Source organism: Protopterus annectens, chromosome 1.part1 (genome assembly GCF_019279795.1).
Source record: "Protopterus annectens isolate FY-2018-M chromosome 1.part1, PAN1.0, whole genome shotgun sequence".
NCBI classification, from domain to species: Eukaryota; Metazoa; Chordata; order Ceratodontiformes; family Protopteridae; genus Protopterus; species Protopterus annectens.
In genome coordinates, this window is record NC_056726.1 from 1297342026 (window position 1) to 1297486204 (window position 144179).

At 41.5% G+C, this 144179-nt stretch overlaps 1 protein-coding gene across 2 annotated transcripts; it reads right to left on the reverse strand.

Annotated features, from left to right (window-relative positions):
* Nucleotides 1-22830: 22830 nt before the first annotated feature.
* LENG9 (leukocyte receptor cluster member 9) lies at nucleotides 22831-116074 on the reverse strand. 2 transcript variants are annotated; one of them, XM_044081591.1, is made up of 3 exons: nucleotides 115965-116070; nucleotides 102015-102064; nucleotides 22831-24277 (listed from the first exon to the last, which is right to left on the reverse strand). In XM_044081591.1, the coding sequence occupies exon 3, from the start codon at nucleotides 24166-24168 to the stop codon at nucleotides 22909-22911; it is 1260 nt and encodes a 419-aa protein (XP_043937526.1). In that variant the 5' UTR covers nucleotides 24169-24277; nucleotides 102015-102064; nucleotides 115965-116070; the 3' UTR covers nucleotides 22831-22908. The 2 variants fall into 2 exon arrangements, with proteins under 2 accessions (XP_043937526.1, XP_043937520.1); XM_044081585.1 differs by lacking the exon at nucleotides 102015-102064 and having other exon boundaries at nucleotides 115965-116074.
* Nucleotides 116075-144179: the final 28105 nt, after the last annotated feature.

The window sequence follows — 144179 nt, forward strand, 5'->3', positions numbered from 1 at the left end:
CACCCAAACTCACCACTCCACCCTACATATCTGAAGAGCAGGTCCTGAAAGCTTTGTCCTTGGCAAAAAGCACAGCCTCTGTGGTACCAGATGACATCCCAGGCTGTCTTCTAAACAGGCTAAAACATGAACTAGCATCACCATTAAGTAACCTTTTCAATCATAGCTTAACCACAGACTTTGTTCCTGCAAAATGGAGAACAGCAACAGTTTTTCCCCTACATAAAGGTGGGTCAGCAACAGACCCAGGGAATTACAGACCCATAAGCCTGACCAGCCTTATCTGTAAGGCCATGGAACATATCAGTATGGACCTCATAAATAAAGACATAGACCTCCAAACCCTGGATCCTACCCAATTCAGCTTCATCAAGGGCAGATCCTGCCTGTTAAATCTGGTGGATTTCTTTGAAAATGTGACCAGAGCCATTGACGAGGGCATATCTGTCCACACAGTATACCTTGACTTAGCAAAGGCTTTTGACACAATCCCACATTCAGGCATTACCAATAAACTTAGCAAACTGAATATAAACCCCTTTGTTGTAAGATGGGTTGCCAACTGGCTCACAAACTGGGGGCACACTATGAAAGTGGGCAACTCAACATCAAGCAGCAGACCTGTTGCCAGTGGGGTGCCACAGGGGTCAGTGCTGTGCCTGCTGCTGTTTGGTATATACTTCTCAGATGTTCAGGTCAAAACTAAGGGGTTGTGGCTGATCAAGTTTGCAGATGACTGCAAACTAGGTGCAATCATTGAATCCCCAAATTATGTCAGTATACTCCAGGAGAGTCTCATGCAGACCAACAACTGGTGTATTAGTCATGGTCTCAAACTGAATGCAAAGAAATGCATCATCATTCCCTTTAGCACAAACAATGTCTCTTCACACTATCAAATCAACAACAATACCCTAAGTACCCAAGAAGTGGTGAGGGACCTGGGATCACACATTGATTGTGACCTTAACTTCGACCACCATGTGTCTACTGTAGTAAGGAAAGCTTTCTACATACCATACTTGATTAGTAAAGGCATTGCCTCAAAGGCAAAAGATGTCATAACCCCTGTATATTTTCTACTTATCCCGCCCATAATTGAGTATAACGCCCTGTTCGGCATGTACCGTACAAGCCACCTGCAACAACTGGAGATACCTCAGAGGTTTCTAACAAAGACAATCAAGGGGCCCCAGCATGCACCTTACACAAACTGGCTACTGTCACTGTACTCCGTATCGTATAGATTTTTTAAGCGAGACTTATGCCTGACCTACAGACCAATCCAAGACCCAAACCAAATTAACTTGCTGCATATCTGTAAATCAAATGGGACTAGGGCTACCCATTCTAGGGACCTAAATATGGCCTGCGACTTAAGTAGGGCATGCTGGAGGGACATATTTATCTTTCAGCAACTGCCGCATCTTTGGAACAGGTTACCAATTGATGTGAAACAGAGCACTTCTATGACACTGTTCAATGAAACCTGAATGTGTGGATGGGGTACCGTAAATTCTTACTAGGGATAGCGCCCACAAGTCTCCTAGGCATGGGCAGTCATCACTAACGGCAATCTTGGGTATTGACTAGCATTTCTATAATATTACATTGTGATGAAACAGCTAGGCTTAAAATGACCTCTGGGTCAATAGCCTAGTAATCTCCTATGATCCTATAATCCTATGACTTAGAGGTATGTATTCTAATAACGGGTGTGAAGGGTGAAGGGGTTTAAGTTGCTATGTTAACTAATGTCTGAGGTTTGCTAGTCTTTTCCTGGAAGGCTTAGGCAGTGTTCTGTTAACTTTAGTGTAAGTTGGTTTAGTGGAAGTGGTGTGTGCTGTGTGTATATGTGTTATGCTTACCAAATGTTTTCTGAGATGAGAAGGTAGCCTTCAGGTTAAATACTGGCTAATCTGGAGCATTTCTCCCCGGGCCTCCGCTGAAAACAGGCTCTGTGGAACCTAGTCAGACTTTCCCGGTCAACAAATGATAAATAAATAAAATAAATACATACTTAACACCTCTCATATATTAAATCATTGTAAGGTAGCAATAAAGAGTTTTCGTTAAGCAAAATAGCTAGTGCTATCAGACTGGCTACAGAAGGGGGAACAGCATCCAAATTCCACACTGACCAGTGCAGATGAAGGTGCATCAGATAGGTTAATAACATGTTTTGGTATAGGATAGAAAAAGATAAATGACTGCGCTAGAAAAAGGTGACAAACTAGGATATAGGTAACAGATAAAAGAATGAGCTGTGATTACTGTAGTAGTCACAAGTGCAAAAAGGAAATGTAAACGTGACAGATTATGTAGGATTAGTAAGGAAATCTTTAGAAATCAGTAACCATGGCAAATTTAACCAAATAGCTTCACCCATTAGGCTAGTGTGGCTTCTACCTAGCCAGTAAAATTAATGAACAATGGCTAGTCTAACTCAAAGGAGATGATAAAGTGCATAGTTTCAAGTACAGTAACGGTATAGCCATCAGCAAAGTAATAGAGGTATATCACAAAGGTAGGCTTGTACTCTCTAGTGTGGTACTATGAGTAGTAGCTTTAAATTTCATAAAGTTGCAGTAATCAGTTACAAGCAGAAATGCAACAATGCCAATGATACGTTCATGAGTATATTTGTTATTATATGCCTAGCAAGAACAACAGACAATGCAGCAGTATTATCTTAAATAATGCCAGTAGTAACTGTACCAAAGCAACAAGACATAACAGTGCAGTTTTATTTAAAATGTCAGCAAAGCAAAAGTCAATGTCAGTACAATACCAACAAGGAACAAAAGAGCAACTATTTAAACCTAACAACAAAAGAGAAGTACAAAAGTGTTAATTCCGTGAAAACTGCACTTAGTTAAGTTAATAAGCTACAGAGGGGACGATGAGTTCCCTGAATGAAATAAGGCATAATAAAAATCAGTCACACTTGTACAACAAAACTGTGAGAAAGAAGACACTGAAATTGATATCATATATATATAAACAAAGTTGAGAGATTCCCTTACCTGTTGTACGCTAGGCTCATATGCAGGTGTTCTTGGTTATGACTCCATTCCTTACTGGACGATGTCAAAGCCAAACCTTTGGATTTTCTTCTAGACAAACATCTGCTTGGATCTGCTGTTGTGTATCTTTTTATACAGGAACAGGAGAAAAGTTAAGCTGGACTTGAAGCAGACTTTCCTTTCCCCAGTGCCTAACTTCCAGAGAAATTATCCAGTTAAGGATGTTCCTTTTGTCAGGTGAGACCAAAAGCAACCCCAAAAAAGCAAAAGGAGATTTCAGTATAAATCATGGCAGGATAACAAGGGATCTAAGCCTTCCATTCCTGCCAAACCCACATTTTTTAGGTTATCTCTTTTTCGTAGATTCATAGAAGGTTACTAGGCTAACGGCACTAAAGCCCTTACAAGCCTAGCCATATTTATCCTGAGTTGCCCCAATTGTCGGGGGTTAGATAGGTTGATAGGTTCATAAGTTGGTACTGGGCTATCTGCCTGAAGGCATATATTAGCCCAGCCACATTGTGCGGTATTCACTGCCCCTTTAGTAGTTTCCTAGACCCTTGTACTAGCAGCTAGTACCCTTTGCTCCTATCTAGTAGTGCTGTTGGTGTGATCCCCGGTGTGAACTTTCTGTTACCTATCCACTCATCAAGGTTCCTCTTGAAGAGTGATAGTGAGGGGCTCTGTCTTATGTAGATCGGGACCCTGTTCCATAGTAAGGGAAGTCTCTGCGAAGGGAATCTATCCCTCCAGCATGTTCCATTCATTGTTGTGTTGAGGTTTATATCCCTAGAGCGTGTAGCTCGAGTAGATTTGGTTTTGCTAAGATGGAGCATGTTCAACAATTCTGGGTTGGACATGGCTCTGTACGTTAGACAGAGATCGCCTCTGAGAAAGCGGTATGCAACAGAGAACAGTCTTAGCTTTTTCAATCATTCTGCATAGGGCAAATGTTTGAGGCCAGTAATCCTCTTGGTTAGGTACCTTTGTGGTCTCTCCAGCTGCTGGAGATGTCTAGCCAGGTACATTCCAATTGGTGCATTATACTCAATAATGGGTCTGATGAGGGAAGAGTAGAGGGGCACCATTACATCCTTAGATTTTGATGCGAACCCTTTCATGATCAGATGGGTCACATAGAAGGATTTTCTAACCACTTTGCAACATGGTTATCAAAGGAAAGCTGACTATCTACTTGGGTCCCTAGATCCCTTATTTCTTCTTCAGATTTCAGGGGATTACCTCCTATGTTGTAGTTTGCGGGTACTCTGTTTTTTCCAAAGGGGATTACTACGCATTTTTTTGCATTTAGCTTGAGACCATGGCTTTGACACCATGCATCAGTCTCATTTAGGCCCTTCTGGAGGATCTCCATGTTGGCCGGAAACTCTATTATAGCACCCAGTTTGCAGTCGTCCGCAAACTTAGTCAGCCACAGCCCTTCCGTGCTTGCCTGTACTTCTGAGAAGTATATGCCAAACAGGAGGGGCCCCAAGATAGAGCCCTGAGGCACACCACTCATTACTGGTCTGGATTAGGACATAGATCCCACTACTCTTACTTTATGGGAGCTGTCTGAGAGCCAGTTTGCGATCCATCTTGTGACATAAGGGTTTATGCCCAGGCTGGTGAGCTTATCAATAATACCTGAATGGGGAATGGTGTCAAATGCTTTAGCAAGGTCAAGGTAAGCCATGTGTACCTCCTTTCCCTTATCTATAGCCTGAGTAACTGTCTCAAAGAAATCCACCAGGTTCAGGAGGCATGATCTGTCTCGACATAGAAGGCTATCAATACAGACAGGTGGGTTATCTCTGTTGTAGAAGAGGGTTATGGAATGCCTTGACAATTCACCACCACTTTTCTGGAATCCCCCAACCTCCTCAAAATTAGTTGTCAGTAGTTCTCCCTCTTTTGCATGACCTCCTGTCTCAGGGAACTATTCAGACAGTTCCCTCCACTCAGTTTGAAATGGGAATTTAATCCAGGATGTAACTAGTCCCCCAAAAAGAGGACACCTGGAGGCCAATTCTAGACCTTTCCTTTCTCAAAACATTTTGAATGTTCCAAGTTTCAAAATGTTAACTCTTCAGTCCCTGTTACCTAGGATTCTTCCTTAGGCCTGTTTAGTGACTTTGTATCTAAAGTACACTTACCTTCAAATTCATGTCCATCCTTTCATTTATTTATTTATATTTGTTGACCGGGAATGTCCAACTGGACGCAGGTCCATTTTCAGAGGAGACCCAGGGAGAAAAGCTCCACAAATTAAAATATTACAGACATAGTTACAGATGAAGAATCCTAGCAATTAAAATATTACAAACATAGTTACAGATGAAGAACATAGTACATTCAGTAGATAACTAGCATCTGTTCTATCCATGAAGTCATAGCAGATATCAACAATTGTTGAGATTCTCTCTTACCTCATCACATTTTCACATTTCTGCTTTACCCTTTGGTCTTTCTATGACCCAAGGGTATTTACAAAATGTGTAGCTCTGGCCATAGCCTTCTGCAGGCTTCAGGGAATCCATACATTCCTTTACTGGACAATCTAAGTCTCCAGGCTCCTTCTCAAGACTCTCTTCTGAAGAATCTTAACTTCACAATGAACCTTATTCATAGTCTGGGGTTCACATTGAACCCAAAAAAGTCTATTTTGACTCCTTTCCAAAACCTGATCTTCCTAGGGTGCAGGATCAACACCCTAACAGTAGGATCATAGGAGGTTACTAGGCTATTGGCCCTGAGGCACTTATAAGCCTAGCCAAGAGTTTAGTCCATGTTTAGACAAGTCAGTACCCAAAGCCCCTGTCCAGCAGGGACACAGGTGGAATCGCAGAGGTGTATTTTCTGTTTCCCATCCAGTTATCCAGGTTGCGCTTAAAAATGGGTAATAAGGTACTCTGCACTGATGGGGAGTCTCTGGGATACAAATCTGTCCTCCCAACAAGTTTTATTGATATCACAGACCGGGTTGAGGTCACATGTATGGGTTACTTGAGTGGAGCTTGACTTACACATATGCAGCAGTCCCATCAAAGTGGGGTCTGAGATTGCTTTGTATGCCAGACAGAGGTTATCTCTGAGGAGTCTGTATGAAACTGAGTAGAGGGACAGGGCTTTTAGCATATCTGTGCAGGGTAGATGTCTGAGGCCCTGGAATCTCCTGGTGAGGAACCTCTGTGGTCTCTCCAGCTGCTGCACTTGCTTTGTGAAGTACATACCAAAGGGGGCATTGTACTCAATAATTGGCCTTATAAGGGAAGAATACAGGATTGTTATGACCTCTTTGTCCCTGGATGAGATGCCCTTATGACATCAGCCATGTAGAAAACTTTCCGTACAGCAGAAGCAACATGGTGGTCAAAAGTCAGGTTGCTATCAACCTAAGTGCCCAAATCCCTCACTACTGATTGTGTACTTAGGATGCTATTAATGTGATAATATGTGGGGACATCACTCTCCCCAAATGGGATTATGATGCATTTTTTTGTCATTCAGCTTGAGGCCATGTTTCTGGCACCAGGCATTTGTTTAGTTGATACCCTCTTGGAGGATGTCTACATCACTTGGGGAATTGATGACAGCACCCAGCTTGCAGTCATCTGCAAACTTGGGTCAGCCATAGCCCACTGGTTTTAGCCTGCACCTCAGAAAAGTATATCCCAAATAACAGAGGCCCCAAGACTGATTCCTGGGGTACACCGCTCATTATGGGTCTACTGCTTGAGGTGGCTTCCCCTATTTTGATTAGCTGGGTTCTATCAGTGAGCCAGTTTGCTACATATCTGGTAACATATGGATTGATGCCTAGCTGAGAGAGTTTATCTATTACACTTGAGTGGGGAATAGTGTCAATGACAGCTTTCCTTCCTTTTGTCAAGGTTCTATTTCTGATAAGGTTCTTTCAGGATCCTTCATTTGCAGATGACCTCAGCAAGAGAGTAAGTGAGAGCCCTGGGGTTCCTGGTATCAACTATTCATATTCTTCATTATGCCAGAGTCTATATGAGGAAGTTACTGTGGTATCTCAAGTCAATCTGGCATCAGCATTGCTAACCTTTAGATTTTCAGATCCCTCTCTTGCCTTGTATCAGGAAGGAGTTACTTGGATCAACCACATTTCTCTCAATCCAGGAATACTTTTTCTGGTCCCCCCCCCCTTGCCAAGAGCTCTGCATGGAAGCATCAAACAACGTCAAGGCCCAGGGGGTTTTGGTCAGCCAAGGAGAAGAAAGACCATATAAACATCAATGAGATGAAGGCTCTGATTCTTTTCCTTGAGTCCTAGAATCAACTTTGGACTCCAGGCCTCTCAGGGTATTTATAGATAAAACCACAGTGATATGGTACATAAACAAGCAGGGGAGATACCAAGTCTTACTACCTTTGTGGACTAGCCTTCATGGCATAGGAGATTGTCATTCAATACAGACTTGTCCTTCAGGCAGTTTACATTCCCTCAGAAAGGCATATAGTGGCAGACACCTTGAGCAGATCCTCACAAATGGATGCTAAACAAGAACATTGTCCATCAGTGGAGTATTCCCCAGTTAGATCTTCTTGCCCCCACCCACAGCAGTTAAACCTGGGATTCATGTCCTCAAGCATGGAAGATGGAAATCATGTCTTTTTCTGAAAGGAAGGGGAGATTCTTTTATGCTTTCCCTCCTGTGGCAATGTATTTTGAAAGCACTGGTCTACATTTCTGCCTCTATTCTGATTTTTTGTTCAGTAAAATCAGAAAAGACTCCTAATGGGAAGGGTATTCCTGAAAGTACATGGATATATGTCAGCCTCTGTTCTGATGATTCCTTTAGACAGAGATCACATGAGAAAAATTACAGTGATATCTCAAATTATATAGTGGCAGCACAGAAACTCACTGGAGCAAATGACCGCAAGTGACTTCCCCCCATTATTTCAACATTTAACTGAGAATTCAAGTGGTGGACAACATTTGTCATGTTTAACCCAGGATTATCCTTCAAGACACAAGAGACTTGTTAAACCTCAACCAGAGATGCATTGAACCTTGCCTGAGGAGACGGCACTTAAAAGTGCAGGTGAGATGGTCCATTGAATTTAGGGATAAAAATGTAAGTGTAAAACAGTTGATGACCCTGATTTATGCACAATATGTTTTGAAATCAGTGTTGCATTCAAAGATACAGAGTATAGTGAGAGACAATTGCACTGTGCAAGTTGACTATGATGATAGAGCAAATGGTTTGGGAGCAGGCCTTAATTCTCACCAACTTGAACTTCCTAGTTAGCAAGTGAACAGAGCATGAGCTACACCAACCTACAAAAATGGCAACTCGACAGGAATGTCTTTCACACAACAGTATAGAAGGAAGAATACCAGACAGGGATTTGCTAATCACTCGCAACAGTCAACCAGGTAGAGTAGTTCTGCTCAAGGTCCAGGTGCACTTGTAGGGGAGCATGGGTGGTAGTGCATTTTCATCTGTTCCACTTATTGCAAGAATGATGCTAAAGGCAAAAAAGGAAAGAGCAAGATAGCTGCACTGTATCAATGGCAACCTTGGCTCTTACAACTAGTTAAAACTAGCATAAGACTTTTGTCCTTTGCGCCCACTACATTCTCAGTCTGATACACATCTAACAGAATCTGGTCAACTAACCTATACCTCTCATTCACAGACTACTAACAGAACTATTTAAATACAGTTCACCTATCAATTATTGCAACTTGCCTCCTCATATATTATCCAGTTGTTATCCTACTTCATATTTAAGTGACTCCTGAAAAAGATCTTCTACTTTACCCCGGAGGCATATCCCTACAGCTTGGGATTTCAGCAATCATAGAGAAACCTGACATGGCTTCCATTTAAGTCAGTGTGAACTGAACATTATTAAAATTCCTTTCTTGTAAAATGTTACTTTTGATGGTAATCACCTTGTAAGACTCTTTCCTTGTTGGTCATTAGGTTACCTAGAAAAATCTCTGAGTTGTAAACCTTGATGTGGAAAGAGACTTACACAATCAATCACAAAAATTGAGTAACTTTTAGAACTAATCAGTCTTTTAAATGATGCTTTGGACCAAATTATTCTGCTATCAGTTTTCTAGTCAAGGTCACAAAAGAAGAGGCATGTCATGGATGTACATAGGAAGATGAGATATTACATGTAAATGACAAAATAAATTAGGCAGACTGACCAAATATTTGTCACTTTTATGTCAGGAAAACAATATAAGCCTGTGTCACAGGATAGGTTACTAGTCTAATGGCCCTAGGGCCCTTACAAGCCTAGCCAGTTTCTACCCTTATTTTCATGATCAGCACATATTGCCCTTGTCCAAGATGGACACAGGTGGAACCCCCAAGGTGAATTCAAGGTTACCCATACAATCGTCCAGACTGCATTTGAAGTGGGCCAGTGAGGTGCTCTGTTTTGACATGACGTGGGAGTCTGTTCCAAAGGTGTGGTAACCTCTGGGAGACAAATCTGTCCCTCCAACAGGTTCTATTAATGTCACATACTAGGTTAAGGTCTTTAGAGCGAGTAATCCGTGTACCATTTGACTTGTGGATATGCAGCATTTTCAGTACAGCAGAGTCAGAGATTGCCTTATATGCAAGGCAGAGATCGCCTCTGAGTAGTCTGTATGAAACAGAATAAAGTCACAGTGATTTCAGACGATCCACTTAGGACAGATGCTGAAGACCTTGATTTTTCCTTGTGAGGAATATTTGTGGTCTCTCCAATTGCTGCAGGTGCTTGGAAAGGTACATACCAAAAGGGGCATTGTACTCAATTATTGGCCTGATGAGTGAAGAGTACAGCAAGGATATAAAGTACAGTTGTGTACACTTACCATAAATATAGATGTTCGAGTGTATTCACTGTTGCAGTCATTACATTTGGGTAATCTGCTGGCAGGTTGCCCTCAGTCGGCCTGATTAACAAAGTCTTGGGTCCTTCATCAGTTGCTGTCCCTTCTTCCATGACCTCAGGTTGTCAGGGGTATAAAACATGCAGCCGACACCATTACATAAGTTTTCTTGCCCCAGATGTCAGATGCCCCCAAATGGGGAGCAAATAAAATTAAAAAATACAAAAATATACCTCCAACCAAAAGCAAATACACCAAAAAGGCTTTTAAGCATAGTAAAAGAAGGTAGAGGTATAGTCAGAGAAAAACAGGGGGCTGGAGGGAGGGTAACCAGGACTGCAACAGTGAATATACTCGAACATCTACATTTATGGTAAGTGTACACAACTGTACTATGTTCTTTGTGTTTCACTGTTGCAGTCATTACATTTGGGTAGATTCCCAAAACTAAGGTTGGGAGGAGGAATTTATACAGCATTAGGACCAGATATAAGGCTCTGCAAGACAGCAGTGGCAAAGGCAGCTCTGGATTTAGAGAAAATTGGTAAATGATAATGCTTGGTGAAAGTATGTACAGAACTCCAGGTAGAAGCTTCTAGAATATCCCTGGTAGGAACACCTCTGAGAAATGCTGTAGAAGTAGATGTGGCCCTGGTGGAGTGAGATCGGATCCTCTGGGGAATAGGTTTTCCATGGTTCTTATTGCAGAAATTAATGCGATGGCTCATCCATTTAGAAATGGTTTGTTTTGAAATAGCCTTTCCCTCTGCCCCAGCAGCAAATGCTACTAGCAATAGTTCAGATTTTCTTTGAAATTTAGTTCTGTCCAAGTAGAATCTAAGTCGTCTGTGCACGTCCAAGGAATGCAGAATCCGTTCCCCTTTGTTCTGTGGATTGGGAAAGAAGACTGACAACTAAATGGACTGATTAAGAGCCAAAGTGGAAACCACCTTGGGCATGAAGGATGGATTGGTCCTCAGAGATACCCTGTCTCCATGAAAGATGATGAAAGGCTCCACTGCTATAAGGGCCTGTAATTCAGATATGCTTCTAGCTGAAGTGATTGCTAAAAGGAAGGCTGTTTTTCCAAGAAAGAAATTTTAAGTCTGCAGTAGCAGCTGGCTCAAAAGGAGGTAGAGTGAGTTTCACCAAAATAAAGTTAAGGTCCCAGGCAGGGGTAGGAGCTCTCCTGGGTGGTCTCAAGTTCTTTGCCCCTCTGAGATACTGCTTGAGCAGGGGATGAGAAAAGAGGAGTGGTTTTGTGTTATAGTGAGCTGAAATAGCTGAAGCATGGATTTTAATAGAGGAAAAAGACAGGCCCTTGTGAAGCATCTCAGTTAAGTATTGCAAAATCTGAGGTAAACTGGGCACTGCTGTGCTCATCCCTAAAGATTGGTTTCAGGCACAGAATCTTTTCCATTTGTCAGCATAAGATTTTCTAGTACTAGGTCTTCTCGCCTCCAAGATGACATCCATCACAGGTTTGCTGAGGGATGCTAAGGATGAATTTAAGTCATTAGCCAAGCTGCAAGGTTCAATGTTGGAAGCTGATGGTGCAGAATTTGGTTCTCCTGCTGAGACAGCAAAGAAGGTGTCTGAGGCAGGTGCCATGGAGATATTTGTGACACACTGTGCAGCAGCGGGTACCAGTGTTGGCATGTCCAGTCTAGAGCAATCAAAATCCTTCTTGGTTTGTCCTGTTTGAGTTTTAACAGAACTTTGCAGAGTAGAGGCAGAGGGGGAAAGGCGTAGACTGATAGGTTTTTCCAGCTGAAGGACAGAGCATCCACTTTCCAGGCTTTTTTTGTGGAGAGTCCTTGTGCAACATTTGCCCAACTGGTAGTTCTAGTGGGGGCAAATAGATCTATGTCTGGGCTCCCCCATTTGCCTATCAACATGTTGAAAATCTGTGGTTCCAGTTTCCACTCATGTGGGTCCATGAGATTTCTGCTTAGTCCGTCTGCCAGTGTATTCACTTTTCCTGGCAGGAATTGAGCTTGTAGGTGCACTTGGTAGCTCAAGGCCGTGTTCCACAATGCCATGGCTAGTCTGCAGAGGGAGTATGGATGTGTACCCCCCTGCTTGTTTATGTACCACATAACCATAGTGTTGTCCGTCTTTACCATTAGTTGTCCTGGAAATATGTAGTCCTTGAAGGCTGTCAGAGCATTCTGTACAGCTAACATTTCTTTTTGATTGATATGTAGGTGCATTTGATTTGGGTTCCATTTGCCCTGAATGCACTTCCCTGCCAGGTGAGCCCCCCATGCATAGTCTGATGCATCTGTAGTTAGGGTTTGGGCAGCAGGGGGTAGTGTGAATGGCAGTCCCTTGTTTTAGTGGCAGGCCTCTGCCCACCATAGGAACTCCAGGCGTAGGCAAGGTATGAAAGGAATCATTGTTTCCAGGCTGTGACAATGTTTGACTCCATAGACTTTTTTAGTACCACTGTAATTTTCTCATATGCAGTCTTGCATATGGAATTAGAAGAATGCAGGAGGCCATGAACCCCAAGGCTTGCAGTATTTGTCTTACAGATAGCAGGGTTTTTGTGGCCACTTGTTTGAAGTAAGTTACCCAATGAATTTGCTTCTCTGGCATGAGGAAAGCCATATGGGAAGTTGTATTCAAGCTTACACCCAGGAATGTAATCTGTTGAGAGGGTACCAGTTGTGAAGTTAGAACCTTTTTTTACAAATGCCAGATGATTTAAAAGAATGCCCTGGTTTTCTGCCTGAATTAGACAATCGTCCAGATATGGATATATTTGAATATTTCTTTGCCTGCAAAATGCAATTACTGGAGCCAGGCACTTTGTGAATACCCTGGGCGCAGTAGACAAGCCAAAGGGCAGTGCAGAGAACTGATAATGCAAGTAGCCTGCCTTGAAGCATAGGTATTTTCTGCAAGATTCCCTGATTGGGATGTGCAGGTATGCTTCTTTTAAATCTAGAGTTGCCAACCAGGCATCTTTGCCTAGCATAGGAAGTAACTGGTGAAGAGCCAGTGTCTTGAATTTTGGAATGTCCAGAAAGGAGTTTAGAGTAGACAGGTCCAGAATTGGAAGCCATGATTTGTCTTTTCTGGGTACCAGGAAAAGCCTGGAATAAAAATCTTGTCCCTTTTCCTGTTTTGGTACCGGTTGGATAGCCTCCATGTTTAAGAGGGAAAGTACTTGTTTTTGAGCCTCTGCCCACTGATTTGGGGGCAGGTCTGGCCAGCCATTTGGTGTTGGCAATGTGTGGAAATGAAATCTGTATCCCTGGGACACTATATTTAAAACCCATTTGTTCTGGGTTATGAGTCCCCAGTTTTTTGCATGAAGAGCAATCTTTCCACCCAAAGGGGTGGCTAAAAGGTAAGTGCTTGGTAATTTTAAAGGAAAGTCATTGAGACTGTTTGCCATAGGGGGGTGTTTTGTTATTTCCAGATTTGGAAGTGGAGGCCCCCTATTGCTTAGTTCTGAGAGTCCACTGCGACTGAAACCTGGTGCTTTTGGTGTGTCTGGGTTTGGCTTGAGAGGATCTGGAAGGAGCTGGAAAGGACCAATTCTTAGTAGGCCAGTGCCTACTAAATCTTGGAGGTTGCACTTGTAAGAAATCTTTTACAGTTTGCATAGATTTAGCTTGATCTTCCATATTTTTTAAAACTTCTTCAGCCTTATTGCCAAACAGGCAGTCCTGATTTAAAGGAGCATCCAACAATTTTGCTTTAACATGATCAGGCAGAGATTGCTCCTTAAGACAAGCATGCCTTCTAAGCACAGACTTAGTAACAGCAGCCCTGCAAGAGGCCTCTAATGAACCAAAACCACATTGCAAAGTATGTTTTCCAACTTGTTCAGCAGAATGCAATAAATCCTGTAAATCTTTATTTTCCACACAGTCAGAAATCAACATCATTTTCTGTTTAAGCAGTCCAATAATATGCTGTTGATATTTTAACATATGAAATTGGCAGTTTAAATCCCTGATTGCCAAGGTTGCAGAAGTATAAACCTTTTTACCCCATCTATCCAGCGCCCTGGAGTCTCTTTCAGAAGGGGTAGGATTTTTAGCAGTAGAAGCCTTAATGCCCCTTAGGCCCCTGAGAAATGATTTCAGGATCTGCAACAGGATTTTTGAAAAGGAACTTGTGGGACTCAGAAACCCTGTAGTATCTGTCAGGTTTACTAGAAGCTGGAGGCAGGGAATCAGGGGCCATACTGGATTCCGAAAACACATCATCAACAATGTCTAGTACAGGAGGTGTAGCCAATGGCCTATGCTGAGGTAGAAGAAGAAAATCCCTAAGCCTCTTTTTTGAATCAGAAAATTCCTGACTTTCCCAGTGGAAATTCTCCCTTAAAGTATGTAAAGTTTCCCCAAAAGATCAGTCCTCAGGCAGGGAAGCAGAGGGAATGGAATCCTCTACATCAGAATCCTCATAAGTAGGTATGGACAAATCCAGGTCATTAGAAGAAGCAGAAGAAACGGAGTCCTGATCAGAAGATTCATAGTCAAGCTCAGCCCTAGGCCTCTTAGAAGGGGGGGTTTGACTATACCTGATTAGAGTAATTAGATCTTCAGCCATTTTGATAATTTGTTTTTTGGGCATAGGGGCCTGAACATGTGGTCTGGGCGTCGGTTTTTTAGACATAGATTGAGATTTAGGCCTTAGTATTGAAGGTGGAGTCGGTTTAATATGCAAGTCTGTAGGCCTGAATACACCCTCAGAAGCCAGTGCCTGCACAGTGGCTCCGGACACATCCAAGTTAGTGACATCCGCGGGTTCCATAGCTAAAGTAACTCGTGGCATACCGAACTCCGAATGGGTCTCAGTAGAGGCCTGCGAGTCAGAAGTAGTGGGTATTAGAGGCTGTGAAAGTGCCCCACTGAGTATCGGTGAACTGTCGACTGGCTTAGGAGAAGCGTTATCGGCAGTTTTGGACCTCGATGGCCTGTCTCTGTCTTTATCTTTGCATTTTTTCGAAATCCCGGTAGTCGGATGGCTAACCAACGTCATTTCTGGATAATTAAACCGAGAACCAAAATGTTTAGAGGCAAAAATGTACCGACGACAGATAATGCGCTGATTAAATAAAGCACAAAACTGACAGCAAGGTACGTTGTGGTCAGGGCCTAGGCAAGGAATACAGTACAAATGAAAATCTTTAGGAGGTATTTGCTTTCCACAAGTAATGCAATTATTAACTTTTACTGACATCGGTAAGGAGCAAGAAAAAGTTTCCCCAACGGGGTACTTAGCTTTAAGTTGAAGACTTCGGTTCTGAAACTCGAAAACGAAAATTTTATGAGTCAGCCAACTGGCACTTGTGAGCTGCTTCTGCTTCGGGCACCACACGGCAAGATAAACTGATGTAATGGCGTCGGCTGCATGTTTTCTACCCCTGACATCATGGAAGAAGGGACAGAAACCAACACAGGACCCAAGACTTTGTTAATCTGGCCGACTGAGGGGAACCTGCCAGCAGATTACCCAAATGTAATGACTGCAACAGTGAAACATAAAGAACATCATCTTTTTCTCTGGAGGCAATACCCTTACTTATGAGATGAGCAATATAGAATGCTCTTCTTACTATTGTGGAGACATGGTGGTCAAAGGTAAGGTTGCTGTCACCCTGTGTGCCCATGTCTCTCACCACTGAGTGCGTACTTAAGGTGTTGCTATTGATGTGGTAGTTAGCAGGAACATCGCCCTTACCAAAAGGGATGATAATACATTTTTTTTGTATTGGGTTTAAGGCCATGACTTTGGCACTAATCATTTGTTTGTGTAAGATCCTATTGTAGGATGTTGACATCATTTGGAGATTCTATTACCGCTCCCAGTTTATAGTCATCAGCAAACTTTGCCAGCCACAGACCTTTAGTTTTTACTTGTACTTCATAGAAATAGATTCCAAATTCTCCCAGGACTGATCCCTGTGGAACACCACTGGTTACAGGTCTGCTACTTGAGGTGGATTCCCCTACTTTGACTATAAGGTTTCTATCAGTGAGCCAGTTTGTCAGTGATGCCTGAGTGGGGGATAGTGTCAAACTCCTTGGCTAAGTCTAGGTAGGCTGTATGCACAGATTTCCCCTTGTCCAGGGCCTGGGTGACTGTCTTGAAGTCCACCAGGTTTAACAGACAATCTGCCTTTGATAAATCCAAACTTAGTAGGTTCAAGTGTTTGGCGATTACCTGTACCTTTGTTGATAAGGTCCATGATGATTCACTGCATGGCCTTGCAGATAAGACTAGCCAGGCTAATAGGCCTATAGTTCCAGGGGTCAGTGAAAGCACCATCTTGGTGCAAGGGAATAACAGTGGCCATTTTCCATTCAGCTGGGATGAAGCTGGAGCTTAGACTATGATTGAAAAGGAGTACCTAATGGTTCATAGGTAGGTACTAGGCTATCGGCCCTAGGGCCTATACAAGCCCAGCCAAAAAGGTACTCTGGCTTTTGCCACCAAAGAAAATTATTTTCCTGTGCCACTGTCAAGCAGAGCCACAGAAGTGATCCCCGGGGTGAATTTCCCATTTCCCATCCAATCATCAAGATTTTTCTTGAAGAGGGCTAATGAGGAACATTGTTTAATATAGATGGGTAGTTTATTCCAGAGTATGGGAAGTCTCTGGGACAGGACTCTATCCCTCCGGCATGTTCTGTTTATTGTGGTGACATGGTTTCGGTCCCTAGAGCGTGTAGCTCGGAATGATTGGGATTTCTTTAAGTGGAGTATGCCCAACAGCTCTGGGTTTGACATAGCTTTGTATGTTAGGCAGAGATCACCTCTGAGTAGGTGATATGTGATGGAGTAAAGCTGAATTTTTTTGAGACGGTCTGCGTAGGGCATCTTTTTGAGGCCAGTAATCCTCTTTGTGAGGTATTTCTGCAGCCTTTCCAATTGTTGTAGACATCTTGTGAGGTACATACCAAAAGGGGCATTGTACTCTATAATGGGTCTAATGAGTGATGAGTAGAGGGGAACAATGACCTCTTTTTTCTGGATGAGAAACCTTTTGTGATGAGGTGTGCCACATAGAAGGATTTCCTGACTACTGTGGCGATGTGATTATCAAAGGAGAGTCTACTGTCTACCAGTGTCCCAAGGTCTCTTATCACACTTTTGATGTTAAGTATACTACCGCCTATGTTGTAGTTCATGGGTACAGAGTTTTTACCAAAGGGGATGACCATGCACTTTTTGGCATTCAGCTTGAGGCCATGGCTTTGACACCAGGCATTTGTTTCAGTGAGGCCCTTTTGTAGGATGTCCACATTTGTTAGGCGTTTTTGATTATGGCTCCTAGTTTGCAGTCATCTGCGAACTTCATTAGCCAAAAACCTTTTGTGTTAGCCTGTACTTTAGAGAAGTAGATACCAAACAGGAGAGGACCCAGGACTGAACCCTGTGGTACTCCATTTGTCACTGGTCTGAAGTTGGATTTGGAGTGTGCTAGTTTCACAGTGATGGTTCTGTCAGTGAGCCAGTTGGTAACCCATCTTGTGACATAGAGATTTACACCTAGTTTAGTGAGTTTATCTATAATTCCAGAGTGGGGGATGGTGTCGGAAGCCTTGGCAAGATCTAGATAGGCTGTGTGAACCACCTTACCCTCGACTACGGCTATGGTGACTGCTTCAAAGAAGTCTATCAGGTTTAGGGGACATGATCTGCCTTTTACAAACCCAAACTGGGTGGGGTCCAGAGTTTGGAGATTACCAATGTCTTTGTTTATAAGTTCCATGATGATCCATTCCATGGCCTTGCAGACCAGGCCCATCAGGCTAATGGGGCAGTAGTTCCCAGGGTCTGTGGTGGCTCCCCCCTTGTGGAGTGGGATAACTGTCACTGTGCACCATGCAGCGGACACAAAACCTGAGGTGAGGTTATGATTGAACATGGTACTTAGGTGGGGTGCCAATTCTTTCTGTAGTTTGTGTAGAATGCAGCCTGGGATGTTGTCTGGTCCCATGGATGCTGTGTTCTTGGCTTTGGAGAGTGTGGTTTTTACCTGTGCAGCCATGATTACAGGAACTTTGCATTCTTCCGGTATAGAGATGGGCCCTTTAGGGGGTATGAGGGGGGTAAAGTTAGCACTGAACCTATCTGCCAGGATGTTGGCAATATCAGTTGGGTCTGTATATTTAGTGCCATTGTGCTGTAACTCAGTGCAGATCTGAGTGTTGCCATTGAGATTCTTGATATAGCTATAGAATGCTTTATGGTTGCCTTTAGAATCAGTGGCGATTTTGTTTTCGTAACTAGCTTTGGAGGATTTTATCAGGGATCGCAGCTTCTTACTGAGGCTGACCAGGGAGCTTCTCCACTCATGGGATTTTACTCTTTTTTGCAACAGTTTCTTCCTTCTGTTGTACAGTTTGTTTATGGCAGGGGACCACCAGATTGGCTTCCTTTTTTTTGAAGGATAGTGTCTTGGTTCTGTTTGGGATAGCATGATCCATGCACTCGTACAAGCGCTTATAAAGTGCAATTGTGTAGGATTCAGTAGTTGTAACTGTATTGTCCATCTGCATGGGTGTCATGAAGTTCACCACTTCTGTCTTAAGAAGCATGAAGTTGGCTTTGGAGATATTTTTTACCGTGGTTTCCTTAATGGGGGGTGGGGGCAGGATGTGGATATCTAGGGTGATTAGCTTATGGTCGGATCGGACCAATGAGGCGTTGACTTCAGGTGTGAAACACCAGTCACTCATGTTGGTAATGACTAGATCTAGGATATTGTTGCCCCTGGTGGGGGTGTAGATAAGTTAATCCAGGGCATTGGAGTTTATGAATTCCAGAAAGCGTTGAGTGAAGGAGTTGGTACATGAGTAGTTTTCCCAGTTAATGGTGGGGCAGTTGAAATCGCCCATTATTAGGGTGTTTGGTTGAACCCTAATATTTTCCAGTACATCAAGAAAAGAGGAGTGGGAATCCTGGGGCATGGTAGGGGATCTGTGGCAAGCTAAAATTTGGATTGCAGTTTTGCTCAGAGTTAGTTGCACTTGGATAACCTCAGATGCATTATGCTGAGCAACTAGCCTGGAGGTGTGGATATCCTTAATGAATATGGACACACTTCCGCCTTTGGTGTTCCGGTCCAGGTTACATGGCCAAAAAGTGTGGTATGAGTTATAGCCTGGTAGTGCAGGGGTGTTCTCTGGAGCCTTAAACCAGGTCTCAGTCATTGCACGGATATCGATGTTCTCCATTTTCAGGAGTGCCTCGAGTGAGTGCATTTTGAGATTTAGACTTCTAGCATTGAGTAACATCACCCTCAGTTTTTGCTTGCCTGTTCCTGTTATGGTGGTGAATTTGTCATTTGAACCTTGCCTAAAAAAGGCACTATAGGGGCAGCAAGAACCTTAACCAGTATCCGTAATCCCAGAGGTGACAGGTGCAGGCCATTTCTGGCAAAGCATCATGGTCTGTTGACAATGTCATCCCAGGCAGACAGATACTGGATCCCTTAGAATGACACCAGAAACTTAGCCAATTGTTGAAGTCAATCATTTTGTCCTTGTACTGCGGTATCATTCTGGGTGATGGCAGAATGCTACTCGGGGCTAGGGTCATACCTGCCTGGGCTACAAGATCGGAGAGCTCTTCCATGTCTCTTTTCATGTAGTCCAGGGAGGTAGGTCTTAGGTCGTTCACACCAACATGGACAATGACAGAGTCATATTTGTACTTGTGGATGACCTGAGTGCGTGGGTTATGTGGCAGATCATTGCACTCGACAGGCAGCTGACAGTAACCTTCTCTTTGTTTAACCTGGTGAGTGGGACATCAGTGTGCCCGACTATAGAGTCACCTATGACTAGTGTTTTGGGTACGTTGTTTTGCCTTATTGGCTGTGGTTGAGTGGCACACTGAGTCTGCGGGCTATGTGTCATTTGGGTTGTGTTGGGGGTGGAGGTTGCTTGCATTTCTGCTTTGGAGGTCTTTGATGCTTGAGCAGATTATTACTGAGAACCTCCGCAAATATTTTTGTGTTTCTTTGTGTGGATTTTGGTGATGTAGATTTAGTGAGACTGTGATGAGTGTGGTGTGGTGCAAGTGTTTACCTTCTCCTCTTGACTGTCAAGTTCAGTCTTGGTTGGAGAGAGCTTTACCTCCAGTTTGGCTAGATAAGTGCATCTCTCACAGGTTGTAGTGTTGGGTGGTAGGAGGAGATGGTTGTCTGTGTACATGAGGCAATTTCTACATTGCCCCAAGAAGCTCAGATTCATCAGATAGACAGGAGAGAACACTGAGAGCTGACCCTTGGACATGCCTGAATAAAAAACTATTTTCCTATAGATAAGTGAGGAAAGTTAGTACAAGAGCTGTTTTTCTCTAAGCAAGTGAGGAAAGTAAGTACCCAAACTGTTTTCCTCTAGGTAATGAGGAAGGTTGAGTGCTGTAGTAATTAGTAGCTTATTTAGTGTTTACAACAAGTTCTGAACAAGTGCTGATCACGAATAAGCAAATTCAAGTGCTAAAACTAAGAATCTGTATTTGGACTAAACTAGTTCCAGGAAAGGGGGAGACAAGTGCAAATGCGGGCTTTTAAATCAGAAAGTTGAGAGAGATGGAAAAACTGCCCAAATGGCCAATAACTACAATTTCTGGGCCAGAACCACTCCTTATGTGGTAATAGGTTACCTAGTGCTTACCACTCCCACTGATAAGTTAGAAGGCTTCCCTCCAACACAGAAAGCTTGTGGGGTTCAGAAGCTTACATACAGTCCTGGATACAGCAAATCTGAATCTGGACTACACTAGTTACAGGAAAGGTAGAAAACAGGCTTAGATTTTTTTTTTATATACAGAAAAGTAGCTAAAATAGCAGTAAAAACAATTCAAATGCAGTGCAAGCTAGCACATGAGTATGCAGCAATGTTAGACCAAATAGTTTAAAAAAATGCAATTAAATTAAAAATGACTAAAAACAAGTGCAGAAAGAGTCTATTAGGTAGAATGAGGTAAAGGGATGGGATTGGGGGGAGTGACCCAGAACAAATCTGCAGTGGGGGCGGGCAACTGCAAAAGCCTCCAAATTTAAACAAGACAGGAATAGGGAAGGTGGGTAGGGGGAAAAACAACACCTTCAGCAGAGATCTGAAAAACTATACAGTGAAGCAATGATATAAAATTAGTCAAGCAACAATTAACAGTACACAACTCTGAAGTGCCAGAAAAATATACTTAGCACTGTATATCTCCAGACAGTTTGAAGAGCACTCTGTCAGGACACAGGAAGGCTCCAGCAATGAGGTGTTGCTAAAACAAACATTATGTAAATAGCTAGCTAATTGCATTACCTTCTGCCTTAACCATCTTAAATAGCATTGGGGAGAGAGTTAATTCAGTATATTAACTCATTACAGCTGAGTGCGCCTCCAGACATTTCTGCAGTTACCTCCTACTGCGCCTCAAGGCGTCAAATATTGCTTGTTCATATTTGCATTAATAATTCCAAAGCCATGCTACATACAAGGTATCAGAATATTTTTATCATAAAGCATACATGATGGCAAACACAATTGTATTGATATTTGACCTCTGCAATGAGTATTTGTTAGAACTGTACCTTAAAGTGATAACTTCATTTTTTAAAGGCTCAAGCCACACCCACTGGGAGTTAAAGGTACACACTCAAAAGAGCTGTACTAGAGGGAATGAGTTAAAACCTTGAGTATATATTCTTAAACTATTCTTTAGTCTGTGGTAATCAAATAATATATACACAACTTTCTTTCTCTCTCTCTCTCTCTCACACACACACACACACACACACACACACACACACACACACACACACACACACACACACACACACACACACACACACACACACACCTGCATTCATGGATCTACGACATGCACATGTAGGATTACAGACACGGACACACATGGATCCATGGTACCTATCTGTAGTGATCCTTGCCCCTTCCATAGGAGTGATGGATGGATGCTGTCAAAAGACTGTGTGCACTTTTTTTTTCTCCTGGTGAGAGAAATAACTCTGTAGAATATTGTTTGTACTAAAGTCATCACCAGCATATGACTATAGCAGGAGAGTGATCTCTAAATTACCCAGTCTTACTACACTAAGGAAATCTTCCAAGTAAAGGCTTCCATGATGCAACATTTCTGAATAATGACAGATCAGAAGTCAGGGCTAAACTCTAGACCCTGGAATTGTGAGGCCAAGATCTTAGTTCTCAGCTACTCTACTGCTCTGAATAAATCCATGTAAAAACTTCACTTTAGTTACGGTCATCACAAACAAAGAAATACATTGTTTCCTCTATTCCAGTATCTTCTCCTGGGCTGGACCTAAAAATAAGGTTTGGCTTTAGAGCTAAACCTTTACATCAGTTAGTTGCTAGATTATATTCTTGAGATCCTGTACATAACTCAATTTCATAATTCAGATATTTATGTCACTTATATTGTATCTGTTTTGCAGTGATACATAAAATAGTAATTTAAAAAGGCAGCATTTGCTCACCATTAAAATTATCTTTGAGGAATCTGGATCAGGAGAAAGAAACACAAGCTACTGTTACGCTAGCTATGCTGATATGCACTGGGGTAGGGAGGGTGGCCTAAGATGGCCTAATGGTTCAAAGTGTTTGCCTTATGAACACAAGGTGCAGGGTTTGAGCCTCACAAGGGATAATTGGCTAGGCTTAAAATGTCTCACAAGGGTAGTTAGCCTAGTACTAACCTATGAACCACTGTACAGATGGTTTAGTTAAGCATACCACAGGAGTCATGCAAACTGCCACAGAAATTGATTACTATTTCTGAATATTCTAGCCAAAAAGAAGTTGAAAATTACAACTTTACTAAAATGAGAATAAACTTCTCACTTATAGGAGTTAACTCCAACATTCATCACCATTCCTTCAAATTTAACTACACAAAGAAATGACAGGATGATGTTTATCTTTTTATTGAAACATCTGGCATAAAAATCATGTTCAAAACATCTCAGCTCATGTGTTCATTTCCCTGTCAGTACAGGTTGATACTCATCAAAGTGGTGAAGAAACCATCTGTGCGTCTTGTTTTACCAGCAAAACAGAAAGCGAGGCAGTCAACTGCCTGAGAACCAAGTTCGGTCACTGGGCAGTCCTTATACAGTTCTGGTGCAAGCTTCAGTTCTGGATTTTTCTTTGATAGCAATTTTGGAATTTTGGCAATAGTCACATGAAGATTTGCATAGCTAGGGGGCTTGATTACCACAATCCCCTTTTCAGTGAATCGATGAGCGAGTGTTTCCATAAACTGTACCAGTTCAGGGACTGGCACAGGCGCCACATACAGAACATGTGAATGGAAATCCTGGAGGGTGTGAAAATTTAAAATTAAAGTGGGTGGTAACAGGCGCTGGCATTCTGATTTCAAATCATGCAGGACTGCATATGCAGCATCAAAGGCCTCCTGAGAGTCCAAATGGAGAAGGCACAGTGTCAGATGAAGACTGGACACTGGCACACAGCATTCAGCCAGTTCTGGTTCCTTTCTAATCAAGTGGTTCTGAATTTCCTTAACTGCCATTCGAACCTCCTCATTACTAATACGTACTGCAATGAAATAGTTTGGCTTTTTTTTGGCAGTGGAAAGCTCGGCTCTATTTTCTGCGTCGTCTTCATCTTCATTACCTTGTGGCGGACAGTAACTGCTGGTTCCTGCAGGTTCCCTTTCCATTGATTCGTAGCCTGCTGCACCTTCTTGTGTCTGTGGATGTTCTTTTTCATAGTTTTCTATCACATCCAAGATGGTTTTCCCACCACCTGTGGAGCCGAAGACATCATCAATTCTGTTTGTTTTGTCCCATACAATAACATCACGGTATTTAAAATACTGGATCCTGTGTTTTGGTACAGCTAAAACACCATACTCAACAGAAGCCAGGTCTTCCCAGCTAAACTCAGTGAAAGGTTTTTCAATTACGCCAAGGAACCTGTCAAGATATCCAACAGTGAAATAGTTCTTTAGCAAGCTGGAGTCCCACTGGATGCGTGAAATTACATCAACTGCAGTCTTCATGGGTGGTTTCTTCTCAGGGGCAGCTGGAGTTTGCTCCTTTTTCTTCTTCTGATGCTTGGGAGCTAACTGGGTATTTCCACTACCTTTTTCACCCACATGGAGGTTTCTGCACCTGGCACCAAATCGGCAGTTACCACTCTGAAAGAACTGACAGACAGTGACTTCTGTTTCAGTATTGCTCTCTTCAACCTCACCTTCTACAGATTCCTTTTGCTCTGCCATGTCCTCAGCTTTTTCAGCATCCACAGCCTCACCAGTTGGATGACTGTTTCCGTGCTAATTAAGACTATAAACTTCTTATTCTTGTAATGACTGACTTCAAATATTAGATCTAAATAAAATAAAAAAAGAATGTTATTAGACAAATGCATAGCAACAGTTTTTTTTCATTCTCTGCTACTCTTCAGGATTTAAATTCTGTGCAATACTGATGATAAACTTTTCTGGTATATAGAATGCAACACTGAATAATCGTGAACAAATATATATTTCATGACTTAGGAGCTGGTTTGTACCAACTATACTATCTTACTGTCAGGCAGGTGGAGGGAGATTACAGTTCATGCAGGTGCTGTGTTTCTGAAAAATAAAACAAAACAAAAACATGCCTAATAATCACTGAAGACTACAGTAACCATATTAGTAATCCCTTTTGCTATCATGGCACTACATGCAAGAATGCATTTCTCACACCAGGGTACAACATTTTCTGACTCTAAGGCGTGAATAACAAAAAAAGTCCTGCTGTAATACCTATTATCAAGTAAGTCTGCTGTACAGAACATAAAACACATGTGAAAACTTTGTTGGACACTACTTTATGAGGTTAGTACCACAGATGAAGAATGCAGAAAGCAGTACCAAAGGAAATAACATCTGCAAATTAATAATAAACAGCTGGAAATGTGGTGTAAGTCAAAATCCATTTGTAGTTTTTACTTCACAGACACAACCAATACTTTTCCTGTTATATCAGATATTCTACAGCCTTGGGTCATACCTTTTTTATAAACTAAATTAACTTATCTCTCAATTGTTATTGAGATTTTCTATAAAATGTCATATTTTCTTTGATCTAAACATTTTATCTTGCATACTTAGTAGCATGTATTCAATGATTCTGCATCCTGATCTTCATCTGCTCTTCACATGCCTTTATTAAGATTTAATTTTTGCTGCTCTGCTTTTGTGTAGATAGCAAGGGTGAATATTTGATTCAGGCAGCAAATCCCATTGCCCCATGGGTATATGCCCGCTTCTGACTGTGGCTGTACCCCCACTTTGCTACCTTGCAAAATTCTGCAAACCACCAATAGTAAGATATCTCTAGTGTCTCCTGGGAATCAGATCTGTTGATCAAGTTTCCATCCTTCCAGCCTGCTCACTGCCTCGGCTGACTCTCTGGCACTTGGGTTTGTTTCTGGCATTGGTTAAGAAATGTTAATGGTGGAAGTCTTGCCTTAGGATTATAGCAGACAGCCTTACAATCTGTTTTTTAAAGTCAACATTTCAATCAGATGCTTAATATAGTTTCCACTAAGGGACATGAATAATACACTCATTCCAATTTATCTAATAATAGAAGGCAACTGGTTCCATTCTTGTAGAGATTAAAAGAACACTGTCAATATATTTTTGTATGACAAATCATTAATTTTTGTACACTGTCCAAGTACTTAACAGGATTCCACATGACTTTCTACTTATACCTTGTGAATGTATTTTATTACTACTATATTAATAACTGTATACTGTTAAAATTTGTGCATTAATAGTCTTTTTCTTCTATATATTGAAATTTGTTTTATATAGTATACTTAAATGCCTTTCATAACTTTTAATATTTGTTTGCCTAAATTTTAACTATATATAATAAATCAGAATCACATTTATTGGCCAAGTATTCATGCATACAAGGAATTTGACTCTGGTTTTAGTGACTCTCCAAGTATGAATTACATAAATGACATGCATACAACTATTAAGAACAAGACAAATGACATACATGCAACTGTTAAGAAAAAGACAAAAAAGTAAATATGCATATACATATACATACAAGGTGCAAAGTGCAACTCAGTGCAAAAATGCTGAAATAAACTCTGAAAGAAGCAAGTATAAACAATATATAAACAATACTGGAGAATCCTCGGAGGCTTGGGAAAATTAATACCCTAGCCTAATAAGCCAAGTTAACTGTTTATGAACTTGATAGCCTGCTCTTATATCTGCTTGTTTTGGTGCATATTAATCTATAATGCCTGGCTGATGGTAATACTTCAAAAAGATGGTGGCCTGGATGTGACGGGTTGGTGATGATCTTCCCTGCCCTTTTCATGACTCTGGAATAGTACAGGTCCTGTAAGGAGGACAAACTAGCATCAATGATATTTTTGGCTGACATGACTATTCGATGTAACCTATTTTTGTCATGATTAGGCAGAGATCCAAACCACACTCTTATGAATGAGCTAAGAACAAACTCAATGACTGCTGTATATTACTGAATCAACAGTTCCTGTGGGAGGTTGAACCTCCCTAACTGTCACAGAAAGTACATTTGCTGCTGTGCCTTTTTTATGACGGACACTACATTGGTCTCTCACTTCAAGTCCTGAGAGATTATAGATCCCAAAAAGTTGAAGGATTCCACAACTGACACAGCAGTATTAAATGTAAAGGGGGGGGGTAATATTGTAGTATCACTTCTAAAGTTCACTGCCATCGCCACAGATTTAAGAGTGTTCAGTTCCAGATTATTCTGACTACACCAAAGGGCCAGCTGCTCAACCTCCCATCTGTATGCAGACTCATCACCATTCCTGATGAGCTTGATAATAGTTGTATCATCTGTGTATTTAATAAGTCTGACAGAGGGGTCCTTACAGGTGCAGTCATTATTGTAGAGGGAGAATAGCAATGGGGAGTGCACACACCCATGGGGGGCACCTGTACTGATTGTGTGATAGCTAGATGTAAATTTCCTATTGGTTAGAAAATTAGTGATCCATTGACAGGTGGAAACAGGAATGATAAATGATAGACTCTTCACAGTTCTGTAGTCATCAGATGTAGGAGGCACCTGGCTATGAAGCTACCTGTATGGCACAGAAAATTGTACTGCATTCACCCTAAGCTTCCCTTTGAACAGTCTTGATGCAGAAATGGCTTTCATAGTGTACCTTGCAATTTACTTCCTAATTAACACACTGGGTCCTAGATCCTCTGCAAAAAGAAGCAAGAAAGTTTTGTTGATCTGAAATGCAGCTGGTGTTCCCCTTATTTTACTTCTTTGTTCAGATTTTGATGAAGTTTAAGACCCTCCACGTTGAGAAACAAGAATGTTTTACTGATCTAAAATAGGTGCTAAAACTGCAACTAATGGGTTTTGTTTCAGTAAAACAAACCATATTGTGTTATGTTGTACTAATTATAGACAGCAACCTCATCAGCACATGCACTGCCCTTTTTAATTACTGAGAACTGTTACCTATGTAAACCAAAAAACAATTTCTTGTGTTCTCTCAGTCATTAATCTAGTTTACATAACAATGCAAAGTGCCATCATAAATATTGCTACCACAGTGCTCTTTATCTTAGTTTCTTGTTCTTTTTTTGCATTTACTAGAATTTTTGCAAACAACTTTATTCAAGCAAACCATGGATTACATCATCCAAAACAACAAACCAAAAGAATCATTATACCAACTAATGAAGTAGGGACTTATAAACCTACACTTCACATTCAACTGGTATGTAAATATTACTTTATTGAGTGAATTTCAGACAGTATAACTCTTATTCAAAAAGGCTTTAAAATAGGAGGACAACTTAATCTGTTCATATTTAAAATGCACCCTGCATTAATCCCTTATGAAATCAAACTGGTTTAACATCTATTAAGATAGTTAATAATTCACCTTCTTTACAGTACTATAGTAAGTTTTTTTACCTCTATATAGGAGGGCACATTATGAACTTCAAGTTCTCTTCAGGCCGTAATGAAGAAATGGGGGTGGGGGCACTGAGTTCAAGAGTTGCTCCAGAGTAGAAGGTCACCCATATTCAGCCTTCCTCATCCAAACCCAGTGAATAACATCCTGGTGTCTGTTTATGATATACTTCCAGACTAGTCAGGTATTGGGGTGATGATATCCATTTGTTCAGGATTTTTTGTCTACTATTCTATCCCAATGTAGATGCCTAATCCTCAGCTAACTGAGATAGTACCCTTTTTAAGTTAACTAAACAAGGTAACTTAACTGCTGTCCAGCTTTTTTTTTTATCATTTCTTACACAGTAATAAAATGAAGTACATTAATTGCAAATTGCACTTAGCACTAGGCCATCCTTATAACCCAGTAAATATAACTCTGGAGTTAGCAGAATCTTTATCAAACACTGACCCAAACAGATGAGTAAATTCTCATTTAAAATTCTACAGTAGTGGAAATTTCCAGAAAATATGCTAAATTCCCTCTAGATCCACACCTACATCTCCAGCATTCTCAATTTTTGCTGCTAAACATTTATAATCTTGCTAGCCTCCAGGAAAAATTACCCGTGAAGGTACACCTGTTTTATCATAAAGTGTAACAAGTTAATGTCGGTTCTCATGTTTACTGTCATTATTGCATTTATCAAGTGTATAATTTGATGCTCTTTTACTAGCTACATTGCTATACAATCTATACAGTTTAGATGTTGCTGTTGTATTTATCCAGACTCTCATAATGTCCATTACTACCTAAAATATCTTAAGTGAGGATGGGGACAAAGACTAAAAGGGAAACTGAGAGCATCATTCTAAAACTGTTCTGACTTCACCACCATAGTCTGATACATTGTCACCAGTGCTGCTACTATTACACCCATTTAATGGTCTCTACCCTATTGCTTTTACCTTCACACATGAACAAGACCTCAAAATACTAATAACCCTCCACTTGATGTAGCTGCTACCCTCAAGTGCGGACAGCAATCTACTTTTTTCTGAATGACAACCATAACATCTGATTTGGAGGTACTGTTTTCACCCCACCCACTTTACACTCAACAGTGAAGTGTTGCACTGCACACTGCAGATCACTGCCACTTAAGGCTAAGAGGACAACATTTATCTGCAAGCAATACAGATGCAGCCATTGCACCTTCTGAGTACTGCAGATCAGTGTCATTTGAAGACATCTGTATTAACTGCAAACACTGGAGATGTAGTCATCACATACTCTGCATAATGAAGACCACTGTCACTTAAGGCTAACAGGACAACATTATCTGTAAACAGTAGAGATGCAATCATCAGACTCTCAGAATGGATCCTCTCCAGACCTTGGCTGTGCACTGATATTCCCTCCATAAAAATTAGTAAAAACAAAATGAAAACTCTAGCTAAGCTAGAACTTCCACTGAGTGACCTCCCCAACCTCTTGTATCAGAGGCACATGGGATATATGCAAATGATCCTTATGAACATCAGGTGTTTCAGCTAAATGGCGATTCTGAATGCCCATGACTTGTTTCGTCGTTTAACTGGAAAATTTCAGGCCAATAAAGCCAAACCCCACTAGCTGTGGATATGCATATTTTAGCCTTGTTATGACTTCATCAGCACAGCACAAGCAGAGTGTTTGACTAAGCATTAAAAACACAGGGCTGTTATACCCAGCTGAAGTCCATTATCAACAAGGTCAAAATATGCATATCCACAGCTAGTGGGGTTTGACTTTATTGGCCTGAAATTGTCCAGTACAATAACAAACAAATCATGGGCATTCAGAATCACCAATTAGCTGAAACACCTGATGTTAATAAGGATCATTTGCATATATCCCATGTGCCTCTGATACAAGAGGTTGTGGAGATCACTCAGTGGAAGTTCTAGCTTAGCTGGAGTTTTCATTTTGTTTTTACTGATTGTTTTTTCAGTGATCTTCTCCCTCATTGTTTTAGTTTGTTGTTTGGGATATTTGTGCAGTGACCCTAATGATAATGGACATCAGCTGGGTATAACAGCCCTGTGTTTCTAATTCTTAATCAAACACTCTACGTGTGCTGATGAGGTCATAACAAGGCTGAAATATGCATATCTACAACTGGTGTAGTTTGGCTTTATTGGCCTGAAATTGTTGAGTAAAATGACGAAACAAGTCATTGGCATTCAGAATCACCAATTAGCTGAAACACCTGATGTTCATAAGGATAATTTGCATATATTCCTTGTGCCTCTGATACAAGAGGTTGGGGCGTCACTAAGTGTAAGTTCTAGCTTAGCTGGAGTTTACATTTTGTTTTTACTGACTGGTTTTTCAGTGACCTTCTCACTCATTGTTTTAGTTTCTCTATGAAAATTACAAACAAGAAGGGAGTTAAGACACAGCCCTCGTGGAGTCTATTGCCTACCTAACCTAAATTTATGCCTGAAAACCAATAAACACACTTCATACAATTCATCCACCACACTCTCTGAATGGGTGAGAAAAGTTGGCATGTACCCCCTTACTAAAGTGGCAAGAGGGTGTTTTTTAAAATGTTCCAGTCAAAGTGGGGCAGGGATGCACTTATTAAGAAGCATAGTGTCTACTTCAAACACAGGGATAGGTGGATGGGTTTAGCTGCATGGTTGGATGCAAAAAATGTGTATTAACTTCTTGCTGCTGCTGGCCCCTGCTACCATCTAGGTACCAAATGGAATGCAATGTTTTTACAGCAAGTGTTTGTGCTTTATGTGCCACTGTGTAGCTGTGCTTCCGAATATAACATGTTCCTTTGTTTTTGACCTCCATCTTTTGAGAAAGACAGAACTGTAATCTACTTTGCTTAAGCATTTTTCATCTTCTTTCTTTCTTTCCTGTGCTCATATACTGTACAGAATTTTTATTTTGTTTTATTTTATTTTACAATATGTTTACAAGGTAGGCGAGTTAGTCAGTTAAACCTTTTCAGTCACAATCTGGGCATAAAACATTAAAGCAGTTGTACAAAACAAGACCTTCCTGTATACAGTATATTTGTTAAGATTTCACAGTACATACATGAAGAAATAATGATACAAGTAATATAACGTACTATTTGGCAAAAACATAGCCCCTACTGATTACCACATCAATGTCAACCCCCTAAGCACACAACCTGTGGTAAGAGACCTGGGTACACAGGTTGACAACAATCTCACATTCGACCATCATGTAGCGGGAGTGGTCAGAAAAGCCCTTTACTTGGTTCATCTCATAAGTAAAGGGATTGCATCCAGAAAAAAGGAGGTTATTACCTCTCTGTACTCCTCCCTTATTAGGTCAATAATTGAGTACAACGCCCATTGTTGCCCCATCCTGCACCAGCTGTAAAGGCCACAGAAATACCTCACAAAGAGAATCCATGGCCTCCAACACCTGTAATATGTGGACAGGCTCAAATCACTATCAGTCTATTTGGTATCATACAGATTGCTCAAAGGTGATCTGTGTCTTGCGGACAAGGCAATCTCAAACCGTGCCCTGCTAGAGATGCTTCATATCCATAAGTTTAACTCCTCATGCAAAACCCACTTGAAAGGCCTAAATCTAATATGCAACATTAACAAAACCTGCTTGAGAGACAGGTTTGTCTTCCAGAGGCTGCCCCATCTCTGGAATAGACTTCCCATACACATCAAACAGAGTATGTCTCTGACCTCTTCAAGTGCAACCTTGATGAGTAGATGGGAAACCACAAGTTTGTCTCAGGGGTTCCACCTGTGTCCCTCACTGACAGGGGCAACAGGTGATGACTGAGGTTTCTTTTTGGGGATAAACTCTTGGCTAGGCTTGGAAGAGCCCTAGGCCCATTAGCCTAGTAGCCTCCTATGATCCTATGTACTTTTTGAGTTCCACTACTCCTGCAATGTTGTATAACTGCACTATGATGGTTTGTTAAACACAACATACTATTTCTTGTTATTGGTGTGCCATAAACCAGTCCAAGTTTTATTATATGTCTGAGGTGTTGCATAGTATATTCATGACCATTACATTTTTTTTAACTGCGCAACTACATATGGAAACATAATACAAACTTAGACAGTGACATTAATACAGTTGTTGAGAGACAGTAATGTATGTGTATCATATACATAATTTTTAGCTATCACAAGCTGTTGCTGTGCTTGTGACTGAGTTCAGTTGTGCGAAAAGTTTCAGATTCCATGCCAGTTACATAATGTTGTCATGTTGCATTGCTCATCTCATTTGCATATACATTTTAAGTGTATCATTGATTGTTAATCTTACAATATATATTTTAGATACATTTAACCACGGCATGTAAACATGACACATTAATTGTACATAATGATGAGTTTTAGTGGAATTTTAAATGTTATATTGACACCTCAACATAAATATGTGAGACACATGTTGAATAAAGAATCGGGCCCATATTCATCGATTTGTACTAGGTTAACAACCCTTGTGGACCATTTTAAGCCTAGCCAGTTATCTCATAAGCAAATCAATAATGTTATCAAATAATACTGATTCTACAACGTTAGCAAGGAAATTGTTCACAGTGTATATTCAGGAACACCAATTGCTTCAGATTGTAAAAAGCTTACCAGGGGACGGAACATGCTAGACATTGTTTGTGTTTCCAAAGAAATTACTGCAGCTTCAAGTCAAGTTTTACCCCCATTGATGTGCAGTGATCATGGGTTTCCAAAGGTTAATTTGTTGAATTCTGAATTGAATTCTGCTAAACTGAAGGTTAATTACAGATTACATGGAAGTAAAACATTCACTACGTAAAACTAACTGGAGTGAGGTGTTCAGTGGAAAAACTGCAGATGGAATGTGGAAAGTTTTGAAAGAGAAATTGAGTGCAAAAAATCTAAAAAATGTTTAACATCAGGATCTAGGCATGCAATATCAGGCAGACATATTTCCATAAGAACAATACATCTGACTATGGTGAGAGACAAAAAATAAGAAATGGAAGAGAGGTTGAAGTACAACTAAAATAAACAAGCTGGACAAACAGATTAAGCATAGTGTGAGAGAAGATCAAGAAAACTTTGAAGAAAATTTATATAAAGATATTGAGCACAGTAGGAAACCTTTTTATAACTACATAAGATGTGAAAGGAGTAAAGATATACAAATTGATAAACTGTGCAGATTCTAAAATGTATTTTCAGACACAACAGATTATAGATATATTTACAAAATCTTATGCAAAACAGTTTGGCTCCACAAAAGGGGTGGTAAATTGTCCTAGTGACATCCAGGTAACCCCAGATACTGGAATCAAACTAGATTATATTGAAAAAGAACTACACAAACTGGATCCAAACAAAGCACAGGGAGGAGACAGAATTAGTAATAATGACCTGAGAACACTTCAGCAAAAACTTACAGTACCATTATATCTATTATTCACTAGGTCATATAAATATGGGGAGATTTCTCAAGATTGGAGACATTTGCTTATTAAACCAGTCTTTAAGGGAAAGGGGAATAGGACAAACCCATAGTCATATAGACCCTTATGTCTACTTTCATGTTGTGGAAAAATAATGGAGAAGGTAATATTGGATAAGTTATTGTCAGAACTGGATAGGTTGGGGCTTGAAACCATATATCAGCATGCATATGTTGAAAACATATCTATTACCACCTGTAACATAATGTTCTATAAAGTACAGTTTTGTACCTACCATAAATGTAGATGTTTGAGTGCTCATACAACTGCAGTCATCACACCTGGGCAGGGCCGGCCTTAGCTAATTTGGCGCCCTAGGCGAAATAGTGCTCTGGCGCCCCTTAAGCCCCACCCACACCATACTCATAAAACACTCCTATGAGCCATGCCCACAGGTAGGTCACTCCCCAAAAAAGCCACTCCACTCATTCACTCCCCAAGAAAGCCAGTCCAGTCATTTCCTTTAATTATTTAAATGCATAGAAGAAAGGATACCTTGTAATGTAGTTTAAACTGCAAGTTTGTTTGTGTCTTTCGGCTTTTCCCGGTTAGGTGCCACAGCGGAACTCCGTCCGCTAATGATTGGCAGTTGATTTTTTACATACCGGCTTGCCAGGCCTGATGCACAACCTTCAACGAAGGTACGCCCATTCACGCATGTCTCCACGCAGAAGACGCTCTAGCTGAGAATCGAACTGGACAGCGTCTTACTGTGAGTGAAGGTGGAAATTTCCTTTAATAAACCTGCTTTAATCTGTTTCTCCTTCACACATACTTTACTATAAAAGTCATGTCTTCAGAAAATAGAAGCCCATATGCCTTGGTTCAAAGGGTTGCTTAGGTTAATCTAAATAGTTTAATTTACTCTGGGGTAGGCAAGCAAGCCTTTCAGCTCTGTGAAAGTAGAATAGTGACCTCTCTCCTCCCTGTTTACAGAAGCTTAAGGTAGAGTAGCACAAACACAGATCCCATTTGCTAAACAATACAATCTCACAATGAAAACAGGTATAGCATGAACAGTAAAATTCTCTGCCTCTGAAAATGCATGAAAACCCATATTTATAGAAAATGCTTCTAGTCAGTGGAGGATTAAGTTTATATTTGGGCTGTTTTCAAAACAGACTCCTTGCACACATTTTACGGCCATGCATACATGTATTTGTTCTTTAATTCAACTTCCTGATTGCATTAAATTATATTCCCTATGTATTACAGCACCACTTGTTACAATGTGTTTTAAATTTGTAGTTTTAAGTATTCTTTTAATAAGCAAAGAAACAAAATATATAAACCAATAATGACAAAACTACCCATTTCAGAATATTTCAACCATAAAAGCCCACTCAGACTTCTGTCATTACAATCTACGAATATCACTCAATACAAACAATCTCTGCAGAAGAGAAATCATCTGAACAATTCCACATTAAAGAAATCTGTAACTAATGAAGAGATTGCCACTGGCAAACAACTTTACATCTCACTGTTTCATCTACAAATTCAGTGCCTGTTACCCTTGAAGAATTAACTGCCTATATTACATTTAAAAATTGGTAAACTGGTAATATTGCATTAGGAAATTACTAAAACTGTTTTATCAAATGGTACACTGTATTGTAGAATTTGAAAGCAGTGTTAGTAGCATAATTGTCTTTGATGCAGAACGCTATGTATTCTGCTCCCACCCCACGTAGATGGAGTATTGATGGAGTATTGATATTTCAGTGCCCATTTGATTGCTGATTATTTGGTGCATTATAAGTGCGGATAACGGTTCTACACTCCTAAGTATGTCATCCTTTGTAGGAAATGCCTAGCAACTATGAACAACAAACTACCAAGCAATTAAAGTTCCAGGCTAATTCGCCCTTCTGCAGGGTGATTTTGAAACAAGCAGAACTAGAATAGACAGCAGACAGACAAATGACTATTTTTTGCCATAAAATTAAATAAATGCTGTAAAAAATGCCAAAAAATAGTAGTGATTACTGGCTGTTTAAAGCAAATACAACTGTAGTAATACAGTAAAATATTCTTACCTTAACTTGGATGGCTCTTGATGCAGTTGAAACACAAACAATGTTGCAGAGTTCTCCTTTTTGTTTAATTATTTTATCTAATTACTCATTTGAATTCATCATATCAGGCTTACCCATACTGCTCAAGTGTACCCCATTATGAGTCCAGGTTCCTTATTGTTCCACATTGAAATATTATGGCAGCACAATCACTGTTAAGAATTTTTTTAAATTGATATCCATTGTAAATAATAGTGAATCACATGAATTAAACAATAACTTTAATTGTAACCATCTTGTGAGCTTCCTAGATGAGGGTGTTAAGTAAGCTGTTTGTGTTACACTTTTGTCTGTTTGTTCCACGTTATGAAAAGCAGTGCCAGGTGATCCATTAGGGGAGGTGCAGACAGAAATTTACATACAGTACTCAGACCCAGTCCCCCACCACCACCACCCTTGTATCATTTTGAAAATATACTCAACCCTTAAAATGCTACCCCAAGACATATAGAAAGGGGACATATTATTTTTAACTGTTACCATTTATACCCATAAAAAGGGCTATTTTTAGAAGTGTGTTCCTTTCACAGAGAGACGTTTGTATTCCTCTGTACTGTGAATATTCATTTACACAACTCAAAATCTGTGCTTTTTTGAGTATTTTGGTTTCCAGTAGATGGTCTGAAAAAATGTACTCATCTGAATAAACTGAGTAAATATTGTGGGAAGAAATAGCCAGGGAATTGTTATGGCTAGGCTTGTATAGGCCCTAGGGCTGATAGCCTAGTACCAACCTATGGAATCTACTGCCTTGGTGGCTTCAGAGTCCAGCGTACCTTAACCAGCATCTATGGGATGAGAAGGTGAACTAGAACCTGTAGCTAGCAGAAATATTGACACTTACAGTCACTGTGTGTTATGTACTGACTGTCTTATTACTACTGATTGATAGCACCTGCTTTGTCAACTGGTCTGTTAAAGGTAATGCAAGCTCTGGGATGAGCACAGCAAATATGCAGGATCAGGAACATTCATACAGCATAATATAGTGATCTATAATGAAGAGATCTAATGCAAAATAAATACAAATGTCAAAATGCACGACATGTTGCATAAATGACAATATACTACATTCACTCTTAAGGCTTAACAACTGCATCATTTCACAGTGCATTCTTGGCTCTTCTCTATTCCTATGATTACCTCTAATGTAAATATGTGTATAAATTCAGTATACTATGGCATTCTACTTCATTAAGATATTATATATGGATATTATGCAAATGCTTGAAGTGTTTTATGTTTAAGTTACACTGTAATTATGGTGTTTGTAAACTGTTCTGTTTATATGCTGCTTGCATCCCTGGCTGACCCCTCAATTGGTTATTCTTGATTAGTGCTGTCGTGCGCTTTCTGTTTGTGTCGTCTCATTATCCCAAAGTCCACGGTGAGTAACCAACACCTTCTCCCCCAATATACAGTACACCTTTAGTGAGCCCCTTGCTGTCGGTTTATCCCGGGCTCTACCTGACGAGAACATTGTACGCAGGTGGACTGGGGCTGGAACTTACCACCTCGATGTCACCGGATCAGGCTCACCAAGTGGAAAGAGCGAAGTAAACAATCTGAATCGTGTGACTGCACTCCCACTATTTAACAAATACGCAAACTTTCTCCTTTGGATAGTATACATTCGTATAGACCAAATGTTCCCTTTGTAGTAGTTTGGGACTGAAAGGAGTAGAGAGTTCATGCAGCAGAGTGAGCGTGGACTTGGGTATTTTGACAGTCTGCTGCTACATGTCTAACGGAATGGCCACTGCAGAAAAAGGAATCCAGGAATGATATACCGCTGAGTGTGATAAATGGGTCATCTGTGGAGCCCTCAGAGAGCACACCTGTAGGAGTGGAGGTGGAAAAAGACATTGTCCAGTCATCCAGAAACATTACCTATTCAGAGGTGGGTGCTTTTCAATTTCCAAACAGAAGCATCTCCTGTAAAACGTTCAGCTGGAGTCTTAAGTATGTGTGTGTCTGTCTGTGTGTGTGTGTGTGTGTGTGTGTGTGTGTGTGTGTGTGTGCGTGCATGTGCCCACAACCAATAATTTAACTTAATGCTCTGAAGCAGGCGATTGATTGTTTTGTGGAAATATATATATGTGTGTATATATATATATATATATATATATATATATATATATATATATATATATATATATGTATATATGTGTGTGTGTTAGAAAAGATTATTTCCTCAGATTCACCAGGCATGTATGCTTTTTTCCAAAAATGACACGATCAGCTTTTGGGAACAAGCGTTAAGCATGAATTGTTCTCCAGGAAATTCCAGTGTTCTATTTTTGGGAAATTAAAATGGATAAAGCTATCTCAAGAAGAAATAATTGCCAACTATTTGCATTTATAATTGTAGTGATCAGTAATAATAACAAAAATAACATTATTATCAACACCAATGATAATAATAAATAATGACAACAGCAACAGCCATTGAAAAAAAACCATATTTCAAATCTTGAAGAATTAAGCAGCAACTAATGAAAGTAGCATATGTAGAGGAGATATCTGGGTAAATGTAAGCAAAATTGTTTAGCAAACTGTTGCTTTCACATAGTTATAGTGATTCTGAAATCTTCCTCTGAACACAACCGATAACTGGATTGCTCCCCCATCCAATAGTGGAGCAGTTTGGTGCAATATTCCTGTCTATGCAAATTAAAGGGATTAAGTATTGTAGTAAATTTGGCAACTACTGCAGATTAATTTGTGAAAAAAAGTATGATAGTTTAGGGAGACATTTAGCTTTGAGAAATGGGATGCGGTGGTGCAGGCTGCTGTACCTTGGAAAACAAAGTCCCTTTAATTCCGCTGAAAAAACTTGGTAAAACACTTTAAAAAATAGAGCACTTTCATCTGTTAATTCATCTTCTTCAGAACCAGCAAACAATCAATAAATTCAGCATGCAGCACATACAGGGTTATGATCGGGTCTCTGAAGTGGTACTCAGTGCCGTGTCTTTTTTTTTTTATGTCTGTTAAATGTTTACGTCATCATAGCAGCGCTAACCCGCCGCACGATAGTGAAGTGTTTAAAAAGCAACTATCGCACGCTGGTGGTTACCAGGGATTCCAAGCAAATAAATAAATAAAAGCCTCGAAACTTACTGACAACATTTTTTTCCCCAAAGTTTGATTTTGAAAATCCAAAAGTAACTTAATTTAGCCCTATCCAGTTTTAGTGTCATCCGGGCTGTAAGTGCTTTAAGTGGGAGGGCTGTAAAGTAGAGAAGAGCAAACACTTTCGGAATTAAAATGAATACACAAATAAATAAAAACTGCGCCCTTTAAGAGGCTGGCCTTTACGGCGCCCTAGGCGGTCGCCTAGTTCGCCTATGCCTAAGGCCGGCCGTGCACCTGGGTTATCCTGCCGTCAGGCGGGTCCTCGGTCGGCTGAATTCCAAAGTCTAGGTCCGGCGTCGGTTGTCGTCACTTCTTCCGTGACGTCAGTGCGGCAGGGGTATAAAAGAGGCAGCCGATGCCATTTTCTTCAGTTTTTCTTGCCCCAGATGTCAGGTGCCCCCAGAAAGGAAGGCAAAACATGATATTATGCAAACATACACAGTAGATAAATCAAAACAGTAATTGCAAGCAAATACACCATAAAGGAATACCCCAAATAGGTTGTATGTTAAAGGTGTTTGACATAAGCCCTGTCCTAAGAGGGGATGGAGGGAGGGTAACCTGGACTGCAGCTGTATGAGCACTCGAACATCTACATTTATGGTAGGTACAAAACTGTACTATGTTCATCGTGCATACAGCTGCAGTCATCACACTTGGGTAGAATCCCAAAGCTAAGTAAGGGTGGCAGGTACTAAGCAGAATTGGGGGCTAGAATGCCCTGCAGGACTGCTGTGGCAAAGCCCACTCTAGATTTTGAGCATAGTGGAAGGTGGTAGTGCTTGGAGAAAGTGTGCACTGAACTCCAAGTAGCTGCTTCCAAAATGTCCTTGGTAGGGACCCCCCTGAGGAAAGCTGCAGAGGTATCTGTAGCCCTGGTGGAGTGGGATCTGATATATACAGGGACTGATTTTCCATGAAATGAATAACAAAAGCGTATGCAGTGGGCTATCCATTTTGAAATAGTCTGTTTGGAAACAGCCTTTCCTTGAGCACCTGTAGCATAGGACACAAAGAGCTGCTCAGATTTCCTGAATTACTTTGTTCTGTCCAAGTAATAACGAAGTTGCCTGTGAATGTCCAAGGAATGTAGTAGCCTCTCTCCTTTGCTCTGTGGATTTGGATAAAAGGTAGGTAAATGAATAGTCTGATTCAGAGCTACACTGGATACTACCTTTGGCATGAAGGTAGGGTTGGTTCGTAAGGAAACCCTGTCCTGATGGAAAATGATGAATGGTTGCACAGCCATGAGGGCATGTAGCTCCAAAACCCTACGTGCTGAGGTAATAGCCAGAAGGAAGGCTGTTTTCCACAACAAGTACTGTAGCTCTGTTGAAGAAGCCGGCTCAAAAGGAGGCAGGGTCAGCTTTTCCAATACGAAGTTGAGGTCCCAAGCTGGGGCTGGTGGTTTCTGTGAGGTTTTTATATTTTTTGCCCCTCTGAGGAACTGCCTTAATAGAGGATGGGAGAATAAAGGAGGATCTGTACTGTATTGTGCTGAAATGGCTGAAGCGTGGATCTTGATGGAGGAGAAGGAAAGGCCATTGTTTAACATCTCAGCTAGGTACTGTAAAATTTGAGGAATATTTATTACCCAAGGATTCTGGCCCTTTTCTTGATTCCAGGAACAAAATTGTTTCCATTTGGCGGAGTAGGTTTTTCTAGTAGAGGGTCTCCTGGCCTCCAAGATGACATCCTGCACCTCCTTGGAGAGGAGAGTCTGATGGGAAATTAAGGTATTCTCCATGCAGCTAGATTTAAGGTTTTGAGCTGGCTGTGAAGGGTTTTGTAGTTGTGTTGGGACAACAGAAGAGGAACTAGAGGTAGGATCCATGGTGGTGAGTGTGACAGGCTCTTTAGGAGAGGATACCAGTGTTGTCGTGGCCAGTCTGGAGCAATGAGAATCATTTGTAGCCTCCCTGCTCTGGTTTTTAGTAGAACTTTGGTCAGCAGAGGTAGAGGCGGGAAGGCATAGACTGTCAATGTTGTCCAATTGAAAGAGAGTGCGTCCACTTTCCAGGCCTGTGGATGATAGGTCCTTGAACAGAATTTCTCCAATTGGTAATTTCTGTGGGTAGCAAATAGATCTATGTCTGGCTGTCCCCATGCCTGAGTTATCTTTGAGAAGACTTGAGGATGCAACTTCCATTCCTGTGGGTGTGTCATATTTCTGCTTAAGTTGTCTGCCAGTGTGTTTTCCTTCCCTGGCAGGAATTGTGCCTGAAGTTGAATTTGTAATTCCAGTGCTGTGTTCCACAGGGTCATAGCTTGCCTGCACAGGGGGTATGCATGAGTCCCCCCCTGTTTGTTTATGTACCACATGACTGTGATGTTGTCTGTCTTTATTAATAGCTGGCCTGGATGCAGTAGGTCTTTGAAGGTCATAAGAGCATTTTGCACGGCTAGCATCTCCTTTTGGTTGATGTGTAGGTGCTTCTCTTTTTGGGACCATTTTCCCTGAATGCACTGATCTGCCATGTGTGCTCCCCAGGCATAGTCTGAGGCGTCTGTTGTGATGATTTGAGTTGCCTGTGTTTCTTTGGCATGCTTGAGCCCACCACAAAAATTCCTTTTGAAGGCATGGAATGAGTGGTATAATTGTTTCCAAGCTGTGGCTGTGCTGAGACCATACGTTTTTTAGGTACCATTGTAGTTTCCTCATATGCAGCTTTGCACATGGTATTAGTAGGATGCAAGATGCCATGAACCCCAGAGCCTGCAGGACTTTCCTTGCAGTTAGTCTGGTTAAAGTTGCCATTTTGTTGAAGTATTGAGACAGTTGCCCTTGTTTGTCTGGCGTGAGGTAGGCCGTCTGGGTTGTTGTATTTAAGCTGGCACCCAGGAAAATTATCTGTTGAGAAGGTATTAGTTTTGATTTCTTTTTGTTCACTGTGTAACCCAGGTAGTTTAATAGTTTTATTACAAACGCCAGATGCTGCAAAAGAATGTCCTTGCTGTCCGCTTGGATCAGGCAGTCGTCCAGATATGGGTAGATTTGTATTCCTTGTTGTCTGCAGAAGGCAATTACTGATGCCAGGCATTTCGTAAACACTCTGGGTGCAGTAGATAAGCCAAAGGGCAATGCAGAGAATTGGTAATGGGTTGAAAGTGCAAGAAATCTGAGGTATCTTCTGCAATCTTGTCTGATAGGGACATGCAGGTATGCCTCCTTGAGGTCCAATGTTACCAGCCAAGACTCCTTGCCCAGCATGGGAAGAAGCTGCTGCAATGTGAGCATCTTGAATTTTGGTACCTCTAGATATGTGTTTAGAATAGATAGGTCTAAGATGGGTCTCCAATCTTTGTCCTTCCTTGGTACCAGAAATAGTCTTGAATAAAAGCCTTGACCTTGTTCTTTTGCAGGTACCTCTTGAATTGCTTTCATATCCATGAGAGCGGAAATTTGTCTTTGTGCCTCTGCCCTTTGATTTTGTGGCAGATTTTGGCATGCCTCTCATTTTTGGAAGGGTGTGAAAGTGGAACCTGTAGCCTCTGTCTATAATATCCAGAATCCATTTGTCTTTTGTAACAATGTGCCAGTTTTTTGAAAATAAGGCCAGTTTTCCGCCCAAAGGTGCTGCCATTATAGCTTTGTTTGGCAGGCATAGGGGGAAGTCATTGTGTCCATTTTCTAAATGACTGTGGTCTATCTTCTCCACCACTTGGGGTTGGTGCTTGCCACTGTCTAGCTTTGTAAGATCCTTGAGGTTGTCCTCTACCCCTTGGGCGTCTGTATCTGCCCCTTTGGGGTCTGTCTGTGGCTGGAAAGGACCAATTTTTTGAAGGCCACTTTCTGCTGAAGCGTGGAGGTTGCACCTGCAAGAAATCTTTAACTGTTTGCATAGATTTTGCTTTTTCCTCCATTTTCTTTAGCACCTCCTCAGCTTTAACACTGAACAATACATCTTTTTGAAGTGATGCATCTAATAACTTTGCTTTGACATGATCTGGTAAGGTTTGCTCTTTGAGCCAAGCATGCCTACGTATGACAGAACCCATGACAGCAGCTCTACATGAGGCCTCTAAAGCATCAAAACCACATTGCAAGGTATGTTTCCCCACTTGCTCTGCCCCATGCAATAAATCCTGCAACTCTTTCAAATCTGGTTGATCTGTCTGTGTCATTTTGCTTTTCAGCTGAGATAACAAGAGCTGCTGGTACTTTAACATATGAAATTGACAGTTTAATGCCCTCATGGTTAAAGTGGCTGAAGTATACACCTTTTTCCCCCACCTTTCTAATGCTCTGGAATCTCTCTCTGAAGGTAAAGGGTTTTTAGCAGTAGAGGCCTTAATCCCCTTGGGACCCTGTGAAATTGTTTCTGGGTCAGCAGTATGGCTTTTATAAAGGAACTGGTGAGAATCAGGAACCCTATAATATCTGTCTGGTTTAACAGGGGCTGGAGGTAAAGAGTCTGGATTAAGACTGGCTTCTGCGTATACATCATCCAAAATATCTAAAATAGGAGGGATAGCCAGGGGCCTATGCTGGGGGAGCAGTAGAAATTCCCTGAGCCTTTTCTTGTAATCTGAGTAATCTTGGCTTTCCCAGTGGAAGTGCTCTCTTAATGTATGCAGGGTTTCCCCAAAAGAGTAGTCCTCGGGGGGGGGGGAGACCAAGGGAATAGACTCCTCAGCATCAGAGTCTTCAAAAGGGGAATAGGCATAATCCTAGTCCTCAGAATGGTCTGAGGTAATAGAAGCCTGGTCTGAGGAAGGGTAGTCTTCCTCCAACCTGGGTCTTTTGTCTGGGGGGGGTTGAGAACCCCTGATGAGAGTTATCAAATCCTCAGCCATTTTAAGCATCTGTTTTTTAGGCATGGGGCCTTTGCAGGAGGTCTGAGGACCCTGTTTTTTAATTTTCATTGCAGCTTTAGATTTAGTGAAGGATTTAATAGAGAAGGTGGTAGGCCTGAAGACGCCTTCAGAAATGGCAGACCTTGCTAAATTTTCGGTTTCCCCGCCAAGAGTGGCGTCGGTATCTGCAGTGGGAATGGAGACTGAGGAACCTGTGACCTCGGGTAATGAAGTCACCGGTAAAATAGTTTCATCAGTAGTCAGGGGCTGCATAAGATTGGTCTCAGTACTCGGTGCAGGCCTCGGATGTCGGTCCTTATCTTTGCATCTTTTGCCTAAAACTGGCATTGGTGTATCCGACGACTTTATATAATTAAATTTTTTGCCAAAATAATGAAGGGCAAACTCCACCCGGTGCTTAATAGTGTGCTTGTTGAACCTAGCACAAAAACGGCAGGCCGAGACGTCGTGGTCTGGCCCTAAGCAAGGTATACAGAAAGAGTGAAAATCCTTATGCGGTATTTGCTTCCCACAAGAAATGCAATTATTAACTTTGTCTGACATTGGTCTGAGGCAAGAAAAGTTTCCACAACGGGGTACTTAGCTTTAAAGAAGACTTCGGCTGAAATACTATTCGTAAATCTCAGGAGCTGGCCGACCGGCACTTGCGAACTGCTTCTGCTTCGGGCACCACGCGGCAAGAAAGACTCAAGAAAATGGCGTCGGCTGCCTCTTTTATACCCCTGCCACACTGACATCAGGGAAGAAGCGACGACAACCGACGCCGGACCTAGACTTTGGAATTCGGCCGACCGAGGACCCGCCTGATGGCAGGATAACCCAAGTGTGATGACTGCAGCTGTATGCACGATGAACATCAATACAATAACAGCTATGAATGAAAAACTGTGCTGTGATGTAATTTATATAGATTTAACTTCAGCATTTGACAGGGTCATACTGATCAAAAAATTAGTACAACTAGGTATTGATGTACACTTGATAAGATGGATAGCTGCATGGCTTACAAATAGGACATTACACGTATCATACAGCAACTAGGCAGGCACAATCCCTGGTTACAGTCAGGGTGTCCCACAGGGCTCTGTCCTAGGCCCTAGGTGTTCTACAGTCTATATGCAGACAACCTGAAATTGGGTAAACTGATTACGTGCGTTACAGATAAGGAATTTCTGAAAAATAACTTGACTAAATTGACAATTTGGGCACAGGAGAATAATAAGGTCGGGCGGCACGATGCCAGGGCAATCCTATGGGCTAGGCTTATAAAGGCTTCAGGGCTATTAGCCTAGTACACACCTATGAACATATGAACCTATAAATGCTTCAAAAACTAAGCATATGAGATTTGGTAGGCTTAAATTGAAAGGTGAAACTGTAGACTCATTTAAGGACATGGGTATATGGGTAGATTCAGCTAGAAGTTTTTCTAATCATATCAGCCAATTGATTAATGATAGTTATAGCACTATAGGCTGAATAAAAAGATTTATAAAGTGTAGGAAACCAAAAATAATGAACTTGTTTGTTAGTTACATTAGACCCAAACTTGAGTATGGAATAACAATATGGAAACCCTATAAGAAATCACTGGCAAACGTTGTACCCTGGGTTCCGAGGAAAATAACTCGGGCAGTCCATAAAAAACAAATTTATTTTATGTACACTTAAAACGTACAAAAAATAAAATTAAATAAAATCATTTATAGTGTATAGTAGTACTGCAGGTTAAGCGCTTTCATCCACTTCAACTGTGGACTTCATCAGAACATATAGCACTGAACCTTAATTGATTAAATATGATTTTTGGCACCATTGTGTTCAATTAAAAACTTTACATATTTAAAGCTGTATACAACCTATCTACTAAGTATTCTAAAAATGCTTCTGTATAAGTTATAAAATATATAGACCATACGTGTTCATGACCACTAACAATACACATACATTACAAAACACCCCCATATATAACAAAATATACATTGCAAGAGTGAAACAATAAAATGTACTACACATTTAATTTCTTTACCTCATGATCTTGCCTCTAATATAGGTTTAATAGAAATGTTGTCATTTAAACCTGAGGGTGTTGTGGCATCAAGCATTAATTGCCACTTTATTTCCTTATGTCCCAATATACTTTTTATGTTATCACCTCTAGGATTTACCTTTACCTGCTCCAAAATACCAAATTTAAAACTGTGGTTATTCCCACACTTCTCTATGTGTCTGTATAGATCATTTTTTCTATCTTTCTTTGTCAAGTTTAATTCCTTTTATTGCCCCCAATTTCCTCCCTAGGGTATAAATCATTTCTTTCAAAGTACCTTTGTTTGTGTTGCCCTCACATTTTGTGTGGGGAACTGTGCTGACAACGCTTTTCCCATTTTCAATATTAAACTCATAATTAAACTTGAGAATGTCATTCAAATTATAGTTGCCCTGATTAGCTCTTGTGAGATTTGCAGTATGGCACCCATTTACAACATCTTCCCCAACAGCACCTGTTTGTGCTACAACTAGTCTAACACCTACAATATGGAAAAGGGAACTTATTTATATCACTACAGATGTGATAGATCTATTTTCCTCTATTCCCAAACATGAAGGCTTAGAAGCCTTTTGTAACAGCATTAGAAATATGGTGGAATGGAATGGGACAATGTTAGCCTTATTCTTGAATGCATGTCTATAGTATTAGACCAAAATTACATATACTTTGAAGGGGAATATTATAGGCAGACCAGAGGAGTGGCGATGGGAGCAGCGTGTGCTCCCATCTTTGCCAATATGGTTATGCTGGACTGGGAGGACACTTGTTAAATAGCAAGTATATGAATTGTATAAGATATTATACACACTTTTTGGAAGAGATTTTCATTTTGTGGGATGAAACCTTAGATAAATGTATGCAATTTATGGAGTATTTGAACAACTCTAGTACATATTTGAAATTCACATACACTTATGATCCTAATAGTATAGCATATTTGGACACTTCTATTAGTCACACCACTACTGGGTTTAAGTCATGTATATATAGGAAAGAAACATTTAGTAATGCCTATTTAGAATACTCTAGTAACCACCCTAGAGGTCAAGTGAAGAATATATTAAAAGGGCAATGTATTCGAGTTGCAAGACTGACATCTCAATATGATGACATGGTACGGGAGGTTAATTATATAGGACAAATGTTCAAAGAAAAGGGATTTCCCAAAGAACTAATATATGACAAAACGAGATACATCATAAGTGAATGGGGTAAGAAATATAAACCCATATTAGGTGTAGGGTTGTCGCAAAATATGATATACAGCAATACATCAGATTATGATGACATGTCCTATAACCGTGCCTGCATATTAGAATACAGCCCTTATATTAATCAGGTCGAAAAGGTTATTTCACATAATTGGAATATTCTAACAGCAGATGACACTATTACTCAAGTGGTCGGACAAGCACCAGTTTTTGTACATAAAACTGGATGAAATTTGAAACATAGTTTAGAAAATAGGGGATTGAATAACTATTATAATAAAAAAGGTCATACAAACAAATGTGGGACATGCAGACAGTGTCATGCAATATTGATGGATGATCACATAGTACTGGGAAATTTCAATAATACTAAGGTCACATTCATAACAGGGAAATGCAGTAGCAAACATATAATATATTTGGCTTAATGCACAGTATGTTCAGGATACTATGTGGGAAAGACAGACAGATGTCTCAAAAATAGGATTTATGACCACTTATATAGGATTAGGAAGAAAGATACAAATAACGCTCTATACAGACACATAGAGAAGTGTGGGAATAACCATAATTTTAAATTTGGTATTTTGGAGCAGGTAGATAAATCCTAGAGGTGATAACATAGAAAGTATATTGGGACATAAGGAAATAAAGTGGCAATTAATGCTTGATGCCACAACACCCCCAGGTTTAAATGACAACATTTCTATTAAACCTATATTAGAGGCAAGATCATGAGGTAAAGAAATTAAATGTGTAGTACATTTTATTGTTTCATTCTTGCAATGTATATTTTGTTATATATGGGGGTGTTTTTTTAACGTATGTGTATTGTTAGTGGTCATGAACACGTATGGTCTAGATATTTTATAACTTATACAGAAGCATTTTTAGCATACTTAGTAGATAGGTTGTATACAGCTTTAAATATGTAAAGTTTTTAATTGAACACAATGGTGCCAAAAATCATATTTAATCAATTAAGGTTTAGTGCTATATGTTCCGATGAAGTCCACAGTTGAAGTGGATGAAAGCACTTAACCTGCAGTACTACTATACACTATAAATGATTTTATTTAATTTTATTTTTTGTATGTTTTAAGTGTACATAAAATAAATTTGCTTTTATGGACTGCCCGAGTTATTTTCCTCGGAACCCAGGCTACAACGTTTGCCAGCAATTTCGAATTCTTATAAGAAAACAAGCATGGGTAAACTGGAAAGAGTACAACGAAAATTTACCAAGGGTATTCATGGATGTGAAAATTCAAGTTATTATGAAAGACTAAAATATCCGAACTTGTAGTGTGTCTCTTACAGATATCTAAGAGGAGATCTTATCCAGGTATATAGGGCATTTAGTGACAACTCCCTCTGGTAATGTTTGTGGTTAACAGAAAGTACTAGAGAATCATCAGACAACCTATGTAGGAGATATAAAACCACCAGCACGAAAAAAGAAGAAAAACGACCAGCCTATGTAGGAGATATAAAACCACCAGCACGAAAAAAGAAGAAAAACGACCAGCCAGTGAATCCACCAGAATTTATTAAAAACTTGAGAAACTGTTCTCTTAACATCTCAGCTCAACACAAAAGGCTTCAAGGAGTAAAAGCATTTACAGAAAACTTGCCTCAAATACTGTGTTCAATATAATTAAACAATCAATCAATTAAATATTTCCAATTTAACTCTTCATTAAGCCCATATGGGTGTAAAGTGTTAAATTTCAAAATATACAGAGATTCCTTTGTCAAAAGCTGTTTTTAAGAAGACATTCATAAAACAATGACACTTTAACTTTTTCTAATATAGTACTCTGTAGTCCTTAACTAATACTATTATGAAAAAGCTTAAAATGAGTTGCTATAGAGCTTTCTTCTTTTTTATTATGGATGTCTCTTATATGCTCAAGCATTCTCACCTTAAATGTCCTCTTTGCGATAATACGTAAGTACCGTTTTTTGTAAGAATATTGCTTTGTTTCCTCAAAGCAAAGGTTGGGAGATGATCGCTGAAATCATTAGGTACACAGCCAGCAGCAATTACGTTTTGTGTTGTGTTTTATGTGTTGTGTTGTATTGTGTTATGTGTGGCAGTTGTCAGAATCCAGACCAAGGCTGACTGTTTATTGCTACTTTTCTCATATCTTGCAGGGAATTAGATCATCTAGGAGAATCTATACAGATTTATAGAATTTTGGGTGAGTAAGCAGTCATATGTTGCCAATCCATGTTGAGGTCACCTAGGATGCTAGTTTCAGAATGTATCTTGAGTGATAACTAGGACAGAACATCTTCTATAGCAGTTATATTATCCCTAGGGGTAATGTATAAGGCTGTAATGCACATATTTTTATGGCTTTTGAGTTTTAGGTAGGAGACTATACGTTTGATTTTATTAAATTGGAGGATTTTTGTGGTGTATGGAGTTAATTACAATGTATTTAGGTAAATAATTGCTACTCCACCACCTTTTTATGTTTACAATAATTTCTAATAATTTATTTGCCTATATACACACAATATGAATACATGTAATAATTACATATATTATAATTCACTTAACAGCAACAGTTAATCTGAGTATTACTACAGCCAAAAACAAATACATGAAAAAAATAAGCAAGTAAGAGATAAGAACTAAATAGCTAACAGGCAGATAACTAACATGCAACTAAACTTTATGGAAAACAAATTGTAACTACCAGGATACAAAACTACAACCATAAGTCCATTTGTAGTACTGAAAGTTTGAAATACTGTATTGAAAAAACATGTTACAAGTTTATATACTGGATCTTAGTGAAAGTGCAACATTTCTTCTCTAGAAAATTTAAATGATTTAAATCATTGTAATAAGTACCCTTTCTTCAGTTAACGTAATGAATCAATTAAATATTTCCAAAGGCTCATCCAGACTCTGCTACACTTTGCTGTGAAGGAAAGGTTAGTTTGCTGTTATTTTTTGTATTTCTGTATTGCCTTTCTATATTTTGAATACTGTAGTTTGTTTTCTTTATCTTGTGTTTTGCTTGCATTCTGTTCTAACAGCATATTAAAACTTCAAAAGAGACCACAGCTCTCTCTGTTCTGAGTCAGGCAGAAATAAGAACTGATTAATTAAGGACTCATTCATAAGACAGAAGAGGTCACTTAAGGTTAATCACTTGTTAACAGAGGGGGTGGAGCTAGGAACTAAAATTTCTATTTAAGGAGTAAACTAAAACATTTCAGAGCTTTACCAGAAAGGCTCATCCAGACTCTGCTACACTTTGCTGTGAAGGAAAGGTTAGTTTGCTGTTATTTTTGTATTTCTGTATTGCCTTTCTATATTTTGAATACTGTAGTTTGTTTTCTTTATCTTGTGTTTTGCTTGCATTCTGTTCTAACAGCATATTAAAACTTCAAAAGAGACCACAGCTCTCTGTTCTGAGTCAGGCAGAATTTTTCCCTCCCTCCCTCCCACCCATTTAAGTTGTCTTGTTAAATACCACTGTCTTTCTAGTTGCCCGCCTCTTATGTTAATCTGACCATATATCTCATTTCTCTCTACTTTCACTGGCTTATGTGAGTAATCACAAAACCATCACTTTTGAAATCCCACCCCTTCAATTATTTAAATTTATTGGCCATCCTACAGTATTTCATAGCACCAAAATACAAAAGTAACCACCCCTTTCAGTCCATCTTACTGTTTTAAAAATAGTAACTCTCCACTAAACCTTAACTTTTAAACAGGTAAAACTCAAGTTACCTACTTTCATATCTAACTTCTCTAGTGCACACTGCAGAGTGCATTCTTTTCAATCTTACCTTTAAGCATCCCTGTTACTAGCACTTTCTCTAATACCTAAAAGATCATCTCTACTTGACTCCAAGTAGACTTTTCTCTATCTGTTAAACCTAGCACTTGCTCCTACAGTACTTATTACCTTGATACGGCACTCTTATAGATAGCACCCCAAAAGGCAAACCCCCATTTCTCGGTCACCCACGCCCCGAATCTCTTTTAAAGTTTTTTGTCTAGTCCTTCTAGCATGTCGAGGGATCAGTTGCTAGTGTCCTCTCCTGCTCAGCTGGTGAACCTGGGAATATTGAGGCAATGTTACAATTGCCTCATGTACACAGACAACCCTCTCCTCCTCCCACAAAACACAAATACATGCGAGAGATGCAACTATACGGCCAAACTGGAGGCTGAGCTCTTCAACATAGGACTGGCAAGACCAGTCAGGAGGAGAAGGTTACCACACACACTATAGACCCAGTCTCACATAGTACCATCACAACCTCAAATCATACACATAAACACACAAAGACATACTCGGGCTCTGATCAAAAATCTACCAAAACAGCAGAGGCCACCAAAGCAGACACCCAAACAACCACCACCTCAGAACACAACACCTGCAACACATAGACCTCACAGTCAGAGTGTCAAACAGTCACAGCCCTTAAGGCCAAACACAATGCCAGACACACTAGTCATTGGTGACTCCATAGTCAGACACACTGACGTCCCGCCACCAGACTGAGTAAGGAGAAGGTCACAGTAAGCTGCCTGTCGGGCGCTAGAATCCGCCACATAACGCAAGCACTCAGGTCTCTCAACAGCAGGTACAAATACGACTCAGTCATTGTCCACGCTGGTGTAAATGACCTGAGATGTACCTCCTTGGACTACATGAAAAGAGACATTGAGGAGCTCTCTGATTATGTAGCCCAGGCAGGTATGACCCTGACCTTGAGTAGTATCCTACCTTCACCAAGAATGATGCCACAATACAGAGATAAGATGATCAGCTTTAACAATTGGCTTAAACTCTGGTGTCATTCAAAGGGGATCCAATGTCTGTCTGCCTGGGATGACATGCTGGACAAGCCACGCTGCTTCGCAAGGGACGGCTTGCACCTGTCACCCTGGGATTCGGATATTGGCAAAGGCTCTTGCCACCCCATAGTGCCTTTTTAGGCAAGGCTCAAATTCTAAACCTACCACCCTAGAACACAAAAAGGAAAAAACTAAGGGTAATGCTGCTCAATGCCAGAAGTCTAAATCTCAAAATGCACGCACTCGAGGCCCTTCTCAGTATGGAGAACATCGATGTCTGTGCAGTGACAGAAACCTGGTTCAAGGCTCCTGAGAGCACCCCAGCACTATCAGGTTTTACCTCTTATCATGCGTTCCGGCCCCAAAATCCGGACAATACCAAGAAAGGAGGTGGGGTATCCATATTCATCAAAGACACCCACACCTCAAGACTGGTGGCAACACACGATGCATCGGAGACCATCCAGGTGCAATTAACCATAGGCAAGACTGCTCTACAAATTGTAGCATGTTACAGGCCACCCTCACAAACTCAGGAACCTCACATGGCCTTCCTGAAAACACTAGAGGGATAAATGTATCACCAAACACCATCGCACTAGGTGACTTCAATTACCCTAATATAGACTGGGAACACTACTCAAGCCCAAACACCCTAGCCCAAAAGTTCCTGGAATTCATAAACTCAAATGCCATGGAACAACTAGTCACCATCCCCACAAGAGGAGAAAACATACTTGATCTCATCATCACGAACATGGGAGCACAATGTTCAACACCGAAGTATACCCCTCACTGGTGAGATCAGATCACAAACTAATCTCGCTGGAGGTCCTCATCCCACCCCCACCTGAAATAAAAAGACCACAGTAAAGAACTTCTCAAAGCCGACTTCACACTTCTAAAGACTAGTGTGGTCTCCTTTAAGGCCCCGAGCCTGCAGAAAACAGTACTCAAGCCCCTGAATCACTTACAAATGCCTTCTACCAGCACCTGCAGGACTGCATGGATAAGGCAATCCCAAGCAAAACAAAGACTCTTTGTACCAAAGGCAAGCGTCCAGTCTGGTGGACCCCAGCCATAAACAAACTCTACAACAAAAGGAGGAAGCTACTACAAGATAGAGCAAAATCCTTAAAAGGTAAGACACCCTTGATCACTATAAGTAAAAACTAAGAGCTCTCATAAAATCATCCAAAGCAAATTTTGAGAGAAAAATAGCTAAAGACTCAAAAGACAATCATAAGGCCTTCTTTAGCTATGTTAGAAACCTGGGAGGAAACTCCCAGATATGCTCAGAACTAGTTCAAAATGATGTGAAGATTACTGATCCTACAGACATTGCCAACATACTGGCTGACAGGTTCAGTGCAAACTTCTCCCCTACCCCAAAAGGAGAGATATCTATACCAAGCGATTGCAGCCCCCAAACATCTCCAACGCCCAAGTGAGAACTGCTCTCTCCAAAGCAAAAACACAGCATCCATGGGACCCGATGGTGTCCCCGGCTGTGTGCTCCACGAACTCAACGAGGAATTAAACCCACAGCTAGGACAGCTGTTTAATCATAGTCTTACCTCTGGATACGCACTCAGGAGTGGCGCACTGCAACTGTGGTCCCACTTCACAAAGGCGGTGCCTCCACCGACCCTGGAAATTACCGCCCATTAGCTTGACAAGCCTTATCTGCAAAGCCATGGAGAGGATCATAATGGACCTCATAAATAAAGACATAGGAATTTGCAGACTTTGGATCCATCCCAGTTTGGCTTTGTCAAAGGCAGATCATGCCTTCTAAACTTGGTTGACTTTTTCAAACAGTCACCAAAGCCATTGATGAGGGAAAGGCAGTCCATACAGCCTACCTCGATCTGGCGAAGGCCTTCGATACAATACCCCACTCGGGTATCATTGAAAAACTCATCAGCTTAAATGTTAACCCATACATCACAAGATGGGTTGCAAACTGGCTGAGTGACAGAACCCACAGGGTCAGAGTTGCTGGCGCCATGTCAGACTCAAAGCCTGTCACAAGTGGTGTACCACAGGGCTCAGTCCTGGGCCCACTCTTGTTTGGCATCTACTTTTCCAAGTACAAGCAAACACAGGAGGGTTATGGCTGACAAAGTTTGCAGATGACTGCAAACTGGGCCATAGTAGAAAACACATCTGACACAGATATCCTTCAGAAGGGTCTCACAGAAACGGATAACTGGTGCCAGAGTCATGACCTAAAGTTAAATGCCAAAAATGCATAGTCATACCCTTCGAAAAACAAGGTTACCCCTAGCTACCAAATAGGTGGCAATCCACTGAGCACAGAAGAAGTTATCAGGGACCTGGGGACCCAGGTTGATAGTAGTCTGTCATTCGACACCCATGTAGCTAAAGTAGTTAGGAAGACCTTCTACATTGCCCACCTTATCATGAAGGGATTCTCATCTAGATCAAGGGAGGTCATAGTCTCCCTATACTCATCACTCATCAGACCAATGATTGAGTACAATGCCCCATTCGGAATGTATCTGACCCGACACTTGCAGCAGCTGGAGAGGCCACAAAAGTTCCTCACCAAAAGGATAAAGGGTCTCAAACATCTGTCCTATGCTGCCCGACTGAAAGAACTCCAGCTCTATTCAGTCGCCACCGCTTGCTCAGAGGTGACCTTTGCCTAACATACAAGGCCATGTCAAACCCAGATTTGATGAATATGCTTCACCTCAAAAATCTAGATCCGTCAGAGTCACAAGGGCGGAGACTTAAACCTCGACACGGCTATTAATAGGACGTGCTGGAGGGATAGATTCATCACCCAAAGACTCCCTATGCTGTGGAATAAAATCCCGGTATATGTGAGGCAGAGCACCTCGCTGGCCTTGTTCAAGAGAAATCTTGACCAATGGATGGGAGATCGCAGATATACCCCAGGGATTACCTCAGTGTCACTGCTCAACAGAGGCACAGCAAAATAATGGGTATAGTTCCCCATACTAAAGGGGTGGCGTAAGCCACAAAACTATGGGCTAGGCTTGTAAATGCCCTCGGGCAGATAGCCTAGTATGAACCTATGAACCTATGAACCTATAACAGCTAGCACTTTTAAATTAAGGAAGGTATTTATTCTGTAACAGCTATGGGTCTTGTTTTGCTCACAGAAACATTGGTAGAATTAGTGTAGGCTAAATACAATGACCTAATGACTCAAGTATGAACAGTACTCGGCCTCACAGAGGGGTTCCCAGTGGGAGTGGGTGTACATCAGGTTTCAGCTCTGAGCCCACTGCTGTTCATACTGGTGATGGACTACATTAGCAAACAGATCAGAGAGGACAGATCAACAAAGCTGCTGTATGCAGATGATGTGGCATTACAGGCAGACTGAGCAAGAACTTCAACAAGGATAGAGGAATGGAATGCAAAACTGAAGGCACATGGGATGAAGCCAAGCACAGACATGACAGTGTTAATGGCAGCAAATTGGGGAAATCAGAAGAAGATGAGAATTGAGATAGAAAGGAAGATAGTAAAACAGATTAATAGCTTCAAGTATTTGGGAGGGGTGGTTGAGGAGAAGGGAAGTCTGAATGAAGAGGTTGAAGCTAGTATCACAGGGGATGCAGCCAACTGGCAAAAAGTGTCAGGTGTAGTGTATGACAGAAGAATGCCAAAGAAGCTGAAAAGTAAGGTATACAAAACAATGGTGTGACCAGTAAGGTATACAAAACAATGGTGTGACCAGTACTAGTGTATGGTACAGAAACCTGAGCAGAGTAGTTGAGGAAGCTAGATGTGATGGAGATGAAGTGCCTGAGATGGGTGGTAGGATGCACATTGTGGGACAAATAAAGAAATGAGGACATAAGAGCAGAAGGCAAAGTAGCTCTAATTCCAGAAAAGATCATAGAGAACAGATTACAGTGGTTTGGGCACATATGCAGAAAAGCAGAAGACAATCTGGTGAAGAAGATGTGAGGGAGATAGGACGAAGGTAAGAGGAAGCAAGGGCTTTCAGCAAAGAGGTGGATGAATTGTGTGAGAGAAAATCTGTGACAGTCAGGCATAAGTGCTGAACAAGGCAGGAGTGTGGCATTGAATCAAGAGGGATGGCAACAGTTAACACAACACCCCTACCCTTTGTAGAAAATGGGAAAAAGAGGGACTGATGATGATAACGGTGATGACTTATGGGTCTTGCCCAGCCATGATCCTAAATATCTATTTGTTCTTACAGAGAATACCTGGGATTCAGAAAGGCTTAATTTGACATGGGTGTTAGCCTTACTTCCAAAGGGTTTCAAATCACAGCACACCTGAGTGATGCAGAGATCACCGTATCGCTCAGGTGCAGAGACCACTCTCCTGCTTCTGCTTTACAATGGCACAGGCTATAGCACTGAAAGTGATCTCACTGGCAAAGGACCATGTAAATGCAGCAGGCCAGGGGAGTGGCTAATGCAATTTGGCCATATGCTCTCCAATGGAAATGGCACTAGCAGAATGCTCAACCTTTTGTGTGTTGGGGCAACTTAACATACTTGGTATGGTTGGGGGTGGCCCTTTACCATGTTCAACATGCATCTGCTCAGTCAATGCAGTTTGTTGTTTGATATGCTGAGAGCCAGATAAAATGGCTCTTGGGCTGCAATTCAGAGAATCACTCTCTCACATTTTTTTTTTTATGAGGAAGAAAAAGCAAATGCCAAGAAAAGTATGACTTTTAGCCATTCACCGCATGGATGAGAGCATGGTTTGTAGCTCGAGTACAGGTATATGTATGTGTGTGTGTGTGTGTGTGTGTGTGTGTGTGTGTGTGTGTGTGTGTCTTGTGTGAGGATGAGTGTGTGCAAGTTTGTAGGGACGTGGATGCAGCTGTATGAGTGAGTGTGTATGTATACGTGTGGTGGTGGAGGTGTATGTGTGGGAATGTCTGCCAATGTGTGGGGTGTGTGGGTATGTGTGTGCACGCATGGGTGTCTATGTTTAAGGGCACCTGTGTAACCACAATGTGTGGGCTGCCAGGGGGAACACTAGCACTGCCAAGTCATTCAGAGACATGGTAATTCGATGCTAATGAGGTGGTCCTCAGTGCAGAATTATCTTATCTCTGCACTGGACAACTAGCACTGGGAGTGAGTATGCCTCTGTATCCCAGGAAATATTCTTACCACTATTTCATGTTTTACTGCATTAGCAACTGAAACGTGTTGTTTTAGTACTGAACCACTGGGGGCATGCCAGTGCACAGCTACTGCAGAAGCAAATGTTACTGACATACCATAATACCAGACCTGTAAGAAATGTGTCCTCCTTCAGTAACAGGTAGGATTATAAGCTGTATGCATAAGGTCTAAGTACATAGAATTCATTGGATGGTTCACTTCTTCCCTAGCTCCTTTAATACTATTCAGCTTCCATCCTTCCAGTTTTTTGGGGTCACACAAGTTTTTGCTGTCCTGAGGATACAACATGCAGACAATCCCCACACAGGACAGGTTAAAGGAAAGAGGAGAAGAAGGCAAGAAGTAGAAAGCAGTAGGATATGCTTGCCAGGGCTCTTGGGGAGGACAGCTGAGGCTGGATGGATGCCTCTGGTCTCAATGGAGAGAAGCTTGGGTAGGTAATGTAACTAAAGGTGGACACACTACTTATAGATTTATTGTGATGGTAAGCACATAACATATGTACCTATTAAGAAGTAGTCCATCTTCGGTAAAGGTAGGAGAGAGTCCCCAGCTATGTACATGGACGTGACCATCACTTTGACTGATGCATTTCTCAAGATGTGGCCACGGCCCTAGTAGAACAGACCTTGGATGATGAAGGAAGGTTGTGGCCTCTTTAGGTGCTGACATTGTTTTACATAGTTAGTAAACCATCTACACATGATAATTTTTAGACATTTGAAGCCTTTTCTTTTGTGATGTGAATTATATGAAGTACTGGTAGTTCTTCATAATATCTTTGGTTGTCCTGGAGAACAATCTTAGCATTTTGTGGATGTCCATGCAATAATGAAGTTACTCCCCTTTGTTTTCATAGATGAGGAAGAAAACTGACAAACTGATTGGTTTTGCCTGGCTTTTGTCACAATCTTGCCGATGAAGGATGTGTTCATCCTAAGCATCACTCTGTCCTTGTGAACAGGCAGGTACAGAGGTTTTCAATACAGGTCTTATAGTCTTGAAACTGTTTTGCCCGATGTAATCAACACATGGAAAGCAATCTCCAATGACGAGTATATGAGGTTCGCCTCACTGGCTAGTTCAAATGGGGTTTCTGTTAAAGCCTTTAGGATGAAATAGATATTTATTCATGGTCTTAGGTAGAATGTAGCTTTTAATTACAGACCCTTGCAGAAGCTAAGGAGGGCAATTGCTGACCTTAATGTAAGTTTTTTTTAGACATTACTGCTGCTGACCACGGGCACCCTCACTGCCAGATCCCTATACTCACATCCTCAGCAGTTTACCATAACTGATGGGCCTCTGGTATGACAAATATTGGGAGGGTACATGGTGTTCCTCAAATTCTCTATTCATAAGTTCTATAGACAAACAGCTGGTCAAGAACCACAGACTGGGGTCAGGTGAGGAGCTGTCATACTGTGACTCAGTGTTTTCTTTTTTTTTCTTAACTCTACCTTACACTGATGTGCTGGGCTGATGTTACTTACATGGATGTGCAATGGTGCTGTGAGGGAAATGCCCCCATCTACATAGTGATGTGTCCCCTTTTGCCCACCCACTTACTGTAGCACTGGTGGTCCTCATCCTAGCCTCAATGCCACTATCATGGCTTGTGTAACAGTCGTACCCCCAGCACATATCTGTATCCCATCCCCTTGGAATATTCAATATCTTGACATTCCTCTTCTCTCACTCCAGCTCCAGCAGGTGCCTGAGCCACTAACTCAACTTCAATCACCCACATCATGGTTGGAGCTTTATCCCTCTCTCTCTGCCAGAGAAATTTGACAAATGGCAGCTAGATGGACTTTAAGAGTGGAGTAACTCAGGCCTTATTTGAAGAGTTGTTTAAAATCTTCTCAGGGGATGCTGAGTGTAGTATTACTCCTTCACAGGCAACTGAGTGGATCAATCTCTTCCATTTTAATTTGAATTTCTTCTTGATACAGCATTTCTGAGAGGAGGTCCGGATCTCCATAACTTTAGATGCAGAATAAGGGATGACTGCTTCATTTAAAAATGAAGATTCCCTACTAAAAGCTTAAAGGGCACTGATGCTAAAGTAATGCTTGCCCAAAGGGAGTATGATTAGCTCTTCAAGAGGTGCAAGTCTGAGAACCCCTTCAAGAATGTTGGGGGCTAGAAGCAGAAACCATATCAGTCTGTATCAGCTTGGACTTAATGAAAACTATCTACAAAGTCTAAAGTTTATGAGGGGAATTGCTGAGTGGGTGTATAAACCCCCTGAGCCTACATTTCTCTCACTCATCGCTCACCTAGTTATCCTAAGCTGGTATGAGGAGAGGTTAGTACATTTTGTATTTGATGGTGATACGAAATGATCTACCATTGGTTAGCCTTACCTCCTAAATATCCTGTTCACTGTTTCCTGGTCTGGGGACCATTCATGGGGGAGATGTAGATTCCTGCTCAGCCTGTCTACTAGTACAGAGGTCTCGCCTAATACGTGAGCCATCACCAGGAACAGACTGTGACCTATTGTTCAGCCCCATAACTTCATTGCATTGATGTACACTGGAAAGGAATATGTAAGCTATTGTTTCCCTGTTTTTTGATGTACCAGACCATGGCCATGTCTCCTGGAAAGTCCACAGGAAGTGGGGCACTCCCTAGATTTCCAAAACATTGACATGTAGTGGACACTCCCTATTCCTGTGAGGAGCAGAATCCCTGTGTCATCCCTCCCTATAAATGCCACCCCACATCCTAGGGCAGACACATCTATAGTAACCAATGTTGAAGGGAGGAGCATTTGGAATAGTTTGCCTTTGAACAGGTTAGGGGGTATGAAGCAACCAAATAAAAATTTTTTGCACAAATACACAATTACAGTATATCCTGTGATGCTTGCTTGTGCTGGTGTCATTGTAGATACAGTACCCATTGCAAGGATCTCACATGTAAGTAGACATGTAGCACCACATGGATGTCTACTAGGATATGCTCCAATATTTTGAGGACATGCTCTGCCATCCCACTTTTGGACTAGTGCAAAGAAGTCTAGAGGGTTCTCTAGCAGAATAGAATCCAAAGTACATGAAAATAAGGTAATGCACTAGGTAGAGGGAAGATTACAACTTCTGGGATATTAACTGTAATACCCATGAGACTTGAACAGTCTGATCAGAGACTGTGTGCCAGACCAATTGGTCTGGCAATGGGGCAGTAAGGAGGCAACCATCTAGGTATGTGAAGAGCTTAGAACCTAGAAACCTCAGGTGGGCAGCTATTTCTGCCATACACTTGGTGAACACCCTAGGACTGAGGTGAGAATGAAGGACAGGCTTCTGTATTAGTAATGACTGGCTTCTGCATAGAAACACACCTTTTGGATTCCTTGGCAATTTTTATGTGCATACCAGAGGTTCAAATACAACATCGAATTTCCTCTTGACAGACATGGAAGGATTGTTTAATCCAAGACCGTTCAAAACTTTTTCTTTTTCAACATAGCAGTTTAGAGTGCTGAGATTCAATATAGGCCTCAGGTCCTTTTGCTTTGTTGGAACAAATGAAAATCCTGAGTATTATCCTTGACCTTTTTTATCTGATGGGACCCCCGGGATGGAACCTTTTCTTCAGGAGACTTTCTACTTTCAACCCTGTCTGTTTTCTCTGATGGGGTGAGGTGACTGTCAGGCAGGGACTTGATGAAGGGTATACTGTAACCTCTGGATATTATGTCACTGACCACCTGCCTTAAGTGACATTTGATCAGTCTTTGTAGTGGAGGGACAAATTTTTCATTAACTGCTTCCAGAGGTGAACTGTTTTCAAGAACTTTTAAAAGTGCTGCTGTCCATGTATGAGATGGCTGCAGCCTCCTGGTAAGTGGCAGTAGACTCTACCTCTATGATTGTTGTTGAAGGCACCCCATTCTGGCCTCTTCCTGCACTCTTTTGGTGGCTCAACTATATCCTACGTCAAAACTACATTTGATACCGATTTCTCTGCATTTCAGCAAAAGACCTATGTGGAGACTGAAACTTCACATTCACATGTGTTATTGTTCTTGTCTTGTCCTTGCACATCTTTAAGGTGCTTTCCAACTTCCTCAACATTCAGTCATATTATATATAAAAAGGACCATGTGGGTTCATCCAAATGGAGATGGTATAAGATTGGGCATCAAACTTCTCTTTATTTTGCTAGTGTGGTAACTCCTCAAATGCTAGTGGCATTTTTTTTCAGTGACTTCCAATGCAAACACACTCTATAGGTTAAGTAGTTTAACATCCTCAGGGACAGTGTGTAGGACATAAGCATTTATGGATGGACAGAAGGTCTCTGTAGTACAGCAGTCTTTTTAGGACTGCAGCTAATACAAAGGGGTCTGGTTTGGTGGTCTTTAACTTCCTGAACACTGGATATACTATCTCTGGGTTGTCCCAAGCCAAAATGGTGGCATCTTTCAGACTATCTGCCAAAGATAGGACCATTTAGGAGGCCTGGAGGCCTATAAAAAGAAGTTGGGGTATGTAGACCAGCTCTTTTTTCTGCATCAGGTGGAGGAATACTCTAGTCTTGGGATCCACAGAAGAGGTGAACAGGCGCTCTGTCATCCTTGTTGAAGTCAGTGACTTGACATTAAAAAAAAAAAAATGACTTGAACTGGGCCTTGGGGGTGTTTTGTTTTTAGGAGGGGTTCACAGGACCCTGATAATGAGGAATATAATTTATTAACTTCTTGTATCATAGAAGACTGCCATCAGGGAGATGCCTCTGACATGGCCTTTTCTGATTCAACATGTCCACTAGGCACTGGGACTCCATGTTGGGGCTGCATCAACATCTGCAGTACCACGGTTTGATGCGTCATGGAGTCCCCTGGCACCAAATTAACTGATGTTAACTCTAATAATATTGTCTCCAACAAAGCTTGACATGTAAAGTGAGATACTAGTGTAGGCATGGGGTACCCTGACACCAAATGAACTGATGTTAACTATCTACACTGTTTCCGACTAGCCTGGCGTGTAAAGTGAGATACTAATGCTGGGAGAATAGAAGCTGGAACAACTGATGTCACAGATGCTGCTGCCGTATAAGGTAAATGAAAAAAAAAGTGCCACTGACTGACTCAGCAGTGTTTATTTAATTGTTTTCTTGAAACTGATGGAAAAGTTGCCTTTTGTGATGGAACCAAGTGCTACAATGGTGCCAGCATGGGTGCTGGTGTGATCAGCACTAATCATCAAAGTTATGGCAACATCAGTATTAGGCGGACTTGTCTAAGGAAAAGCAACACCACCTGTAGCATGACTGCCAGGGAAAGAGGCATTGAATACCATTATCAAAAAAAAAATGTATCTGCTTTTACTGCATTTGTGTTTCTTCCTACTTTATTTTGCTTTTGCGTCATCTTAAAAGTACTCCATTGTATTTATTACTGCTTGGTGTAACTCATTCTAAGCCTTTTAGTTTAAGCACTTGGGCTTCAGACCAGTTGTTTTACATTAAGAAGGTTTGTGGTCTGCACTGTAGTGGCAGAACAGGTAGCTTACATCCTTCTAAGTTGGGAACTGCTGATTGAGGGCTCAGTGTTTGTTATTCTAAAAGTGTATTAATTCTGGTTTAAGCACTTGGGCTTCAGGCCAATTATTTTACATTAAGAGGGTTCGTGGTCTGCACTCTTGTGGGAGGAGAGGCTGGACTCTGCCCTTCTGAGCTGGGAATTTCTGGTTAAAGGCTTATAGTGCCTGCATATCTGAACTGCTTTTTACTGAAATTGGTACACCTTGTTTGCTGTAGCATAGACTAGATCCAGGCCTGCTGAATCTAGCTTTGTTTGTATAACTTGAGCACTAATCCAGGCATTCTTTAAAGTATTCAATTGTATTTATTACTGCTTGGTAGTAACTTGATTAAAGTGTAGCTATCATTCTAAGTCTTTTGGATTAAGCACTTGGGCTTCAGACCAATTGTTTTACATTAGGAAGGTTTGTGGCCTGCACTGTGGTGGCAGGACAGTTAGCTTACATCCTTCTAAGTTGGGAACTGCTGATTGAGGGCTCAGTGTCTGTTATTCTAAAAGTGTATTAGTTCTGGTTTAAGCACTTTACATTAAGAAGGTTCGTGGTCTGCACTCTTGTGGGAGGACAAGCTGGACTCTGCCCTTCTGAGCTGGGAATTTCTGGTTAAAGGCTTATAGTGCTTGCATATTTGAACTGTTTCTTACTGAAATTGGTACACCTTGTTTACTGTAGCATAGACTAGATCCAGGCCTGCTGAATCTAGCTTTGTTTGTATGCTTGTTGTTTGTTTGCTTGTTATTTCCTTGAAACGCGGCTTTTCAGCGCTTCTGTGGATCTCTAGTGATATCTACATTGCTTACTGTACTTATTTCCTTGTTTCACTTGAAAGAAAGTTACTGTTTGTTCTTTTTTGCATTTAAGTTACCTGTAACACATTGCATTTAAGTTACCTAGCACTTGCTCACTAAAGCAATTATATAAGTCAGCACTAAAAAATTAAAAGCACTACACCCTCACAAACTCCTCTTGAGTACCTTGTTCCCCATTGGCCCTTTTTTCAATTATAAAGGAATTCCCAATACTATTCTAGCATGTCCAAAGGTCAGTTGTCAATCTCCTCTCTGGTCCAGCTGGTGAATCTGGGAATCTTGAGGCAATGTTACAACTGCCTCATGTACACAGACAACCCTCTCCTCCTCCCAACAAATTCCAACACATGTGAGAGATGCAACCATATAGCCAAACTGGAGGCTAAGCTCTCTCAACTCAGTACTGGCGTAACCAGTCAGGAGGAGAAGGAAACCACACTCACTACAATTCCAGTCTCACATAGACCTACCACGACAGCAAACCAAACACATAAACACACAAAAACAAACTCGGAGGCTCTAAATAAAAATCTGCCTAAGCAGCAGAGACCTCCAAAGCAGACACCCAAGCAACCGCTACCCCAAAACAAAACACGTGCAACACATAGATCACAAAGCCAGTGTGCCGAACAGTCACAGGCCTTAAGGCTAAACAACACACCTGATACACTTGTAATAGGTGACTATCGTTAGGCACACTGACTTCCTGCTCACCAGGCTGAACAAGGAGAAGGTCACGGTGAGCTGCCTGTCGGGCGCTAGGATCCGCCACATAACACAAGCACTCAGGTCACTCCAAGGCAAGTACAAATATGACTCAGTCATTGTCCATGCTGGTGTGAATGACCTGAGACGTACCTCCCTGGACTATATGAAAAGAGACATAGAGGAGCTCTCTGAGCATGTAGTCCAGGCCGGTATGACCCTGACCTTGAGTAGCATCTTACCCTCACCAAGAATGATGCCACAATATGAAGACAAGATGATCAATTTCAACGATTGGCTTAAGTATTGGTGTCATTCAAAGGGGATCCAATGCCTGTCAGCCTGGGATGACATGCTCGACAAGCCAAAATGCTTCGCTAGGGACGGCTTGCACCTGTCACCCCTGGGCTTTCGGATATTGGCAAAGGCTCTTGCTACCCCCATAGTGCCTTTTTTAGGCAAGGCCCCCGGGCCTGTGGAAAATATGGCCCAGACCGCAGAATCCTTTATAAACGCATTCTATGAACACCTTCAGGAATGCATGGATCATGCAATTACAAATAAAACCAAGACCCAGTCCTCCAAAGGCAGACGTTCTGTCTGGTGGAGCCAAGCCATAAACAAACTATACAATAGAAGGAGGAAGCTACTACATGATAGAGCAAAATCCCAAAAAGGGAAGGCATCTCTGATCAGTATTAGCAAAAAACTACGGGCACTCATGAAATCGTCTAAGGCCAGCTTCGAGAGAAAAATTGCACAGGACACTAAGGATAATCACAAGGCTTTCTTTAGTTATGTTAGGAACCTGGGTAGGAATTCCCAGATATGCTCAGAATTAGTCCAAAATGACAAAAAATACACCGAACCCACAGACATTGCCAACATCCTAGCTGACAGGTTCAGTGCAAACGTCTCCCCTACCCTCCCCACCAAAAGGGCAAATATCTATCCCAGCAGAGTGCTGCCCCCCCTCAGATGCTCAGGTAAGAGCCGCCCTCTCCAAAGCAAAAAACACAGCATCAATGGGACCAGACGGTGTCCCAGGCTGCATTCTACATGAACTCCAAGAAGAGCTAAACCCAAACATAAAACTACTGTTCAATCTCAGCCTTACTACAGGATATGTACCTAAAGAGTGGTGTACAGCAACAGTGGTCCCTCTCCACAAAGGTGGTGCCTCAACGGATCCTGGAAACTATCACCCCATAAACCTGACTAGCTTGGTCTGCAAAGCTATGGAAAGGATCATCATGGACCTCATAAATAAAGATATTGGGGACCTACAGACACTGGATCCTACCCAGTTCGGCTTTGTTAAGGGCAGATCCTGCCTCTTAAACCTGGTGGATTTCTTTGAAACAGTCACCAAGGCCATTGACGAGGGGAAGGTGGTCCACACAGCCTACCTGGACCTCGCAAAAGCCTTCGATACAATACCCCACTCGGGGATTATAGATAAGCTCACCAGCTTAAATATAAACCCCTATGTCACTAGATGGGTTGCAAGCTGGCTCAAGGACAGAACCCACATGGTTAGAATTGCTGGAGCCATGTCATACTCCAAACCAGTTACAAGTGGCGTCCCACAAGGCTCAGTCCTGGGACCTCTCTTCTTCGGTATATATTTTTTGGAGGTACAGGCCAACATGGAAGGACTGTGGCTGACCAAGTTTGCAGATGACTGCAAATTGGGTGCCATAATCGACTCTCCAGCCGACACAAGCATCCTCCAAAAGGGCCTCATAGAAACAGACAACTGGTGCCAGAGCCATGGCCTCAAGCTAAATGCCAAAAAGTGTATAGTCATCCCCTTTGGCAAAAACAAAGTGCCCACAAATTACCATATCGGTGGTAATCCATTAAGTACAGAAGAAGTAATTAGGAACCTGGGGACCCAAGTTGATAGCAATCTCTCATTTGACAACCACGTGGCCAAAGTGGTTAGAAAAACATTTTATATAGCCCACCTAATCATGAAGGGATTCACATCTAGATCAGGGGAGGTCATCGTGCCTCTTTACTCATCCCTCATCAGGCTCATAATTGAGTACAATGCCCCTTTTGGGATGTACCTTACCAGACACCTGCAGCAACTGGAAAGACCCCAAAAGTACCTCACCAAGAGGATCATAGGGCTCAAACAGATGCCATATGCTGCCCGGTTAAAGAAACTCCAGCTCTACTTAGTGGCATACCTGCCTGCTCAGAGGCGATCTGTGCCCGACGTATAAAGCCATGTCCAACCCGGAATTAATGGACATGCTGCACCTCAGAAAATCCAAATCTCATTGAGCTACGCGCTCGAGAGACTTGAACCTCAGCACTGAAATAAATAGGACATGCTGGAGGGACAGATTCATAACCCAGAGGCTCCCTTCACTCTGGAATAAAATCCCAGTCCAGGTTAGGCAGAGTCCCTCATTGACTCTCTTTAAGAGGAATCTTGACGAGTGGATGGTAGATCATAGGTTTACCCCAGGTATCACTTCTGTGTCACTGTTAGACAGAGGCACAGTATACTAACCTCGAAAAAGGGCATAGCAAAATTAATTTAAAATGGGTGGCGAAAGCCAAACACACTCTGGCTAGGCTTATAAATGCCCTAGGGCAGATAGCCTAGTATGAACCTATGAACATATGAACCTATGAACCTACTGGACTTGCCAGCTTAATGAGTAGTTAAGCATGATCAACACAGAATACTGAGGCTGGAGCAGCACTGATATTAGGTTGACTTGTCTAAGGAAATGCAACACCACCTGAACATGGCTGCCAGAGGAAGAAGCACTGGATTCAACAGCTTAAGCAGACCAATCAGGGAGTACAATTCTCCATTTAGTATGTACCTGACCAGGTACATACAGCAGCTAGAGTGACCTCAAAAAGTTCCTTACAAAAAGAATACAAGGCATAACAAACAAAGAATACCAGAAATACAAGGTCTAAGGACCTGAATTTTGTCTGTGATATAAACAGAATATACTGCAGAAAGAGACAGAGATACAAGTCCCAGAGACTGCTCCTCCTATGGAACAAGCTTCCCATCCATGTGAAGCTAAGTTTGTCTATTACCCAGTTTAAGCATAACCTAAACAACAAATAGATGGGAAATAGGAACTTTACACTGGGAATGGCACTCATGTCCCTTATGGACAGAGGTAGCTTATAAGTGCCTGGCCCTCAATGTCCTATTTGGATGTGGGACATCATTATTCTTTCTGGAAAACCTGACTTGGCTTAGAAAGGCCCCTTGGGTCATTAACCTAGTAACATTCTATGAATCTATGAAATTCTACTGCGGGGACTGCATTGAAGAAACCCAACACTCTAGTCATAGGTGACTCTATAGTCAGGCACACTGATGTTCTACTCATCAGGCTAAACAAGGAGAAAATTACCATCAGATGCCTTAGAGGTGCCAGGATCCACCTCATAATGCATGCACTCAGGTCACTCTACAACAAGTACAAGTATGACTCTGTCATTGTCCATTTTGGTGTGAATGACCGGAGATGCATCTCCCTGGACTAAATGAAAAGAGACACGGAGGAGCTCTCTGATCTTGTAACCCAGGCAAGCATGACCCTAGCCCTGAGTAGCATCCTGCCATCACCCAGAATGATACCACAGTACAAGGACAAAATGATTGACTTCAACAATTGGCTAACCTTCTGGTGTCATTCTAAAGGGATCCAGTATCTGTCTGCCTGGGATGACATGATTGACAGGCCACGATGCTTTGCCAGTGATGGCCTGCACCTGTCACACTTGGGATTCCAGATACTGGCTAAGGCTCTTGCCACCCCTACAGTGCCTTTTTTAGGCAAGGCTCAAATGACAAATTTTCCACCGTAACAGGTACAAGCAAGCAAAATCTGAGGGTAATGCTAAATGCTAGAAGTCTAAACCTCAAAATGCACTCACTCGAGGCACTCCTTAAAATGGAGAACATCGACATCTATGCAGTGACAGAGACCTGGTTCAAGGCTCCAGAGAGCACCCCTGCATTACCAGGCTATAATTCATACCACACCTTTCGGCCACCTAACCTGGACCGAAATACTAAAGGTGGAGGCGTGTCCGTATTCATTAAGGATATCCACACCTCCAGGCTAGTTGCTCAGCATAATGCATCCGAGTTTATCCAAGTGCAACTACCTCTGGGCAAGACCACAAAAATTGTAGCTTGCTACAGATCCCCCACCATGCCCCAGGATTCCCACTCCTCATTTCTTGACACACTAGAAAATATTAGGGTGCAACCTAACACCCTAATAATGGGCAATTTCAACTACCCCCACCATTAACTGGGAAAACTACTCATGTACCAACTCTTCTGCTCAACGTTTTCTGGAATTCATAAATTCCAACGCCTTGGCTCAACTTATACACACCCACACCGGGGGCAGCAGTATCCTAAGACCTGGTCATTACCAACATGGGCGATCGGTGTTCCACACCAGAGGTCAATTTCTCATTGGTCAGATCCAACCACAAGCTAATCACCCTAGCCATCCACATCCCACCCCCACTCGCCATTAGAGAAACCACCATAAAAATTTCTCCAAAGCCAACTTCACACTTCTTAAGACAGAAGTGGCAAACTTCATGACACCCATGCAGATGGACAATAGAGGTACGACTGCTGAATCCTACACAAATGCACTTTATAGGCACTTCCACGAGTGCATGGATCGTGCTATCCCTAACAGAACCAAGATGCTATCCTCCAAAAAAAGGAAGCCAATCTGGTGGTCCCCTGCCATAAACAAACTCTACAACAGAAGAAAGAAGAAAGAAACTGCTGCTAAAAAGAGTAAAATCCCATGATTGGAGGAACTCCCTAGACAGCCTGAGTAACAAGCTAAGAACCCTCAGAAAATCCTCCAAAGCTAGCTACGAAAACAAAATCGCCACTGTTTCTAAAGACAACCACAAACCATTCTATAGCTATGTCAAGAATCTCAATGGCACAATTCACATCTGCTCTAAGTTACAGCACAATGGCACTAAATATACAGAACCAACTGATATTGCCAACATCCTGGCAGTTAAGAATGCAAAGTTCCTGTAATCACGGCTGCACAGGTAAAAACCACACTCTCCAAAGCCAAGAACACAACATCCATGGGACCTGACAACATCCCAGGCTGCGTTCTACATGAACTACAGAACAAATTGCCACCCCACCTAAGTACCATGTTCAATCATAACCTCACCTCAGGCTTTGTGCCCACTGAATGGTGCACAGTGACGGTTATCCCACTCCACAAAGGGGGATCGACTACGAACCCCGGGAACTACTGCCCCTTAAGCCTGACGAGTCTGGTCTGTAAGGCCATGAAACGTGTCATCATGGAACTTATAAACAAAGACATTGGTAATCTCTAAACTCTGGACCCCACCCAGTTCAGGTTTGTAAAAGGCAGATCATGTCTCCTAAACCTGATAGACTTCTTTGAAGCAGTCACCAAAGCCGTAGATGAGGGTAAGGTGGTTCACACAGCCTATCTAGATCTCACCAAGGCTTTTGACACCATCCCCCACTCTGGAATTATAGAGAAACTCACTGAACTAGGTATAAATCCCTATGTCACAAGATGGGTTGCCAACTGCTCACTGACAGAACCCACACTGTGAGAGTAGCAGACTCCAAATACGTCTTCAGACCAGTGACAAGTGGAGTACCACAGGGTTCATTCCCGAGTCCTCTCCCGTTTGGTATCTACTTCTCTGAAGTACAGGCTACCACAGAAGGTCTTTGGCTAATGAAGTTCACAGATGACTGCAAACTAGGAGCCATAATCGAAACTCCTAACAATGTGGACATCCTGCAAAAGGGACTCACTGAGACAGATGCCTGGTGTCAAAGCCATGGCTGCAAGCTCAATGCCAAAAAGTGCATTGTCATCCCTTTTGGTAAAAACTCTGTACCCATGAACTATCACATAGGCGGTAGTCTACTTAACACCAAAAGTGTGATATGAGACCTTGGGACACAGGTAGACAGTAGTCTCTGCTTTGATAATCACATTGCCACAGTAGTCAGAGGACATCCTTCTACGTGACATACCTCATCACAAAAGGTTTCTCATTCAGGAAAAAAGAGGCTAGGATGTTTTTGTTGCTACAGCCAGTTTTAAAGCTTTTAATCCTGATGTCAGTGCTGTCTTGACTACAAGCTTAAGAAGACTGACAGGCTTTAGATGACCCAAAAATCATTAGCTATCAGATGGCTTGGCTCAGAATCCAAGACTTGGATTTCTCTTCCTAAGGCCTGGACAACACCACCTTCTGCATAATGGGGGTGGTAAATTTGCCTCACATCCTTACCTGGTTAAATCTCAGTAAATCAGGCAGTCCACAGTATTATACCACTCTCTAAGGCAATACAGATGTTTTATCCAAGAGTGTTCAAACTACCCTACTTTATTTCACCGATTTTCAAAAGATGAATATCAAAACCGAAGAGTCAAAAATGTTAAAAGCATGAAAACAATTTATTTTTTGCATGGGGGCTAACACTCCTGCACCTCCTAAATTACATTTGCTAGCTTCACAGTCACTCCATTCTGGAGAAAAGGGGAAAAAACCTGCAAAGTGCTTTGGCAACTTGCACAGTACAACACATTGGGATGAATCTCTCCAAAACATTACATTTTTAAACTGAAACTCCTTGTTGGAAAAAATGGTCATCGACCCACAAGCTAGCCAATGCAGATAATACAAATGCTCCCTATTGCGGAGTGATATGTCTGGTTCATGCACTCTTCTTAGATAAGAGCTTTCGTTCATTACCAGTGGAAAACACAGGCCTTAGAGCCTGTGTACCAAAAAGGGTAGTGGGGGGAGGGAAAGTTGGTAATTATACAATGACTGGCCGGTAACAACGTAAAACAAGCACACTGATTGGCCAGCCCAACCAGCATGCCCATTGAGAATATACAACGGAAAAAGGTCCGATCTCCTGGACTTTTTTCTGTTGATATATTCTTTAACTTTAAGGGTTTAAAAAAATAAATAAATAAAGGCGTGGCAAAGGAGATCTTCTTTTCTCCGTTGCTTACTTTCCCGAGCACTGATGTACTGGGTATGTGTGGGAACGCAAGTTCCAAACACATGCGCAGTACATCAGCAATGACAAAGCAGAGCTGTCCAGCGGTGGAGGGACAGCACGGCGCTGCTATACAAGGACATTAGTTAAGAAAAGTAAGTATTTTTTTTCTTAAATAATGTCATTGTATAATAGCAATAACCCACTTCTGGGTGTGGGTAATGCTGGATTTACCCATGGTTGTCTTTGTTTGGTCACTCGGGCTTCGCCCTCTTGACCAAACCACACCAACCGTGGGTAAATCTAGCATTACCCACACCCAGGCGTGGGTTATTGCTTAAATACATACACCATAGTTATTAAGCAAAGAGAAAGATGAATGGACTTTTTTCTGAAAAAAGTAAAAGTTGAGATACATTTTTGAAGAACAATTCATGCTCCGACTCGGCCATCTTCAAAAGCTCGAGAGCTGCATACTGGCTCAAGGCCACCCCATATCCTATGATGCCTGGCACTAGATACCCAGATCTCGTTTGCCGCTTCTGCTACGAGGTTGTCTACTGGCTCAGGTTGTATATTTTCATTATTTAATCGTTTTTGATAAAAATTGATAGTTTGTTAGTGTAAATTGTTTATACTAGTTAATCTTTAGATATATATATATATATATATATATATATATATATATATATATATATATATATATATATATATATATATATATACACACTTATATATATATATATATATATGTATATATATATATATATACATACTTGTGTATATATATATATATTTATACTAGTTAATCTTTTTATATATATATATATATATATATATATATATATATATATATATATATATATATATATATATATATATATATATATATATATATATATATATATATATATATATATATATATATATATATATACATACTTGTGTATATATATATATATTTATACTAGTTAATCTTTTATATATATATATATATATATATATATATATATATATATATATATATATATACATACATACTTGTGTATATATATATATATATATATATATATATATATATATATATATATATATATATATATATATATATATATATATATATATATATATATATATATATATATATATATATATATATATATATATATATATATATATATATATATATATATATATATACTTATAGTATTCTTTATCAAACCTTCCCCTATCCCTTCAGAAAACTCATTTTAGTTAGAGAGTTTTCCCCTCCCCCCTCTCTCTTTTCTGAAGTAGCTGTTTAAGTTAGAGGCTAACCTATTTTTCTTAAAAAAAAAAAAAAAAAAATAATAATAATAGTTAGTATTTACTTAGTTTAGTCTACTTGTCGTTGTTAGACTTTTGGGTGTCTCCTTGACTGTTTTTGGGTGTGGTAACTTTGTGTGCGTGTTTTATAGTTACTATACTGAAATTGTTATAGTTGTGTATTGTGTTTGTTATCCCTCCTTTAAGTATGTCCAAGGATACCAAGGTGTCAGGATTCAAGAAGTGTGATTCATGCTGTCAGAAGATGTCTCTGACAGATGGCCACATTTCTTGTGTCTATTGTCTCGGCGCCGTGCACTTGTTCTGTTTGCCATGCCTTCAGCCCAAGAGTCTTGCAGGAGCGTAAAAATAAGTTAATACTACGTGGATTACTCAAACAGGATTCACCGGCAAAGACTCAGCCTGTGAAGGCCTCTAAACCACCAAAATCTTCGGCTCCCAGTTCGGAGCCATCGATGGGTGAAGCTGTTCCTTCAGCCTCGGTTCCGGCCGGAACCGATTTACCTGCCTCCCAGTCAGTTACGACTCTCCCTTCGGAGCCGACTGGGAGTCGAAAGAGATCTAGGTCTCCCTCCATGGAGTCGATACGCTCGGCTCCGAGGTCTTCTCTGCTCCAATCGGAGCACAGTCATCGGTCCCACTCTTCTCGGTCCTCAAAACTATCCGATCATGATGTGGAGAGAGTGGTCAGTAGACTGTTAAAATCGCAGGCCCTAGCAAAAATGTTGTCCAGCCCCCCTCATCAGGTGTCGGCTCCGTCCATATCTGCTGTTATTCCTCCTCTGACTCCGTCCTTGAGCTCGGAGACGGAGTTTGTTGGGGCTTCGGTCGTGAAACCGTCGGCACTGATACCTTCTGCTTCAGTTCTATTGTCAGCTCCGATCACTTCTTTGGTACCGTCCTTGGAAGGGTCTGGGCGCCGAGACTCCCTCATCGGCTCCGAGGGGGCGAGTGGCATTGGACTCTTGTCCGACCCCGTTCTCCCTCTTGGAGCTTCGGCGCAGGTGAGCTCGGTTCCTACATTGGCTTCGGAGCCATCCCCCTCAGTGCGGAGAGGGATTCCGGTCTCTTCCGAACCAGAGCCTTCTTGGCAGCCGAGCAGGAATGCCTTTGAGGTCAGGAGGAGCGTGCTGGCTCGAGTCAGCCCCACGATCATCCCCACTGGCTCCTCCCACTATAGTGCCTGCGTCTGCCTCTGTCCCTCCTCCAGACCCCAAGCATGGGGAACCAATGCTCCAGGGCACCCCCTTGGGTGTATCTTCCTCTTCCGAGGCCTCCCCTGATCATTCAGAGGAGCTACCTCGTAAGAGGAAATGCAAATGGAACCATGTTGACTCCCCTGAGTCTGTCACATCAGATACCAACTTGAAGGATTCGGAAGGGTCCCAGAGATCCCCCTCTGAAGATGTCTCCTTTTCAGACATCCTTGAGATGCTTAGGCAGAGGGGGAACTGGACTACCCTAATCCCCTCCGAGGATGAGTCGGTATTCCTGGATGTGTTTGGTTCCTGACCTTCCACCTCCTGGGTGTCTCCGCCTTTCGACCCACTCATGTCCGTGGTGGCTCGGAAGGCATGGTCAGCTCCAGACACAGTGGAACCCACCCCCAGAAGACCCACTAAATTCATAACGGCACCACAGGATAAACAGTTTTTGACCAAAGGTGTCCCTGTTGATGGCATGGTGGTAGCAGCAGTCATGAAGAAGGAGCTGGCTGAAACTTCATCTGTCCATCCCCCTAACAAGGTGTCCAGGACGATGGACAGATACGGGAAGTGGATGTTCTCTTCAGCGACTTTTTCTATGAGGTCCCTGAATTACTTGTGCCACTTTACCCGTGTTCAAAGGGATCGCCTTAAGGAGCTTGGAGATACCCTCCAAGATCCATCAGCTGAGGGGGCCCGGGCTAAGGCAGCCTCCCAGCTGGCGACTCTTTAATTCAGTGGTGAACTCGTCCATGAGGCTCATTTCTTATGCAGCCAATGGTGCGAGTAGAGCTGCAAGCACAGGTGTTGCTCTAAGGAGACACACTTGGATGCGGCTATGTAACTTTGCGGAACCTTTCAGAGTGTCTTTCACCAACACCCCCTTTGATGGTTCCTCTCATTTTGTATCACAGGTGAAGGACACCCTTACCAGGTATGAACAGGAATGAACAGGAAGGCAAGCCTCTCTCTGCCATGGGAGTCCATTTTTCCACTCCTTCCAGACCATATCCCAAGGGTCAGAAGAGTGGAAAGATGTGGTTCCGGAAATCTCAGGGAGCCTTGCCGGACACACGTAGTGAGTTCCCATCCAGGGGCAGAGAAGGGAACAATAATAGATGCTGCCCTCATGGCAGAGGGGGTCCGCAAAACTAGCGCAGCAGAGAATCCTTCTCTGAGAAGCCCTCCCACCATCCCTGAAGGGTTGCCCGACTGCTCACCTCTGGAGGCAGTCGGGGGAAGATTATCACTGTACCCAAGAGCCTGGCAAGACATAAAACACAAGACAAATGGGTACGGTCAGTTATATCCGGAGGCTACAGAATACCCTTCATTCACACTCCTGTAAAGTCAAACAAGTCCCTTCCAGATGTTCCACCCAATCTAAGGGATCAAGCAGTACAAGAAATTTCAGAACTGCTAAGAAAAAGAGCCATCCAGCAAGTCCCAGCAGACCAGCAAGGATCCGGAATTTACTCAAGGTTCTTTTTGGTACCAAAAAAGACAGGGGACTGGAGACCCATTCTGGATCTCAGCAGACTGAACAGGTCTGCACAAAGAACCAAGTTTTGGATGGTCACGCTACAGTCCATTATGCCCTTTCTGGGTCAGGACAATTGGATGTGCTCTATAGATCTTCAGGATGCGTACTACCATGTCAAAATGGACAGACGCTCCAGAAGATTCCTCCGCTTCCAGCTGGGAGCCAGCCATTACCAGTTCAGAGCTCTGCCCTTTGGTCTCACCACAGCCCCACACCCGGGTGTTCACCAAATGCATGGCAGTAGTTACCGCTCACCTGAGATGGCAAGGATTCCAGGTGTTTCCATATCTAGACGACTGGCTCCTTACTGCTACCACCAGGCATCACCTTCTGCGAGCCAGAGACTTCACTATCGAGACTTGCTCCAGACTAGGTATCTCAATAAATTTCAAAAAGTCTGCATTGTCACCCTGTCAGTCTATCACCTTTATAGGCGCAAATTTAAATACAAAAGACATGTCAGCGAGCCTTCCACCGGACAGGGTATTAGTGATTCATCAACATGTACAGGTCTTATTAGCATGAAAGAGAATTCAAGCCAGGAGGTTCGTCCTCCAAACTCTAGGTCTCATGGCAGCAGCTATCATACTTGTTCCTCTAGCTCGTTTTCACATGAGGATCCTCCAGTGGCTGCTTTTCACCCAGTGGTCCTTTCAGCAGCTTCCCATGTCTCACATGATTATGATCACAGAAGCATGCAAAAAGAACCTTGCATGGTGGATGGTCTCCACATCAGTACCCCTAGGCAGACCATTACTTCCCCTTTCAATTGCTACGGTTACCACAGACGCTTCCCTGATCAGGTGGGGGGGCATCAGGGCAGGACAGTCCAAGGCACCTGGCAACCTCATGAGTACCACCTGCATATAAAAGTCTTGGAGATGAGGGCCGTGCTTCTAGCGTTGCAAGCTCTCCAGGACTCTCTTCCTACCGGGACCATTGCAGTTCAAATGGACAATATGTCAGTAGTGTGGTACGTCAACAAGCAGGGCGGAACCAAGTCCCACCCCCTATGTCGAGAAGCACTCAGACTCTGGCAGTGGGCGATCTCTTCCCAATGGTTTCTGATTGCAACGCACATCCCTGGGAAGTCCAACGTCATAGCAGACAGGCTGAGCAGAGCAATTCTCATGCCTCATGAGTGGTCTCTGAATCAAGTAGTTGTGGACCAAATATTCCGCAAATGGGGCCAGCCTTGCTGCGACCTTTTTGCCACCCCCTTAAACAGCAAATGCAACAAATTCTTCTCTCTCCTACCACAAATGGACAATATGTCAGTAGTGTGGTACGTCAACAAGCAGGGCGGAACCAAGTCCTACCCCCTATGTCGAGAAGCACTCAGACTCTGGCAGTGGGCGATCTCTTCCCAATGGTTTCTGATTGCAATGCACATCCCTGGGAAGTCCAACATCATAGCAGACAGGCTGAGCAGAGCAATTCTCATGCCTCACGAGTGGTCTCTGAATCAAGTAGTTGTGGACCAAATATTCCGCAAATGGGGCCAGCCTTGCTGCGACCTTTTTGCCACCCCCTTCAACAGCAAATGCAACAAATTCTTCTCTCTCCTACCACATCCCGGACATTCCCCCAGAGATGCTCTAGTCCACTATTGGCCTCAGGAACTTCTTTATGCATTCCCTCCGTTTCCCCTTATTCCAAAACTGATACAGAAAGCTACCATTTTGGGCTGCAAAATGATCCTCATTGCTCCTTACTGGCCTCGACGAATATAGTTCCCGTTCCTGCATCATCATCTTCTCAAACAGCCTTGGACTCTGGACTCAGTTCCAGACCTTCTGATCCATCAGTCGGGTGGGCTGCACCAATCCCTGCAATCTCTCCAGCTCACTGCTTGGTTGCTCCACTTCCAACCTTAGCCAGGCTTCCAGATATCTCCCCGTCTGTGCGGGAAATTATTTTATCATCACACAAGTCTACCACGCTAGTAAGTGGAAACGTTTTTCTTCCTGGGCAGAGACTAAGAGTATAGACCCCTTTTCAGCCCCTATACACCACATTTTGGATTTTCTTGTGGAACTTTTCTGTTCTGGGTCTGCTTCTGCTACAATCAGAGTTCAGTTAGCTGCAGTTTCAAATTTTCACATTGGCCTGTCGGGAAATAATATCATGTCGCATAAGCTGTGTAAAGCCTTTCTGAAAGGTACCACTCTGCTCAGGCCTCCAGTGAGAGATCCTCCACCTCCGTGGGATCTAAATTTGATTTTAGCTTCCCTAATATTGCCTCCATTTGAACCTGCAGCTTCTTGTTCCCTGAAGTTTTTATCTTGGAAAACACTCTTTCTGGTAGCCATTACTTCAGCTAGAAGAGTTTCGGAACTGCAGGCTCTTTGTTCCCGTCCTCCGTACCTAGTGTTCCACAATGATAGGGTTGCTCTCAGGACGAATCCTTCCTTTCTTCCTAAGATCTCTTCAGAAAATAACTTGAATCGGTCCATAGACCTTCCTGTGTTTTTTCCCAACCACTTCAACAGGGTGGAATATAAATTGCATCAGTTAGATGTTCACAGGCAACTACGCTTTTATTTGCATAGAACTAAGAACATCAGAAAATCAGATAAACTTTTCCTTTCTTATGCTGAGGGTAAACAAGGTCTTCCAGTCTCCAAGGTAACCTTGTCCAGGTGGTTGATCTATCATCACATTTATCTATCAACTGAGGAATAAAGAATTGCCTGTTAAACCAAAAGGCCACTCCACCAGAGCTTTAGCCACTTCTGTGGCCTTTCAGGCTAGGTTGCCCATGGAATCTATTTGTGCTGCGGCTACGTGGGCCAACCCACATACTTTCATTTCGCATTATAAGTTGGATTTGGTTTCCAGGAACAGAGCTGATTTTGGTTCCACTGTTCTGAAGAGTTTGATCCTAAGAGCCACCCAGGATTTTAAGTTCTAGGGACGCTGTCCCAACCAGCAAGAATAAAGGCGAGATAGACAACTTAACATAAAGAAGTTATGTACCTACCATAACGTTCCATGTTAGTTGTCTTCTTCTCGCCTTCTTTCTTGTGTCCCACCCTCCATCCCCCTATCCTTGTAGACCGAGAAGAGTTCCTTATGGTTTTCTGTTCACTGACCGAGTCTTCTCTGGCTGTTCCTTTCTGGCTAGTAGCCTCTCTGGAGGTTTTATATATTTCAGGATAGGATCCTTTCCTTTATTATGTCTGCAGTTAGTCTTACCAAACAAGATCTGGGTATCTAGTGCCAGGCATCATGGGATATGGGGTGGCCTCAAGCCAGTATGCAGCTCTCGAGCTTTTGAAGATGGCCGATTGGGAGCCGAGGATTGGCTCCGAACCCAACCGGCAAGAAAGAAGGCGAGAAGAAGACAACTAACATGGAACATTATGGTAGGTACATAACTTCTTTTTGGTGATGAAGCTTGATGCCTGGCAATGAAGAACTAGAGAGACTGCAGCAGAGTAGCAATATGAGAGTTGGGGAAGGAAAGTGAAGAGGCTAAAGAATTCCAGGTACCAAGAAGTCTTAAAGCCTGTGCCATAAAGTCCTTCCTGTTACTCAAGATAAAGCACATCTTAACAGAACTTTCTGTAAAGATCATATGTTGTAAAAGGACAACAATATCCAAATACTGGAAAAAAAAAGATATGTTTTCAACAGGTCTATGTTTAATGATCGAATGGAGCATTCATCGAACATCTGTTCATCATGTATAGACCATCAAAAGTTCCCTTTATCAAAAGGCCAAATTATTGTAAAAAATTATGTCAAATGATCACAGCTGACCAACATAAAAGAGAATAGAATGTGCTACCAACTTACTGATAATGGTGGGTAAAGAAACCTGCCCTTTCCCCACTGTAGTGCGATCTTGGAGTTGGTATATATAATTAATGGGGGTGTGGGGGGGGGGCTATGGAGGATCCAGCAATCCTCCTTATGCAGGGGGATGTGCCCTCCATACCACCTCTAGTTACATATATCAATTCTGTGATCACACTACAGTGGGGAAAGGGCAGGTTTCCTTACCCTCCATAACCAGTAAGTACGTAGTAGTTCCGTTCTCTTGATGTTGGCCAACTATGATTGTTTAGTGTAATTTTTTACGATCATTTGGCCTTTTGAAGGAAGGAACTTTCGGTGGTCTACGTACGATGAATGAACGTTGAATGGATGTTCTGTGTGATCACTAAACATATACCCTTTTTCGGGTCCCCTACACTAGACCGACACGCCACAAAGCCGACGCCCAAAAGACCGACGACACAGATGATCGACAAGGTGAAATCCCGACAACCAAAACACCGACATGGGCAACGTGTGAGCGTGACTCAGTAAGTGTGCAATAGTGAGGGATTTAGGGTTAGGGTGCGGACAGGTAAGTGTGCGATAGTGAGGGATTTAGGGTTAGGGTGCGTGACAGGTGAGTGTGCGGTAGTGTCGGACTTAGGGTTAGGGTGTGGGCAAGGTAAGTGTATGATAGTGATGGACATTAGTGTTAGGGTGCAGGTCAGGTAAGTGTGCGATAGTGACAGACTTTAGGTTTAGAGGCGGGTTAAGTGAGTTAGGGTTAGGGTGCAGTAGTGTCGGAACTTAGGGTTAGGGTTTGGGTTAAGGTTAGTGCATATATAGTTGTGTGTAATGTGTAGTTTACGTTTTGTGTGTCGGTGTTATGGTGTTTGGTTTTGTGAGTTTTCGGTATTGTGTGTTGGTCTTTTGGTGTCGGTGTTTTGGGTGTCGGCTTTGTGGTGTGTCGGTGTAGTGTAGGGGATCCCCTTTTTCAACATACCATGAGGTTTACGACTGTGTGCTGCTAGACCTAGTATCTGCAGCAGTTCTGTTTTGATTCCCATAACCTCCAATTGCCTTCCATGTGATCCTGAACAATAGTTTGGCAGTTAAGAGTAGAAGATAAAGGCTATGAACTGGTAATAGTTTACTTCCTGTGTTAAGTGGTTTGATTCCCTCAGCCTTCATTTGTATGCTGTGTGACTTTAAGCAAGTCACTTAACCAGACAGTGCTCTGGGTGAATTGGGAATTTGGCCTAGGCTCAACAATGGTCTCCTGGACTGCATGCCTAGTAACTACTTAAGAAGCTTAAGTCAATTAACAAGACATTGCTCTCAAGTCATTCCTAAAAAGGGGTTATGTGTCCAGTGAGCTTACATTGCTAACAAATGGAATTATTATTAATCGTTACTATTATTATCTGTGCTGTACTGCTATCTGTACATCATTTTACGTGGTTTGTATTTTTTTTCTAAGCTGTTATAAATTGAAATACTTGATGGGGACTCCCATGCTGAAATTATTTCATCTTTTAGCCAAGGGTGACAAAACTTTACTGGTCATGCTGTTTTACCATTTCCTTACATAAGCCATATTGTGACTGTCTTTGGCAAGATTATCAATGTAACTTTTTCATCAGCCCTCAACAATTTTTGTTTCTAAACAGCATGTTAAGATACTTTTAAAAACCGGGCTTGAAAGATTAGCTGCCATAGATGATTACATTCAAAGTAAGAACTGAAGATGAAGTCACAGTATCTAGCTGCGTTGTGGAGGTCACCTGTAACTGACAGCTTGACAGTTCATCTTTGAAAATCTTAACCTGGAAATCTGTTCATAGCTTCCAGCCTTTCATTGATCCTGTAGCTAAACTAGTGTACCTACAATTCGTGACATTATTACCTGGTTCACCTAATGCTTTACACGACTTCAGTGACGATGTTATCATCTACTCACTGGGTTTTGCAGTCAAAATCTTTTCTTGGTTTAATTTCTCCAAGTGTTTTGGGTTTCTAGTACCACAACGGGAAAGGACCACATTCCTAAGTCAGGGTACGATTTGAATTGATGAAATTAGTATCGTTTCAGTCTTTAGTGTTCTTTGCAGCCCATAATTGCCTCCTTCTGTAGTTTATACAGGGTTATATGTATTGGTAGTACATGTAACTATGACTATAAATCCTTTTTTATTAGTCCTGTTGCTTCTACTACTATTGGAATTGTCCGGATATCTTTATTCTACATTGCTCTAGTTTCTGTTTGCGAATACTGGTATTCTGTGGCTTTGTGTCTCTTTGTACATAAGACACTATAATTACTGGGTGTAGTAATTTCAATAGTCATTGCTACGTTTGTGTTTTTTTCATGGACTACTATATCTGGTTTTCTTGCATCTATTTTTTTTGCACTATTGGTAATGGGTGACCTCATGTGGCACAGACATCATCATACTCTGTACTGCTTTGGGGTTCATGTTTCCAAAGTTTCTCTGCTAGTCCAGTATTATATAGTGTTTGCACAATCCCCAATGAAACATTTTTATTACATTATTGTGCCTGTGATGTGACTGATGCTGTAACAAATGCAATAAAAAAAAATAACATAAGATTTTACAGAAACTAAAATGGTGCACAGAGAGACTGCAGAGTCTAGTACAGGCAAGACAATGAAAGTAATATCAAATAATATTTTGTGTGATAGCACTCTTGGGGGTCAGATTAAAGGGAAGAAAAAAGCACATTGTACTGAGAAAAATTTGTCATTTGGGTGGCAAGTCCTTTAACAGCAGGAAGACAAACATTATGTCCAATTGCATAGCCCTAAACCTCTGTATCCAAAATGTGGAACACTGCTTTTAATAATGTTTATTTATTTATCTAACATTTGTTTACTGGGAAAGGCCGACTTGGAATGAAGCCAGAAACGCTCCAGATGCATGGAACAAATGGCCAAAATATGGAATACTTACTAACAACTTTAACTAGGAAACTCAAAGCATTGTTAAATGCTGTTAATTCATACTTGCAAAAGTAATAGGTTCATAGGTTCATACTAGACTATCTGCCCTAGGGCATTTATAAGCCTAGCCAGAATGTGTTTGGCTTTCGCCACCCATTTTAAATTTATTTTGCTATGCCCTTTTTCGAGGTTAGTATACTGTGCCTCTGTCTAACAGTGACACAGAAGTGATACCCGGGGTAAACCTACGATCTCCCATCCACTCACCAAGATTCCTCCAAGAGAGTCAATGAGGGACTCTGCCTAACCTGGACTGGGATTTTATTCCAGAGTGAAGGAAGCCTCTGGGTTATGAATCTGTCCCTCCAGCATGTCCTATTTATTTCAGTGCTGAGGTTCAGGTCTCTCGAGCGCGTAGCTCAATGGGATTTGGATTTTCTGAGGTGCAGCATGTCCATTAATTCCGGGTTGGACATGGCTTTATATGTCAGGCACAGATCGCCTCTGAACAGGCGGTATGCCACTGAGTAGAGCTGGAGTTTCTTTAACCGGGCAGCATATGGCATCTGTTTGAGCCCTTTGATCCTCTTGGTGAGGTACTTTTGGGGTCTTTCCAGTTGCTGCAGGTGTCTGGTAAGGTACATCCCAAAAGGGGCATTGTACTCAATTATGGGCCTGATGAGGGATGAGTAAAGAGGCACAATGACCTCCCCTGATCTAGATGTGAATCCCTTCATGATTAGGCGGGCTATATAAAATGTAACCACTTTGGCCACGTGGTTGTCAAATGAGAGATTGCTATCAACTTGAGTCCCCAGGTCCCTAATTACTTCTTCTGTACTTAATGGATTACCACCTATGTGGTAATTTGTGGGCACTTTGTTTTTGCCAAAGGGGATGACTATACACGTTTTGGCATTTAGCTTGAGGCCATGGTTCTGGCACCAGTTGTGTGTTTCTATGAGGCCCTTTTGGAGGATGCTTGTGTCGGCTGGAGAGTCGATTATGGCGCCCAGTTTGCAGTCATCTGCGAACTTGGTCAGCCACAATCCTTCCGTGTTGGCCTGTACCTCCGAGAAATGTATACCGAACAAGAGAGGTCCCAGGACTGAGCCTTGTGGGACACCACTTGTAACTGGTTTGGAGTCTGACATGGCTCCAGCAATTCTAACCATGTAGGTTCTGTCCTTGAGCCAATTTGCAATCCATCTAGTGACATAGGGGTTTATATTTAAGCTGGTGAGCTTATCTATAATGCCCGAGTGGGGTATTGTATCGAAGGCTTTTGCGAGGTCCAGGTAGGCTGTGTGGACCACCTTCCCCTCGTCAATGGCCTTGGTGACTGTTTCAAAGAAATCAACCAGGTTTAAGAGGCAGGATCTGCCCTTAAAGCCGAACTGGGTAGGATCCAGTGTCTGTAGGTCCCCAATATCTTTATTTATGAGGTCCATGATGATCCTTTCCATAGTTTTGCAGACCAAGCTCTTCAGGCTTATGGGGCGATAGTTTCAAGGATCCGTTGAGGCACCACCTTTATGGAGAGGGACCACTGTTGCTGTACGCCACTCTTTGGGCACATATCCTGTAGTAAGGCTGAGATTGAACAGTAGTTTTATGTTTGGGATTAGCTCTTCTTGGAGTTCATGTAGGACGCAGCCCGGGACACCGTCTGGTCCCATTGATGCTGTGTTTTTTGCTTTGGAGAGGGAGGCCCTTACCTGAGCATCTGAGATGTCAGGGGGGCAGCACTCTGCTGGGATAGATATTTGCCCTTTTGGTGGGGGGGGAGAAGTTTGCGCTGAACCTGTCAGCTAGGATGTTGGCAATGTCTGTGGGTTCGTGTATTTTTGTCATTTTGGACTAATTCTGAGCATATCTGGGAATTACCACCCAGGTTCCTAACATAACTAAAGAAAGCCTTGTGATTATCCTTAGTGTCCTGTGAAATTTTTCTCTCGAAGCTGGCCTTAGGCAATTTTATGAGTGCCCGTAGTTTTTTGCTAATACTGATCAGTGATGCCTTCCCTTTTTGGGATTTTGCTCCATCATTTAGTAGCTTCCTCCTTCTATTGTATAGTTTGTTTATGGCTGGGGTCCATCATACAGGACGTCTGCCTTTGGAGGATTGGGTCTTGGTTTTATTTGGGATCGCATGATCCATGCATTCCTGAAGGTGTTCATAGAATGCGTTTATAAAGGATTCTGCGGTCTGGGCCGTATTGTCCACAGGCCCAGGGGCTTTGAAGGATTCCACCTCGGTTTTGAGTAGTGTGAAATTTGCTTTAGAGAAGTTTTTCACTGTGGTTTTCTGGGCAGGGGGTGGGGTCGGGATGTGAATATCCAGTGAGATTAGTTTATGGTCTGATCTTACCAGTGAGGGATACACTTCTGGTCTGGAGCATAGAGTCCCCATGTTGGTGATGATCAGGTCCAGTATGTTTTCCCCTCTTGTGGCAGTGGTAACAAGTTGTTCCATAGCATTTGAGTTTATGAATTCTAGGAACCTTTGGGCTAGGGTGTTGGAGCTAGAGTAATGCTCCCAGTCTATGTTTGGGTAGTTGAAGTCGCCCAATATAATGATGTTTGGAGAGACCTTCATATTTTCCAGTGTTCTCAGGAAGGCCGAGTGGGGTTCCTGGGTTTGGGAGGGTGGTCTGTAGCAGGCTATAAACTGGAAGGCAGTTTTACCCACTGTTAGTTGCACATGGATAGTCTCTGATGCTTCGTGCTTTGCCACCAACCTGGAGGTGTGGGAATCTTTGATGAATATTGATACCCCCCCTCCTTTTGTGGTTCGGTCCAAGTTTTGTGGCCGAAAAGCATGGTATGAGGTATAACCTGGTAGTGCTGGGGTGCTCTCAGGAGCCCTGAACCAGGTTTCTTTTACTGCACAGATATCGATGTTCTCCATGCTAAGGAGAGTTTCAAGTGCGTGCATCTTGAGGTTTAGACTTCTGGCATTGAGTAGCATTACTCTTAGTTTCTTATCCCTTGTGATACCTATGGAGGTGGGTTTGTCTTTTGAGCCTTGCCTAAAAAAGGCACTATGGGGGTAGCAAGAGCCTTTGCCAATATCCAAAAGCCCAGGGGTGACAGGTGCAAGCTGTCCCTAGCGAAGCATAGTGGCTTATCGAGCATATCATCCCAAGCTGACAGGCATTGGATCCCCTTTGAATGACATCAGTACTGAAGCCAGTTGTTGAAATTGATCATCTTGTCTTCATATTGTGGCATCATTCTTGGTGAGGGTAAGATGCTACTCAAGGTCAGGGTCATACCGGCCTGGGCTACATGCTCAGAGAGCTCCTCTATGTCTCTTTTCATGTAGTCCAGGGAGGTACGTCTCAGGTCATTCACACCAGCATGGACAATGACTGAGTCATATTTGTACTTGCCTTGGAGTGACCTGAGTGCTTGTGTTATGTGGCGGATCCTAGCGCCCAACAGGCTGCTCACCGTGACCCTCTCCTTGTTCAGCCTGGTGAGCGGGACGTCAGTGTGCCTGACGATAGAGACACCTATTACAAGTGTATCAGGTGTGTTGTTTGTCTTAAGGGCTGTGACTATTCGGCACACTGGCTTTGTGAGATATGTGTTGCACGGGTTTTGTTTTGGGGTAGCGGTTGCTTGGGTGTCTGCTTTGGAGGTCTCTGCTGCTTAGGCAGATCTTTATTTAAAGCCTACGAGTATGTTTTTGTGTGATTATGTGTTTGGTTTGCTGTCGTGGTAGGTCTATGTGAGACTGGAATTGTAGTGAGTGTGGTTTCCTTCTCCTCCTGACTGGTTATGCCAGTACTGAGTTGAGAGAGCTTAGCCTCTAGTTTGGTTATATGGTTGCATCTCTCACATGTGTTGGAAGTTGTTGGGAGGAGGAGAGGGTTGTCTGTGTACATGAGGCAGTTGTAACATTGCCTCAAGATTCCCAGATTCACCAGCTGGACCGGAGAGGAGATTGACAACTGACCTTTGGACATGCTAGAATAATATTGGGAATTCCTTTATAATTGAAAACAAGGACCAGTGGGGAGTGAGGGTGTAGTGCTTTTAATTTTTAGTGCTGACTTATATAATTGCTTTAGTGAGCAAGTGCCAGGTAACTTAAGTGCAATGTGTTACAGGTAACTTAAATGCAAAAATGACAAACAGTAACTTTCTTTCAAGTGAAACAAGGAAATAAGTACAGTAAGCAATGCAGATATCACTAGTGATCCACAGAAGTGCTGAGAAGCCGCGTATTAGGTGGAATTAGCGCTCCAGGGAAATAACAAGCAAACAAACAACAAGCATATAAACAAAGCTAGATTCAGCAGGCCTGGATCTAGTCTATGCTACAGCAAACAAGGTGTACCAATTTCAGTAAGATACAGTTCAAATATTCAGGCACTATAAACCTTTAACCAGAAATTCCCAGCTCAGAAGGGCAGAGTCCAGCCTCTTCTCCCACAAGAGTGCAGACCATGAACCTTCTTAATGTAAAATAACTGGCCTGAAGCCCAAGTGCTTAAACCAGAACTAATACACTTTAAGAATAACAGACACTGGGCTCTCAATCAGCAGTTCCAAACTTAGCAGGATGAAAGCTACCTGTCCTGCCACCACAGTGCATGCCACAAACCTTCCTAATGTAAAACAACTGGTCTGAAGCCCAAGTGCTTAATCCAAAAGACTTAGAATGATAGCTACACTTTAATCAAGTTACTACCAAGCAGTAATAAATACAATTAAATACTTTAGAGAATGCCTGGATTAGTGCTCAAGTTACACAAACAAAGCTAGATCCAGCAGGACCGAATCCAGTCTATGCCACAGCAAACAAGGCGCACAAACTTCAGTAAGAAGCAGTTCAGATATGCATGCACTATAAGCCTTTAACCAGAAATTCCCAGCTCAGAAGGGCAGAGTCCAGCCTCTCCTCCCACAATAGTGCAGACCACGAACCCTCTTAATGTAAAATAACTGGCCTGAATGTTGATGAATAAATATCATTTAGTATTATTTACCATGGATATATTTTTAAAATATATTTAGCAATGAATTTCTGACAGACTAATTGAGAAACAGTTTAGAACATACAATTTATAAGACTCAAAATAGGAATGTTCCTCATAATCAGGTACATTTGGGAACTGTGGTCAACAATGCTAGTTTACTTTCCTGGTTGCTTGACTTAAAAATAATGAAGTGCTCCAGTAAGAACAATTAAAGAAAAGCACTGAAAACTTTAGAAACACTTGTTGTGTAGCCCTGAAAAATCATAAAAAATAACCCTCATGAGCAGCTATTCCAGCTATGTAACCTCCTGCAATTGCAAGGTGAAAACACAATATTGTTCTGCAGTGCCAACCTTTCCATTTCTGGACAATGGTAGACTCCAAATCATCCCATATCTCATATCTGAAATAAAGAAAAACATTCTTCCCTTTAGCATTTCTTTAAAAGTCTCAATAGACAAAAACATCAAAAAGACCCTGGTAAATCAGAGACTTCACTGCTTGTAGTACCTCAAACATCCTTTCGTAGGAGTTCAATGGGAAATATGCAAATTACCACTTAAGGACATACAAGCCTGATATTCAACCTATAACTGAAACTTGTATTAATCCCATCATAAATTACTTCAGAATTACACCCCAGGCTATAATATCATACATAATGACTGTATAAAGAGGAAAGGTGGTGGTATTGCCTTAATAGTTCTGATTACATTCCTGAAAATAAACATATGTATCACTGTCCTTTCTAGACTCCTTGGTGACAATGCAGCTACCCTGTAAGATATCCTACATGGGATATCCATAACTATTTTACAAGAAGCAAAGATACTACTAGGTGATGTCAATACTGATTGGTTGGACATACACAAACTCACATGGTTTCATACAACTAAGTGATAGTCCCACACATTATAGCAAGACATCAAACTCCTTATTAGATTGGATCCTAGTATCAGATCCTAGTAAATTCACCATCACAGGTACAATGTTAAATTCTCTCAGTGACTATCTCCCAATCAATACAATCAAACATCTTACAAATCCACATAAACAGCATAGTTATTAAACAACATGCACCCAGAAATATTCATTATTAGCCTATCATCTATTAATTGGAACAGCCTAAAATTCTTCCCCTTAGATGATGCTATAAATTAATTTAATACAACTTTCCTAAACATCCTAAATAGATTTGCAACTCCTACAAGAAAGAGACTAAAAACAAAGCAATCTGGTTATCCAAAAAGAGTTGCTAATGCAGGACAGAGAAAAAAACATGGAAAGAATGGCAAAATACCGCAATAGCTATAAAACTTCTTAAAGCTCCACAGCTGTTCTAAAAAGCAAATAAATGAAGACAAAAATATACTATAACAACTTTCATAGCAATAGTAAACACAACCCTAAAGTCAGCCATTAAAGAAATCTTGCATCCTGGCCAAAAATTCAACCCTATCCCCTCTCCCAATAACTCACTACTCAAAACTGCAATAGAAGCCAACTCTTATTTCATAGATAGTATTGCAGTCCTAACCAGAGTCCCCAGCATCTAATTCTAAACCTGACCAACATATCACCATATCCATTTTCATCACCTTCAAACCTGTACCCACATCCTATAAAAAACTAATCTTAAACTCAAACCAAGCTCTACTTCAGCTGATGACCTGACAAGCAAATAGCTTAAAATAGCAGTCAGTAGCATTGTCTATCTTATTTCAGTCTTTATAAATAGGTCAATTGAGGAATTGCGTGTTCCTTTTCTCTCTTAAAAAAAAAATTACACATTATACCTCTACAAAAAGGAGGAAATTAAACACACATTACTAACTTTAGACCTTCAGCACCTTTATACCCCTGCTCTAAAATACTTGAAAAATGTATTCAAAAACAATTTCTAATCTATCTCCTGCAGGAAGAACTCCCACTCCCCACACAACACTGCTTCTGTCTCTCCCACAGTACTAACACTGCACTAATAGTTTGCTGTTATTTTATAGACAGAATAGCAAACTAGTTTTATTCTTATTTCTGGACTTGTTTAAAGCCTTCAACACAGATTGTCACACTAAACTTCAACTTCAAATGTCTCACTAGGTCTATCTCAGCTCACACTTCTGTCATTCAAAAGCTACTTGTCCAATAGGTATCAGTCAGTAAAAATGGCATGTCACTCCTCTCCATACCTCCCAGTCACCACCAGTGTACCACAAGGCTCTATCCGTGGTCCCCTTCCCTTTAACATTTTCACTAACATCCTCCAATCCTCTACACATCCACACAACAGGCCTCTCTAATACAATACACAGATGATTCCACATTTATATGCACATCAGACAACTTGGCACATCTCAAAAACATTACTCTGGAAGCTTTGATAGCCACTGAAACATAGCTTTGTAACTTACAACTCATGCTCAACCCTAAAAAACTCCCACTTCCCCCAAATTCCTATCTCATAAAAAAATATAATATTCTCTCTTAATACAAGCATTAAAGTCACTTCTCCTAGCAAATTATTAGGGATGATAGTGATAGTGGATGGTAAACTTAAATTCAGCTGGTATATACAAAATTGCATAAGAAAATCACCAAAAACTAGGGATGCTTTATAAAGCCAAATACTTTCTTACCCATAAAGCTAAAATTATACTTGTTCCTACTTAATTCCTACCCTCACTGCTTTTATGGTGCTCCCATCTTTACTGAACTTCAGGCATCACAAAAAGCAAAATTTGAACAATGCTATAATAACATTGCAGCAAATATCTCTTTCAGAACTCACCACTGTCTAGCACTAAAAAGTCTAAATTGGTTAGAACTTCCCCATCCAGTAACATACACAACTTTTTACCAACCTGCAAAATTATCCAGAAACCACCTGCATGTCAGTCACTAAATGCCATTCTGTACAACTATGATCAAATACTTTTTATTTATTTAACATTTGTTAACAGGGATGGTCCGACTGGACACAGGTCCATTTTTAGCGGAGGCCTGGGGAGAAAAGCTCCACAGTAAGTAAAATTTTACACAATATGTTAAAATACAGTATACAGAGAATTTTCAAACAATATGTTAAAATACAGTATAAAGCAGAAGACAAAACAAGACCTATATATACATGAAAAAATACACATGGTTAATAACAAATAAGTATACAAATTCAATCAGCATTAGGAGAAGACCTAGACTGTAATATATATTACAGTAGGTATATTAGGAAGTGAGGTATATAACTTGTCTCTGTCCACAAACTCTGCTGAACATGGTCTGTACTCATTACCATGTTTCTAAGGCCTGTAACTCCTTTCTTATATCTATCAGGCCAATAGCTTTCCTCCAATCCTTTAAAACTGTTTTGAAAGACTTCCTAGTCAAAATCTTGGCTCTGTTCTTGCTCAACCCCAGGATATACTATATCCCCATATATGAACTAGTACCTAATCATACCTCACACCTCCTTACTCTCCCTTCAATACTTACTTCCTAATAATCAGTTTCTTTCCCAACTCTCTATCTAAACATACCATAACCTTGTTTTTTTTCTTCCACTTCACATTGCAATTCCTGTTTGTATTATATTAACTTACCTTTAATTTCTCTAAACTGGCTAAAATTTCTCTAAATATTAAATTATTGTCATATAAATTGCATCAATTTTAATCAATGTTATCTAATCTGATATAATTATATAAACTGTAGATATTTTGTATTATTTTTGAAGGCTGCAAAATGTTTGTTCTTAAAATATATTTGTAATACTTTGGAGCTTTTGACCCCTGTCCTTCACTTAAAATGGGCATGTACCCAGTCGGATTTTCACAGTAATCAAATGTCAGTAAATAAATAAATAATACAACTGGTTCACCTACATAGTCTAGTTTACCAGGGTCTTTTTGATGTTTTTACTTAGGAGGTTTTTCTGTGTGATCTTTGTATTTACACAAGGTTACAAGGTTGCATGGCTAGATATAAGGCCATTTTAAAAAAGAAAGAGGAGGCAACAACAGTAACTTATGTGCTGGGTTGCAAAAAGGATAAACTAGGCAAATTAAATGGATGCAAAACAACCACGCCACAAACTTGTAAAAACACAGAAAGTTGAAGCTAGAGGCAAAGTCTCTAATTGTTAAATTACCTCATATATAGTGTAAAAAAATAGTATTCCTATATGACTGAAACATGCATGTTTATACTGTATTCTGTTATTATATTTTGATATAATATTTTTGTTAAGCTCATTTACATAGTGTTAGCAATGCACTACTTAAACTAAGTCTACTGCTTGTACCTTAATAACATTCTTTTTGTCGTGGAGCTTTTCTCCCCGGTTCTCCTCTGAAAACGTTTTTTTTTTTTCAACCCAGTCGGACACTACCCAGTTAACAATGTAAATAAATAAATACATTTATTAAAAAGGAGTGGTTTATGTGGCTTTCTACCAAAACTGCAGTGGTTTTTATATAGGAAAAAACAAAAAATAGTTTTAGGAAAAGGGTATACCAGCATATTTAAGACATTCAGAGGAAAGATCTCAATAAAGCTTTATATGGTCATATTTCAAAATATGAAGGGCATTTATTTAAATTCATAATTATTGATCACGTGGACCTTGGTCAGAGGGGTGGACCAGTTGATGATTATTTAGAGTATAAAGAATTGCAGTGGCAACTCCGCACTAATGTCACAGTTTACCCAGGCCTAAATGAAAGTATATCAATTAGTTCTGTGCTGAGACTTAAAACAGCCTTTACTTTGTAAAGTGTTAATTCAGATCTTAAGCCTTAGGTTTTATGATTCAAATATATAAGGAGAAGTTTGATAATTATATTCTAGATTTTTGTTTTTATTATTTCTTTAAGATTTAATGTTTATTATATATTTTAAGTTGATACAGGTTCAATGGTTGCTGTTAAGATTGAATTGGTGGGTGGGTTTTTTTCTATTTAAGCTGCATTTTGTGCATCATAATTCATTCTGATGAAGTCCTGCTCTGTGAGGATGAAAGTGCTTAATACATTTAAAAATTAGAGACTCTGCCTCTGGCTTCAACTTTCTGTGTTTTTACCAAATTAAATGGATCTTAACTGCATTTGGATTTTGTTTCTATGCTTCTGGTGAAACACAGCAAATAGTCTTTGGAAGAAAGAGCTATTTTAAGCATGTTTTTCAACTTTAAAAGCTATGCTTACTGCTTGTGATAGCCACGGCTTCAGTACTAACTAAGCATATGCTCAAACAGAAGTTAAAATGAAGTACTTAACAGCTGCTTGAGCCAAAGAAGATGGCCTGAATATTTTCTTTTTTCTTAGCTACAGCAAAAACAACCAAATGTCATCCTAGTTTGCTACTACTAGCTATTTAACATTCAGGAATGAGACTGGCTAATGTTTCACTTAAATGTTTAGGATTAGATCACTGGTGCAGTGGCATATTGCTATATGGGAGGTGATCGGATATCTGGCCAGTATATGAAAGCTTTACAGCACCTTGCATGTATATTATACATCTGAGGAAGTAACAGGGCATGCTGGTATAAATTCAGATATACAGGCACCAAAATATTCTGAACTTTTGTTTCTTGATTTCAGTCAGACTATGCCTTTGCTGCATCTTCAGTGCTTTAGTGGTTGGCATGTTTTATTTTTTGGGCAGATAAGTACCCCTTTGGGGACTTTCCTTCCATTTTTGTGAGAAAACTATTGTTGTTTCTTATGTCTAGAAGAAAAGGAAAGTATCTGTTTGGTACGAGACTCCACACAATGATTTCCATACAGCTTGGCTGTTTTGTTTAAGAGAGCCACACAGTGTTAAGTCATGTACTATTTGCCTTTCTTTTACACAGAAAACAATTAGAAGTAGGCTCAGCTCCCTTAACATTTATCTAGAAAAAAAACACTATCTTAAGGTCCTGACAAAAATGACTCTGACAGTGATAGCTCTGAAAAACTGGATGACTGTTCCTTCACCCTCTCTCCCCTGTCCCATGACAGATAGGTTCATACAAATGACCACCAGGGTCTTTACAAACCTAGCCATACAACCTAACCAGTTTTGTCCTTGAATTCCTTGGACACCTATATGATGGGGTATGTTAGTAAGGAGATAGCTAAGGGTTTTGTGTGTGTGTGTGTGTGTGTGTGTGTGTGTGTGTGTGTGTGTGCGTTAGTTAGGGATTAATTTACTTTCTGTTGACCTTTGTCCATTAGAAACATAGGGTCAAGCCAGGGGTGAATTTGTGATTTCCCATTCAGTGATAAAAGTTTCTCTTGAAAAGGGTCAGGGATAAACTCTTCTTCATGTAGATGAGGAACTTATTCCATTGCACAGGGAACCTTCAATCCCACCAGAAGGTTGTCTTTATGTTGCAGACAAAGTTCAGCTCCTTGGATCTAGTGTTTCTGGAGGTGTTTATCTTGCAGATGTTGCAAGAGATCCATCAGAGCTGGATCCAAAGAAGCATTACATGCTAGGCATAGCTTGCCTCTTAGTAACCTGTAGTATACTGAGAACAGAGAGAGGACCTTAAGCTGATCTGTGTAGGACAGGATATTCATACCCTGGATTGTCTTGGTGAGGAACATTTGAGGGCATTCCAAGTGCCTGCCTGGGTATATGCCAAAGGAGGTACTGTACTCAATGATGGGCATGATGAGGGCTTTGTAGAGTGGTACTATTACTTCCTTGGGCCTGGTGGCCATACCCTTATGAGTTGTGTGACACAGAATGATTTTCTTACTATCTTGGTTATGTGTTGGCCTTTTGCCAGATTACTGCCTACGTAGGTTCCCAGATCCTTAACTATCGGGTCAACTCTTAGGGGTGTTTTATTGATGAAATAATTAGCTTGGGTCTACGCTTTCACAAACAGCACTACTGTGCATTTCACTGCAATGAGTTTATCAGTGGCATTTGCACCAGTCAGTTGTTTGTGTTAGACCCTTGTAGAATGTTGGTGTCATGGGGGAAATCTATGATGATAGCTCTTAACTTGCAGTCATCTGAGAACGTGGTGTTTACATTTTTCAAATCCAGTGAATATTTCAGCTCTTTTTTGGCCACTAGTGGCCACTATAAAATAACATTCAGTGGTAAATAACTTTTTGTCATGTTCTGTTTTTTATTGTTTGTTTATAATTTTATGTTTGCACTTTCCAGTTACATAAATTTATATTATATATAATTTTCTGCCAAAATGTATCATATTTGTGAATATTTTTATGTACAATGTTTAATATGGTTCTTAGACTATTAGGGGCTATGAAGTGACTTTATTTCTTTATTACAACAAACCGTTCAGTATTGCACTTTTTTCTTCACTAAATTTCCTGTTCATTAAGCTGATCTTGTATTATACAGAAGTATTAAGGTAATTTCTGAGGTAATGTAATGACCATGGCACTATTTTATTGATGTCCTTGGTTTATGATGTCATCAATATGAGACAGCTACCTTATAAATATAAGGTGTTTTAAATTTTGTTCAACTGATGAAGATGCGGTTGACATTGAAACCAGTTTAATGGCCTTGTTCCTGTGTTATGGAATGGAATAGTAATGGATTTGCATCATCTTATTCTGTTGGTTTCTGCCTGAATGTGCTGAGCTGCATGTTGTTTACCTGTTTATTCCAAGCTCATGCACATTCTCTGGTTTAGTTCTCAAGCCATGCAACATTTTGCATATGAGGCATTATACAGTTCCATAGACCCATAAGTTCTTTTTTTGTAACCTTGTAGCTGATCCATCAGTCATCTACTTATCTAACAATACTTGATCCAAACATCTTACTAATACAAATATTGTGCCTTCAGATAAGAATGGAAGAGCTTTTGGCAGATTTGGGAAGTAATTTTATACTTGCTTTACTCTTGCTTTTAGGACCATTAACTGCCAAGCTCATGTGGCAAAATATTTGCTTGCATCTTTTTCAGATATAAATAAGGTCCTGGAAGGTTTACTTTCTTCATACATTAAATCATCCCTACTCATTGTGATCTCTTCTGTAACTTGGGTCACTAAACATTCCTAATTCTTGGAATGCTTTTATAATTCTGCTGATGCAGTATCTAGTGCAGCTTCAACTTGGTCATTTACAAGGTTGGATCCTTTACAAGAAATCCTAGGCAACTGTCTAGGCCCAGTGCTGAGTGGGGGCCCCATAAATATTAAAAAAAAAATGCCTCATTCTTAGTCACATCTCCCAACCCCCAATTATTGCTCGTTTTGGCTACTCCTCTGTATTTATGTGTGAAAATCTGCAGGAATTCTTCTCTTATTGGCTCAAATGTACAGCCAATAACAGAGAGGCTTCGTGTGTGTGTGTGTGTGTGTGTGTGTGTGTGTGTGTGTGTGTGTGTGTGTGGTGTGTGCATGTACAAGTGTGAGAGAGAGAGAGAGAGAGAGAGAGAGCGCGACTATGTGTATATGTGTACTGCCAAGTTACCATTACCAGACCTAGAATGCTGGGACCTCTGGATGAATTCAGTTTACAAAGTATGAACTCTGAACTCAGTTGCCTTACCTACAGATTCAGACCTCATAATCTGGTAAGTCATGGAGGATTTACAGTTGTCAATAAATTCCAGTAATTAGAGTTTCACAGTTGCTGTTACTCAGAAAATGCACACAGAAAATCTCCAATTTGGGAGGGTGGCTAATGGTTAAGGTATTTGCCTTACAACCACAAGGAACAGGGTTTGAGTCTCACAAGGGATAATTGGCTAGACTTAAAATGGCTTGCAAGGGCAGTTAGCCTAGTACTAATCTATGAACCTATGAATTGTATGTCATGTTTATACGCTGTTCCTTTTTTTATCTGTTTGTTAACTAGGTAAACCATAGTTTTAGGGAACATCCAAGAGCAGTGTTTTTTTAAGTAACTTACTCAGAGTCACATAGTAGGCAGGGGCAAACCAGAAGCATGGCTCAATTAAGTAACTTGCTCAGAGTAAAACTGTAGTCCAATGGACATAGAAAAGTCAAACCCTGTATCCCCGACTACAGAAAACATTTCATTAAGTGGTTGAAGCCTTAATACTCTGCACAAACTGCCAGAACTTCATTAGCTTCATTACAGTTTCATTGTTCTTGAGCAAAATATGTATGTAAATGTGAAATCTATTGTTCTGTTAACTTTCTAAGTGAATTAAACCACTCTGCCACTTATCTGTCTCTAAGTTTGTAGGACATCTCTGATTTTCTCCCATATCTGTGCCTTGTCCCTCATTAACTTCTTTTTTTCTAGTAAATCAATGATGCTTGTCATTAATTTTATAGTTATTATTATTTATAAAATACAAGGCTCAAATGGTGGAAGTTGAAAAAGGATGACTGTAAGGTGGAGTTCAGGTAAGAGTTAAAGACAGGCACTGGGTAGTAGTGAAGAGTTACCAGACAAATGGGCAACTACAGCAGAAGTGGTAAGGGAGACAGCTAGAAATGTGCCTGGTGTGACATCTGGATTGAGGAAGGAGGACAAGGAGACCTGGTGGTGGAATGAGGAAGTACAGGAGAGTACACAGAGGAAGATGTTGCGGAAGAAGAAGAAGTGGGATTATCAGAGAGATGAAGAAAGTAGACAGGAGTACAAGGAGATGAGGTGTAAGGTGAAGAGAAAGGTGGCTAAGGCTAAGGCTTATGGTGAGTTGTATGAAAGGTTGGACACTAAGGAGGGAAAAAAACTGTACCGATTGGCTAGACAGAGGGACCGAGCTAGGAAAGATGTGCAGCAGGTTAGGGTGATAAAGGATAATGAAGGAAATGTACTCACAAGCAAAGAGTGTGTGCTGAGCAGATGGAAAAAGTACTGTGAGGGGCTGATGAATAAAGAAAATGAGAGATAGAAGGTTGGATGATGTGGGGATAGTGATTCAGGAAGTGCAATAGATTAGCAAGGAGGAAGTAAGGACAGCTAAGAAGAGGATGATGAATTGAAAGGCTGTTGGTCCAGATAGCATACCTGTGGAAGCATGGAGGTGCTTAGGAGAGAGGGCAGTGGAGTTTTTAACCAGATTGTTTACACAATCTCTGAAAGTGAGAGGATGCATGAGGAGTGGAGAAGTGTACTGGTACCGAGAGGATGCCTGAGGAGTGGAGAAGAAGTGTACTGGTACCAATTTTTAAGAATAAGGGTTATGTGCAGAGCTGTAGTTACTACAGAGGGATATAACTGATCAGCCACAGCATGAATTTATGGGAAAGAGTAGTGGAAACTAGGTTAAGAAGAGAGGTTACGATTAGTAAGGAGCAGTATGGTTTCATGCCAGGAAAGAGCACAACAGATGCAATGTTTGCTCTGAGGGTGTTGATGGAGAAGTATACAGAAGGTCAGAAGGAGTTGCCTTGTGTTTTGTGGACTTAGAGAAAATATATGACAGGGTGCCTACAAAAGAGTTGTGGTATTGTATGAGGAAATCAGAAGTGGCAGAGAAGTATGTTAGAGTGGTACAGGATATGTACGAGGGCAGTGTGACAGTGAAGAGGTCTGCAGTAGGAGTAATGGATGCATTTAAGGTGGAGGTGGGATTACATCAAGGATCAGACCTCAGCCCTTTCTTATTTGTAATGGTGATGGACAGGTTAACAGATGAGATCCCAAGATCAGACAGGGGTCTCTGTGGAATATGCTGTTTGTGGATGACATTGTGATCTGTAGTGAGAGTAGGAAGCAGGTTGGAGAGACCATGGAGAGATGGAGATATGCTCTAGACAGGAGAGGAATGAATGTCAGTAGGACCAAGACAGAATATGTGTGTGTAAATGAGAGGGAGGATGGAGGAATGGTAAGGATGCAGGGATTAGAGCTGGCTAAGATGGATGAGTTTAAATACTTGGGATCAACAGTTCAGAGTAATGAGAAGTGTGGAACAGAGGTGAAGAAGAGAGTGCAGGCAGGGTGGTATGGGTGGAGAAAAGTGTCAGGAGTGATAGATGGGTACCAGCAAGAGTGAAAGGGAAGGTTTACAAGATGGGAGTGAGGCCAGCTATGATATATGGGTTGGAGACAGTTGCTCTAACGAAAAGACAGGTGGCTGAGCTGAAGGTGACAGAATTAAAGATGTTAAAATTTGCATTGGGTGTGATGAGGATGGACAAGACTAGGAAAGAGTATATCAGAAGGTCAGCACATGTTGGACTGTTAGGAGACAAAGCCAGAGAAGATTGCATTGGTTTGGACATTTGCAGAGGAGGGATGCTGGGTATACTGGGAGAAGGGTGATAAGGATGGAGCTGCCAGGCAAGAGGAAAAGAGGAAGGCCTAAGAGAAGGTTTATGGATGTGGTGAGAGAGGACATGTAGGTGGTTGGTGTGACAGAGCAAGATGCAGAGGACAGGAAGAAATGGAAACAGATGATCTGCTGTGATGACCCCTAACGGGAGCAGCTGAAAGAAGAAGAATAAGATCCAACAACCATCATTCTGGTAGTTTTTAAGTGAATTAGAGTTGTCTGGAAATTAAGGCTCTGAGCTGTTATCTTACTGTAAACAGAAGCTTCATTATAGTTCATCATCATCATGTTCTTTAGGTATGATTCTAGCTTTCCTTGTTTTATTGACTGTTTACAGTCTTCCTAATTTCCAGACTACATTGGTTCTTTCTTATCATGAAAATGGCCAAGGACAGTTTAGCTGTGAGTAAATGGGACAGCATGAAGTCTAGAAGTTTATTGTTATTTAACTTCTATTTTGCAGGTACATGAGTGTGAAATGCACTGTGGGCAGATTCAATAAAGTAATCAAGAACTTCCCTACAACATTTTTTGTGCCTTTAAGTCACTCAAAGATTACACTAAGTGTACATGCAGTCTGCACTTAATCCCTGTCAATATTTAAAGCTCCAAGAACATCGGTAGAAAAACTAAAATCAGGAGAAAGAAGGTGTGAGTTATGCCTGTGTTCTCTGTTCACTAAGAATGGTGTACACTTAGTGTACAATTAGTGTAGGCGTTAACTGAATCCCAGGGTGTGTTGGGCTACAATAGCTTGTCTTGTAATTAGTACAGTTGAGTATGGCTATGAACGGTTTCCTGCAGTGCAGGGCTTGAGTCTCTCAACCTTTAATTGCCTGCTATGTGACTCTGACCAAGTTATTCCACCTGTCAGTGCTCCTGGGCTACCTCTGAAGAGGGACACTTGTTCCCAGTGGGCTGTCACAATCTGTTAGTAAATCTGTTACATATTTGTCTTTTAAATTCCTACACTCTTCACATACTGTTGTTCATGCTAAGTTTGTTTTCAATGTAAGAGTATTTTGTTTAGTTCATCAAACTGCTGCTACTGTTTTTGCTGTAATTTTTAATAATGTTTAAATTAAATCCAATTATCTCTGATCATTGTAAAAAGAAAAATGGTATGCACACTGGCAAGTTTGAACAGTGTATCTACGGCCCCATTTGACCATGATCTGTCTCCAGTCTGTTATACTTAGGTATGCATGCCTTAAGTCTCAGAAAAATAACCACGGCTGTTAAGCATGCATTCTTAATGCCCACAATACAAAGATGTGTTGTTTGGAATGGATTCCGGCGTGTAGCTCGCAAGACATTTCCCTGCGAGCTACATCGCCAAAACCAAACGGCTGCATCAGCACTTTGCTGTAGTGCAATTTGGCTGAAAAGCACAGCCGCTGCAATCTATGAACGGGCAGCTACAGCCGTACGGGATGTGTAACGCACTCCTTCTTCTCATTCAAGGAATGCATTTATTTAATTATTTATTTATTTTGTAATTTCTTCTGTAGAAGTCTTGGAAAAAAATGATAAGGGGAAAACTGATTCAAGGAGTCAAATAAATGTTCTTACCTCCTGTTCCTAAGTACAATAGAAATTACCCTTCCGGTCCTGGGCTATTTTGCAGAACACCCTATAAACAACCCAACAAAGGTCTTGAACATAAGAGTACAAAAAACAATGGCAGTGCAATTCAAAGAAAAGGGTAGTTCTGCCCAGGGCCAAGGGTAGTCAAAATAAATGACTTACCCTGCCAACCCAACCCACTTTCTTCTCCACCCAGGCCATGCTCTGAACCTTGCAGGCAAGCTTCCTGTCCTGCAATCTGGAGTTAAATCACAACAGGCTCATGGGTACTGCAAATTATCAAGTACAGATACAAATGACAATGAGATTCTCTACCTCCAAACTCAGGGATTCCTCCACATTCAGAAAATGAAACCCATCTATTCCCTCACATCATTTCCTACATGCTATCTCGCAAGGAGTCATCGATTTTGTTCCAGATTCTCAAATAGTAAAAGGTTTTCTCCAAGAGTTTTCCTAGTGCCCAGTTAGGACGGAACCTGCAAACCTGCAGGACGGAACCTGCAAACCTGCCTGGATTTGGCTTTCCTCAACCTTTACATAAACATCCCAACTTTAAACTGCTTTCCTGTTAATCTCTTTGTCTACTGATACCTCCTCTATATTTCTGTGTGACTATGGAATTAAAAGCTGCAAATCACTTCATACCCATTCACAGACATTCAGACACATTTTATGGTTTCCTGCTTTAGGTTCACATTTTCAACTCTCTTGTTTACCTTTTGGTGTATCCATGTTGTCTAGCACAGGTAATTGCTTTTTGCAGACTGCAAGGCATTCACATTTTTCCATATTTAGAGAATCACCTTATTTTTGCACACTCTTTTAAAACAATGTCAAGAATCTCTGTTGTTTGTCAGAAATCAATGTCAAAACATGAGATTTCATTTAACTCTGGAGAAGTCTTATGTCCTTTCTTCTCACAGAATCATAATTCTGGGTTGCCTACTGGATACTTCCTTAATGATGGCTTGTTTTCCTCTAGAAAACCACATTTTGTATGACTCTCAGTTCCTGTAGTTTCTTCAACAACCAATTACAGGGGAATATCACAGTATTCTTGGATACATGTTTTTCCATGAACCTGATGGTTCCTCTAGCACACATGAGGGAAAGATACTGGTTTCTCAAATCAGTAACTCAGCACCAACACCCCCTATCATTCAAAATTCTAATAATTCTATTCATGAGGAAGGAACTATTATGGTGGGCAGGTCAAATTTGACTAAATCCAGGTCTCCCAATCTCCTCTCCTACCTCTGTCCAGTCTGTAACCATGCATGCATCAGACTTTGCATGGGGAACTGTATCAAAGGGATTACAAATGTAGGGTCTGTGAGACCATTATTTAAAGAAAAAAATATATAAATATCAAGGAAATAATGACCTTGATATTTGCATTAAAGACCTTGAATTATTTGTGGACTCTAGGACCTCTTCAGGTATTCAGAGGCAACACTACTGTGATGTAAACAAACAAGGGGTTTTTGGGTCCTACCCTTATGCACACCAGTCATGATAGCCTTGGTACATAGAACTTAGCACAGTCTATCCTTTTTGGCTATTTATATTTCATCAGAGCAAAATACTGGGGCAGACATACTGACAGACACCCACAAATGGAATTTACACTTTGGGGTGTTCCAGAAGATAATCCATTTGTGGGAAATCCCACAAATAAATCTGTTTGCCTCCATTTACAACAGACAATTGAAGAAATTCTGCTCCAGAATACCTTGTAGAAAGCACTGGAAGACAGATACCTTTTTGTTACCATAGATGGGAATATTCCTCTATATTCCTCTATAAAGAATATCCAAAAGTAATCTTGGTAACTCCAGTGTGGCCCAGACAACACCAGTTCTCCTTTTTCATGAAAACAGTCAAGGGCAATTACCACAAAAATCCTCACAGAATATATATTTTCATACAGTACAAAGGATCACTGATCCAATCCAGCCTGCAGAATCTTCATCTGAATGCCTGGATAATAGAATTTTCATTCTGTTAAGGCACTTTCTCTCTGCAGACATTCGGCGGGTATTAAAGGAAACTAGAAAACTTGCCACTAGAAAATCCTGTTTAGCCAAATGGAAGTGATGTTCTAATTGGTGCTACAGGAAGAACCATGACCAAAGTCAGGCAGATGATAATGTGGTTCTAAATTGCCTGTGTGCAATCCTCAATTCAGGCTTTTCTTACTCTTCTGTTAAGATTCACTTTTCATCCCTTTCTGCATATCTGTCTTTAGACACCCCCTAACTTCTTCATTATCCTATGTAAAATAATTTTTGAAGGGGATCTTACATATCTGGCTACCAAGAAAACAGGTAACTTTTCCCACAGATCTCAAATATATTTTAGAAGACACACTTTACAACCCTTTGACCCAGTTCATCGGGCTGACTGAAATTCTTTACTTGGAAAACTCTTTTACTTGCTGCTCTGACACTGGCTAGAAAAATATCTGAGTTGCAGGCTTTAATGGTGATCCAGCCTTTCCTCGTGGGGCAGGGCATCCTTGAAAACTAATATTTTTATGTCTAAAATACTTACAGAATTTACTCTGTACCAAGGCATTCATCTCCATGTGTTCTCTCCTGAACCTAAAACAGTGGAGAGAGAGAGAATCTTACATATTCTGATGTCCACAGACAACTCAGCTACTACACTGAAAGAACAAAATACTTTAGAGCTTTGGGACAGCTCTTCATTTCCTTAGATAGAAAGAAAAAAAAGGACAACCAATATCAAAACAGAATTTCCACTTGGTTGTCCCATTCCATTCATTCTGTTACTCTCACTTTGGTAAGTTCCTTCCTCACAAGACCAACACTCGTTCCACCAGATCTACACCTATGTCTAAGGCATTTTGGAAAGGGTAGACATTAGAGTCACTCTAGAGGCAGCTACTTGGTATTCTGTACACACCTTTACCAAACATTACAAGAGGGACTCATTTGCCAGATCCAGAGCAGGTTGAGCTAGATCAGTTCTCCAAGGCCTCCTTTACTCTGACCCACCTCCTCCTTGGCTATCTAGGCTATGGCAATCACCCTATACAACTATGTGCTACTGCAACAGTGATCTAATAATTAACATACTATAATTGTGTAAGTAAACTAACTATAACAGTAGTTGTTTGAATAAATCACTGTTGCAGTATGCAACCTTTCCTCCTATCCTCTTTCATTTATTTTTCTTTCCTATTTTTCAGGGGATAATGTTTTTGGCCAGGGTGAGGTATCCTCATTTCTTCCCTACTCCTTTTCTGCTAGCACATAAACCTCCAATTTGGCATCCTAGAAGGTGACTTATTTTAGACAACATTATTTCTTAGGGCATGAACGCCCTAAATTTTGGTGGCCATACATGTAAATTTATACCAGCTTGCCCTTGAGCTTCCTCAGACATATGGTGGGCCCAAAACCTTTCATACTGTGAATGGACAACTTATCCTAAGCATGATATGTCCCTCCCATACAGCTATATGCTACTGCAACAGTTTTCTATTTGAACATCTGCCGTTATGGCACATTTACCTACACAAACTGTTCCTTCTTATATGAACTATGAACTACATTATTTGCATACAGACCCCCAGGATATACAAGGGCACTTGGTGCAGAGGATAGTGGTTATACGCTGCTAATGAGTTGCTTCCTGTAACCCAGACTACAGGGTTTGTTTTTGGGCAGGTCACTTCACCAAGGTAACCCCTGAAAGGAGGAACATTTGTGTCCAATAGGCTTAGCTGGTTTAAAAAAAGAAATAAACCAAATTAATGGCAACTTCATCTAACACTTTTGATTCTATAGTGATTTGCAACAACATATCACTACCTGACCAAGTTTATAGACAAAATTATTTACTTGCTACCTGTCAGATGTACAATGAACATGTTACAGTAGACAAAGGCTAAAGATAAGCTGTCTTCTACTTTGTGTCCCTTTTTTGAGTCAGACATAAAAAAGTTTAAACATCTGATTCATTAATGTCAACTTCATCTAACACTTTTGATTCTATAGTGATTTGCAACAACATATCACTACCTGACCAAGTTTATAGACAAAATTATTTACTTGCTACCTTGTCAGATGTACAATGAACATGTTACAGTAGACAAAGGCTAAAGATAAGCTGTCTTCTACTTTGTGTCCCTTTTTTGAGTCAGACATAAAAAAGTTTAAACATCTGATTCATTAATGTGAACAAAAGTACTGTCTGGCAGTCAGCCCTGCACTTTTCTCACACCTCTGAACATGAGGGTGGTGCATGCAGCTTCATACTATACAATACTATGCAAAAAGTATAAAGCTGCTTTTGCATAAAACAAAACAGGTAGAGCAAGTTTTCTTAGGTCTGGAAATGGTAATGAACTGCACTGAATCACAGGGAGCATAGCTCTCAACTGTCCAGCTATTTGCAGAATGTCCGGATTTTTGGCTCCAGTTTTTGGTCTGTTCCTCACAAAATGTGTGGTTTTCTGGCAAATTAGTGAGGACTGAAGTCTCTAGATAATGACAAACATTTGAGTTTCAGACTTCATGTCAATCAAAAAATGTATGATAATACAAAATCTGTCTTTCTAGAAGTTTATAAGCACAATAGTTAAAATCTGTCCCTATTTCTGGGCCTTTGTTACTGCTCTCAACTGTCCACATTTTTGCTGAATGCCCAGACGTTTGCCTCATATTTTTGGTCGGTTTCTCATAAAATTTTGTTTGTTTGACAAATCATTCAGGATTGAAGTCAGACAAATAACAGACACCTGAGTTTCAGACTTCATACCATTCAAAATTCATGTAAATACCAAACACGTTATTCTATCAACTTTCTAAGTTTCTAAAAGCAACATTATAAAAATGTCCCATATTTGGGGTCTTTATTCTCTATTACTTATGGCTTTGCCCAGATTTCTTGCACTAAGAAGTTGAGAGGTATGACCCCCCCCCCATTTTTTGGCTTTGCCCAAATTTCTTGTGTCAAGAGGTTGAAAGATATGACCTGGAGGTGTCCACAGCTACCAGCATATCAGCTACTGACATATTTGCCATGCACTATATTAAGGAGATATACCTGTGTTCATTATGACATCAGGTGCATTCCAAATTGTGTACACATTTGATTGTTGACAAAGCACAGTATGCTCCTGAAGAGTCTTACCCATTAAATCATTCTATTTCTGCACTGTATATTCCATTTATTTGGTGCTTTGTAGTACCACACATCTTATTGTTCATGCAAAAAAATCCTAAAAGTAGCAAAACTAATATTTCTAATTTCAGCAGTTTGTCATTTGTTTTTCTTTTGTATTTCTGCATAGTGATTGTTCTATACTGTAACTTTGTCAAGATTAAAAGGAAGGCAGTTATCTATTAAACTTGCTTGTAAAATAAATAAAATAAAAAATAAGCCCTTGTTACCAAAAGTTGCTGCTGTCTAGTGGCAGACCAAGAACCGATTAGGAAGACTGGCTCTTAGAAACATGCCTGGCTTGGCAGATGTGCTATGTAGATGGTTGGAAGTCAGGATTGGCCAACGAAACAAGCCTGATTATGGGAGGTATCAGTCTGCCAATAAAAATTAATATGTAGCTCAGCAGTCACCCAATAAGTATTTTCTTTCTCCACCATGGCTTGCCGCCCACAGTTATACAACATCTAAAAATTATTTGGCATTGAAAAGTTGGCATTGTTTACATTTTGTATAGCAGATGGCCATAAAGATAGGATTAGACCAATGCCAGTTGCAGCTAACCTTGCTGAAGATCAGTATTTTGTGGGGTCTAGTGGCATACTGCACTCATAGCTCCATCTCTATCAGGTATAAATATTCTCTGATATCTAGAGGGGATCCTACTTTCCATTCCCAAAGTAAAGATCAAAATTCCTTGTTTTCAGCCTCCACCATTTAATCTTCTTCTGCATAAAAGATTATTTATTCTCATATGTCCATTTCTTAGAACCAAAATCTAGATTCCAATTTTGCCATGGAAAATGTGGCAATATCTTTGTAAAGTTTTATTTACACTTTGTGACCAGGTTAGTCCAGTGGGTTAGTGGCCTCTTTTCAAGGAAGACCCAAGGTGGTATTTATACCAGTAGGGGAACTTTGGCCAGGGCATTAGGGAACTTCCCCTATTCTTTTCTGTAGGCACTGTGCAATCTTTAACATCCACTTGAGCTACCACCAAACTCCAAAGGCAGTGGTGTTTCCATATTCATAAAGGATGCGCACACCTCCAGACTGGTAGCCCAACATAATGCATCTGAGATACTTCAGGTGCAGCTAACATTGGGTAAGACAGCGATTCAGGTCGTAGCCTGCTACAGGTCTCCAACCATGTCCCAAGACTCACACTCCACATTCCTAAGCACCCTGGAGAATATTAGGGTCCAACCTAGTACTCTCATACTGGGCGACTTCAACTACCCCTCTATTAACTGGGAAAACTATTCATGTACCAATACACTTGTCCAATGCTTTCTGGAATTCATTAATTCCAATGCTTTGGACAGGCTCGTTCTTACCCCCACTAGAGGTAGCAACATCCTTGACCTGGTCATTACTAACATGGGCGACCGTTGTTCTACACCAATAGTCCCTGGTTAGATCCGACCACAAACTAATCACCTTGGAAATCCATACTCCCCCCCCACACACACACACACAAAGGTAACCACCATGAAACACTTCTCCAAAACTAACTTTGGGCTCTTAAAAATAGAGGTGGCTAACTTCACGGCACCCATGCAAATGGAGAATAGTTGCATGACCACCGAATCATACACCAATGCACTGTATGAACACATACACAAATGCATGGATCTCGCCATACCCAATAGAACCAAGATGCTCTCCTCAAAAAAAGGAAGCCAATCTGCTGGTCCCCTGCCATAAACAAACTCTACAACAGAAGGAGTAAACTGATGCGAAATAAGGCAAAGTCCCAAGACTGGAAAAACTCCCTTATCAGCCTCAATAAAAGGTTGAGATCCCTCAAATCCTCTAAAGCTAGCTATGAAAACAGAATTGCACCAGATAGTAAAGACAACCACAAAGCATATTATAGTTATGTAAAGAATCTCCACAGCAATATCCAGATTTGCTCTGAGCTACTGCACAATGGTACCTCCAACAGATATTGCCAATATACTGGCCGACAGATTCAGTGCTAACTTTACCCGCCCCAAAGGACCACTCACAATTAGATTGCCAGGCACACAGTATTACTGCTGCACAGGTTAAAACAGCACTGTCCAAGGCCAAGAGTACAGTTTCTATGGGACCTGACAATATCCCTGGCTGTGTTCTACATAAACTACAGAGTGAACTAGCACATCACCTGTGTGCCCTGTTCAATCACAGCCTCACCTCAGGCTTTGTCCCTACCAAATAGTGCACTGCTACAGTCATCCCTCTCCACAAAGAAGGAGAGGATGCAGACCCTGGGAATTATCGCCCAATTAGCCCGACGAGTCTGATATGCAAAGCTATGGAACACATCATCATGGATCTCATAAACAAGGATATAGGAAATCTCTAAACTCTGGATCCTACATAGTTTGGTTTTGTGAAGGGTAGATCATGCCTGCTTAACTTGGTCGACTTCTTTGGGTCAGTCACCAGAGCTGTGGATGAAGGCAAAGTGGTTCATACAGCCAACCTTGATCTGGCCAAGGCCTATGATACCATTCCCTACTCAGGAATCATAGAAAAACTCACTAAGCTAGGCATCAACCCTATATCACTAGGTGGGTTGCAAACTGGCTCACAGATAGAACCCACAGTGTGAAAGTAGCTGACTCCAAGTCAGAGTGCCAACCAGTCACTAGTGGAGTCCCACAGGGTTCGGTCCTGGATACTCCTGCTTGGTATCTACTTCTCTGAAGTCTAGGCTAACACAAAGGGACTCTGGCTGATAAAGTTCATAGACAATTGCAAGTTGGGAGCTATTATTAACTCCAAGTGATGTTGACATCCTACAGAAAAGCCTCAATGACATCAACGACTGGTGTCAGAATCATGGCCTTAAGCTCAATGCCAAAAAATGTGTCTTCATCCCCCTTGAGAAAAACCCAGTTCTCTTGAATTACCACAAAGATGGTAGCCCACTGAACACAGAAGGCGTTATAAGAGATCTGGGAACACAGGTTGACTGCAACCTCTCTTTTGACCACCATGTTGCCATTGTGGTCAGAAAGTCCTTCTATGTGGCACATCTCATTACTAAGGGTTTTGCATCCAGGAAGAAAGAGGTCATTGTCTCCCTCTACTCTTCCCTCATTAGGTCAGTCATTGAGTACAATGCCCCATTTGGCATGTGCCTCACTAGATACCTGCAACAACTGGAGAGACTGCAAAAGTACCTCACAAAGAGGATCCTAGGCCTTAACACTTACCCTATATGGACAGACTCAAAAAACTCCAACTATTCTCTGTCTCATATCACCTACTTAGAGACGATCTCTGCTTGACTTACAAAGCCATGTCTGACCCAGCTCTATTAGAAATGCTACATCTAAAGAAATCCCAATCCATCTGCACCACATGCTCCAGAGACCTCAACAGAACATGCTGGAGGGCCATGTCTGACCCAGCTCTATTAGAAATGCTACATCTAAAGAAATCCCAATCCCTCTGCACCACACGCTCCAGAGACCTCAACAGAACATGCTGGAGGGACAGGTTCATAACCCAGAGACTGCCTATACTATGGGATAGACTTCCCTTACATGTCAAGCAGGGCACCTCACTGGCCCTCTTCAAGAGAAACCTTGATGAGTGGATGGGAAATAGAAAATTCACCCCGGGGATCACTCCAGTGGCTCTATTCGACAAAAGCACTAAGAACTAAGGTTGGGTAGCATGATGCTAGGGTAATCCTATGGGCTAGGCTTGTAAAGGCTCCAGTACTAGCCTAGTACACACCTATGAACCAACTCAAGTGATGGGACCTCACTTTAATGTCTCATCTGAAGGATGGCACACTCAAGGAGTACAGCACCCCCAAATGCAGGTCTCATCTGAAGGATGGTGCACTCAGGAGTGCAGCACCCCCAAATGCTGCACTGTAAAGTTAACAGTCCAATCATCTAGAGCTGGAATAGAACCCACAGGCTTCTTGTCTTTCAGCAGCAAAGGCGAGTGCTACTTGTTGCACACTGAGTGTGCTACCGTATTGCAACTGATTTATCCAGACAAGTGCTTTGGGGCAACTGGGATATTGGACTAGGCTCCTCAACAATCTCTAAAACTGCAAACCTAGTAACTACGTATGAAATTATTAAAAAAACAGACTCACACAGCACAAGGTTTAACTTAATCAAGTCAACCACTGATTTATCCATTCCTCTTTCTATCTCTCTCTGTCCATATTCTGTAGTCATGTCTATCCACTGCAGAGTTGTAGGGCTCTGGCAAGGCAGCAACCATGGAGAGTTAAGTACAGTTGTGAAAAATCTTACTATAACAGTAGTTTGTCCTTGCCTTCACCACTGCAGTATTGATTACAAATGGGATTCCTTGCCACGAAGTCCAGCATCTGGCCAGTTTACCAAAATCTACCATTGCTTTAAGGTACGCTGAACTTCACCTACACACTCCTTGCATAGGGTAGAGCATAAAGGTGATGTTCAGGCATACCATCCTCAGTACTGATTGCCACAGGAGAAACACCAATCCAAGGAAAACCAAGCAGAACCTGCACATCCATGAAGGAAAAATGAGGAGGGAGTGAATACTGCAGCGGTGAAGGCAAGGACATCTGCTGTTATGGTAAGATTTTACACAACTGTACTATGTCCTTACATTCACTGCTGCAGTATTCATTACAAATGGGAGAGTGCCAAAGCTCAAGAAGAGACTTGTGAGGAGGAAGCAGCAGCAGAACCCTCTAAGAAGCCAAAACCAGCCCTAGCTCTGGAGATACCATCCAACTGGTAATGTTTGGTAAAGGTATATACAGAAGTCCAGGTAGCAGCTTCAAGAACAGAATTAGTGTCTAAGCCTTTGAAAAAAATACCAGAAGAAAATATTGCTCTAGTAGAATGAGCCTTTACAGAAGAAGGAAGGCTCTCGCCATGAAAAGTGTAAGAAAAGGAAATAGCTTTGAAATCCAAGTGGAAATAGTTTGCTTGGAAACAGCCAAATCTAAAGACCTAGGATGAAAAGAAACAAATAACTGGTCAGATTTTCTGACAGCATTAGTTTTATCCAAATAAAATCTGAGCTGTCTATGCATATCTAAGGTATGGAGCACCCTCTCACTGTCAGATTACGGAGAGGGGAAACAAGTAGGCAAATTAATAGACTGATTAAGTGACTAGTATGCAAGGACACCCTGTTCTCATGGAATATCAAAAAAGGTCAGACAAGACATAAGGGCTTGCAACTCAGACACCCACCTGGGAGAAGTAAGAGCTAACAAAAGAACTGTCTTCCAAGAACAATGTTGCAAGGAAGTTGAAACAGCAGGCTCAAAAGGAGCCTAAGTCAATTTTTCCAGAATGAAATTAAGATCCCAGGGAGGAAGAACATGCTTCCTGGGGGGGGGGGGGTCTAATATTAAGGCTGCCTTTAAGAAATTGCAGCCTCAAAACTAAAAGATAATGGGGATGTTAAAGGCAGACAAGCAGAAAGAGCTGATAAGTGGGCCTTAATAGAAGAATAGGCCAAATCAGCACTGAGCATCTCACACAAATAAGAGAGAACCAAAGGAACATCCACAGAAAGTGGGTCCAAGTCATGAGAAAAACACCAAATAGAAAACGTCTTCCATTTAGACAAGTGGGATTTCTTAGTAGTGGGTTTTCTGGCCACCTGTAGGACCTGCAGCAGGTCCTCAGAAAAAAAGGTGTCTATGAGAGATCAAAACCCTATCACCCACAATGTCAGTTGAACCGTGGACAGGTGGGGATGGATAAGAGAGCCTTTGTCCTCTGTAAGGAGATCCACCCTGTGAGGTAACTTGTGATGATTGCCCTTGGCTAGATGCAGAAGTAGAAGGAACCAGTGTTGTCATGGCCAAAAGAGAGTCACCAACAAGATTTTGGGAGCATCCTGTTGAATCTTGAAAAGGACTCCCGGAATGAGAGGAAGAGGAGGGAATGCATAAAGAACCATCCCCTTCCAAGAAAATGAGAGGGCATCCACCTTCCATACCAGAGGACCTGGGACTCTAGCAAAAACAGAGGAAACTGTCTGTTCAGAGGGGAGGCAAAAACAGAGGAAACTGTCTGTTCAGAGGGGAGGCAAAAAGATCTACTTGAAGAGTACCTCACTGGTGAACAATGTCCAGAAATACATCCCTGTGAAGCATCCATTCATGGGACTGAGTGAAAGACCTGCTCAGACTGTCTGACACAATGTTCTGATCTGAAGGAATATAAACTGCCTGAAGAGTCACTTGAAATTGGAGAGCCAGATCCCATACCAGAGGTGCTAGCCGGCAAAGATGGTAAAATCTTGTACCCCTCTGTTTGTTGATATACTACATGACTGTAGTATTGTATGTGAGTACCTTGAGAGGCACAGAGAGAAGACAGCATGAAAGTAGTAAAGAGTCAGCATAAGAGCTCTCATCTCTTTGATGTTGATATGCTCTTTCTGCTGACAAGGCGACCACACTCCCTGAACCCTCAGGGAGCCAAATGTTGCTCCCCATCCCACATCTGAAGTGTCTGTGAATAGATCCTGAGAAGGAAGAGGAGGTTGAAAAGGGAGCCCTACATTCAGAGACAACTGCTGAATCCACCACAGAAGTACTTTCTTCAGACAGGGAGAAGAGGAATAGGAAAGTCTGGAGGATGCGCATGCTGTAGCCATACCGACTTCAGAAACTGCTAGAACTCCCTCATGTGGACTCTGGCCACGTCTATATCACATTATTGAAATCTTACTACATTGGATCACTAAAGGTTGACCTCTAGTGATCAATGTAGTAAAACACTGAATAACATTTGAAAAAAAAAAAACAAAAATAAAAACTAACTAGCGTAGGCTAGACCCCCTCCACCCCCCACACCCCCCCTACTTAAATATTCCAACTCTGAGACTGCACTACATTGAGGTAAATGGAAATCTCCCCCTATTTAGATTTCCATTTACCTACACAATGTTCTGCGCTTTTGATGTTGTAGTACCGACAATATCAGCTTTAATATTGTCGGCTTTCGACATCGTGAAGTAGAACTGTCTGGCCAGATGAAGCATCAGAATGGTGGAAGCTATAATCCCCAGAGCCCTCAGAAATTCCCTGGCTATAATGGAGGCCAGGAGAGCAGTTTGAAAGAAAGAAATGAGAGTTAATGCCTTTGGAGGAGGCAGGGATGCCAGCATTGGCACCGTTTGAATCCTGCAACCCAGAAAGATATGATCCTGCGAAGAAGTCATGAAAGACTTTTTTAAAGTTTATTCTTAAGCCCAGGCTCTTAAGAAGAGAAATGATAAAATGAAGATTTTTGTAAAATGACCTCTGGAGAAGATGCCTGACTCAGCAGGTCATCCACATAAGGAAAGATTTGGATCCCTTGAAACCTGCAAAAGGTAATCACAGGAGTGAGGTATTTGGTGAATACCCTTGGGGCAGTAGAAAGGCCAAAGGGTAAAGCACAGAACTGAAAATGCCAGGAAGCAACAGAGAGATGCAAAAATCTCCTGAAAAGAGGATGGATCGGAATATGGAGATAAGCATCCTTGAGTTCCAGAGACACCAGAAAGGCCTGAGGGAACAAGAGGGGGAAAAGGGACTGAAGAGACAACATCTGAAAGGAAGGAACCTTCAGAAAGGTGTTCAGATGGGAGAGGTCTAGAATAGGTCTCCAAGTACCTTCCTTCCTTTCTGGGCACTAGAAGCATTCTTGAATAAAACCCTTTCCCCTTTTTGGTCACAGGAACCTCTTGAATAGTGTCCTAAGACAAGAGGTCTCGGTAAACCTCTGTGAAAAAAGGAAGTTGTTCCTGAGGAGGCTGAAGAATGCCCATAAAAGGAGGATGGGAAATCCAGACCATGAAGTACCCCTGCCAAATGACTGACAGAACCCAAGAATCCTGGGTGATTCAGAACCAAACAGGAAGGGAAAGAGAAAGAGGAATGTGACTGGGAACAGGTGGATAGTCAGACAGCACCTGGTTTGGCAGGAAAGGAAGGCTTAAGAATCCATGCAGTCTGAGTGGCCTTAGCAGGAGGAGTCTGTTTACTACCCTTTTTACCTTTAGAAGGAGGGCAAGATTGCCTACAGACAAAGTTTGGCTTAGAATAGTAGTTTTGCTGAAATTTAGGCACAGGAGAAACAAAGACATGCTTAAGCTCCTGTAAAGCCTTCCCCTTGTCCTGAAGAGACTTAAATAAACCAACAGCCGCTTCACAAAACAAACATTTATTATCCAGAGGAGCATCCATCAACTTAGCCTTAATATCATCGGGCAAAGGTTGAAGGCTAAGCCAAGAATATCTCCTCAGAACTGAACCAAAAGCTGCAGACTAGAAGAGGCACATGCTGCATCATAACTACATTTGATAGAATGCCGAACTTCCTGAGAGGAAGTCCAAAGCAAGGGAAAAAGCAGAAGATTTGGTCTCAGAGTCTGGAAGATCAGAAAGAGGCTGACAAGCCTGAGAAAGAAGAGCCAAGACATACCTAGAGACATGGGTCTGATAATTAATGGCCTTAAAAGCTAGGGTAGCCAAAGTATAAACCTTCTTACCCAGCCTATCCATTGTTCTACTGTCCTTGTCAGAAGGCAGTAACTTGGATGATGGAAACAACTGAGACAGCTTTTTCTGACAGTAACATGGATGAAGGAAGCAATTGAGACAGCTTATTAGAGGCTATAGACACTACAGAGGGGTCAGCAGCAGGACATTTAAACAAAAAGAAACAATCCTCAGGCACTCTGTAAAACCTATCAGACTTCTTGGGAGCAGGGGACAGAGAATCCAGCGCTTTAGAGGCACTGGAAAAAACATCCAATAAAGAAGCCATGCAGGAGGAATGGCCGCAGGTTTAGGAGATTCCATCTGCAGTAACTCATAGTACCTCTTATGAATAGCTGAAACCTGTACACAATCCCACTTAAAAAAATTCCATCATCCTAGAGATTGTGTCCCCAAAGGAAATTTCCTCAGAAGGATTATCTAGAGTATAAGAGTCCTCCTCCTCAGACCTGTAGTCTAAAGTAGAAGAAATCTGGGTAGAATAAGCAAGGAGTCATCATCAGAATCCACATCCTCCTCAGAATAATTCAATACTTTGGGCCTTTTAGGGGAAAAAGAGGACCAAGGAAGAGCAGGAATCAAAACCCTTTGAGGAGGCCTTAGCAACAGTAAAGCACTAAACAACCCCTGAGTAAAGGCTTGCCACTCACTTTGAGGATGCCTAGGAGCAGAAGAAACAGGACTAGTTTTCTGCTTCTTTTTAAGGGGGTACCTGTCCTAGAAACCAGAGAAGGCCCACTCGCAGGACGGCAGTCCACAACTGTAGCAGGAACCTCTTCCCTAAAGAGAAACTGCGGAACCCTTCTAGACCCCTCGGAAACAGTCAACCGTGGTTCCCCCTGAACGTCCAAAATGGGCGCCTGAAAAGCCTCGTCAGATGTGCTGCCTGCCAGATCCTCACCAGCCTTCAATACAGACAGGGTAGAGGAGTCTGACAAAACAACTGGGTGAGCCTCCGCATTCGTAATAACCTTGGGAGGAACTCCCGGCAGAGGCTGGACAGTGGAAGATTCCAGTCTTACCTTATGCAACTTCTTCCCTGACGGCTGATCCTCGGGGCAGGAAGTTCCAGCCATAGTGTCTTTGGCAAGAAGCTTAAGATGCTGGTTCTCAAGATACAATGAACGGGAAGAAAGCCTACTGTTTTAGGGGTAAATGCATGACAAATTAAACAAGATGTATGGTCATGAGCAGCACCTAAGCAAAAAAGACACTTATCGTGGCATTTACCCTTACTGGATGACAAGAACCCCAAACAGCACAAAAGAAACAGAAAAAGTAACCAAAAACCCAACTGGGTATGTATCTGCAACTGTGAGGACTCCAGGAAACAGGAGTATTAACAGGATGCAAACAAACAGAAAAACAGTAAAAAAAAAAATGGATGGAGGTAACAGACCGATGGTTAAAACAGTATTCAAACTGGTGGCAAAGAAGTTCAGAAATGGTATGCATGAATGTCACCTTTATGCCCTACCCTATGCAAGGAGTGTGTAGGTGACGTTCAGCATACCTTAAAGCAATGTTAGACTTTGGTAAACTGGCCAGATGGAGGGCTTCACAGCAGGGAATCCCATTTGTAATAAATACTGCAGTGGTGAATGTAAGGACATCATCAGATCTTTTGTAGGGTTTGCAGGTATACACACACACACACACACACACACACACACACACACACACACACACACACACACACACACACACACACACACACACACAATGTAACATTGCTATTCGATGTCTTAAGCACGTTTATAAAATGTGAAGAAACCAGAGAACTTAGCAAAAGCTGATATGAGCACAGACAAAAATGGAAACACCATAGAGGAGGAGCTCCAGCACAGAACTGAATGGGGGTCTACTTCTAGCTTACAGCAATATACTTTCTATGTATTTTATAAAAGCTATAATCATCACTCTAAGTGAAACAGAAGGGGCCGAAACAACTTATATAAAAGGCAGGGTAAATTCTTGACCGCACTCATGTCATAAAGTCCTTTATAGACTCAGTGACAAACTACACAAGCCATTACCTTTTTACTTCCTGTAGTAACCATTAAGGTTTTTTGGCTGCAACAATTAATATGAGCAACATTAATTATGTCTGCTTACTTTTCAACTTGTTACCTCCAGAATCAGGGACAAATCCAGAAATAATCAGGGACACTTTTTTTTTAAATATTAGCACTGTTCACTTCAGATATTGACAGAATAACATAATATGGATTAACATGCATTATCTGAAGTAAAAAGTACACATCTCTAATTATTTTTATTATAAGTGTAACCCACCACCTTTTCTCTCAAAATCACCAGGGATTAGGAGGGTCAGGGCAATTTATTTTTTGAGACATCCAAATTTTGAGCCAAAATCAGGGAGATTAAGGAAATGTAAAATACATCAAGTAAAAATACTACAATTTGTAGCTTAAATTTGATATGTTAACAAAAAAATATTATATTTTAAGAACATTTTTGTTTTTATTCTCTAACAGTAAATATAAATAGCTTTTCGGACACTGAAAATGGTCACAACTCAGTTTCATATTTTTGCTGCACATCAACATATATAACTCCAGAACTATAAACGAATGCCTTCAGCTAAATTGCTAAAGCACCACACAGAATCTCACATTAGAAGAGCTGAAACTATTTTAAAAATGCTAATCAGGTTGTAGTGATACTTAACAGAGCTTCAAATCTGAAACCATTGTCTTATTAACAATAAATTAAAAAAATAAATAGTTTTCCTTGAAAGCTCACTAATATTCTTGAGTACTTACATTTTAGTGTTACTGAAGTCCCGTTGGCAGAATCAGAAGCATGGATACTTCCTGATTAGGTCAGACAAACTTCTAACACAGCAGCTGTGCTACGTCAGAAGGCCCACCCCCTCACGGAGAAAGAGGATATCTCTTCTTCTGAGACAGATACTAGCAGTGACTCAGTTATGAGTAACATATTGTGTAATGCTTGTTTACAAGGAGCTGTTTTCCAAGGCAACTAGAAACAAGCTGAAACAAGATTTACAGCTTGCTATGCAGCATTGTTTAGCACTCATTGCAATACCTTCCTGTACTTTTTTTTATTTACATACTTGTATTACCTTTCTGTGTATTTATGCATTGCTGCCTAAAAAAAAAAAAAACCTGGCTAAATTCCTTTTAGGGTACATACAGAGATAATGATGCTTTTGTGGATGTTCTCTCTCTCTCTCTATATACACACACACACACACACACACACACACACACACACACACACACACACACACACACACACGCACACATACATGTATAACTATATAGACACACACATAAAAATAAAGGCATGTCTCCATCTCTCAGACACACACACACACACACACACACACACACACACACACACACACACACACACACACACACACACACACACACACCGACATAAATTCTCACATACATAAATAAACAAACATGCAGAAATAGTTATAGGCACATAAGAATAAACACACACCCTTACATATATATTCATAAAATTAAACACACACACACACACACACACACACACACACACACACACACACACACACACACACACACACACACGTACACGTGAGTGTGTAACCTCCCATAAACATAAAAATAAACAGAAGTATATATACATGAGCCTTGCAGCTCCATGGTCTGGGTTTCAAGACTGGCTTTCAGTCACTGTTTGTATGCAGAGTTTGTATCTTCTCTTGTCTCTGTGTGTGTTTTGTCAGGGTACTTCAGTGTCCTCCCACCTCCCAAAAACATGTGGTTATTAAACTTGTACACACCCCTTAGAGTGCTCACTTTAAATGACATATACATACACGCGCGCGCGCACACACACACACACACACACACACACACACACACATATATATATATATATATATATATATATATATATATATCCATAGATATATGTTTATTGTATTTAGCCTTGGTCATGGCAGAAAATGGATTATGATGACCTATTCACTTACCATGAAAAAAATATATATGTACATAACACAAATCTGAGTTATAAAAATATTTTATATAACTTACAATAAAAAGGCTGGCTTCAAAATAAATAGAATCATTGATTTAAATAGAAAATGTTTGAATGGTACCTTTAATGACATAGGTACTGAATAAAAGTAAACTCACTACAAAATATTTGGTTCAAGTAAGTTCTAGGTGATAAGCCACAAAGTCACCCACTGGTATGCACTCCTTGATAAAACATCTCTTTTCCAGAGCTGATGCTCTGGGCTTGTTTCTTCCTTCACACTTCCAGATCCCACTATTTCTCCTTGACTTCTCTGATTAGGTGTATGCATTACAAAGCTTTATATATTCCCTTTACCGACACCTTGCTTAACTGCCAGTAATTTTGTATACCTCATATATGTATACTGTGCATTAAAACACCCTTTCACATACTAGAACATCCCTTCACATTTATTACTGGTGAGAAGTACCATACTATGTTACATTTGATTCCTCCTTCTCCCTCAGCTTGAAATCACCTGCTTTAGGGTAATGGAATGGTTTGTACATCCTGGACAAGCCACCCAAATTGTGGTGGTTGGCACCAGGATGATGCTGGACTTTAAACTCAAAAGGCTATAAGGACAAGGCCCATTTACAGAGCTTAATATTGTTCTCCTTTTGTTGGTGGAGCTACTACATGGGAACATGGTTAGTGACAAGGGTGAACTCTCATCCTGGTAAATAAGGACCCTAGTGTTCACTTCATGGCCAAGCACTTATATTCAACACCCGAGTATTTGACTTCTGTTCATGTCAATTTCCTATTCAGGTAGCAAACTGGATGCTCCTCACTGCCTAACCTTTGAGATAATTGTGAGAAAATTTGAAAACTGGCTGGAACAATCTAAACTACTCCTAAATGCAAATAAAACTAAACTAATAGTAGTTATCACCTCCGATCCGACAATAAGTCTATAGTGATTTAACAATATTATCAGTCAATAATACTAGAACTGATTTAGTATAAAATACAAAACTACCAAGAGTAATAACAGACCATATATTGCTATTCGATCAATACATCCATAGTGCATTATCAAAAAACTAACAATAAACAAGGAACTCTCTATAATGTGAAACCATTCCTACCAGAATATCCATGGAAGACTGTATATATCTCATATATATCTACTCCTTAGTTTCCTGTATGCCTCATCAATTTTCTCTATCCTACAGTCCTCTCAAATAGCTAAACTAGAGTAATCTTATAATAAAATTGCAGTCTGAAAGTTTCCACATTAACTGAACATATCACTCGGAACTATGTTTAACAGTTGAATAATATTTACATTGAATGGCTAAACATCAAACCCTAACCACTGAATGTTCATTCAGCGAACATTCACTCAGCAAACAGGAAAGTAGCTAGTTGGCCAATACTTCCCTGTCTGCCCTTTTCCCCACTGTAGTGCACTCTTGGTGTCGGTATATATAGTTAGAGGGGGGTGTGGGGGTGAAGGTAGTGTGGTAGGATTGAAACGCTGCATGTTTTGGGATGGGAAAGTGTTGGTTAACTATTTACTTTCCCTGGTAAAAAAGTGAACATATGGTAAATGAACATTCAGTGGTTAGGGTCGATGTTTAGCCATTCGATGTAAATGTTATTTGATTGTTAAAGATAGACCCCATCACTCTGTGGCACTGCACTCCCTTAGCTGGCTGCAGCTATCTAATCTACAAGCTCATTCTTATATTAAGACTGCCCACAACATCCTCTGTATCACAGACAGATACCCTGCTACCTGCAAGTTATTAAACTGGTACGCATCCCTTAGAGTGCTCACTAATCTAATGCTTAGTACTCACTCAAAAATCTAAAAATCAGAATGGTGCTTGTCTATATTCTATGCACGCTGTTAAACTGTAGTACTTGATTCCAGCAGATATGGAAAATAATTAATCTTATCTACAACTTCATAGGTTCATAGGATGGTACTAGGCTATCATCCCTAAGGCCTATGCAAGCCTAGCCATAACAATTCCCTGGCTATTTCTTCCCAGAACATTTACTTCCCTGGTCCCCTGTCTAGCAGGGTGACTGACATGATCCCTGGGGTGAATTTCCTATCTAACATCCAATCATCAAGGTTCCTTTTGAGGAGGGCCAAAGAGGTGCTCAGCTTGACATGTATGGGCAGTCTATTCCAGAGTATGGGGAGTCTCTGGGTCAGGAACCTCTCCCTACAGCATGTTTTGTTCATTGTGATGACCAGGTTTAGATCCCTGCAGCATGTGGCTCTTAGGGATTGTGATTTCTTTAAGTGTAGCATGTCCAACAGCACTAGGTCTGACATAGCCTTGTATGTTAAGCAGAGATCGCCTCTGAGTAGGCGATATGCGACAGAGTATAGCTCGAGTTTTTTTAGACCGTCAACATAGGGTATCTGCTTTAGGCCTGTGATTCTTTTAGTGAGGTATTTCTGTGGCATTTCCAGTTGTTGCAGATGTCTTGTGAGGGATATACCAAACTAGGCGTTGTACTCTATAATGGGTCTAATGAGGGATGCATACAGTGGGACAATGACCTCCTTTTTTCTGGATGAAAAGCCCTTAGTGATGAGGTGTGCCACATAGAAGGATTTCTTGACTGTTGTGGCTATGTGGTTATCAAAGGTGAGACCACTGTCCACCTGTGACCCTAAGTCCCTTATCACACTTTCGGTGTTTAGTGTACTGCCACTTATGTGGTAATTCATGGGTACATGGTTTTTCCCAAAGGGGATAACTATACATTTCTTGGCATTGAGCTTGAGCCCATGGCTCTGGCACCAAGCATCTGTTTCGATAAGGCCCTTTTGTAGAATATCCACATCATTTGGGGATTCAATAATGGCTCCCAGTTTGCAGTCATCTGTGAACTTTGTTAATCAGAGTCCTTTAGTGCTGGCCTGTACTTCAGAGAAGTAGATGCCAAACAAGAGCAGTCCCAATACTGAACCCTGAGGTACTCTGCCTGTCACTTGTCTGGAGCTGGATTTTGAGTCGGCTACTTTTACAGTGTGGGTTCTGTCAGTAAGACAGTTGGTAACCCATTGAGTGATGTAGGGATTAATGCCCAGCTTAGTAAGTTTATCTATGATTCCAGAAAGGGGGATAGTGTCGAAGACCTTGGCAAGGTCCAGATAGGCTGTGTGGACCATCTTACCCTCATCCACGGCTCTGGAGACTGATTCAAAGAAGTCAATCAGGTTGAGGAGACAAGATCGGCCCTTTATGAAACCAAACTGGGTGGGGTCCAGTGTTTGAAGGTTGCCAATGTCTTTGTTTATAAATTCCATGATAATGCATTTCATGGCTTTGCAGATCAGGCTTGTCAGACTGATGAGAAGATAGTTCCCGGGATCCAAGGTGGATCCCCTCTTGTGGAGTGGGATAACTGTAGTTGTGTGCCACTCATTGGGCATGAAGCCTGAGGTGAGGCTATGATTAAACATGACACTTAGGTGAGGTGCCAGTTAATTTTATAGTTCATATAATACACAGCCCGGGATGTTGTCTGGTCCCATGGATGCTGTATTCTTAGCTTTGGAGAGTGCGTTCTTTACCTGTGTGGCCGTAATTACTGGTATTTGGCAATCTTTTGGTACTGAAATGGGTCTTTTAGGGGTGAGAGGGGGTGAAGTTGGCACAGAATCAATCTGCCAGGATATTGGCAATATCCTTGGGATCAGTATATTTAATGCCATTCTGTTGTAGCTCAGAGCAGATCTGAGCATTGCCATTTAGATTCTTGACATAACTATAGAATGCTTTGTGGTTGTCCTTGGAATCTTTGGCAATTTTATTTTCATAACTAGCTTTGGAGGATTTTATGTGGGATCTCAGCTTCTTACTGAGGCAGGTAATGGAGTTTTTTGCATCCTGGTATTTTCCTCTTTTCTGCAACAATTTCTTCCTTCTGTTGTATAGTTTGTTTATGGCAGGGGACCACCAGATTGGGTTCCTTTTTTTGGAGGAGACTGTCTTGGTTCTGTTTGGAATGTCATGATTCATGCACAAGTGGATGTGCTCATACAGTGCCTTAGTGTAGGATTTAGCAGTCAAACTTTCAGTTCCTGTCTGCATGGGTGTCATGAAGTTTGTCACTTCTGACTTCAGTAGAATAAAGTTAGCTTTGGAGTAGTTTTTTATGGAGGTTTCCCAACTGGGGGGTGGGGGTGGGATGTGGACGTCAAGGGTGATTAGCTTATGATCAGACCTGACCAACGAGGGGGTGACCACTGGTATGGAGCAGAAATCTCCCATGTTGGTAATGACCAGGTCGGGGATATTTGAGCCCCTGGTGGGACTATGTATTAGTTGGTCCAGGGCATTGGAATTTATGAATTCCAGGAACTGTTGGGTAAAGGTGTTGGTACCTGAGTAGTTTTCCCAATTAATGGCAGGGTAGTTGAAATCACCCAGTATTGGGGTGTTTGGTTGTATCTTAATATTATCTAGTATGTTTAGAAAGATGTAGTAAGAATCTTGGGGCATAGTGGGGGATCTGTAGCAAGCTACAATTTGGATTGCAGACTTTTCTGAGCTGGGAATTTCTGGTTGAAGGCTTATAGTGCATGCATATCTGAATTTCTTCTTACTGAAATTGGTACACCTTGTTTGCTGTAGCATAGACTAGATCCAGGCCTGCTGAATCTAGCTTTGTTTGTATAACTTGAGCACTAATCCAGGCATTATTTAAAGTATTCAGTTGTATTTATTACTGCTTGGTAGTAACTTGGTTAAAGTGTAGCTATCATTCTAAGTCTTTTGGATTAAGCACTTGGGCTTCAAACCAGTTGTTCTACATTAGGAAGGTTTGTGGCATGCACTGTGGTGGCACGACAGGTAGCTTTCATCCTTCTAAGTTGGGAACTGCTGATTGAGAGCTCAGTGTCTGTTATTCTTAAAGTGTATTAGCTCTGGTTTAAGCACTTGGGCTTCAGGCCAGTTATTTTACATTAAGAAGGTTCGTGGTCTGCACTCTTGTGGGAGGAGAGGCTGGACTCTGCCCTTCTGAGCTGGGAATTTCTGGTTAAAGGTTTATAGTGCCTGAATATTTGAACTGTATCTTACTGAAATTGGTACACCTTGTTTGTTGTAGCATAGACTAGATCCAGGCCTGCTGAATCTAGCTTTGTTTGTATGCTTGTTATTTCCTGGAACGCTAATTCCACCTAAAACGCGCTTCTCAGCTTCTGTGGATCCCTAGTGATATCTGCATTACTTACTGTACTTATTTCCTTGCTTCGCTTGAAAGAAAGTTACTGTTTGTCGTTTTTGCATTTAAGTTACCTGTAACACATTGCACTTGTTACCTGGCACTTGCTCACTAAAGCAATTATAAGTCAGCACTAAAAATGAAAAGCACTACACCCTCGCTTCCCATTGGCCCTTGTTTTCAATTATAAAGGAATTCCCAATATTATTCTAGCATGTCCAAAGGTCAGTTGTCAATCTCCTCTCCGGTCCAGCTGGTGAATCTGGGAATCTTGAGGCAATGTTACAACTGCCTCATGTACACAGACAACCCTCTCCTCCTCCCAACAAATTCCAACACATGTGAGAGATGCAACCATATAGCCAAACTGGAGGCTAAGCTCTCTCAACTCAGTACTGGCATAACCAGTCAGGAGGAGAAGGAAACCACACTCACTACAATTCCAGTCTCACATAGACCTACCACAACAGCAAACCAAACACATAATCACACAAAACATACTCGGAGGCTCTAAATAAAGATCTGCCTAAGCAGCAGAGACCTCCAAAGCAGACACCCAAGCAACCGCTACCCCAAAACAAAACACGTGCAACACATATCTCACAAAGCCAGTGTGCCGAACAGTCACAGCCCTTAAGGCTAAACAACACACCTGATACACTTGTAATAGGTGACTCTATCATCAGGCACACTGACGTCCCGCTCACCAGGCTGAACAAGGAGAAGGTCACGGTGAGCAGCCTGTCTGGCGCTAGGATCCGCCACATAACACAAGCACTCAGGTCACTCCAAGGCAAGTACAAATATGACTCAGTCATTGTCCATGCTGGTGTGAATGTCCTGAGATGTACCTCCCTGGTCTACATGAAAAGAGACATAGAGGAGCTCTCTGAGCATGTAGCCCAGGCTGGTATGACCCTGACCTTGAGTAGCATCTTACCCTCACCAAGAATGATGCCACAATATGAAGACAAGATGATCAATTTCAACAATTGGCTTAAGTATTGGTGTCATTCAAAGGGGATCCAATGCCTGTCAGCTTGGGATGATATGCACGACAAAACACGATGCTTTGCTAGGGACGGCTTGCACCTGTCACCCCTGGGCTTTCGGATATTGGCAAAGGCTCTTGCTACCCCCATAGTGCCTTTTTTAGGCAAGGCTCAAAAGACAAACCCACCTCCATAGGTATCACAAGGGATAAGAAACTAAGAGTAATGCTACTCAACGCTAGAAGTCTAAACCTCAAGATGCACGCACTCGAAACTCTCCTTAGCATGGAGAACATCGATATCTGTGAAGTAACAGAAACCTGGTTCAGGACTCCCGAGAGCACCCCAGCACTACCAGGTTATACCTCATACCATGCTTTTCGGCCCCAAAACTTGGACCGAACCGCAAAAGGAGGGGGAGTATCGATATTCATCAAAGATACCCACACCTCCAGGTTGGTGGCAAAGCACGAAGCATCAGAGACTATCTATGTGCAACTAACAGTGGGTAAAACTGCCTTCCAGTTTATAGCCTGCTACAGACCACCCTCCCAAACCCAGGAACCCCACTCGGCCTTCCTGAGAACACTGGAAAATATGAAGGTCTCTCCAAACACCATTATATTGGGCGACTTCAACTACCCAAACATAGATTGGGAGCATTACTCTAGCTCCAACACCCTTGCCCAAAGGTTCCTAGAATTCATAAACTCAAATGCTATGGAACAACTTGTTACCACTCCCACAAGAGGGGAAAACATACTGGACCTAATCATCACCAACATGGGGACTCTATGCTCCAGACCAGAAGTGTATCCCTCACTGGTAAGATCAGACCATAAACTGATCTCACTGGATATTCACATCCCGACCCCACCCCCTGCCCAGAAAACCACAGTGAAAAACTTCTCTAAAGCAAATTTCACACTCCTCAAAACCGAGGTGGAATCCTTCAAAGCCCCCGGGCCTGTGGAAAATACAGCCCAGACCGCAGAATCCTTTATAAATGCATTCTATAAACACCTTCAGGAATGCATGGATCATGCAATCCCAAATAAAACCAAGACCCAATCCTCCAAAGGCAGACGACCTGTCTGGTGGACCCCAGCCATAAATAAACTATACAATAGAAGGAGGAAGCTACTACATGATAGAGCAAAATCCCAAAAAGGGAAGGCATCTCTGATCAGTATTAGCAAAAAACTACGGGCACTCATAAAATCGTCAAAGGCCAGCTTCGAGAGAAAAATTGCACAGGACACTAAGGATAATCACAAGGCTTTCTTTAGTTATGTTAGGAACCTGGGTGGGAATTCCCAGATATGCTCAGAATTAGTCCAAAATGACAAAAAATACACTGATCCCACAGACATTGCCAACATCCTAGCTGACAGGTTCAGCGCAAACTCCCCACCCCCCACCAAAAGGGCAAATATTTATCCCAGCAGAGTGCTGCCCCCCTGACATCTCAGATGCTCAGGTGGGAGCCGCCCTCTCCAAAGCAAAAAACACAGCATCAATGGGACCAGACGGTGTCCCAGGCTGCATCCTACATGAACTCCAAGAAGAGCTAAACCCAAACATAAAACTACTGTTCAATCTCAGCCTTACTACAGGATATGTACCCAAAGAGTGGCGTACAGCAACAGTGGTCCCTCTCCACAAAGGTGGTGCCTCAACGGACCCTGGAAACTATTGCCCCATAAGCCTGACTAGCTTGGTCTGCAAAGCTACAGAAAGGATCATCATGGACCTCATAAATAAAGATATTGGGGACCTACAGACACTGGATCCTACCCAGTTTGGCTTTGTTAAGGGCAGATCCTGCCTCTTAAACCTGGTTGACTTCTTTGAAACAGTCACCAAGGCCATTGACGAAGGGAAGGTGGTCCACACAGCCTATCTGGACCTCGCAAAAGCCTTCAATACAATACCCCACTCGGGCATTATAGATAAGCTCACCAGCTTAAATATAAACCCCTATGTCACTAGATGGGTTGCAAACTGGCTCAAGGACAGAACCCACATGGTTAGAATTGCTGGAGCTATGTCAGACTCCAAACCAGTTACAAGTGGTGTCCCACAAGGTTCAGTCCTGGGACCTCTCTTGTTTGGTATATATTTCTCGGAGGTACAGGCCAACATGGAAGGACTGTGGCTGACCAAGTTCGCAGATGACTGCAAACTGGGTGCCATAATCGACTCTCCAGCTGACACAAGCATCCTCCAAAAGGGCCTCATAGAAACAGACAACTGGTGCCAGAGCCATGGCCTCAAGCTAAATGCCAAAAAGTGTATAGTCATCCACTTTGGCAAAAACAAAGTGCCCACAAATTACCACATAGGTGGTAATCCATTAAGTACAGAAGAAGTAATTAGGGACCTGGGGACCCAAGTTGATAGCAATCTCTCATTTGACAACCACGTGGCCAAAGTGGTTAGAAAAACATTTTATATAGCCCACCTAATCATGAAGGGATTCACATCTAGATTAGGGGTGGTCATCGTGCCTCTTTACTCATCCCTCATCAGGCCCATAATCGAGTACAATGCCCCTTTTGGGATGTACCTTACCAAACACCTGCAGCAACTGGAAAGACCCCAAAAGTACCTCACCAAGAGGATCAAAGGGCTCAAACAGATGCCATATGCTGCCCGATTAAAGAAACTCCAGCTCTACTCAGTGGCATACCGCCTGCTCAGAGGTGACCTGTGCCTGACATATAAGGCCATGTCCAACCCGGAATTAAGGGACATGCTGCACCTCAGAAAATCCAAATCCCATCGAGCTACACGCTTGAGAGACTTGAACCTCAGCACTGAAATAAATAGGACATGCTGGAGGGACAGATTCATAACCCAGTGGCTCCCTTCACTCTGGAATAAAATCCCAGTCCAGGTTAGGCAGAGTCCCTCATTGACTCTCTTCAAGAGGAATCTTGATGAATGGATGGGAGATCATAGGTTTACCCCGGGTATCACTTCTGTGTCACTGTTAGACAGAGGCACAGTATACTAACCTCGAAAAAGGGCATAGCAAAATTAATTTAAAATGGGTGGCGAAAGCTGAACATACTCTGGCTAGGCTTATAAATGCCCTAGGGCAGATAGCCTAGTATGAACCTATGAACCTATGAACCTAGTGTTTGTTGCACCTGTAGAATTTCAGATGCATTGTGTTGGGCAACTAGCCTGGATGTGTGAATATCCTTGGCGAATATGGACACTCCTCCACCTTTAGTGCTTCGGTCCTGGTTTGGTGGCTGAAAAGTGCAGGTGTTAACCTTCTCTTCTTGACCATCTAGCACAATTTTGGCTGGAGAGAGCTTTGCTTCCAGTTTGACTATGTAAGTGCATCTCTCACAGGTTGTAATGTTGGGTGGTAGGAGGAGAGGGCTGTGTGTGTACATGAGGCAATTGCTGCATTGCCCCAGTATGCCCAGATTCACCAGGTGGACAGGAGAAATCACTGGAAACTGACCCTTGGACATGCCTGGTTCAGTGTTTCTTTTGCAAAGTACAAGAGATGTTTTCCCTTACCTTGGCAAGGTACTTTGCAATTATAGGCTGTTTAGTGCCTATGATTAATTTCTCCTTATTAACAAGGAAAATTGAGTGTTTGTATCAGTTTAAGGATTCCTAGTGCTTTCCAGCAGGTTTTAGAGCAAGTGCTAGTCACAGGGATTCAGATTTTAGTGCTACTACTGAGAAACCAGCTAGTTCTAAGGGAAAATTTGAAGAGCAGACCTTCTGGCACCAGGAATAGTTTAAAGTGCTAGACTAATAAGCTAATAAAAGTGCAGGAGAGCAGAGAACTAGCAGATCTAGGGGAAAAAATTGAAGAGCACTGCTCAGAAGCTTGCAAAAAAATCCTGGATACAGCAAATCTCTATCTGGGCTACACTAGTTCAAGGAAAGTTAGGAAACTGTTTTTTTTTTTTTTTTTTTTTTTTTTTGTAGAAAGTGAAGAGGCAGAAGATAATGAGATAATTAGATAATTCAATATGCAGAAGCTAAAGGGGTGGGCCTTTGCTAAGTTCTCACTATTAACAGTAGAATGAGCTGATGTAATGTGACTGGGGGGAGTGTCCAGTATCAACTTTATACCAGAGGCGGGCAACTCAAAGCCACCAAGACATAAGACCACCACAAGAACAGGGTGGGTGGGGAAACACAGTTGTACAGATTACAGAGATGTTAAATCAAAACAAAAGTGCAGACAAAAAATGAGAATAAACTCTTATCTTTTCTGAATATCACAGCAGGCAGTAAGTCAGTCTCTCAGCAACAGCTTGAGGAACAGGTATATCTGATTTAAGGCACAGAAAGCAGAAAACAGACCTATTATCCAGACAATACAGTTGTAGGAATGCCCTGCCCAGATGAAACCAGTTCTGTTTACTTTCTCTCACTAAGTAAGCAGATAGGCCTTTAGACAAAGGATTTCACTACAAACTGAGGTCAACAGATATCAACTCTATCTCACAACAAAAAGGACAGTAAAAACATTTCTTTGAAGACATCTCTGTCTCAAGGAAATGATCCTGCACTTTAACAACTGTATGACCAAAACTCCTTCTTATTATAAATCTTATAATTACAATCCCAATGAAATCTATCACTGTAATAGTACTGCCCTTGAATTATCTCATTTAATAAGTCTCTACATTGTGCAGTCAAGTCAAACAAATATCACCATATTCTCAAGTTTTTACCAAAAATAATCTCCTTTTTGGACTTGCAAGATGGCTGCACATTGAGTAACAGCTTAATTTTCAGCTCTCCCATTGTGAAAACAGAAACACAGAAGAGAGAGTGACAGTAAATGTGTAGTTTTTGGTACTTTTCAGTAACTGGTTAGTAGGTGTACTACCTGGTTGCCAACAAAAAAGAAATTCAGAGAACCTGAAAGAAAATAAATCACAAAAGGTGAGGAAAAACACTGACTGGGAAGAATTCTGCAGTTGTTCAGCAAAAAGCAGTGCATGCTCCAGTTTTGGTGCAAGACATGACTTCCAGTAGCCTAGAGGAAAACATTAGTCAAATGTACTCAGAGCTGATTAAAATAAATGAAACACTGATGGAGTATATCAATTCAAATAACAAAAGGCTGGAAAAAATGGAAGAAGTTTTAAAGAGACATTCAGATGAGGTGATACAACTGCAAAAATCAGAGATCTTCTTCTTTCGGCTTTTCCCGGTTAGGGGTCACCACAGCAGATCACCTGTCCGCTCATGATTGGCAGTGGAGTTTTACGGTGTCGAGTTGCCAGCCCGGCGTCCAATCTTTCACAGAAGGTGCACACACGCACACACTCGTACCTAGGGCCAATTTAGAGTGTCCAATCCACCTACAGCATGTCTTTGGGATGTGGGAGGAAAGCAGAGCACCCGGAGCAAACCCACGCGACCACAGGGAGGACATGCAGACTCCGCACAGAAGGCACCCCAGCCGAGGATTGAACCAGAGAACCTCTTTCTGTGAGGTGGCAAAGCTAACCGCTGCACCACAGTGGCCTGCCAGAGATCAAAATGAAGAAAAGGTTGGCTGAATATAAGACTGTTTAAGAAGATATGTTTAAAAAAAATAGAATTAGAGGACACAGCACATAGGGAAAACTGCAATTTTCTCCTGTATGAGAGAAGCTGGAAGGAACAGATTGTATTAATTTTATGAATGCACAAATAAGCAACTAGACTTGTATTCCACAGCAGGAGTTGTTAATTGAAAGGGCAGATCATGTGTATGCTCCAAACTTGGCCATGTGAAAGCAACCTAGATGTTTAATAGTAAAGATGCAATCCTACCAGCAGAAGGAGTTGAATTTGACAAAACTGTGGCAAAAGGATAAAGTACTAAAAGTGTGAGATAGTAGAATATTTGTGGAAAATGTTTCTTCACCATACACCAGGCAGAAGAAGAATACATTTATTCCACTAAGCAGAAAATGTTGAGAAGCAGGTGTGAGATTCAAACTGCTATACTCAGCTGTCTTCAGAATAGTCTTTTCTGGAGGGAAAAAATAATTTTTGCTGCAGAACATGCTAAGGAGGAAATAAATAAGTTTGTCCAACAAAACGTGAGCTGTGAAATAGAAGGAGATTCTGCTTCTTGTTCTTCTGGTAATAAAGACCACAGAGAGACTGTGCCAATGTAACTTTTTCCAATGTTTCAACAGAAAATGCTGGAGAGACAGAAAAAAAGCACAAGAATTGACTAGAAGAACCAAGAATACATTGGAAATGAGGCATAGACTGGATTTGGGAGTTGGAGATAAATAGGAAGAAAACCAGAAACTCAGAAATTGACAAATAAATGTGAGATTACAAAGCATTAATTATATTTGAGAAACATGACAGAATAAGAAATCCTGGAAAGTTTGGACGTTTCTTGACTTTATTAAACTTGTATGGGACTCTAAAGCATATGCCCTACTTCATGTCATTAATGTTTGGAAGAACATTTATGAGGGGGGAAGAGAAGGGAGAGAGTTAACTGTAAGTAAAACAAAACTTTGTTCTTAACAGTAATATTTTTATAGTGCATGATATAATTTGCATGCTATGAAGTAACGTTTTCTCAATTATTTTCAAGTGTAATGGGGATACTAAAGTAGACAGGTATCCTGTTTTTTTTTTTCTTTTCTCTTTTTTCTTGTTTAGTTTTAAGAAATGTAGGCACTACAACATAAAAAAAAGAAACATCTGGTCAAAAAACATGATACAAGAAAAACTGATGTGCTTTATTTCATTCTTGCATAGAGGAATGACTGGAATAAGACCCTTGGATTGATTTAATAACAAGTTTCAAGAGAAAGCAAATAAATAAAAAGAACATTGAACATAATAAAGCTTTCCTCTAGCAAATAAATAAATGTTTGTAGAAACAACTCTGCATCTAGTTCTCATGTCTCCATGGAGAAAATCTGATAAAGAGCAACAAAAACAAAATGCGTCTTTCTTTCTATGGCTAGGAGATAATGTTTTCAGAAAGTATTCAAGGGTTTTCCCAATCTGGAAGAACAATAAAGATAAAACAAAACCAGACTGCACTTAGTAGAAGCATGTGTTTTAGCATGGATAACCTTTCTTTTAGATTAATCCAAGTTTGTGAGTGTGGCTGTCAGTTTGGAACAATTGTTTCTATTAGGAGGGTAAAAATTCAATATTTGAAGATGTACATAGTTTTGTGTGTTAGTATTAAGTTAATAGGTTTTAGGGGTGTATTTATTTTGAGGTCTTTTAAACAAAATGTTTTATAAAATGTGACATAGGCTCAAATGGATGTGACAATAATTGTATAAAAGATCAACCTGCCAAACATTAGTTTATGCATGTAACACAAAAGCTGGCACTAGGTACTTAAAAAAACTGTTACACATGAAAGGTGGGAATAATAACTTTTTAACATAATGATGTTTTCTATACAATCTTTAAATGTTAATGGTCTCACAGATATATACAAAAAGAAAGAAAGAGTAGTGAACTATATAAAAAATGTAGAGCGTAAATAGCTATGCTACAGGAGACACATTTGGTAAGAACTAAACATGTGAATTTGATAAAGAAAGGTTTTCAGGAAGGTTATTCAGCAGAATACCTGGGACAAAGGAAAAGAGGAATATTTATATTAATTGCAAGGGGAGCTCCAGTATTGATAGAAAAGGATAAAAAAATAATAATGGTAGATTTATAGTACTGAGGGGATACTGGCAAGGGAAGAGGATTACACTGGTATGTATTCATATTCCACCTGAAAGTGGTATAATGGAGCTTAAGAAAATTCTGGGAGAAATAATCATCTTTCAGCAGGGAATACTACTTGTAGGTGGGACTGGAATTTGATTTGCAGCAGTGAAGATGTGACTGTGGGGCCCAGAAGGGAAAGTATAACAAAAGAGGGTAGATTTTTTAAAATAATTATGAAAATATTTGGCATGGAAGATGTGAATACAGTAGTAGAAGTTCAGAGTGAATTTATATATTATTCCTCAAGATACAAAAACTGGGCTAGGCTAGACAGAACTTACATTTTACAGGAACATGTGGAGTTAATTGAAAGTTTTGATGAGTATCCAATAAGTATTTCAGATCATGTGTCAATAATAACTATAATAAAAATGCAGGGTAATGAAATAAAAATTAGACACTACTACTTTTCTCACCTTTCTGTTGAAAAGAGAGGAATTTAAGTAATGGGTAGTGGAAAATATTTGGGAGTTATTAGAGAACATAGAAATTTCTTCTGAAAAAATAGCTAGGGTGTAGGATAAAATTGAAGTGGAGTTTAAAAATAGGGTGGGAATAAAAGAATGAGAGATATAGTTAAGAAATAACAATAATTATTTAGAGGGAATGACCAATGTTAAAGTACTGCAGAATAGGGGGAATCTCACAGAACAAGAAAAGGAGCAATTGCAGAATGCTAAACAGAAAATAAGGGATTACCTTGATAATATACATGAGTTTAAAAAGATTGCTGTTAAGCAACTGGTTTTTGATAATAATGCCACAGCACAAAAACTTTTATATCACAACTCAGGCAACAGAAAGTAGAAAGGGTTGTTGCCAAGCTTAGGGAGCCGATAATAAGAGCTCCTGTAGAGGTACTAGAAATATTTTGGAAATGTTATGAAAGTCTGTATAAAGCAGAGAAAGATGGAAATCAAGAAAAGGTACAACTGGAAATATTTATGGAAGAATTAAATATGCCAAGGATAGAGGAGATGAGGCTCAATTATTAACAGGATAGGATGAGATGATATAAAAATGGTGATGTATAACCAATACACAAGAAAGTCAGAGGAATAGATGATATTCCTGTGGAAGTTTGAAAGCTAGGAGAGAAAAAACTGTTAAAGATCAGGAAGGTTTGCTTAAAAGTATTTTAAAAGGAGGAGAAGCACCAACATCCTAGAAGAAAGCGGTGGTGGCTGTAATACATAAAGAGGGTAAAGACCCATCAGGTCCAGCTTAATGCAGGCCCCATTTCAATCTTAAACCATGATTATAAAGTGTTTATGTCTATAATGACTAACAGAATTGCAAAGGTGATGCCAAAATTGATAGATGGGTGTGTAGGCTGCCAGCCTGTTAGATAGAATTTTGTAAATAATTATGTGTCATTGTAAATATTAATATGATCCACAGGCTTGTGTAACAAATGTAAGCAAACCGTGTTATGTTCTGAGCTTCAAAAATGTAACCACAGTGCACTTTGCTGGAAGAAAGCTGAAAAGTAAAGGACTTTACGATTGTGTATGATCTCAAGCTAGGAGACAGGATGTCTGGGCTAGGAAATTCTTTCTATTGTCTTAAGACAGAGATAATTAATAGGCTTCACATGTAAAGTGTCTTTTATTGATGCACCTTCCTGGCAGGTGCAGATTACAAAGAAATGTTAAATTTTAAGTTCTGTGAGCTTGGGAAATGTAAGCAGAAGTGTCAAGAATGGTGTAATCTGAAATGACTCAACGGTAATATGTATTATCAATTTAAGGGCTATCTCAGAAAGTAAGAATGGCATTTGGTATTTTGTTCTTAAGCTGACAACAACTCACCAGCACTTTGCCTTGTAAGTAAAGTTATTTAGAACATAGTTTCTTTTAGAGATAGGAATATAGCCAGATTAGTCTAGCTGTTTTCTAGTTATGTCAGACTGTCCTACTATGTTGTTTTAAAGTATTTCCTGTGATTTCTGAACTCTCTATTATCACTGTATTGAATTGATGAGTAGTGTCTTGTGTTTTTATTATTTATTATTAAATATTTTAAACCTTTTAACTGTGGCCGCTTTGTGTGTAGAGATATTTAAGCTCTTAATGTACTTTCATGTATTTGGTGATACTGTATAAGCCACTCCAATAGCATTAGCCCTGGGCTACACTTACTATTTGGATAATAATAACATTGCACAGTAGAATTGGACACCCTTTGGTAAGGGCCTTTATAGCAGCTGATAAGAGTAGTTGGTGGCAGTGGATTACTACCTTATAGCCTGGGCAGAAGGGGACATAGGTTCATAGGTTCATAGGTTCATACTAGGCTATCTGCCCTAGGGCATTTATAAGCCTAGCCAGAGTATGTTTGGCTTTTGCCACCCATTTTAAATTAATTTTGCTATGCCCTTTTTCGAGGTTAGTATACTGTGCCTCTGTCTAACAGTGACACAGAAGTGATACCCGGGGTAAACCTATGATCTCCCATACACTCATCAAGACTCCTCTTGAAGAGAATCAATGAGGGACTCTGCCTAACCTGGACTGGGATTTTATTCCATAGTGAAGGGAGCCTCATAGCTAGTGAACTTGTGCCAGCCTTCCCCAGGAATGTCTGTGTGTTTGTATATAAATCAAATCTCAAAGTGTGTGTGTCAGCTACTTGGGCATGGACACAAAACACTGGTTGGACAAAGAGGGTACTGGAGGTTTTGGCTTGACTACTTGGTTGAGATCTGAACCCTATAGCTGTGCCAGTGGGGAGTTTTATTGGGGATCTGGAGAGAAAGGGAGAAACAAGCCCCAGACTGACTGTGTGCTCTTAAGGGAAATTGTACTTTACTGTGCGTGTGTACTTGTTATCCTCCCAATGTGGATGCCACTCACTGGTGCTAGTGGTGAGTATTGAGGCCCCTTGATTACTGGGCCAGTGCACTGGCATTACAATGGGGATCAATGTGGTCTTCTGGAGGGGATGCAAACATTTGATAACATTAACAAACCTTTTATGATCCAGAGGGAAGCAGAATGTAAGAAAATGCCACTGTTTTTGGTGGGTCTTGATGCAGAGAAAACATTTGACAGAGTAAGCTGGGAGTTTATGAGCAGGGCAATGGAAGCATTTGCATTTCTCTGATAAAATTATAAGGATGATTTGGAGGATATATGAAGGATTGGAGGCAAAAATTAAAGGGGTGGGTTCCTCTATGATAATTTCTGTTTGAGCAGAGTTACCAGGCAGTGGTGTTCTCTTTCCCCTTTGTTGTTTGCATTATATTTAGAACCACTGGCAAAGAAAATAAGGGACTCAGAAATTCAAGGGTATAATTGGTATAGTATTCAAGAAAAGCTGGCTGTATTTGCATATGATATTATTTTATACCGATAAAACCAAAAAAGGACATTTCATTGTTGCGGAACATTTTGAGACAGCTTCAACTCTTTTTGAGATAAAAAAATTAAAGAAACTAAAACAAAGGCAATAGCTGTAAATTATGTACCACACATGCATTGGTTTAGCAATATCCATATTTATGGAGACATGATAAAATGAAATACTTAGTAGTATGGATTAAAAAGGATTCTGGTTTGACAGCTAAGGATATGTGGGAAGAGATTAAACAAAAGATAATACAAAAACTGAGAAAATGAAAGGTCTGTTATATGGATATCTATAGCAAGATACGAGCAGTTAAAATGTTTTTAGTCCATTTAGTTTTATACACAGGTCAGGCATATTTTTATGAACCAGGAAAGAAGCTGTGGATAGCAATTACTAAAGAGCTGAAGGATTTTATCTGTGAGGGGAACATGGCAAGAGTAAAGTGGGATAAAATGATTCTTTCACTAGAATAAGGTGGATTGGGATTACCTGATTTGAAGGGGTATTTCAGTGCTACACAGTTAAGGCTCCTATACATAACACAAGTAGAAGCCTAGAATTGAAAGTGGAAAGGGATGATGATGATATGGGGAAAGCACAAAAAACAAGGAGAGACTATGATTTTGGGTGCAGATCCTTAAGGAGAGTAACAATAACCATACAGAATATTATATTCATAAAGTAGCAAAAAGTATTCTAAGAAGTAAGCCAACATAGGAATGGAGAGAGAAGATTCTGCTGATAGGGATGGCTGTGATTAGGGATATAGATAATAGGCAAGAGGGGTTGGAATTTGTTGGAGAAAACTGGCAAAAGAGCAAGGTATTGGGAACAAGTAATTAGAGAGAGAAAGGTAATAGAATGGGAAGAGGCCAAGCATATATTTGGACTGCAGGTTAGAGATTGCCTTCCCTATTAAGGATCAATATCAGAGTATAGGCAAAGAGAAAGAAAGGGAGATCCTAAGTGAAAGACCAGCACTGGTAGAGTTTTTAGTAGACTCTAAAACAGAAGCTGCTGTCAGTAGAGCATACAAAATATTGCATGGTAACTATAACCACCAGATTCTGCAAGCCTTGCACGGTGTGCAGGATTAGTGCAGGAGCTGCAGTAGGCAATTTGTCTGCTGTGCGATCCAGGAATAACCTGTAGGTGCGTGTACGAGCACTCCTGCACTAGTCTTACATGGACTCAGCCCCTGTATGCAAATTACCCCATTTGCAGGAGAAATCCATGCAAATGAGGTGAATTTGCAATCCAGGAAGCTGGAAATCGGCCGCGCAGGACTAGTGTAATCTACAGAAATGTACTCCGCCAGTAACGGAGGACATTTTTGCAAATTCCAAAATGGAGCCATGACAGCTCCAAATAAAGGGTGGATATCATTTAGAAAGCATGCCAATGGCCAAGTATAAGGCCATTGGCATGGAAAACAGCTGAAAAAAAATCAACATTTATTTTTTTTAGCCATTCTCGGCTGTTTAAGCATAGGGCAGTGGCACACAAATGGGATCAGGGGCAAAAAAAGAAAATAAACCTAAAATAAGCATTCTAACTAAAATCACTATTCTGCCATTATAGTCAATGGCAGGTAGAAGACAACATGGCCAGTGGACAGTGGTTGCTAAGGCGGGGGGGGGGGGGTTCAGTGTGGGACATGTAACTATGCATTAGCAGGCAATCCTATGCAAATGAGGAGAATGATAGTGAATCCCAGATTTCTCCTGCATGCTAGTCAGCTCCCAACAGTGTAAGAGCAGGAATAGCTTGGTGCAAGCCTAGGAGTTAGCTGACATCATAGTGGGGGGGTGTCAGGCATACTGTAAGTGGATTGGAGCCCTGTGGCTCAGGTTTGCTCCTAGCTTAGCACAACTAGGCAAGGTGTGTGTCTGAGGCCGCCTAGCACTCTACATTGCCTAAGCGGGTATGTGCGCCGCGCACCAGGTTTTAAAGAAAAAAAAAGTAAACCAGGAAATAGCATCTCTGTGCACATTTGAGCACTGTGTTTGCGCGGCGTGCCCCCGGGCTTAAACAGGAAGGCAATAGGAAGGGAAAACAGCAGTAGGAAGGTAATCTAGGAGAACTAGCATAGCTGGCAGGTGAAATGTATCAGTATCAGCCAATTATGCAGGCAGCAGACCAGCCCAGCCCAGAATACTACTATAAATTATGCAAACACCTTCCCCTCTGTTTTTTCCCATTCTCTACACCACCGATGTATATAAGCGGGGAACTTTTAACAAACCAAACAAAATTATAGGGGCTGCAGCAGGCATCATACAACAACATATGGAAGAGGATGAGAGTGGTGAGGATGTGAATGCTGTCGACCAACCCACAGTGAGGAGATGGAGAAGAGTGTACAGACCCAGGGTAACCTACCAGGGGCTACATGAGCTGGAGATAGTGGAGCACTCTAGGGTGGACAGGGACCTCCTACAGCAAATTGTTGAGCTGTGCCGGCCACACCTGACACATTGAACTGACAGAGGGGAACCCATCCCAGTTGATACCAAGGTATGTGTAGGCCTAGGAATACTAGCCACAGGTACCTCCCAAAGCTCAACTGGGGATATCATGGGGATCTCACAGGCATCAACATCCAGAGTATTCCACCAGTTCTTGGATGCGATGTCAGCACATGCTGGTGAGCACGTATATTTCCTGAACACCTGTGAGGTGTTGGCCAGCAATATGCGTCTCTTCCACCAAATAGCAGAATACCCTGAGGTAGTGGGTGCTATAGACTGCACGCACATATGCATCAAAGCATCACCCAATTATCAGGGTAGGGTCTGCAGCAACCTAAAGGGCTTCCCCTCCATCAGCTGCCAGGTCGTGTGTGATGCCCAGGGCATTGTAATGAATGTGTGTGCTGGCAGCCCTGGAAGCTATCACGATTCCCATATCTGGCATCTGACACAGCTGTACCAGAGATTTGCCAATGGGAACATCCCTTACGGTCACCTAGTGGGGGATGCTGGTTATGCACTGGAGCTGTGGCTGATGACACCCATCAGAAATGCACATACACCCGAACAAGAACACCATAATGAGGCACATGCACAGACCAGACTTATAATAGAGTGTGGGTTTGGGATGCTCAAGTCACAGTTCTGGTGCCTGTACACATCCGGTGGAGCCTTGCAGTACTCACCAGCTACATGTACTCAGATTGTTATGGTATGTGCCATGCTACACAATATGATCCTGCGGAAACAGCTGCAGCAGGAACAGCATGGAGCAGGGCCACACAGCCCCCCACCAATGCCAAGGCCTGAACAGGTGCAGAGTGACTCGGAGGAGGAACAACCTGAGCCTGCTCCAGTAGGCAGATGGAGGTGTGCCCAGTATGCCCTGGCCTTGGCAAAGTGGCACCGCATAGCACATACATTGACACAGTAGGGACCCAGGGAATGAAACCTCTCTCTGACTCGCACATACAGTAAAAGGGTTGCCAAACATGACACTACCTGTGCTCAACCATGTATAGTGAGTGTACTATGTGCATCCAACATGGGCAGCCCTGCAGCACCATCCTCAATACTGGCACACCCACAAGGTAAGTCAATCAACCTACCAATTGCAGAATGGAGTAGAATGTGTTGTTACCTGTATCTATGGTATGGATGTGAGCATGCAAGGGAATTGGGTGGCTGAATGGTATGCCAGCAGATAGTAGACACCCATAGTGGCACCATGACATCTGTAACAAATACTGGAGTCACCACAGTAGCCAGTACTACACAGGGTGACAAAACCCACTGCAAGAAATGTGCTGGGCGACATGTGTGTCCATATGACTCACACATGCCATTCAGGAAGGTTCACATACCCAACAGTCTCAGCCAGCAGGAAAGGTGTAGACAAACACAAACAGAGGCTATGCTATGGCCTCTGAATGATGCCTATGGGTAACCTCCCCCCCCAGGCCTACACAGACAGACTACAGCAGGTCAGGGAGTGGGATGTTAGTTCTGAAGGGTTGGAAGTCAGACACTAATATGTAGGTCAACCAAAGCTAAGACCTGTAGTACACTGATATGCCTCTAGTAAGCATGATAGGTTAGAATACAGAATGAAATGGAGTACCTGACATACCAGTACAGTCATATCAAAGGTGTACAAGTGCCAGGTGTGCCCCCCCATCCTATGTAGACATGTAGAAACAGTCAGGTGTGCCCCCCAATCATGTGTAGAAATGTAGAAACAGTCAGGTGCCCCCCAATCCTGTGTAGAAATGTAGAAACAGTCAGGTGTCCCCCCCACAATCCTATGTAAAAATGCAGTAACAGTAAGGTGTGCCCCCCCACTCCTATGTAGGCATGTAGAAACAGTCAGGTCTGCCCCTTCCCCCAATCCAGAGTAGAAATGTAGTAACAGGCAGGTGTGCCCCCCCAATCCTGTGTAGAAATGTAGAAACAGTCAGGTGCCCCCCCCACAATCCTATGTAGAAATGTGGTAACAGTCAGGTGTGTCCCCCCAATCCTGTGTAGAAATGTATTAACATGTATGAGTAGGTATAATAACAGTGGAGCACAAATGCCCAGAGGTGGCCAAGGTAGCAGGATAGGCTGTAGCATCCGCACAATATGCAGGTCTGTGTGTATTAGGGTGGTGTGTATTTCATATTGTGTGAGAGTGGTTAGTATGTATGCATGTTGAGGTAAGACCTGGTGGCCATTGCTCACTACTGCTGATGACAGGGACAAGCCCTCACAACTGCATTGCCAAAGACAATTCCCACCAGTATAGCACATGCTAGCAGTAAGCCATTGTAAATGTATAATGGTAATATGTGTCACCATCTGAAAGACTGACATGGTATGGCTGTTGGGCTAGATATACAAGCACTACACAGAGGAAAGTACCCCAGACATACAGTATATATTGTGTCACTGTGAAATGGAGACACCCTTGGAATTGTACATACAGGTATGCATCGCATTAACTGGTCCTGTAGTAGGGGATACCAGTGATGTCTTCCCGAACACTTGCAGATCACAAAGGAGGTAGGACTGATGTATTGGGAAACAGCTCATGTACCTGCACATGCCAGCATAACTGGAATGCCCCATGCATATCTGTGTGTCAGCTGCAAGTAGTGTCCATAGCACACATGCACCCAGCTCACACAAACACCACACACAGGTACCTCTCTGGTCATATCCCTGCTGTGGGAATGGGTACAATATGACCCCACCTGTATATGGCAAAAGTGGAAGAATGCAGCATGCAGTGCAGGTGTCCCATGCAGGTGTGTCCCTATCTGTAGGTAGCACCCTGCCAGCATCCACACTACCTGATCAAGACTGATAGAAGGTACTGGCATGAACACCTATCACACCTAACTCTGTCACCCCAGGGGAATATACAGTATGGTGGTCTGAGACTGTGGACTGACAGAATGCAACAGCTTGCCACATCTGGCCCACAGCAACACCTAATGGCCCACAAGCCTCTGCTCTGCCAAAGGCCTGTGTCTCACACATACTGCCAATGCATGTTATGTCATGCACACCCAAATAATAACATAGCACACTCCACATAAGCCATATGCAAGGCCATGTGGACAAACCACAGTAACATGTCCACCATGTCCCACTGCATGAACTGTGGACCAACACTAACACACACCTGTGATGGGGTGATACCCTTAGGGAAACTATTAGAGAATGTATGCATAATGTATGGAAGAGGTTAGAATAACAGAGGTGTGGGAGGGTGGGAGCATGGGCAGCATGGAATGTGCAGGGCCCAACACCAAGCTGTGTGCACACACTATCCCTAGATGCACACACATAAATGGGTGGCTACACACCTTCCTGTACACCACAACAACCACGTGGCCAAAGTGGTTAGAAGAACGTTTTATATAGCCCACCTAATCATGAAGGGATTCACATCTAGATCAGGGGAGGTCATCGTGCCTCTTTACTCATCCCTCATCAGGCCCATAATTGAGTACAATGCCCCTTTTGGGATGTACCTTACCAGACACCTGCAGCAACTGGAAAGACCCCAAAAGTACCTCACCAAGAGGATCAAAGGGCTCAAACAGATGCCATATGCTGCCCGGTTAAAGAAACTCCAGCTCTACTCAGTGGCATACCGCCCGCTCAGAGGCGATCTGTGCCTGACGATAAAGCCACGTCCAACCCGAATTAATGGACATGCTGCACCTCAGAAAATCCAAATCCCATCGAGCTATGCCGAGAGACTTGAACCTCAGCACTGAAATAAATAGGACATGCTGGAGGGACAGATTCATAACCCAGAGGCTCCCTTCACTCTGGAATAAAATCCCAGTCCAGGTTAGGCAGAGTCCCTCATTGACTCTCTTCAAGAGGAATCTTGATGAGTGGATGGGAGATCGTAGGTTTACCCCGGGTATCACTTCTGTGTCACTGTTAGACAGAGGCACAGTGTACTAACCTTGAAAAAGGGCATAGCAAAATTAATTTAAAATGGGTGGCGAAAGCCAAACACACTCTGGCTAGGCTTATAAATGTCCTAGGGCAGATAGCCTAGTATGAACCTATGAACCTATGAACAATAGGGGTAATGTCCTGACCGATGGCCCCTGCCTTTGGGTAACCTGTGCGAATCTGTACAGCTGTGAGACATTGCCACAGCAGGATAAGACCATACTGTCATGTCGATGGGTGTACAAGTATGGGATCCTCTGCCAGCACTGTAACAAGGTACTGAACTGGATACACAGATCCAACAGCAAGTGTCTGCAGCTCCCCCTCCAGAATGGCATAACTTACCATGAATACGTAGGTGTTTGCCCACAATACCGGACATGGCTGCAGTCACCCTTGTCCCCCAAGACATCACTGTGGGCAAGAATGTCCACCTGAAAGTACATGAGGATAGAAAACATCACTGTGTATAACAGTAAACATGTCTGAATATTTCTACTAACAGCAGTACCATGCAGCTGAAGCAGCACAGACACAATCACCTACAGTACACACTATCTCCTGCACAGTTTGTCCCCGTACTGCCAAATGATCAACGAATACCCTGCTGAAACAGTTTGCTACCTGTAGGTGCACAACACAAAGGTCTGCACTGGAGTACAAACTACCTGGAATTGATCCACACATTCAATACAGAAGGGCATACTGGGCATGCTCACACACTTTGAGAAATGAAAGCAATGTCAGACAACAACATACTGAAAGGTCATACTGGCCGTGCTCACACACAAACTAATTAAGCCCATGTCTGCAAACAACAGTGGACCATACATATCTGGCATTTGGAGATGTTAGTGCATACACTCCTCAGTATGCACCTGTCATGCCTTGCACACATAGTGGAGGTGGATAGGAATACAGACACATAACCAAGGATAACACACTATAATAAGCCAAAAGTAGATGGACGCAGATGTGTGGAAGAGAGTGACTATGACAAGGAGCCATCCATTATGAGGTCTGTCCCACCCAGCACACAGCCAAATGGCTACAACCATATGAGGTGTAAATGCCACTCAATGTAGACATTAGCCAACAGTGTCCACCGGCATTACAGACTATGTGGTGTAAATGCTAGCTGTGCAACATGACTGTACAAGGAATTAGTCATCTAGCAGCTGTATACACGTACCTGTGGAATATAACCCTGCATGTGCCCACATGTGGTGTGCCAACCTCTAGGTGAATGGGTTATGGCCCATACACACACACTGCCCTCTCCATAGCCCTACTTTGACAAGCCTGCTGAGGTTATCCACTTTGAAATACACCTTTGGGAAAGGTGTAGCCCAGTAATCTCCATGGTGCATCCTATAACTGCATACTGCTGTAGTGTGATAAACTAGTTAGGTAGTTCTAAACCCAGACATGGCAACTGTGTGTGTGTGTGTGTGTGTGTGTGTGTGTGTGTGTGTGTGTGTGTGTGTGTCTCTGTCTGTGTAGAGAGCAGTGCTTTTTAGGTTAGTCCCATGCACTGCAATTCAAATGTCCTACTTTGGCAAGGCTGCTGATGTCATTCACTGTGAAATACACCTTTGGTGAAGGTATAGTCCAGTAATCTGTGTGGCCCTTCCCATAACTGCATACTGCTGTAGTGTGATAAACTAGTTAGGAGTTCTAATCCCAGACATGGTGTGTGTGTGTGTGTGTGTGTGTGTGTGTGTGTGTGTGTGTGTGTGTGTGTGTGTGTGTGTGTGTGTGTGTGTGTGTGTGTCACTACAATTCAAATGACCTACCTTGGCAAGGCTGCTGATGTCATTCACTGTGAAATACACCTTTTGGAAAGCTGTAGCACAGTAATCTCCATGGTGCATCCTATAACTGTGTACTGCTGTAGTGTGATAAACTAGTTAGGTATGAGTTTTAATCCCAGACATGGCAACTGTGTGTGTTTGTGTCTCTTTCTGTGTAGAGAGCAATGATTTTTAGGCTAGTCACATGCACTACAATTAAATGCCCTACTTTGGCAAGGCTGCTGATGTCATTCACTGTGAAATGCACCTTTGGGAAAGGTGTAGCACAGTAATCTCTGTGTTGCGTCCCATAACTGTTTACTGCTGTAGTATAATAAACTAGTCAGGTAGGAGCTCTAATACCAGACATGGCAAGTGTGTGTGTGTGTGTGTGTGTGTGTGTGTGTGTGTGTGTGTAAGGAATTATGCATTTCACACTCACTACAATTCAATTGCCCTACTTTGGCAATCCTCCTGGTATCCACTGTTAAATACACCTTTGGGGAAAGCATACTCCAGTAATCCCTGTGGTGTGCCCTATAACAGCTTCATGCTTTAGTGTGATATAGAACTCTGGTAGGGGTTCTATTTCCACACATGGCATTTGTGGATGTTTTGTGTGTATTTCTATGTCTCTGTAGGGAGCAATGCATTTTATGCTAGTCACACTCACTACAATTCAAATGCCCTACTTTGGCAATCCTGCTGATGTCATTCACTATGAAATACACCTTTGGGGAAAGAGTACTCCAGTAATCCCTATGGTGCGTCCTATAACAGCTTCATGCTGTAGTGTGATATCAAACTCTGGTAGGGGTTCTATTCCCACACATGGCAGTTGAGGATGTTTTTGTGTGTTTTTCTATGTCTGTGTAGGGAGCAATGCATTTTATGCTAGTCACACTCACTACAATTCAAATGCCCTACTTTAGCAATCCTGCTGATGTCATTCACTGTGAAATACACCTTTGGGGAAAGAGTACTCCAGTAATCCTCGTGGCATGTCCTATAATGGCTTAATGCTGTAATGTGATATAGGACTTTGGTAGGTGTTCTATTCCCACACATGGCAGTTGTGGATGCTTTTGTGTGTTACTATGTCTGTGTAGGGAGCAATGCATTTTAGGCTAGTCACACTCACTACAATTCATATGCCCTACTTTGGCAATCCTGCTGATGTCATTCACTGTGAAATACAGCTTTGGGGAAGGAGTACTCCAGTAATCCCTGTGGTGTGTCCTATAACATGATGTAGAGTGATATAGAACCCTGGTAGGGGTTCTATTCCCACACATGGCAGTTTTGTATGCTTTTGTGTGTGTTGCTATGTCTGTGTAGGGAGCAAGCTGAAGCTAAGTGAAACTTGCAGTAGTGAATTTTAGTCTTCTGTTAAGTACAAACGTGCAGTTTTAAAAGTACTGTATTTTCATTTTTTCTGT

Excerpts from the sequence above, each read along its gene's own strand:
- LENG9 (XM_044081585.1), bottom strand. The coding sequence starts at position 24,168 with ATGGCAGAGCAAAAGGAATCTGTAGAAGGTGAGGTTGAAGAGAGCAAT.